Source organism: Anabrus simplex, chromosome 5 (genome assembly GCF_040414725.1).
Source record: "Anabrus simplex isolate iqAnaSimp1 chromosome 5, ASM4041472v1, whole genome shotgun sequence".
NCBI classification, from domain to species: Eukaryota; Metazoa; Arthropoda; class Insecta; order Orthoptera; family Tettigoniidae; genus Anabrus; species Anabrus simplex.
In genome coordinates, this window is record NC_090269.1 from 371,220,569 (window position 1) to 371,339,182 (window position 118,614).

Sequence of the window (118,614 nt, forward strand, 5' to 3'; positions counted from 1 at the left end):
CTAAACTATAATCATTTATTCAAGTTTGAATGTTGAGAAAAAGAAAATGAACTAAAGGAAAAAATGCCTTAAATTGAATTTATTGAACCTGCTCCGATAGCATAAACAATCAATGTTGATCATTGATATGTTGGTTATATATTGTAAAATATTATTAAGATCTGAAATGAACTTGTAAATTACTTTCATATCATCATTAAAATCAAAAAATATATATTAAAATTAAAATTTCTTTAAATAAATACAAACCCACTTGGAAAGTCAAGGATAATGTTAAGTTGTTTGAATTACATAAAATACATAATTTTATCAGCATCATGAAATCCTCAACTTGCTGGTAGGATGCTACCAATTGAACATCTCCCTCCACGAAACGAGGAACATTGGTCTACGTGGAAATCGTTGAACAAGCTTCGCACTGGGGTTGGTAGATCAAGAATCAATATGGTAAAGTGGGGCTTTCCTGGCACATCCAGACAATATGAATGTGGTGAAGACCAAACCACAGCCCACTTCATGGACTGTAGTAAATGTCCTTTAAGTTGTACAATAGAGGACTTGATGGCTGCGCCACCTAATGCCCGTGATTTGACAAAATTCTGGAGAGACACTATTTGATATGTATATCATTAAGTACCATTATGCTATGCAAATGTATGCTTCTGATACGAATAAATAAATAAATAAATCAGCATAATAATTCATCTCCTTTCTTCTGATATCTCAGGATGAGGATTTCATTTCATGCTTGTCTTTGGATTATCATAACAAATTTGTGTGCGTCGGGGAAAAGATAAGTATTTCTTGCTAGCAGAAACATATGCTAATATTCACCTTAAAATCTAACATTACTCATCATTGTATCATTTATCAAATTAATCTTCGATCCAAATTAACCATAAAACATAACTAATCAACCATATTCTCACACGGGTGTCTGAACTTTATTGTATGACCTTATGTGATTTATTTAAATATGCAAGGAATATCTATCATGAAGATACTCGAAACAGTCTATCCTTCTGAAATTATTTATAGAGAATAATATTGCCTATCCATGTGATTTAATGTATTCCATCGTTATCATTCAGTATAATATAACTTTATGGTTGAAATACTAGGTTAAAATGCATTAAATTAATGACCGACACTTCCTATAAGGATTCAATGTGATGATCGAATCCTGATATAACGTATTATAACTACCACAAAACGTTGTCACTATCGTAGGATATGGATTCTATATCAGTGAAATATAATCATGGTATCACGAACAAAAATATCCTAGCTTGCGTCAAAAAACATCATCTTTGTCTTCAAAAACATCATTTTCTTCTTTTATCGTCGTAGCAATATATATCTCCCCATTCTTCATTATACTCATATAACATCACAACATTATCTTCATTTCACATATCATATCATATCACTTCCATTTCTTTCCAATAACCCTCATAATATGTAACTTATCTTGACGCTTAAAATAATTTCATTCCCAATTATTCACTTCAATGGATCTTCATATGTATTCTCAATATATCTTCGGTTTATTCTTGTATCCATATATATAACCTTACTCTGATTTCCTATGGCAGTATCTAACCTTCATATTTTTATATATCAATCATCACTTTAGACATAAACTTAAAGTGTTCTACCACTCTGCACTTCACATTTCACATGGTATAACCTGCCAATATTCTTTGGTTTCATTGCAATGGTGTTATCATTTTATTCATAACACACTCCCTAATTAGAATTGGTCTCTCTATGTACACTTAAGAAAATGAAATTGCAACACCATGAAGGCATTGGTTGTTTGTGTTGATTTTCAAGATATGGAACGATGCCATATAGGTATGTAAAGATCAAAGTTTCAGACCCATTGGATTGTTGCTACAGGTCTCCCCACGCGATTGGTCGCGGAGGAATCAACTCCAGTATACGGACTCTGGTGTAGCGTAGTTGACTTGCAGTCTGTGCAATGAAGTGTTCCCCGTCAAACATGCCTCGACGACAGAGAAGAGCACGCTATCAACAACTGTCGCTATTTGAGAGGGCTCGGATAATTGGGCTGTGTGAGGCTGGATTATCTCTAAGGACTGTCGCTGCACGTATTGGCCGACAGGCATCTACGGTACAACGTGTATGGCAGCAGTGGTCAAATGAAGGTACCCACAATCGTAGACCTGGCACAGGCCCAGCGCAACAGATAACTGTGGGAGAGGATCGCCGCATCATTCGGATGGCCCGGATGTAACCCCATGCAACAGCAGCGTAAATTCGAACAGCTATGGCACCCCACGTTACACAATAAACAGTTGGTAATCGCCTGCGTGCAGCTGGCTTACGAGCCCGTGTCCCTGCACAAGGTGTTCCATTGACCCCACAACAGCGACGTGTAAGGCTGGCCTGGTGTCGAGAAAGATCGATGTGGGTCGACGAATGGCATAAGGTCGTCTTTAGTGATGAATCGCGCTTCTGTCTTGCCCGCAGTGATCGCCGGAATCATGTGCGCCGACGTACCGGGGAGAGGGGCCGCCCAGATCTTATTGTCGAGAGGCACACAGGGCCAACACGAAGCATTATGGTCTGAGGAGCTATTGGCTTTAATGTGAAGTCACAAATAGTGGTTGTTGAGGGCACTATGACTGCTCGACAGTACGTTGATAGGGTACTCAATCCAGTGGTTGTCCCTATGATGGCGAACATTGCTAATGGGATGTTTCAGCAGAACAATACCCGGTTTCACACTGCACGCATCTCCAGAGAAGCTCTCCACGACATCACAACCTTAGAATGGCCCGCCAGATCCCCGGACCTCAGTCCTATTGAGCATGTGTGGGACATGATGGGTCGACAACTGGCCAACCGTTCTCAGCCACCCTCAACTCTGGAACAACTGACCCGTGCAGTGCAGCAAGCATGGGCCACAATTCCTCAGGAAACGATCCAGGGCCTTATTGACTCCATGCCTATACGAATTCATCAATGCATTTCAGCTCGTGGTAGGCATATCCTGTATTGATTGTCGTCCAAACTTGCGGTCAGAGGGACCTGAAAGTGTAGTCATCGAAGCACAACCGAACACTCGTCCTGCATGTTCAATTGCAGCAATGTAGCACCACTCCTTCTGAGTGTTGCAATTTCCATGTTCTTCAGTGTATGTCGGCACAAATGTATAAATATTGCGCGCGAATTTAACATAATTAGATCATTTCGAAGATATTAACTACTTATAAACTACTTATAAACAACTAAAATGTTTACATTTGTATTTATATCGCAATCATTTACCTTGATTTAATGAATAACTTATCTTTTTCCTTCGGCTCCGGAACTGGTTTATATCTGTATCGTCATCTGCGGCTCTGGTCTGACGTTCGCACTCCGCCACTGGCGATCGAGATGTCCTCAGAGATGTGGTCACTCTTTGCCGTCATCTAGCTTGGCCTCATACTGACAATCTGCCCCATAGTCTTCTTAAAAATGCATGGCGGTCTTGTCTTGCCCAATAGGAAGATAAAAATATATATACATGAAGTTAGCTGCAACATTATGCTGTATTCAATGCCTTCTAACATAACAATTTCAATGAGAATCCGTTTAGATTGAATTTTTATCGCTTTAATCTTGCAGATCTCCAATACGTCTGCTGTTATTTAAGCTCTTCATAGCGTATAATGTTGTTTAATGACTCAATATGTTATCGTTGCGTTTGATAGAATCAAGGCCTTGTCTTTACCGTGATCAACTCCTGTATATCGATTATTTTTATAATATTCCCCTTATATCGCGTAGATTATACTATTGCTATTCTATTTCCGCGTTATTCTGTTAATTTAACGTTTTAAATCTGTCTTCTTCTGATGATTTTCTTCTAATCTATCAATTTAAAGATGCATCTCTAGCCTCTTGAATGTAATGCGTTCGCTCTCTACGATGGTTTGTTCATTTATCACAATAGTGCTGTCTTTAACAATAATTCTTAGTCCTGTTTTGTCTTAGCCACTGCCATGTTGATTTTGACTACTTCGACTTCGCGCTATACCATATCTCCTTGATATATTATCGAGTTTGTGCGTTCGGTTCAATTTCGTTATCGGCAATTGCGACCATCTTAACTCCACTGAATCCTATTCTCAGAACAGTGAAATGGCACAATACATACATACATACATACATACATACATACATGTACACCCTCAGCCAAATTAGTTGCACCATGTATGTTTAGCCCTCAGGCCAAAGGCTGGTTGGATCCTCAACAGTTCCGCCATCAGCTGTCATAGATGGCCTAGGCATCACTGAAGAGGCAGAAGTTGCTATTACATATCAGTCTGCCAAGCCCCTGAAATGCATGCACTAACTGACTCTAGGAGCAATATTTTCACACCATTCATAGCAGGGACTGGCTGCAAAAGGACTGGCATTACTGGATATCACTCATACCTCAGTCACTTTCATTTTGTCCAAGCCAAGGATAAAGCTGAGACAGATCTATGAAAGTAACAAAATTGCTCTAGCCCATACCAGAAGACATAGTGCACTGTAAACACTAGGTCCTGCCAGCAAAGGCACAGTTGCACCATACACCAGCAAATTTCCTAGAAACGTATGATTCCGCTAATTATGTTGAAACCTGAAACTTAATACCAAAGGTGGAAGTGTCCTCCCAGTCAAGGAACATGGTGTTGTCCCACATTTTATTTTATTTCCTTATCTCTAAAACATTGCTTCTTTGTATTTTAAATTTTTGTGTTTTAAAATTTTGTTTCAGTGTTTTTAATTTATTACATATGACTGTCCGCGGCTGCAAGCAGTTTTCAAATGCCATTTATGTCGAAGTATCTCCTTGTAAGCCACATTTAGAGTGAAAATTTAATTCTCAGTCAGCTTTCCTAATAGGGCCCTTGTACAATTTTAACTGTCCGTGACTGAACACAGTTTCTTTCAGAAAAATACCCACTTTCCTTAATATATGACCTGCGACTTATGACTAGTCATGACAAATGCAAGTTTAACTGGAAATTGTCATCTTAATCATCTTTACTTTTCCTATTTAGCTTATAAAGAACACCTGTGCTTAATTTCAGCCCTTCAACTTCGTGGGAATTGTGACAATGAGTGATGAAGAGAATAAATGTAGTCATCAGTGCCAACGATAGATTTTGATATATAATGATTTATTTACCTTTGCTGTTAGTTTTACGTCGCACCGACACAGGTACATCTTTTCTTTTTAACAATTGGCTTTACGTCGCACCGACACATTTGGTCCTAGGTAACGATGGCATAAGAAGTGGCTAGGAGCTCGAAGGAAGCGGGTGTGGCCTTAATTAAGATACAACCCCAGCATTTATCTGGTGTCAAAATGGGAGACCACGGAAAACCATCTTCAGGGCTGCCGATAGGTGGTTTCGAACCCACTGTCTCCCGAATGAAGCTCACAACTGAACTCCCCTAACCGCACGGCTAACTCGCTCGGGCGACAGGTAGATGGTTGCTGTGGTAATTATTGTTTTAAGAGGAAGTACAACTAAGTAACCATCCCCTATATAATAACACTAATCAGAGAGAAAAATGGAAGATCCGACACTTCGAAAAATGAAGATATCGGCAAAAGAAATACAAGAGCCACGAAGGGGTTAAAAATAAAAGACTCCCTAGGCCTCGAAACCTAATACCGTCGGGGTGGGAAAAGAACAAGAGTTGACCAAGGGAGGTCGGATAGGATAGATGAAAGTGAGCAGTCTGGCAAAAATGGAAGCAGTTCCAGGACTCAGCTAAAGGCCCCGTGGTCGCCGACTCACGTTCCAACGTTCAGAGCCACTGGGGCCCCTTTTAGTCTCATCTTACAACAGGCAGGGAATACCCGTAGCTGGTCGAGATATAGATCTTATGGCGACGATGAAGTGGGAAAAGGCAAGTACTGACGAGGAAGGGACAGTAACTAATGAAGGCACCCCCAGCATTTGCATGGTGTGAAAATGGGAAAGCATAGAAAACCATTTGCAGGGCTGCCAATAGTGGGATTCGACCTACAATCTCCCGGATGCAAGCTCACAGCTTCATACCTCATGCCACACAGCCATCTCGCTTTATGATGTGCTTTATCTTACCACAATAAGGATGTAATGTGTACTCTACTACCAGTTCCTGTCTCCCAGCCAATTACTTCCTTTCCGTCAAAACTACTGGTACTCCATGCTGGTGTAGTTGACTTGTTAAAGAACTCTGAATGACACGCTCAGTATCATACGACAAAATTAACTGAGCCATGGGAATTGACCACTAGAATTCCGCACACTCATTATCTCTAAATTGGTCTGCAAGCAGCCTGATGACACCAATTTCGTAGGTCTACAAATCCACAGCTGAGGCTAAATGATCACGATTAATGTTATTGATAAGCTACTTCCTTTCTGTTTGCTGGCTTTCTATACATCTTGACCTGTTGGGATAGAATGACAACATCTTTTTCCACAAAAGATTTTAATTTTTCATGTCTTATTCTTATTTTTGAGTGTGGCTCTTACTGCCGGGAGTGTTCGAGGACTCACCAGTTCTGCAGATGCACCCCATCGAGGTAAAGTAAATTCGTGTCCTCATCCCGAGGTAGCGCAGCTCTTTTCAGACACATACCCAATGGAGATGCGCTGCATGTAGTCTACCATTTCAGCCATATACGAACCCTCTTGTCATTCATACATTTCTGGCAGTACCGGGAATCAAACCCGTGCCCCCGAGGAAGGTAACAAGACTAAACGTTACGCTACGGAGGCGAAAGTCATCGGGGTGAACTACATCTTCCGCCGTGTGAGAGTGTTGTTTATGGGTATAGTTGTAACTATACGGCCTATGAAGCGGCCGTGGCCTTGAGAAAGATACTACTCCAGGAGATGAAATGTAAAACCAAGGAAAACATTCTCAAGAATGACCGACGGAGTATCTGAACCCACCTATCTCCTGGGTGCTATATATGGGAGTGCCGCAATGCATTGAACTAACCTCTTCGGTAACATTCTGGTATCAAATCGCCAAACATACCAGTCCAATTACAGTCGAACTCGGTGCTTGTTTTCACTTCTTTTATTATTTTTATAAATGCTATTTGTACGGGGCGTAGACCCATATGGATCTTTTGCCCCTACTGGCACCATATTGTATGTGTAAATTGGAATGGCGGTTGTGTGGAATGTGTGTGTCGAAAGAAAGATTAAGGACGTCAAAACCGAGCTCGATAGCTGCAGTCGCTTAAGTGCGACCAGTATCCAGTATTCGGGAGAGGGTAGGTTCGAACCCCACTATCGAAAGCCCTGAAAATGATTTTCCGTGGTTTCCCATTTTCACACCAGGGAAATGCTGGGGCTGTACCTTAATTAAGGCCACGGCCGATTCCTTCCCACTCCTAGCCCTATCCTGTCCCATCGTCGCCATAAGACCTATCTGAGTCGGTGCGACGTAAAGCAACTAGCAAAAAGAAAAAAAAAAGGACGTCAAAACACCCAGTCCCCCCAGACCAGGGATGTTTATCATTACAATTAAAAAACCTGATCCGGCCGGGAATCAAACCCGGGGAAGCCCGGTGACAGGCAGACGCGTTGCCCCCTACACCGCGAGGCCGGCCTTGTTTTCACTTGATACGCAAGTATTATTGTTCTAATTTTTAAAAAAAGAATGACATTTCATATCGTAATCTTCTTATAGATGTTTTTCCTTAGTAAGTATTATTCATGGTAAGATTGTATCCTGATTGATGTAAGCCCTGGATTTCCTCCATTTCTGGGTTATACAAAGTCACTCAAACTTCCGGGGAATCAAGAGGAGACAATGCAGTTATAAGATTAAGAAAAAAAAATGTTTTTTGCTATTTGCTTTACGTCGCATCGACACAGATAAGTCTTATCGCGACGATGGGATAGGAAAGGCCTAGGAAAAGGAAGGAAGCGGCCGTGGCCTTAATTAAGGTACAGCCCCAGCATTTGCCTGGTGTGAAAATGGGAAACCACGGAAAACCATCTTCAGGGCTGCTGACAGTGGGGGTTGAACCCACTATCTCCCGAATACTGGATACTGGCCGCACTTAAGCGACTGCCGCTATCGACAAGGATGAGTTTTTGAAGTAGACACACATACGCTCATTGGTCATCTTGATCAATGGCAGACATTGTAAATTCCTGGTAAATGTTAATTTACTGGCGATTCATTCATTCATATAATTTTGCCCTTATGGAAGTGTTTGAACTCGAATATCTGATGACGACACAATTTTCACTTCTTTCCCATCCTCCTCTTCTCTTCACAAAATCTCTTCATCCTTTGACTGTGCTCCTGTTTCCTTTGTTCTGTCCACAATGTTCCTGTCTTCTTCTTCTCATTTAGTATAAATTTCGTATTCCTAGTTTTGTTTCTGAATTATTTTCTGTCTCCTATCATTTGCCCGTTGATCCCCACCTTCCTTACATCTTCCTCTATTTCATGATACCAATTTCTTTTCTTGCTTGAACTGTTTACTACATCAACGATTTTCTTCGTAAATCTATTGTTGTCTATTCTCTGTATGTGCCCATAGAAAGTTAGTCTGCGTTTCCTGATCATGTCTGTGAGACGGTCAGAGTGTTGGTACAGCTCTACGGCAGGTCGTTTCACCCATATGCCATCTCTAGGTATTGGTTCAAATATTTTTCTGAGAATTTTACGTTCTATTTTTTCTGTCTCTATGATGCCTGATGCTCCAATTAAAGTCGTTTCTGACGCATCTCCTTCTGGCTATAAGACTGTTTTGTAGTGTCTAAGTTTGACCTGCCTTGATATGCTTTTCTTACTATAATGTGACCATGTGAGTTTGTATGCTTTCTGGAGTTTTTCCGTTCGTTCTATCTTAGACGCCTTGTTTGATCCTCTATTTATATATCCCCTAAATATTTATATTTTTGGACTGTTTTTTACGGATCCATATACAGTATGCATGGTGTGCACATTGTTGTTTTGTCGTTCCATGGGTGTTCTCGTAAGATATCTGTAGTCCTGTTTTGGCAGCTATTTCTTGCAAACCTTCCAGTGCTTCCTTTGCCTCCTGTGTATTATTGCTGAGTATGGCTATGTCATCTGCAAATGCCAGACATTTTTTATTGTTTTTGTCTCACGTCTTCTTCCCAGCTGTATTCCTTTAACATTTTACTGGCAATTATACTATATTACATGATATTATAAAGTACACTGATTTTACGGGGAAACTTCTGTATCATTTCCGCTCCCGCAATTGCAGCGTGGGAAGCCAGGTGGCAGGGATCGTATTCAATTACTACCGGTACATAAAGACATTTACAGACTTCTTCTTCTTCTTCTTAATCGGTTTACCCTCGAGGGTCGGTTTTTCCCTCGGACTGAGCGAGGGATCCCACCTCTACCGCCTCAAGGGCAGTGTCCTGGAGCTTCAGAATCTGCGCCGGGGATACAACTGGGGAGGATGACCAGTACCTCGCCCAGGCGGCCTCACCTGCTATGCTGAACAGGGGCCTTGTGGCGGGATGGGAAGATTGGATGGGACAGGCAAGGAAGAGGGAAGGAAGCGGCCGTGGCCTTACGTTAGGTACTATCCCGGCATTCGCCTGGAGGAGAAGTGGGAAACCACGGAAAACCACTTCCAGGAAGGCTGAGGCGGGAATCGAACCCACCTCTACTCAGTTGACCTCCCGTGGCTGAGTGGACCCCGTTCCAGCCCTCGTACCACTTTTCAAATTTGTGGCAGAGCCGGGAATCGAACCCGGCCCTCCGGGGGTGGCAGCTAATCACGCTAACCACTACACCACGGAGGCGGACCATTTACAGACTACAGAGTAAAATAAGCCCACGAATTCAGATATAATTATTATAAATGATGGTGTGTGGCCTCCCAAGAGGCCTGGTGCTGGTCTTTTGAGTTAATGCCCAATAAGTGACCAGCGCGTCTGTGAGGATAGCGCCCTACCAATGGTTGCACACAAACCCAGGCCCCGAACCTTTAACATTAAGAAATAAAGATTATAATCCCCGACCTGGCCGAGAATCGAACCCGCAGCACCGTGGGCCAAAGACCAGCACGCTAACCATTTAGCCACGCGGCCGGACAATATTATTACTAATACTGTACATATATACTGGTTTATTACTCATAATTTGTTTCTTATTGTTGATATTTATCTTCTTCTGCGGTAAGACATGCCTCACATCGTTTAAACAAATACATTATTTGCCATTTTCTGTAATTCCTCTTCGTTAATAGACTGCATTGTAGGTGTCATTTTGGCTTTCAGGTCTTCTATAGTACGGTAAACATTGCCCTTTAGTTTTCCCCAAATATAATAATCAGAGTATGTCAGGTCGGCTGATCAATGGGGCTATAAACCTGTACTAATTATCCGGTCATCAGAAACTGGATGCAAGGTGCCCAAGAGCGGTATGGCGGTGGCACCGTCCTGTTAAAAATGGTCATAATCCTTTTCTTCTCGTGTCAGCTCATAATTAAATGGACACAAAATTGTTCTCACATGCACATCTAAATTCAGATTATTTGGAATCATCTCTCCATTACTTCAACTGCAAAGTCCATATAAAAACCTTTAGCAAATGTGAACGAACCGCCTCTGTGATGTAATGGTTAGTGTAATTAGCCGCCACCCCCGGAGGCCCGGGTTCGATTTCCGGCTCTGCCACGAAATTTAAAAAGTGGTACGAGGGCTGGAAGGGGTCCACTCAGCCTCGGGAGGGCAACTGAGTAGAGATGGGTTCAATTCCCACCTCAACCATCCTGGAAGTGGTTTTCTGTGGTCTCCCACTTCTCTTCCAGGCAAATGCCGGGATGGTACCTAACTTACGGCCACGGCCGCTTCCTTCCTTCTTCCTTCCCTATCACATCGTATCCAGGAATTCTCGCTCTCCTTCTGGCTTGATCATCATTCTCTATGTGAGATTCTTGTACGAGGAGTACGTCTACTTTATATTGTTCTAAGAGCCTTGAGATATATTGACATTTAGACGTACTGATGCCTTCTATGTGCCGGCCCCGTGGTGTAGGGGTAGCGTGCCTGCCTCTTACCCGGAGGCTCCGGGTTCGATTCCCGGCCAGGTCAGGGATTTTTACCTGGACCTGAGGGCTGGTTCGAGGTCCACTCAGCCTACGTGATTAGAATTGAGGAGCTATCTGACGGTGATATAGCGGCCCGGGTCTAGAAAGCCAAGAATAACGGCCGAGAGGATTCGTCGTGCTGACCACACGACACCTCGTAATCTACAGGCCTTCGGGCTGAGCAGCGGTCGCTTGGTAGGCCAAGGCCCTTCAAGGACTGTAGTGCCATGGGGTTTGGTTTGGTTTGGTTTGATGCCTCCTATGTTGATCTGACAAATGCGGATGTTCTGTCCTAGTTTCAATGTCTGGTGCTCCTCAAAAGGACCGATATTTACTTCTGAAGTATTATCCATGTGCATTATGGCCAGGAGATCAACAACTGTTGATAGTTTGGCCGCCAGTGAGTTATTGTTGCCCGCTTAGCACCACCCAGGGGACAAAATCAAACATGGCGCAATAGAAATCACTCGAATGACGTTAACACAACCTCAATTATAGTAGATCTCGGGCACATCCCAATCTGTCTAAAATTTCAAAAAAAATGGAAACCATTCGATATTATTATAAAACATCATCTTATCTACGCTGCACGTGTCTGTGTACCTTATTTATCCATCAGGCAATTAAATGTTCGATAATTAGTGGTGCTGGCTGATCATTCAAACTAATGCCTTGCATCGTAGTATAGAGCATTCTCTTAACTTCCTAATTCTCCACTTATTCTTATTGTGCAGTACTAGCTGTCTTATCTGCCAAATGCTGGATGAAATAATTGATGTATTTGGGATATGGGTGCAATAGATAAGCTTCCATGACTCAGGCGGCAGCGCGTGAGCCTCTCACCGCTTGGTTCCATGGGTCAAATCCCGCTCACTCCATGTGAGATTTGTGCTGGACAAACCACATCTCACAAGAGTGTTAAGGATTTAGCCCCACTTCAGAGTTGTTGGTAAATGTTAGACACTGAACGCTAGTTGAAGCTTAAAGATTGAATTTTCGTCACCAAATGCAAATTAAAAATAATTCATGCAGTAGAGGGCTGAGGTGTGAAAATGGTAAACCACGGAAAGCCATATTCAGGACTGCCAAAGGTGGGATTCGAATTCACTATCTCCGAATGGAGTCTCACAGCAGGGTGACTCTAATCACACGGCCACCGCGCTCGGAGGGTACATCTTTCGTTTGTCGACACATGTTGCACCCCTTTTCATCAGAAGTTTGCTCGATGAAGGTCACGCGTTATGTAAGGTACGAGCAGTAATTCTGCTGCGTCAGTAACGAGGAACTGGTTGTGCCTTAATGACTTCACACTTTGTATAACATACTTCTCGTTTTACTAACACGTCTGTAAGGAGTGTAATTATATACATTTTGTAACTCACTTAGACTATAATAACTGCAATTAATCTTAACTTTAATCGCTCCGAAGTATTATTACAGATCCCTCAGGATATTGTGGAAAGTTTCTTGTCTCATGGGCAATGTTAATCTTCTATCTAGAATGACAATGTAAGTATCGGCACACATTGGGGGAATGGACAATCGTATTTCAGTTGATTTATCCCACAATTCGATCCGAAAGTGATAAGCGATCAGCCAGATGCAAAGAAAGGATTCAAAAGGATCAAAGAAGAAGACTATTTTCGTATGGTCGAGATTTTTTAAAGTGTACATAAGATCAGCTTTCAACATAATTCAAAATACACAGTCATCAAGTCCAAACAATTGTATAACCTGGAATGAGTTACAACTGTAAGATTTCTGGTGGGATGCAGAGAAACAATTCTTTCTTTCTTAATCTGCTTACCCTCCAGGGTTGGTTTTCCCTCGGACTCAGCGAGGGATCACACCTCTACTGCCTCAAGGGCAGTGTCCTAGAGCGTGAGACATTGGGTCGGGGGATACAACTGGGGAGAATGACCAGTACCTCGCCCAGGCGGCCTCACCTCCTATGCTGAACAGGGGCCTTGGTGGGGGATGGGAAGCGTGGAAAGGATAGGCAAGGAAGAGGGAAGGAAGCGGCCGTGACCTTAAGTTAGGTACCATCCCGGCATTTGCCTGGAGGATAAGTAGGAAACCACGGAAAACCACTTCCAGAATGGCTGAGGTGGGAGTCGAACCCACCTCTACTCAGTTGACCTACCGAGGCTGAGTGGACCCCGTTCCAGCCCTCGTACCATTTTTTCAATTTCCTGGCAGAGCGGGGAATCGAACCCGGGACTCCGGGGTTGGCAGCTAATCACATTAACCACTACACCACAGAGACGGAGAGAAACAATTATTAGATTTTTCGGTGATTTCTTTACCCGTTTCGGTATAAGTAAACAAGTTGTTGAGGGTGGAGTTCAGTGGAGGACTATTTTTCAATTTTGAAAGAACATTCGTGTACTCTTGCTTTAGTAGACTACGTAAGCCACATGACAAGTATTTTCTCTGTAAACTTCATGGTATCCTTGGTCGAAATGTAACCAATAAATATGGAAGTAATTAAATGAAATAAGCAAAGCAAAGCAATTTACCATAAAAATACGATGCTTATGTACACTTGCGTGCAAGAAATCTGTCCCATACTTGTAGGTCAAAATAGTGTTTCTCCTTCCGCAAGTTTTCCACATTAACTCCTGACTCCACCCATCCTTACCGCTTCTGAAGAAAATCCAGAGTAAAAAATATGGACCGATAATCGATTTCGCCTTTGGTGTGGGTCAGAAATAGGCTCGCTTAATGTAATTTACTATGACTTGCGTAAATAATGTAATAAGATTAGAGACTTGGCCTCGTAGAGGGAGGTGGGGAAGTGTTCATCTTCTTCTTTTTTTGTGCGGGGAGTGGGTTGGCGTAAGTAATTTGTCAGTCATGTTGTTAGAAGGATTAAAAAGTTTCAAGGAAGAAGACACTGGATAAGGCGGTGTTGCAAGACAGTTGATTGCCATCCTAAATTACTGTTTCCGTATGGGCGAGATTTTTTGTCATAATTGTACTTAACATCAGCTTTCAACATGATTCAAAATATACAGTCATCATCAGTCACATAGCCGCTTAGGTCGAATGGCCGACTCATGAGTTTGTTCCAGGAGGGACGAAATCCTTCACATTACCTGCCATTATGCTTGGCACAGTCACTGCCTTCGTAATGCAACAGGCCATACTGTAGGAAGCGCGCGAAGGCAATCAGCTGATCGATTAGGGCGAATGTTACGAGTTGCATCTCCGAGTGTAATACGAAGTGTTTGAAAGCTTTCTGTGAATAATAGGGGTTATTGAAAGTCAATTATTGATTTTTAAGTACGTTAAATGCCTTTTCTTCTAAATTATCGTAATTCATCAAAGCGAGATCCACATAAGTAGCTGTAATTGAAATAGTGAGACAAGGTTGTTTAGGTTAGGTATGCTATCTCCTCGTGGGGAGCTGAGTTAATTCAGAGGATTTATTGCTCCTTGTTAAATACATTAATTGAATATTTTCTGTTCTGTGTTAATACAATGTGTTGTGAGTTGAAGTGTGTGTGAAAAGCGATTGCCACTATGCCAAAAAGTTGTTGTGTGCCAGGATGCAAATCCAACTACTCAGGTGAATATACACTAGTATTTTCATTTCCTTCGGATGAGGAAAGAATTCATTTATGGAAGAGAAAAATACCGAGGGAAAATTTAACAATTACAAAGAATACGGGAGTACCTATGCATAATTCATTTTGCTGAAGACCAGATTGTGAGAGAAATCAGAGCAACCCGTGCTGATGGTGAGTCCTGCTTTTGTCTTTCTTCTTGTGGTACAGATTTATAGTAGTGAGTTTTGCAGAATAAGCCTACAAGTAATTACATGGGCAATAACTGAGCCTGAATTTGTGATGTTTCTTGGGTAGGGAATATTCAGAATTAGCTGCCTTTTTTCCTCTGATGCTATGTAAGATTAAAACACAGTTTAAAATGTAGAAATGAATGCAGTTTATAAATCCTAATCTTTGTTAAATGATTTTAGCATTATTATAACACTGAAAAATTAAACTATTGCTAGTATGAATGATGTTTATCTTGTAGACAACAACAAATGGGCCAATTTTTTTGCTTAGGTACTGAATTGGTGGTACCACGCAAGAAATTGGAACTGACAAGTGATGCCGTACCATCAATATTTCCGAATTTACCAAAGTATCTTACTTCAGACAATCGCGTTTATCGTAAAGATCCAGAGGAAAGAAGAAAAACTTATATCGAGAATGAAAACAGGAAATATACTCAGTGGTTGTCAGAAGATGAAATTTCAAATTTAGATCAGGTTTTAAATAATGAATCAAAGTATAATCATTTAGATTGGATAGTCAAAGGTAAAAATGAGAAATTGTATTTTATGAATGTAGATTTCAGTGATTGTGCATCCCTTAAAAGAACTGTGACCATTGATAAAGAGTTAAAAGTAAACATTTTTGTTGATAGTATAAATATTGAGGTAGGGCAGTTTTCATATATTTTAGGCCCAGAGCTATTATGCAACTCTTATTCTAAACTGGTTAATTTGTTAACGGCAGTAAACAACCTTGAAAGAAAAGATGTTACAATTAAGGATAAAATTAGACATATACAGGTTGTTCTTAAAGAGTGTAATGATGTTTGTGAGGAAAGCAGAATAAAAGCTGCTCTGGATTTCATTAGTGAACAGCTTGCACTTTTATTGTCCAGTCAGATGAGGTATTCTGTTAATACTTTAGTTTTTGCCTGTAGCTTTTTTTATTCATTTCCTGCTGCTTACAGATTTCTTAGGAATTTGGAAATTCTTGTGTTGCCACATCCCTCTTATCTCAAAACATTCACTTTATCTAGCATTAGTTCTGATGTTAATGATTCACTTAAGAAGTATCTGAAAGTAAAATGTGATGCCCTGGAAGCGCATGAAAAACTGGTATGTCTGTTGTTAGATGAGATATATGTTAAACCAAAAATTACATACAAAGGCAACAAAATTGTTGGCATGGCAAGGAATTCATTGGATCTTACATCAGCAACTACTGTTCAGACTTTTATGATTAAATCTATTTTGTCAAAACAGAAAGATGTAGTAGCTTTACTGCCAGTAAAAAATATGGATGCTGATTTTCTCTATCAGTGAGTAACGAATGTCTTTCGCACACTTCATGAAGCAGGCTATGAGGTTGTTGCTGTTATTGCAGACAATGCTAAGGTTAATGTTAAATGTTACAAACTGTTAAGTAATGATAGTGTGATCCACCCATTTATCTTTAACCCCCTGTGACAGTCAGAAGAAGTGCTTTTTACTATTTGATACAGTTCATCTGTTGAAGAATTTAAGAAACAATTGGTTAAACGAGAGGGACAGTACTTTCATCTACCCATCAATGAACGATGTTAACACCATTCAGTTGTGTAAATTTCAGGATGTCAGAAGAATTTATCAGGACCAGAAACTTCATCTTGTAAAGCATGCCCCAGGTCTTTCCTATCGAGTGTGCTATCCAAACAGTTTTGAACGACAAAATGTTAATTATGCCGTAGCGCTTTTTGATGATAAAACAATTGCTGCAATGTCTACTATCCAGGATACAGAGGGTACAAAAGAGTGGTTGCAAATTATCAGGAAGTGGTGGATGATTGTTAATGTGAAGCATCCCGAGAAGGGGATTCGTTTGAGAGAGAAGTATGCTGAGCCTATTAGAAACATGGGTCAGGAAAGTGTTCAGTATTTGTATTCCTTTTGCTCCTGGCTCAAAAGCTGGAATGATATTGTTATCATTGACTCTCCCAAAAGTTGTGGAAAGCTCAGTAAGGAGGCATTTTCAGCTTTGTTACATTCCACTGAGACCTTGCTCGAACTATGTAAATACCTTCTGAATGATCTGAAGTTGCATTATGTAATGTTAGGCATTTTTCAAACTGATGACTTGGAGCAAAGATTTGGAAAGTATAGGCAGATGAGTGGGTGCAACTACAATGTTTCAGTTCAGCAGATAATAGAATCTGAGAGAAAAATAAAAGTTACAAATTTACTGAAGTTAAAGTCTAGGCAAGCAATTTTCAATGTTTCTGAGATGATCAAAGATATTAATGCAGCTTCAGACCAGGACATATCCAATGAATTCCTTTTGCCTGCTGAATATGACCATGTCATAAATGAAAGTGAGGAAATTGAGATGGAATCCTCTACTTTAGAAATAATAATATTTCTTGCTGGCTATGTTAGCTTTAAAGTCTCTCTCAGATGTGAATGCTTGTTGTGTAAGACAACTCTAATTACAGCTTCAGACTTAATTTGTGATTTACCCCCTGAAGTGAGTTATTTAAACCATTTAAATCGTGGAGGGTTAAAGTATCCATCTAGTTTCTCACTTGAAATTGGAATTCAGGTGTATAACATTTTTGAAGTTCTTGTTTCTGATAGTTACAAAATGTTATTTTTGTATTCTGAGGACCCAAAATCTGTGCTTAATCATCTGGTACTAGAAGCAATGCAACTTAGTTCCTCTACAATTGTATGTGAATGTGGGAAAACATTAGTATATTTTGCTGGCCGGTGTGTTACCATTTGGGCGAATGTATTGCTAAATAATTACAGTAAAATTCAAACAAATGTTTGTGTGGAAGAAAGTGCCTCCAAACGATCTTGGAAGGATAGTGCCGGAAGTTCCAAGAAGAAAACCAGGAAAGCTGCCGTATTTATGGACATCTAAAGTTATGGAGGTAATGCCTTTTATTATTACACATTTTATTTTTGTACGTTCGTTGTCTCCATGCTTTTATCAATGAAAAATATGATTTGTTGAGTGCGTTGACAAGTAAGACAATCGTTATGCTTTGATTGTTTTTATCACGTTCTAAACCGAATTTTCCTAAAATTATGTCGGCCTTATTTACTATATTTCGAAAGATAACAGTGTTATTGTTTTCATCTGTTATATTAATTCAACCAATCGTTAATATTTCGTAACTAAAAGACAAATTATATCGCATTACAACGATATGTGCATGCATTGCGCGGGTCGGACGGACCTTGCCGACCGCCTCTTTGCGTGACGTCACAGAAGTTACACTACGGCCTGATCATTACGAAGGCAGTGGCACAGTTAACATATTAACTACTCAATCTTAGAAACCACTCAGTACAGTTTTCAGTTTTCTAATGAACACAGTGCAATCAGAAGGACAACCCTAATCTCCTAGTTAGATAACTTTTGCTGGGAAAATAGACGTATTCACAAACGTGGTGAGTATTACCACATTCCTTTTATCATTATATGGGTGTCGTCCCATTTGCGATCAGTCTCATTTGCGATCACTCTTATCAGTGACATACAAACAGGTTGCTGTGGGGGAATTCCCTACTGAAGGACTGGTACAGGAAGACAACCCTCAAGTAACTGGCGATACTACGTACTAGGATTCTTACGAGTCGCATGTAGAAACTCATTATATTACTTATATTTACACCGGGCGAGTTGGCCGTGGGGTTAGGGGCAAGCAGCTGTGAGCTTGCATCCGGGAGATAGTGGGTTCGAACCCCACTGTCGGCCGCCCTGAAGATGATTTTCCGTGATTTCCCATTTTCACACCTTAGTGAAGGCCACGGCCACTTCCTTTCCATTCCTAGGCCTTTTCCCTTCCATCGTCGCCATAAGACCTATCTGTGTCGGTGCGACGTAAAGCAAATAGCAAGAAATACAACGTATATTTACCGTTTGAGACTGATGCGTTAATATCGGGACTGTCAGAGAATAAACAGGACTCAAATGTACATTTTATTTAGAGTTACCGGATGGTTGTGGGTGTAAAGCCCGGCTCTATGGCTAAATGGTTAGCGTGCTGGCCTTTGGTCACAAGGGTCCTGGGTTCGATTCCCGGCGGGGTCGAGAATGTTAACCCTAATTGGTTAACTTCGCTGACACTGGGGCTGGGTGTATGTGTCGTCTTCATCATCATTTCATCCTCATCACGACGTGCAGGTCGCCTACGGGAGTCAATCAAAAGACCTGCATCTGGCGAGCCGGACTTGTCCTCGGACACTCCCGGCACTAAAAGCCATACGCCATTTCATTTCATGTGGGTGTAAAGGCGGTTAAATGAGTTTTAAGAATTAGGTCAAAAGATAGACGTATTAAAACCGTTGAATTTTCCAAATTCAAGACAAAGGATTTTGCCGTAACACTTTGCTTCTTCGGCAGTGCTATCTTTTTTTGAAGCAATTGTAGCTCATCTCAAACTTAGCAGTTAATCTACACTTTCTTATACAGTAGGGGACACTATTAAATTACTGCTTAAATAATGCTCAAACTGTTCAAATATTCACAATGACACGTTAAGTAAGCAGCTGTTCAAAATGTAATTAGCCTACTTTCATCTATATTGAACCCATGACCTTTGTGCCCTAAGAACATTATGCATAATATGACAATTAAACTTAAAGTTGGATTCTTGATAGCATGGATTTGACACGTGACGAGGGGGTGATTACCTTCGGTCCCACGCTCTGGGGTACGTGACGTCAACCACATGTGTCGACGGCGGAAGAATCTCAAGTCATTTTTATGAACTATTTCAAAGCGCGTGTACACGGCGTGACCACGCCAAGTCAAAAAAATATAGTGCCTATCAAAGGAGGTCGATCATCTCACAAATCGAACCCGTAAAATTTTTAAATGTCCATGAACACTATCGTCAGAAATGTAGCAAGCATGTAGTCACTTTCAAAACTCTTGAAATTACAGTTTAGGTAAATCAGAAAATTTAGAGAAATTTTCTTGGCGGCAAAGGGAGAGATCCGAAGAGAGGGGGTAACTGCTATAAATATGAAGGGACGCTATGACGAAGCTTCCTTCTCCGGCATTTGTGATACAAAGCGGACGAAAAATTGTTGAGCTGCTCTGCGAAATCAAACCAACGAAAGTAGACTGAGTTCGACTGCAGATTTTAGCCATTGCGGCTAAGTCTTGACTCCATGAGGAGATAGTTTTCTTGAGTGAAATAACTGTACCAGATAGGACGGTCAAAGTACTGAAATATTCTAATGTGATTAAGTAATTCGTGTGCGGGAATAATTATAATCCATCGTGTGCGTTCAAGCAATCAAGTGAAGGGTATTTTCTTTTTTTTATGCTTTATTCCAGGAAACCTGAAGAAACATAATGAGATGTACAGCCATGAATGTAAAGATGGCTAAATAAAATGCCAGGGTCACAGGTGAGCCCTAAGACGAATACTGGCGTGACGACATGAGGTAGGTGGCTTTCCATCTTACTACCTCTTATATCTCGTCTCGTGATTTCTAAAAGTGTATTTGCATGGGGATATACGACGCAGTGGTCGCCTTACTAAGTTTTGTAAATGTGAGAGTACGACTAAAAGAGTCATTTGTTTTATTTTCCACTTGGATAAAATTTTGAAGTTTTGCGAGGGCCGTATAATGTTGTAAAAGGTTATTGAATAGGGTTCCGAAGTGATATCACGTCCAATGTAGATCGTCATCCGTGTGAGTGTACTGCCTATATTTTGTGATGTCAAATTAAGATGTTCATTCGACGTAAAATTCTTCTGTCTGCAATTTGACGTTAATAATAATAATCCATGGTCACTCATTTTCAATCGAGTGGAAGCGCGCTGTCGGATGAGAACCTAGGGTGATGAATTTGGTCACGGAGAGAAACGTTCTTTTTTAATGCCCATTTTAAACTGTGTCTGACTGACAATAGAAAGGATCTAGTAGAATGTTTCAGTCATTTCTCGTAAAAATCAAGTTATTAAATACGATATCATTTATGCGAAGTTATTCATGATTAATGCAATGTGCGATATTAGACGTCGGTATTTCTAGTGAGGATTTTATTCCAGTTCTTTGTCGATGATAATTGTGGAGCCGGGAAACAGAGGCTAGTTTTGTGAATCAGGTTGGACCTGTCATTGAAGCCGGGACACAGAAGCCCGAGGAGTGTTTTATATGAGTTGAGATGAGATGTGCGAATCAGGTTAGAGTCCTGTCATTGAAGCCGGGATATGATAACCCGAGGAATATTTTATAATGTTGAGAATGGAAAGAAATTCATAGAAATCTATAGCGGTATAATTGGCGACGCGTATAATTAGTGTGGGCATCTTGAAGCATATCTGTGCATTTTGTTGGTTAGAATATCGTATTTGTTGAATCATGTCGGCAGAGTTTAAAGGGAGCATTTTGAGAAGTCAGTCATCTGTGAATAAACCAGGTGGTTCCTGTAACTGCCAAGCGAGCTTGGGGTGAGAGACCTAAGCGGACAGCGGGGATAATAACGGGAATAGGAGTGGAGTCGAGATTGTACTGCAATTCTCGGCCAGGGAAAACGTTAAAATGCTGGATTTAGTTGAAAATTCATAGCCGGTAATGATCTAAGTAATGTGAAATACTGTAATTGGGGACGTAATGAACATTTGAAACCATGAACTTTGAGTATAAGGAACAGAGTAACCCAATTTCAGGGTTGTCCAAAATATAGAGCGATGGTCGTGATGATCGATTTGTCTGTGAGGGGTGTGCAAAATTTCATAATGGTAATGACGAGATATGGCATCGTAATTATATGGCGAGTTGTTTGGTTTGTACGTAGATTATTAGGATATCCAAGTGTTAATAACGGTTAGGATTATATTGAATTTTAAAGTGTGATATCACGAGATGAGATATATAGCTGGACATGAATGATGTAACAAATTCTTTTCCAGCCAGATAAACATCGCAATATTGAATTCACATCACAGCTGCGTAGAAAGTTGTGAAGAAACCAGAGTCCGCGGAGATAAAATTTACTGTTCTTTAACATTTCGATAAATCATTTAAATTTATTAAATTATTAAATTCAGTGAAACCGCATTTTGAAATAACTTTAATCAAGCGAATAACTTGGAGATGCATTCTGGAAATTTTAATTTGTTGTCTGGGGAATATTAAAAAAATAAAGTAAAGATAAAAGGGACATATCCGAAGGAAATGGATTTTCTGCCACAAAGTTTGTGAGCATTGTTGTTGGTGTAATTATTGAACTTTGATTGATTGAGCAGTGAATGTGCTGGGGATAGTAAAGTGGAACTTTGGTCATCAACCGATGTAACTTAATTGTGATTAGCCTTCAGCCTAGAAACTTGGATGGTCAGGGGGTCATCAACCTCAGTGACTTAGATTAGGGCCATATGCCATTGTAGCATCCTTTCCTTGCGGTCATCATCCACAATGACTTTAAAGTAACTTAGAAGATTAGATGTCGGTCCATGACATAGACGCAGGTCACATCGATTCAATTAAGGGTCCATGCCGTAGAACCACTGTGTGGCACACACCGATTGGACGGCCTTAATTATAACCAGAGTCCAGAGTTCGTGTTACGAGGGCTGGACCATAACGAATCACTATGTTGGTACATGTGGTCTCACATGGAAGCCGAATTTAAGGATTTCCAGACTTTCCTTTCTTAAATGGTAAATAATTGAGACAGTGGTTTCTAGTAAGAATGCCCATCAGGCAATTACGTTAAAATCTCACACCAGTGTTCTGACATTTATGTAAAAATGATTGTGGTGTCCAGTGGACACAATTGACTTCTATGATACCAGTGACAGATTGCTTCAGAATTTCCTGAATAAATAGGAATCTTTTAAACAGACCTTTCATTCCAGTAGATAGATTAGAATTAATGAACCCTACCTTTACCTCAGCCAGTGACGAAGAACCCGAAACGACCCAAGAGACAGATCTCATGAACTTTGCTGATAGGTAAGGAAGGTAGGTATCCCTCAATAAGGACCTAAAGGGTTCAATATGTATGTATGTATGTCTACCCCTCAGTCTCGTTTCTTGATTCCGAGTCGGGGATGAGTTGAGATTAATTTATACGGCATGGTTCTACGGCTAAATGCCCTTCCTGGCACCAACCTCAGTTGAGAAGCTAATGAAGATGAAATGTGTTATGGTGAATGAAACTGGGTGAGGGAGTGGAAGGACTCAGGTCTGGCCTATAGACAGGAGCTGTCCCGGCATTTGACTGGAGATGAAAATATAAAACCACAGACAACCTTCAGAGAACAACCGACGGAGGGGTCGAACCCGCGCTTTTCCCGAATGCAGGGCTTGCTTCCATAGCCGTAGCGCGTTAAAACGCGCGGCCACTTAGTCTACTTTCACCTATATAAATAAAATAATAATTTTTGTCTGTACGCTCAGATTAGATGTACAAGATTCCAGAACTTAATTTTAAGAAAATGTTTAGATTAAAATAAGTTGAAGAAATTATAATTCTATAGTGATAGCGCGAAAAGATGAGATTGCACTCGGGGAAATAGAGAGTTTGAACCCCCTTGTTGGCAGCCCTAAAGATGGTTTTCCGTGGTCACCTACCGTTACAACAAGCAAATACTGGGGCCGGACCTTAATTAAGGTCACGGCCGTTTCCTTCCCACTCCTAGCTCTTTCCTATCCCATTGTTGTCATAAGGCCTATCTGTGTCGGTGCGGCGTAAAGCCAGCGGTAAAAAAAATACCCGTGTAACCAAACATCGCTGACTTTTCCGTAAAATTCTGTACGAGTATCCATTATATAAAGCATAAGGCTTGCCTCTCTTCGTCTCCATGACCTGCATGTAGTAAGTAAGCACGCAGATAACAACAAAAACTACAGTACATTAATGATGGATATCTACAGCTGGAATAATTACAGTACAGTATTTTAAAAACTATAGACTAATGTTTCTTCAAAAAACGTTCAAGACAAAGGGGACAGGTTGGGAGAATCCTTATTACGCGGTTTTGTGTAGTACGCCCTAATTAGCAGTCCCCCTGCTGCATGGACGTTGGAAAACCCTGATAGGCTGCTGATAATTTTACAGTGATCGCAAATGGAACACGAACTGGTTTTCCTTCACATTTTTTCTTTTCCCACTGTAATGGGAGTGATCGTAAATGGGACAAATTTTGCTGTGATCGCAAATGGGACACAACCATTATTTGAACATTGTGAGAAAATTTTCAAATTTCTATTAATGTGTATCTTTCAATGTGGCCCCATTCTCGATATCAGTCAATCGCCACTGATCTGTATTTAGTGCTGTCACCCTGTTGGCAGATTCCATATCAGCTGTTTGCCTAGTCTCTTATTGAAAGATTTAAATGAAGTGTAAAATTTATCGAATATCTCTCTTGGTAAACTATTCCGATCCATAATTGCTCTGCCTATAAATCTGTATTTGTCCAATTCTGCGCTATTCGATTCCAAATTATTATTATTATTATTATTATTATTATTATTATTATTATTATTATTATTATTAAATACATCGCAATTGGAAAATATCCCGGTGGTAATGATGCCTTACATGTGATAATAAAGTAAAATTAAAACATAATTACCCAACAACATGAGTAAAAAAAGCAATTCCTTGGAAAGAAATTATTATAAGGAATACTACTAGTTTAACATTCTAAATCTAGCACCATCATATACAAATTCACACCCAGCTTAAGTATTTCCAGCGCTTAACACTACGGTTTACATTACAACAGGTTTAGCTTACTATTATCTTAACGTTAGAACACTGTCATATACAAATTCTCACCTACCTTAAGTATTTCAACATTTTACACTATGACTTACAACAACAACAACAACAATAGTACAACAGAAAATTCCACGGAAAGGTAATATTACAAGAAATACTACTAGTTTAACATTTTATCACCTATCCCAGTTCACAAATTTCGAAACAAGTGCACTGGTCTTCTAATATCATTCCACCGAGCTCATACCTGCAGTCACTTAAGTGCGGCCAGTATCCAGTGATCGGGAGATAGTGGGTTCGAACCCAACTGCCGGCAGCCCTGAAGATGGTTTTCCGTGGTTTCCTATTTTCACACCAGCCAAATGCTGGGGCTGTACCTTAATTAAGGCCACGGCCCATTCCTTCCCATTCCTAGGCCTTTCCTATCCCATCGTCGCCATAAGACATATCTGTGTCGGTGCAACATAAACCAAACAGCAGTATATATATATATAGCCTATATCATTCCAAGCCATCTCTCCAATTACAGCTCAGAATATCGTAATATTTTTGGAGATATACTGACCCGCAACACATACATTATGAAGAGCGAGAATGCCTTGACAATATTCACACAATCTTATCGGCCAAAGTTCTAAGCTAAAATATTTCACATAGGAGGCTTTGTCCCTGCAGCGACGATATGCCGCTTAGTCGAGCAACTCGTCTTCTTAGTCCCAATTCTTCCCAGGCCAAAGTTAGCAACAATTTTGTAACACTACTATTTTGTCGAAAATCAATCATTTCGTCCTCTTTTCCAGTTCTCGAATCAAGTAATCTGGGAGGGGCCACATGCACTGGAACCAAACTCTTATTAGAGCCTTACCAGTGAATTGTACGCCCTCTCCTTTACATCTTTACTTCAACCCCTAAATACCCTCAGAACCATGCGGAAAGAACTGTAACCTTTATTTTTATATTAATGTTACTACCTCATCATGGCCTCATCCTTGATACAATCAATCAATCAATCAATCAATCAATCAATCAATCAATCAATCAATCAATCAATCAATCAATCAATCAATCAATCAATCAATCGATCGATCGATCAATCAATCAATCAGTCAGTTGCCACTGATCTGCATTTAGTGGGGTCGCCCAGTTAGCAGTTGGAAGTTTCATTATATTAACACTCATGTTCATAAAAACCAGAACACCTTGAAAGACTAGAGATAGGACGTTCATATTCACAGGACATGTGCAATTGTGTGTTATAAAGAAATGACTAGCATTTGAACCATGTCGGCCCTCAGGTTCAAGTTCCGCATCGATATCTCGGCGCACTACCACCGACTAGTAAAATGTGCCTGCGGCTCTCTTTGTCGCTATAAACTGAAGGTAATAGATCAGTGTGACTTGAGCAGACGTCCAGAATGCCTCGCAGACGTGTGCGAGAACTGTACCGTCAAGTGAGTGAGATTGAAAGAGGGCACATTATTGGCATGAAAGAACGTGATGCATCCATCCGGGAAATTCCTGCTCGTGTGTGACGAAGTGTGTCGGCAGTGCAATGGTTGTGTACAGAATGGTTCACAGAAGGCCGCAGAACACGAGATGCGTCAGGTCGCACCACCCAGTCCAACCCGAGAAGACCGACACCTCATCCGAATGGCATTGCAGGACAGAATTGCGTCCTCCTCAGCTCTAGCGCAACAGTGGAATAGTGTAACACATCGTACACTATCAGGAGTGGCAGTCCGTCGCCGTTTATTGCGGTCTGAGTTACCGGCGCGTCGTCCACTTCCTCGCCTACCTTTGACTAATGTGCTTAATCGTATGGAACGACGTCACTGGGGACAGGAATGGCAGCAGATAATGTTTTCGGACGAATCCAGGCTCTGTTTGTTTGAAAATGATGACCGCATTTGGGTTGGCCGCAGACAGGGGGCGAGGCATCACACTGACTGCATTCGCATAAGACATACAGCGCCAACTCAAGGCCTTATGGTGTGGGGTGCTACTGGGTACAACCACAAATCACAGTTGGTGCGTGTCCAGGGCACTGTAGCCAGTTTGACCTACGTGAATGACATCCTGCGACCTGTAGCCATACCCTTTCTGCACGACACCCCCAGACGCCATATTTCAGCAGGACAATGCGCGACCACACGTTGCTGCACGAACACGTGCCTTCTTGTTGTCACAGGATGTCAGACTATTGCCCTGGCTCGTCCGATCACTGGACTTGTCGCCAATCGAAAATGTGTAGGTTATGGTTAAATGGCGGGTGCGGTGCTGTGACCCAATGCCAACCACCAAAGATGCACTGTGGAACCAGGTGAATGCAGCATGGATGGCTATACCCCAGGACGCTATTCGCGTCTTATACGCGTCGATGCCATCACGTACGGAACAAGTTATCAGTGTCCATGGAGGACCCAGCGCGTACTAGGCAACAGGACATGTGCTGAACCTAGGTGCTAATCATTTCTGTAGAACATACTAATGAACAGGTACTGTGAATATGAACTTCCTATCTCTATTCTTCCAAGGTGTCCTGTTTTTTTATGAAAATGAGTGTACATACAGTGATCCCCATGAGGTACTTTCACCCTTTCAATACAGTAATTAAAACTGAGAAGACGTCTCCTTGTAGTAAAACTTACAACCTGACTTTTCATCCTGTTTGCCATTATCTGCTGTCCATCACACTCCTGTAACTTGGTTATTACTCTGTACAGTATAACACTTTCTGCAAAATTCCTTATCTGTGATTCCAGTTATTTACTTATATAATTTATATGTAAACAAAACATAAAGGTCCAACAATACTGCCTCTCAATCATTACAAGATCTGATGATGCTTCTCCTACTCTTCTTCTCTAAGTTCTGTTTTCCAGAAATTTAACCACACATTCATTGACTCTTCAATCTAGTCCAACTGTTCTCATTTTAGTCGATAATCCTCCATGATCTTCCCTTTCAATGGACTTGGATAAGTCGATAGCGGTACAGCCACTTGACCTCCTGAATCTCAGTTATCTGCTATATCTTGCTGGAATTGAGCCTCCGCGGCTCAAGCGGCAGCGCGTCGGCCTCTCACCGCTGGGATCCATGGTTCAAATGCCGGTCAATCCATGTGAGATTTGTGCTGGACAAAGCGGAGGCGGGACAGATTTTTCTCCGGGTACTCCGGTTTCCCCTGTCATATTCCATTGCAGCAACACTCTCCAAAGTCATTTCATTTTATCTATCATTCATTAATCATTGCCTCGGAGGAGTGCAACAGGCTACGGCAACGGGCACAATTCCTATCCTCGCCGCTAGATGGGGGCTTGACCCTCTTTCCTGCACAATAAAACTTGTGGTTAATATGATGTGGAATACAACTGAGTCAGTCACTCAGTTTGAGCTGGAGAGAATGGGGTCCCTCGATGAATATTACCCCCCCCCCTCCAATGGTACTACAACCCTGGTGGGCCTTATTTTGCCAAGCAACCGCTGCTCAGCCTGAAAGACTGCAGATTAGGAGGTGTCAGAACGAAGAATCCTCTCGGCCGTTATTCTTGGCTTTCTAGACCGGGACCGTTATCTCACCATCAGATAGCTCCTCAATTCTAATCAGGTAGGCTGAGTGGACCTCGAACCAACCATCAGGTTCAGGTAAAAATCCCTGACTTGGCCGGGAATCGAACCCGGGGCATCTATGAATATCCAGGTGCCTCCAATTCCTATGCCTGGCAATTCAACTTCACATTCTTTACTCGACCTTGCTTGCTGAAATCTTGTTACCTTCCGAATCCGATGTTATTACATGTATGCGAAGCATATTAATAACAACAAAGTGTATTGCAGCCAATGGCCAAAAAGTGACAAATCATAGCATGGTATCTTTCACAAATCTTGCCATAACGTTTACAAACGACACGACTTAGAATGAAAGCCATGTTTGGCGAAGCGTGTAACCAAGTGTCTGAGCTCGTATCCTAGCACTTGCCAGTCTTTGCAGATCATTGCGTGCGGCGAGTAAAATTTGCTCCATATGTTTTCTTCTTTGTCCTTAATTTCTCTACAAGTTGCTGATAAGTTGGCTTAGTTGGTAGCGGCAGGTGATAACGAAGGCCCTCTACGTAGAAAGGTTCGCATGTTAACTCGCACACAAGCCTATTTCGAGACACACAGTGGTTTTTTTTAGAAAAAAATGCTTTCTCTTTTTGTAGTTACTCTAACTGATTCGTTTTCAGATGTGAATATGTGAAGCATATTAGGGGTCTTTCATATCCACACCTCTCATGATCTTTCGTATTTAACCCCTGTGGATGAGGCGGTAGAATACATTTCCTGCTTGCCGAATAGGGCGACTTGAACTAGGTGATTTCATCTTGGGACGGTGAGCTGTTGACCACGTCTTCCCTAGCTGAGTTTGGCATTGTTTCAAGTAACTCTCCGACCTCCCTTGGTCAACACTTGATCTCTTCCTAAGCCCACGGTATTAGATTTGCGAGGCCTAGGAAGACGTTCATTTTCACGACATGCGTGGCCCTTCCATTAACGGATCACTTCATTCTTTGAAGGATCCAACATTTTCCGTTTTTCCTCTGATTTGTTTTAGGAGAGGATGGTTACCCAATTGTACTTCCTCTTAAAACAGTAATCACTAGAGTCCGGAAGTTAGGCAAAATGCCTTTTAATTTGCAGGTTTATATCCAAGTGTCAAATAGAAACAAGTATTCAAGATCTTAAAGTGTTTGGTCTTTTTTCAATCGTGAAATTACTAGCGTTTCTACCCAGTGTAGCAGTGGGCTCATCAGTTGGAATGCTGCATGCACCCTTCCAAGACGCTGGCGCTAGTGCGCCGTTGAGACACCACTAGACGTAGGTTCCATTCCCACCTCAGCCATTCTGAAAGTGGTTTCCCACTTCTCCAGGCAAATACCGGGATGGTACCTAACTTAAGGGCACGGCCGCTTCCTTCCCTTTTCCTTGTCTATCTCTTACAATCTTCCTACCCCCCCCCCCCCTACAAGGCCCCTAATCAGCATAGTAGGAGAGGCCGCCTGGGCGAGGTAGTGGTCCTCCCCCCAGCTGTATCGCCCCGACCCAATGTCTGAAGCTCCAGGACACTGCCCTTGAGGCGATAGAGTTGAGTCCGAGAGAAAACCCAACCCGGAGGATAAACAGACTAAGAAAGACAGAAAGAAGGAAGGAATGAAAGAAAGAAAGAAAGAAAGAAAGAAAGAAAAAGTTGAATTAAAATAGTCTTCTGTATTATTAACACAGTAGATGGGAATCGTATTTTATTTTCTTGCATTTAAATAATACATAGCATCAGAAAATATCCACAACTCAAAAAAAAGGCAAGTCATTAAGCTATCAAATAGGCAATGGAAGCAAAAGTAGGCAAAAATGGCAAAATAATAACTATTTCTACCGCTCCAAAGTTGTACAGAAATATATTTGTGTCTATTTGTTTCTGTATTTGTTTCTAGTAACCTTATTTTTTGATATAGGCCTAAGACAGGTATTTATACAAGTGGAGGCACATGCTTCCCCTAGTGCTCTGTCACTGTCACTGCTAACCACTACACCACAGAGGTGGACTTCAATTTAACTTAATAAATACAAGATCAGTCCTCCTCTGTGGTGTAGTGGTTAGCGTGATTAGCCACCACCCCCGGAGGCACGGGTTCGATTCCCGGCTCTGCCTCGAAACTTTAAAAGTGGTACAAGGGTTGGAACGGGGTCCACTCAGCCTCGGAAGGTCAACGGATTAGAGGTGGGGTTCGATTCCTACCTCAGCCATCCTGGAAGTGGTTTTCCGTGGTTTCCCACTTCTCCTCAAGGCAAATGCTGGGATGGTGCCCAACTTAGGCCACGGCCGCTTCCTTCCCTCTTCTTTGCCTATCCCTTCCAATCTTCCCAACCCCCTACAAGGCCCCTGTTCAGCATAGCAAGTGAGGCCGTCTGGGCGAGGTACTGGTCATCTTCGCCAGTTGTATCCCCGACCAGTGTCTGAAGCTCCAGGACACTGCCCTTGAGGCGGTAGAGGTGGGATCCATCGCTAAGTCCGAGAGAGAAACCAACCCTGGAGGGTAAGCAGATTAAGAAAGAAAGAAAGAAAGATAAAAGATCATATTTACACAAACGATATTTTAATATTACACCGATATCTAATGAAAACTCCTCCACAAGCCAAATGGTCGAGAGGGTTGCCAGGTCCCGTCTCCACTACGTAAAATTAAGTGGAGGTGGTGATCATTGTTTTAAGAGGAAAAGCAACTTAGTAAGCATCTTCTATTAACACTAATCAGAAGAAAATGGAAGAGGTCGGGCATTTCGAAAAATGAAGGTATCGTAAAAAGAAAGGTAAAGGACACAAAGGGTGTGAAAATGAAAAACTCCCTAAACCTCGTTTGGGGTCGGAAAAGAGCAATAGTTGACCAAGGGAGTTCGGGTATGAAAGGTAAGTGCGAAGAACCTGACACAAGTAAGTGGAAGCAACGTCAGACTGCCAAGCTGAGAGCCCCTGGTCCCCCTTTTAGTCACCTCTTGCGAGAGGCAGGGGATACCGGTGATGTTATTCTATCACCCCCTACCCACAGGGGGACGTAAAATTAAGTAGTAAAATGGGATGCTCATGTGCATTACGTAACTTGCATTAAACCACATTTATTAGTTTAGTGCCCATTTTTGTCGTTTTCAATGCCTATTTGCCAACGGCCGCAGCCGTGTTGAAATACCGTATCCCGTGAGATCTCCGAAGTTACGCAACATTGGACGTGGTCAAGATTTGGATGGGTTTCCACGCGCTGTTTTTGGGGGTTAAGGGAATGGAGGAGCGGAAAGGAACTGGCAACACTACCGTACGTAAACTCCGGCTCAGGCACACCTCTACGGAGGCTCTGACTTGCCTTCGGGAAGAATACACCCTTACCTTACCTTTAATGACTATTTAAATTATTTTACTACCTATTTCCTAAATTGTAAGTGCTTACTTTTCTGCCTATATTAGCCAAAACAAATGCCTAATCTTCCACGCTCTAGTAATGACGAACACCACCACCTTCGTCTTTTAAGTTACCAATACCTTCGTTCCTCTAAGGATCAGATCTTTTCCATTTTACCTCCCATAGGAATTGATAGGGTATTATTATATCCATAAAGCAGTATTTAACATTCCTACATATAGCCCAGAGGACTTCGAACACTATGAGACAGGAGGGTGCGCTAGGCGAGGAGGGTATCGTAGCCAATCAGCAAAGCATTCTCCTGATTTCAAGTTCGACTTAGAAAAAAGCCTTACACCTAAAATTTCATGTGTCTCATCTTTAACTTTTTCATGGCTTACAAATTCTTCTTTCACCAGAATGAATACTCCCCCTCCCACCATTCCCATCCTATCTCTACGATACACACTCCATTTCTCAGCCATGATTCAACTCCTATTGCAATATCTGGTAAATATATACCTATTAAATTAATTCTATTCCTTTCTTTACAATACTTCTACAGTTCAACACTAACAATTTTATGTCGTACCTACTTGATTTCCAGTTCCTTGTTCCCTTATCACCGCTCCCTAGGCCACCCATTTTCCCTGAATGTACCTCCCTATTACCCTTCCAAACAAATTTCCTAACTTATACGTACCACTGCGGTTTAAGTGAAGACCATCTGAGCGGAGATCCCTATCTCCTACCCACCCATTAGGATCTAGAAATTTCACTTCCAGTTTCCCACATACCCACTCCATAGTCTCATTGAAATCCCCAATCACCCTCCAGTCAGTATCCCTCCTACACAGTATTCCACTAATAACAATCTCCGCTTTCTTAAACTTCATCCGTGCTGCATTTACCAGATCCCACACATCTCCAACTATGTTGGTACTTATATCAGCTTGCCTTACGTTGTTGGTACCAACGTGAAACACTACCACCTTCTCCTTCCCCTCCTCCCTCTCTTCTACTTTCCTCAACATCTGCCTCAACCTAATTCCTGGAGAACATTCTACCCTGGTTCCCTTTCCTCCACACACTTTCCCCACGTGTCTAACGATGGAATCCTCCATGACCAGAGCCTCAACCCTACCCACCTCATTTGATCCCCTCCCCTCCTGGTCAGTCCTATCTTTCGTGATAGCTGCAGAAGCTACTTCCTCCTCCCTTTTCTCTTCCCATGAACCTGTTCCACCTCTCTTTTCCTATCCTCTACTCTGCATTTCCCTTTCCTACCTTTTCCCTTCCTTCTACTTCTACACATCTCAGCAACAGTTCCCTGTCCCTCATCTTCCCTTTGTTGTTCTACCTGGAGTGACTCGTACCTATTTCGCACAGACATTTGTCCTGAATTCTGATCCTGAATAGAGCACTTAGCCTGCAATCTCCTTCCCCTAAGAACATTAGACCACCTGTCTTCTACAACTCCCCCCTTTCCTTCCCCTCCCTCTTGTACACCTACTGTAACCTGTACATTGTTTGAGGGAGTCCTATCTTCCTTCCTGTCTTCTGTGAGAATCCTAATTATCTCCCTCAAACTCTCCAACTCCTCCCTAATACCCCTCAATACCTCGCCACACCCACAGTTCGTACACTCGCGCTCCTTATCCATTCTTTACGGACAAAATGAAAATAAAAGTAAAACAACTTATTTGCAAAAAATAAATGAACGGAGGGATATATTGTCTGGGATAGTACTCAAAGATCACACTACAATAAGGTAATTAGTATACAACTACACTACAATACTACTTAGTCGTACACTATTTTTTATCCTACAACCCCTAACAGTATAAAAACTGCTGTTAATTACTGAATATAGAAAGTAATACACAAGAACTACACAATTCCAAACTTCAATTAACCTTATCCTAATTACAACAACAGAATTTTAGTAAGAGTTTCTACGGATACCTCTACTACACCAGTACTACACAAATATTTTACAATATAATAAGCACACTAAATTCTAATAGGATATTACTCGTATGCGACTGTACAGTACACTACAGTAATTTTTAAACTACTTTCAGAGTGTCCTAATTACGATACCGGTACCTTATGTCACTACCAAGCACAAAGAGAAATGAAATTTGGAAGAACTAAGTTACTGTACTCAAAGATTACCAACAAAGCTAAATGCTTAGACAAATTATTATTATTACTACGCTCTAATAGATACACACGTAAGATAACACTCGAATATAGCAGGCAAGATACGGCACTATCTAAATATACCGTATCTACACTACAATTTTCAGTTGAAGTGTGGTTATACGAACTTTTACCGCTGTTGGATTAGTATTATTTTCCCTACTACGCGGGACGGAGAATAAAAGTGTCCTTAAATGCTGAGAATAAGAGGTTGTCTACTATAATTTCTGTCATAACCACGCCGGGGGTTTGAAGTGCAATATTATTGGGATATAGGAATTTGATTATTAACTTTTACTCGATGAATAAACGAAGGTGGAAAGTACAAAGTATGCAGGGAATTAAGACTACAAATGATCAGAATAATGAATCAGCTGACTTTGTATTTATTTACACTACTATCATGTGCATGTAGCAACAATCGTCAACAATCCAAAAAATCTGTTAAGTACCGTAATTATCCAGTGAAATTACCGTGAATTCTCTTTAACTTCTGGTAAAATCGATGTTTACAGGATTATCGTGTTATTTAATGTAATAAATTATTACCTTCGTGATAGTTTGAACGATTATCTGTACGAAATATCGGAAAAATAGCGGCGGAAATTACAATGAGTTACAACACCTTATGATATTCTGCCTTTGTAAGTATAATACCAACGTACCTACAGATATTTAAAAACATTATTTTAAAAGTTAATATTATTACCTAAAGTATTTCCTAAAACTAAATTCGAAACAAAGTACACCTAGCTAGCCTACTTAACCTAGAAAACGTAATCTACTGAACACCAAATGAATTACTTGTTATAAAATTCAAATAAATAACACTACTCCCAATTTCTACCAACAAGCACTAAACACCAATATACAAATAGCACTAAATAGAACGCACATACACAAAATTTAAATTATTTCAATGGGTTTTAACTACTTTCTCACTACAATAATGCAAGAGCTCTCTAAACAGCCAACCATTCACAAGCGCAACCAACAATGCAACAATCTTTCAAAATAGTTTTGAATACCGTGGAATTAAATTGAAGTTAATGATGCGTTATGTGATATGCTATCTTTGGCCTGTTTTACTGTATGGCATAGAGATCTGGATGCCGAAATCTTCAATAATAAAAATACGGGTGGGAATGGTTGAGGAACTGTCGCTCTAGCTTTCGCATGACGATTAACTAATCCTATCTTTACAGGTGTTACGTTACTGGTGTTTCTTTAGTGCAAACAAAAAAAATTGCTGCACATTGTACCATTTTGAGGTTAAAATATTTACATGTTTCATGAATCTCGTTTTTCCTTCATCACGTCTAGAAGTCCATAAAAGCTGGGTTATTATCAATTCTGCAAAGATCCATAAGACACTGGTTTGGTCCGAAGATAAATCTGAAGATCAATCAAGTTTTCGCGCAAACCAAGAAAATGAGGCTAGCTATTGACTTACAGCCATTCCATTAAACAATACCAGAACATTGCGGGTTGCTGTAGCGTTACGCTTTGGTTGCAAGGTATGTTCAACTCATAAGTACATCTACGGTGACATTGTGATTCAACCAGGACACCATGGTTTAAATTGACCTAAAATCTCAAGAAGGTTCTCCACACATTCGTTTCTGAGTACCGGGCGAGTTGGCAGTGCGGTTGGGGCCGCACAGCTGTGAGCTTGCAATCGGGAGATATTGGGTTCGAACCCCACTGTCGGCAGCCCTGAAGACGGTTTTCCGTGGTTTCCCATTTTCACACCAGGCAAATGCTTGGACTGTACCTTAATTAATGCCACGGCCGCTTCCTTCCCACTCATAGGACTTTCCTATCCCATCGTCGCCTTAAGACCTATCTGTGTCGATGCGACGTAAAGCCAATAGCGTTTCTGAGTGTTATCAAAAGAGATTTGACCTCCGCAGGTTTCCCGGCTATTCTGATACCTATTCGAAACAGTCCATCTGTTGGCAAACATCCTGATAGCCTAACCATCACATCCTGAAATAACGGCGAACGTGCGATACAACTTGTGCGGATACTGCTGAAGATATATATTTACTGGATCTAACACTTCTAAGGTAGCTGGGTCAGCAGCAGAGACTTCTGTTCCGTTGAGGCAGAATAAATGACGATGCTTTTTCGGTAATCATATTTTCATCACGTTTGCTGTTGAAACGTCTGGATCATAGTGTTCCGAAGCAAAGGACATCGTCTCTGAAATTCCCATGGTACAGAACATCCCCGAGAGCACATCGCTGCTGTGGCTATTTAGAGAGGGAATGGTGCAAGTGTCATGGGGACGTTTGCTTACTCTCCTTCCTTGGATGGAAAATTTTATGTTTAATTCTCGTACTAATATTATTTTAGAATAATTGTGCTCAACGTTCACGTTCACCTCCATAGCTTGACGGTTAGCGTGACTGCCCTCACTGCTAAATATTTAAGATAGACAGGAGGGCTGGAATGTGGTTAAAATGGCACATTGTCGGTGAATACCGATCCTGTGTAAGGTTTTGTAAGATGTTCATTCGCACGGTTCTTTACCTGAACGGTCAGCACACCCGCCTTCGGTTGAGAGGGCCCTGGGCCCGATTCCCGGCCGAGTCGGGTACTTTAACATTGTCTGGTTAATTTATCTAGCTCTGAGGCTGGGTGTTTGTGTTCATGGTCGTGTTAATATATATCTTCATTTATATACAACACATCACTCTATAAACCACTACAGAAAGAGGCAATAGTGAATATATCCCTCCAAATATAGTTCGCGACAGGAAAGACATCCGGCTTTAAATAATAATAATAATAATAATAATAATAATAATAATAATAATAATAATAATAATAATAATAATAATAATAATAATAATAATAATATGTTTTATTTATTCTGGCAAAGTTCCACTACTCCCTTTCTTACATTTAACCAGTCTTAACGTAGAACACTGTTAATAATAACTACTGATGTCAATAATATGATAATATTAACGATAATAACAGTAATAGTATTTGTACCGGGAGGTACACCTCTACGCCGCGGATTCAAAATTAGCCCCTTAATAAATTCCCCTGTCGAACAAAAGTGGAAACTACTACAACAGGAACTTAGAACTTTAATCAAAAGATGTCACCACTGAAAATACTAAGTAATTGTTTTGTTGTGAAGTTTCCTAAACTGACTGAATTCCTCCTTGTTTTGTTTGCCATTCATCAAGAAGTTTGGGCATACTTCCACAGATGACACTACCAAAAAACTACGATCATGCACCCTGGTGTAAGGTGTAAGAATTTATAATTTAAAGAAGTTTTGTATTTCTAGGTTGTCCATAACTGATCTATGTTCATTTATTTTTGGGTTGGCAATACTTCCTTTTCCTTCCGCCAGTTTTGAATCTAGCCAATCACTAATTTTTGCAATTAATTTTCAACCAACCTCACATTTCTTGTTCACTTTGTGTTTACCCAATAAAAATTAAGAGGGATTGTCCTGATTAATCTTGAATAATCCCGAACCTTCCCTGAGGGTTTATAAACTGCGGCTTTTCATGTTTCTTGGCCAATTGATCGTCGTCTTTCTAAGTGTGTGTGTGTGTTTAAGCAGGAGGCTGGCGGCCTCTTTCGTCGGCAGCAGAACATCTATAAGGTAATGGCCACATAAGTCATTCTTTCTTGCTACCTACGCAGTTTAATCCGAGGGAAAGGTCCGACTCTTTAGTTATGTAACAAACTTTTCTAAAATGTAAATCTTCTTTCGTCTAATGTAAAAACTTCGTAAACCCTTTAATTGTAAATCGGGGATAGAGAGTGAATTACCCTCTCGAGCTCCCCTTCATCTTGGTTTGAGGTGACTACGTTTTGTAACTGTTTCTCCTTCTGTAATGTGTTAAAATAATTTCTATACGAGTCACCTCAGTAGCTTGGGAATAGCCCTGTTTCATCGGCCCAGAGCCCTTTAGGTTTTCAAGTTTTCATTATCTTGGAGCGCAGTGTACTTCTCCATTCCTTTTGTGTGTGGGCCAATTATTCAACCTGTTATTTTTTTTAATGAAGGCCCCGTAGGTTGGGTATTAAATACTCATGTATGAAATCAGTTTTCAAATTGTAAGGTGTGCCTTGAGAGACCACTGATTGTAAGTTGATGTTGCCTTGAGTAGGCTAGGAAAACTGAGAGCCTCTTAGCTCTTTTTCAAAGTTTTGTAACTGTAAAGTGTGCCTCTGGGAGGCTAGATATTGTGATTTAGGGACCAAGTGTTCTTGAATTAGGGGATTTCTGCCCTTAACTAAATTATACTTCTTCCATTTGCAAAATTGTAAAACTAGGGGCTTGGAGCCCAGAATTTGTGAAAAATCACTAATCTTGGACTTTCCTAGTCTTGTTTCAAGATTACGTTTGTACCTGACATGTTGTTATTTGTTGAGTTGTTGTTTTTTGAAGAATATAACCTTCAGTTCAAGTTTTAAATTAATTTGGATTTGGTAGACAGACCCATTCACCCCAGCACCTTCTTTAACCTCTTTCTGCTCCACGGGTATCCCCGTAACAATATTAATAAAAGTAATCACACTTAAAAACCATATCTTATCATCTATATAATATACATTGTACGCAAAGTACATTAAAATATATGAATGAGAACTATAACTACTACTTAAGAGAATAGAAAATACGTACATTTCTACAGTACGCCTTCAGTTGAGAGGTGAAGAGAAGGATTAGTAAGAAGAAGAAGAAGAAGTTATGTGAAAGGAACAGGGAAATAATGATGAAAAAGCGGTAGGGTGAGGTGTTTCCAGGCTATAACTTGATGATTCGTGCACGTTTAGCTAGTATTCCGACGCAGGCATGTTTAAAAGCTGAGTTGCCAGACATGCTCCTGACGACCGCTGATTAGAGATTCCATTGTCGGGCTGCAGTAACGGTGAATGATTTCGAGTAGATTGCTGTTCTGTGTACAGTAAGGGATAAACAATCGTTGCTGCAGGTTCGGGTATTTTTGTTATGGTCTGTGGAGAGGAGCTTGATGCGATCCCGGAGATAGGCTGGTTGAGAAGTTTTAAGAATATTATGCAAAAAAGCAAAGAGTACGAAGTGTGCTTCATTTTTTGCAGGTGAAGCCACCCGAGCCATGCGTAAGACGGTGTGACATGGTTAGCGTAACGAAGTCCACAGATAAATCTTGCACAAGTATTCTGAGCACACTGTAATTTCCTTCCCCAGTCTACTCCTAGGTTGTTGTAAACTATATCGCAATAATCAAAATGAGGTTATGCGAGTGATTCAACAAGAATTTTCTTTAGTTTAAAAGAGAAAGTGAATTTGAATTCACTGAAACAGTGTAGAGTTTCATATATATTTTTACACACAGATATAGTTTGTGCAGACAGGGATAGATGTTCGTCAAATATTATACCAAGATTTCTCACATTTTTGCTATATTGTATGGGAGTACCAATTATGGACAACTGCGCTGTTCGATTGAGTTTGCAAAGTAATTTAGGGTAAATAATAAATATTGCCTGGAATTTTGATGGGTTTAATTTTAACCCGTGATTTTTGGCCCATATATCTATGGTCATCAAGTCTTTATTCAGGTGAAGTGTTTCTGAGTGTAGGTTTTCGGGTTTGCTGTGTATATATATCTGTAAGTCATCTGCGTATAAGTGGTATTTACAGTGTTTTTTAAGTACACACTGCCGGCGACCGGTGAGGTAGTATCTGATCCACTGGAGTGCACTCGCGGAGAAATTTAAACTATTTAATTTGGATATAAGTATGTCTCTGTCAATAGTGTCGAAAGCTTTACTAAAGTCCACTAACGATAGAACTGTCAGTTGTTTGTTGTCCATAGCTTGCCTTATGTCATCCGTCACATGTGTTAATGCACTGCAAGTGCTGTGTCTCGGTCTAAAGCCGGACTGGTGGATGTCGAGGAGAATAAGACAGATGTTAATCTGCTTGTGAACTACGAATTATAAAGCTTTTGACAATATGCATAAGATGCTAATCGGCCGATAGTCACCGACGTCCATTGCCAGTCTTATTTTTCGGAAGCGGGCGAACTATGACCATTTTCCATATTTCCGGATAAGTCCCCTGTTGCAGTGAATAATTAAAGATATTCACCCACGGATAAATGATATGGTGGAGAATTTTCACGAGCATTTCGTCGCCTATGTTATTTGCGCCCCTAGCCTTTGTCTTGATGCGTTTTACTGACGAGGGAATACATACATGTGTTTCACTCGGATTCGGTTGAAATTTGGTAGAAATATTTGTGGGAGGCAGTAGAATGCTAAGGTGAAAACTGCATGTCCCCAGCGCAAGTTTAAACGCCAAAATAGAACAAATAGTCGTAAAATTAGAAGTGCCGCGGGAGTATCGGGGTTTGGCGGAGAGGTAGAGAGGAGCGAAGCAGCGGACGTGAGTCAACCGGTCTGTGTCGAGCTGCGCCAGCAGCCAGGCAGCGTATAGTTAGCGCGTTCCCCTTAACTTCCCGATTAGATGTGCAAAACGTAAATATGAAAACAGCACATGAAGCAAGTGTACAAAGGACGATGTTTGAACAACGATGCCAATAAGGTTTGAAGAATTCACGCCAGTTCTTCTTACTCGTTGTAATTAGTGCAATAGTGATTGTTTACAAAAAAGTGTACAAGGCACAGATACTGTGTGCACCATGCACATCTTACAGCGCTGTCGCTTTCACAAGTATTACATTGATTGTAGGAAGGCTCTTCTTTGAAACAATAATCGACTGGATTAACAAATTGTGAAGGTTTCTTGTTAACATAGCCACATTTGTACTAACTGTACTGCCACATACTACGAAAACGCGGAGAGGAGAACTGGTTGTGCGTCAAAGATTGCACTTTTAAAATGTTGTTCCTTAAATGTACCTTGATGTCTAACGAGTTTAACAAAATTAAATCGTACAAAATACGTATAAATTGCTTCCAAATGCGGAAGCCCAAAACATCTAAAACTGGTTAAGTCCAGTGGCTCCTTTCGGAATTGTTTGAACACTAATGATTTTCTTACTCCCAGTTTTAGCATTTAAAATATTGTCTTCTTTCTGTCCGGTCCAGGAATCGAGAACTAAAACACTGTACTCTGGTATTAGCTCACAATAAACATCCCGTAACCATTTCTGTGCAAGTTCTTTGGTCAGTTTTCCAGACTTTGGAGGCAAAGTGTACACATTTGGTGCGGTAAATAGTTTTTTCTATATTAGGACCAAATTTGCCATTTTTTCTTTCAACACTACTAGCAACTTCGGCAGGAGTTGTCCATCTGCCGAAATTATTGGCTGTATTGTGTAGCTATGAGTTAGTGAATTCATACATTGTGCTTCCACTAATACGACTTTTTCTCCTCGTTCATTATGGGTCCTGCCAGAACGGAACACTTCATGAAAACCAGACTGATCAGTATTAAACACGCACTCTGGGCCGTGACTTTCCATTAATTGCGAAACTTCAAAAAATAATGTCTCGTTACAATTTAGTATCTTCTTGTTCAAATTGGTACTTTTTAGATACGAATTTGCAAATTTTTCTTAATCCAATTTTGAATGACTTTTTAAAATGAGACGCTCGAAACGTGTCGTAGTTAACTAGACGAGTGTACTTTAAGGCCCATTTTTTAAACATTTATATCGTGAACAATTTTGTTTCGTTGTCTACTTTCTTTGAACTTTTGATAAGTCTTCTTCGTAACAATTTTTTTTACCCCATTGTGCCACCGTTTTCCAGTTGTTGCTCCCACCTGTAAAACTCTTGCCGGCACTTTAATTTACAAAATCTGTGTTTCACTCATGCGAAGCTCCTCTGTTTCCCACCTTTGTTTCGCCAATATTCGACGACCTTCTTCTTATAAGTTATTGGGATTAGGCATCGTTCAGCCGTTGTTGTGGATGCAGGGTTAGGAGCAACATTTTTGGAGACGAGGTCCAATAACGGTGTTTCAATATTGTCTTCCTCGAAATCAAAGTCATCATCTGACGTATCCAATGTGCCATCCAGTTCCACTGTCATATCGGTATCCAAAACCCTGTCGGCAATTAGACCTGTAAAACGGAGACAAGAACGCAATTCCTGTGAACTCTTGTTTTTCTCGTAAAAGTAGATATATATAAATACATTGATCTACTTACGATATAATTCCAATCCCATATTCGTTTCATCTTCATAAAATAGGGTGTCTTTTTTGTCACACTCTGCAAAAGAATTCTGAAGGCACACTACTTCATTCCACGGATTGAATGACTTCTGTACTGGGCGTTCTTTTGTATCTAGGTGTAAAAAATCAATTATTACCATACATGGTTAAAGTAAATATAAAGCCACAATTCATAAAACTGACTATAAGAATGACAGATTTTACCTGTCATTGTAAGAACGTTGTCTCATCGGACGACTAATCAATGTGCACCTCTTGATCTGCTTTGACGTTTCTAATCGGGAAGATACGAGGTATGTGCGAAGTGCGGTGTAGTAAAGAAGAATGGCCGGGAGGGTGGGGGTGAGTGGTCATTCATTCGACTCGAGCGGGCAGCCCGACTATACGCTGCTCACGTCCGCTGCTTCGCTCCTCCCTACCTCTCCGCCACACCCAGATACTCCCGCGGCACTTCTAATTTTACGATTATTTATTTGTTCTATTTTGGCGTTTAAACTTGCGCTGGGGATATGCAGTTTTCACCTTAGCATTCTACTGCTTCCCACGAATATTCCTACCAAATTTCAACCGAATCCGAGTGAAACACATGTATGTGTTCCCTCGTGAGTCAATCACTTCTTGCGGTGTGACGTGACTGACGTAAAATTTATCTCTGTGTGGAGATGGCGTATTATCATATGTATTAACTGTTTTCTCTTTCACGACCGGATTAATTCCCGTTGGCGTGATGAAATGGCCATTTAATTCATCTACGTTAACATTTAGTTCTTCGTTAGATTTCTGGTTACTGAATGACAAAATACTTCATAAATGGTTATATCCATTACAAAGTGCCGATCCAAAGTAAATGGATAAAGATCAGACGAAGGAGGAGGAGGAGAAGAAGAAGAAGAAGACATTAACATGTCAATTTCAAATTATTTTTAACGTAGTAATTTCTGTTTTAGATGGTGCTTTATTACAATTCCAAACCACTGTACTTTTTTGAAATTAAAATCCTTTGAATAAACTGCACCGAGCGTGGGTTGGAACCCCACTGTCGGTAGGTTGAAGATGGCTTTCCGTGGTTTCTCATTTTCATACCAGCAAACGCTAGGACTGTACAGTAATTAAGGCCATGGCCACTTCCTTCCCACTCCTAGTTGTTTCCTATCCTATCGTCGCCGTAAGACCTACCTGTGTCAGTGCAACGTAAAGCAAACTTGAATAAACTGCAAACTATGATTTGCAATTCATTGAATATGTTTCTTTACAATATTTATCACTAGGTGGTGTAGTTCAAATGTCATATTTCTTCGCATCCCTCAAAATGTGTATGACTTCATTGAAGAAAGGAATTAATTCTAAAAATTTTAAACAACCGTAAAATATATGACTTATTCGGGAATATATTCCTGTCACCTCAGTTTGAATCTATCATATCTCAAAATTCCGACCCCGTGGTGTATGGGTAGCGTGCCTGCCTCTTACCCGGAGGACCCGGGTTCAATTCCCGGCCAGGTGACGGATTTTTACCTGGACCTAAGGGCTGGTTCGAGGTCCACTCAGCCTACGTGATTAGATTTGAGGAGCTACCAGACGGTGAGATAGCGGCCCCGGTCTAGAAAGCCAAGCATAATGGCCGAGAGGTTTCGTCGTGCTGACCACACGACACCTCGTAATCTGCAGGCCATCGGGCTGAGCAGCGGTCGCTTGGTAGGCCAAGGCCCTTCAAGGGCTGTAGTGCCATGGGGTTTGGGGTTGGATGTCTCAAAATAATATCGGACTTTGACCGAAGCATATCGAAATGAAGTTCTTTTGATGTCATGAAAAGAAACAAATTCTGATTTAGTTCCTATCTCGACTGCTCGATTCAATTCATTTTGACAGTTATTTTTGAATCATCAGTACCGTGGTGTAGGGATAGCATGCCTGTCTATTACCCGTAGACTTCGGATTTCTTACCTGGTTCTGAGGGCTTGTTCGAGGTCCACTCTACCTACGTGATTAAAAATGCGGAGCTATCTGACGGTGAGATAGAGGCTCCGGTCTAGAGAACCAAGAATAACGGCTGAGAGGATTCGTCGCGCTGACCACACGACACCCCGTAATATGCAGGCCCTCGGGCCGAGTAACGGTCACATGATAGGCCAAGGCCCTTCGGGACTCTTGCACCATGGGATTGGTGTTTTTATTTTTGAATCAGGTAGAACTTTCTGAAATATCCCATCTGAATATAGACTGTATTGGTAATGCAGGGTAGAAATATCTTCCATTCCTAGACACCTCTCTGAACTTAAGCATTTCTAATAATTTTTCTAATTCGAAATTAATCTGCCATTTTCTAGAATAGATCATGATTATTGATAACTAACAATGTGTTGGCTGACAACATAGTAAGTACTCCATTTAGTGATCACGACGTTACCTGCAAAAAGTTACGTACACGACCATCAGAAACTTTGGAGAGAATCCCATTGGTTCTAATGCTAAAATGACCTGAGTACTATATCAAGACAGTCTTCACTTAAAAACCGATTTTCTTCATTATTTTAGTTGAGTTGATGTCCTTGCCATCACCTCTTCCATGTCAGTCAAACGCTTTCTTGTACTGGAGTGTTGGCCGAGATGTAATACCAGTTTGCGTTGCGTGTTATTCTAATAACTAGTTAAACGATATCTTGAGTGTGGTAAAAACTTTTCTTTTTGTAAACTCATGTGATGACTTAAAGCCAAGTTCACTGTATTTAGCAACACTGTACACATTACTAAAGGGAGTGGGTGTGGACATGTTTTTTTAAGATCGTCGTATAAGAATGCTGCACACACTGCACAGACGATCATTAGCTTCATATCTACTAGCGACATGGCTCGAGAACTCGGAGTACTCTGCATTGTCTTTCTGACCCTTGTGGGCCTTGTCATAGGACAAGAGAAATACAGTGACAGATACGACAACATCAACATAGACGAGATCCTCCACAATGATCGCCTGCTCAAGAAGTACAGGGAATGTCTAAATGCGCCCACTGATGCTAACTGCCCTGAAGACGGAAAACTATTAAGAGGTAAGTAGTGAATGAATCCATCCAGACGACCTACTTGTGGAAAGTTTTGTCTTGATTCTTTTTTGTGTGTTTTTGTGGCAGACACTTGTTTGCACTTGTATTTGTATGGCGCATGACATACGGTACAAAATGTTATTTAATTTCCCTTTGGAAAAGTTAGGTGATCAGAAATATGTCTCTCAATAAAATGTGTGACGAATGTTACCCAGCAATCGTGCAGATAGTGAAGTGAAGAATTGATAGATGGCCATGACATACAGATCCATGGCCTGTGCATCTCTCAAGCTACTTTTGCTAGGTAACATCACGTCACACATTTTGTTACGCACACTATTTCCTTACACAAATTTTCGAATGGCCACGAGCTCTAAGACATGTTGATGCCACCGACTACACATTTTCGTTGACAAGGCCAAAAGATCTAATAAACTAATGTAAATTCACTGCCTTCTGAGTATCTTACAGTCAGAAACCTGCACTTTAAATACGGAACTCTGTACTTTTGATGATATATTTGATCGCCTTTTTCCTGATTGTACCTTTCCATTTTTTTTCCTTGCTCTGAAAGTTACACACAATTTTGAAGGCCACAAAATATATCATTTCCAATAATTATCACCATGAACTTAGGCATAGATTCGTATGCCGAGTGGAAGACAACGTACGTAAAATAAATTATTAGAATGGACCTCTTAAGAAAGGATGTATAGGAGTGGACTACCTGGCAAGAGAGTGTTATCACACTGTCATGGCACAAAGAGACATAAGCGACGGAGATCGGAGAGATAAGCAACTATAGAAATTAGGATGCATGAACAACAAGAATTTGTATTTTAATCTTTAAATATGTAGTATATGCCATACTTTTCTTGTCTCCAGGTGTCATTCCTTCTTTACCGCTACTCATATTCAGTGGCGTGCACTGAACCCCATCTATCCTAGAGCTGCTCGGGCAAAGAATTTTATATTTACATTTTCTTATTAATCTTTAGAGTGCTTTTTGTAAAGATTTTATAAACATTGCAAACAGCTATATCAAGCCAGCTACAGCTGTCTCGACAATCCGCTCGCTCTCCAGTACTCCAGGTATCTCCAGCGAGCTGGATTTCCTTGCCGGCGCCAAAGGAAGCTACCCCAGCGAAATTCAAGTCGCAGTGTTGACACATGCGCTTGTAGCCTCCTTGTCCTGAGCGTGGTTGTGGGCCACACTTGACATTCACAGGATCTTACTGCGACAGCCAGCTAGCTTCAGTAAGGTACTACTTTGTTAGTTAACATTCGAAATATTTAGTGCCACGCATTAGAGGCTACCGCCTTTGCTGGCAGGACCTAGTGTTTACAGTGCACTATGTCTTCTGGTATAGGCTAGAGCAATTTTGTTACTTTCATAGATCTGTCTCTGTCTTATCCTTGGCTTTAACAATATGAAAGTGACTGAGGTATGAACGATGCTAGTAATGCCAATCCTTATGCAGCCAGTCCCTGCTATGAACGGTGTGAAAATGTTGCTCATAGGGTCGGTTGGTGTATGCATTTCAGTGGGCTTGGCAGACTGATATATAATAGCAACTCTGGCTCGGTGAGGAAAGCAACGGGAAACTATCTCAATCCTCATTTCCCTAGTACGCCTCTTCAGTGATGCCTAGGCCATCTATGACAGCTGATGGCAGAGCTGTTGAGGATCCCACCAGCGGCATCGCTGACGGACTGAACATACATGCATCAGAGGCTACAATAAAAATATCAATATGTTAGCAGTGTAACCACTCGCACATCGTCTTGCTCATAAAAATAGAGTAATTTTATGAAATCAATTGTGATTAAAGTATATACTTTATTTTTGGATTTCGGCATATATAAAGTTTTGGGGATTATTCATGGACGGGGCATGTGGAGGATTTTTTCAATACACTCGGGAAAATATTTAGACTGCCCAGCATGAACACAGAACAAAAGGTACCGGGCGAGTTGGCCGTGCGCGTAGAGGCGCGCGGCTGTGAGCTTGCATCCGGGAGATAGTAGGTTCGAATCCCACTATCGGCAGCCCTGAAAATGGTTTTCCGTGGTTTCCCATTTTCACACCAGGCAAATGCTGGGGCTGTACCTTAATTAAGGCCACGGCCGCTTCCTTCCAACTCCTAGGCCTTTCCTATCCCATCGTCGCCATAAGACCTATCTGTGTCGGCGCGACGTAAAGCCCCTAGCAAAAAAAAAAGAACAAAAGGTGAAATACAAGCATTTTGTATTTTGTTGTTGTGCTCCCGCGGGTTTTCCTGTAATGGAGGTAGGAAATGTGAATGTTTGTAGTGTAGTTCTTGTGTTATGGGTGAAGTTTTCGCGAGTTCTGTGGCATTCTTTGTGAATACAACGGTGTTAATCGTCCTGAGGAGTACTTTCCTACGTCTTTCGTCACTGTACCTGCACTTAGTAAGCGAGAGAAACTGTAAAATATCGTCTAACTTATGCTCACTGGGTTTAAATTAGGATTTTATGTTAAAAAACGAGTCCCAGTACATTGTTTTGTGTGAAAAGCCTGACTATACGATTACGAAGCGTCACCGGTGAAACTGTAAGTAGGTTGTTTAAAATCTGTCGTATCTTATGTTATGATGGCTGCCGTGAATACCAATTTGGAAATGATAATGTGGTAGGGCTGTGATTGCTTGCCTTTCTTTAGCTGGGGTAAGGAACGTTTTCACCGCACAACATTGCTCATATTGACGGCTCATCGCAGCCAAAACTGACCATTTCCCGCTCTAACATTCCATCTCTCTCAGAAACAGTAGCGTGCCGTGAAAACGTTCGTTAACCCAGTTAACAAAACAACAAGTGAAATATAAAAATAATAGCCCCGGAGATCTCCGTAGTACAGCGACCAGCGGTTGCCGACGGACCTCCGTTTTTACGTACTGGCTTAGGTTTCAGCATTTTGCGGAGTCTGTTACCTATAGTTTAAACTATTTTCTATCAAATCATGGAGTAGTAGGATCACTGATGTTATTAGTGCCGATATTTTGCTCCACTTTTACGATCATTGTAACCATGAAAACAACCTATATACCGTACACAAGTGTCAAGATGGTGCGCCCATGACTTGAAAAATTTTCTCAACATTTATACTCAGATTCATTATATAATGTGCGACATGAGTGACAAGCCCTGAGAATTATAATTCTCAATAATTATAGTAGTTTCTTTTATGCATCGCGTATTTTCTTGATCATTTGTAATAGTTACGAAATGTCGGATCACATTCAATAATATTTATATTTATAGCACTATCTAGTGGAAGTATACTTACACTAAACCTGCAGGTTTGTGAAGGGAGTAGGTATATATAGGTGGAAATGAAGGGAAAATATGGTAGCAATAGATCTTAGAGGTCGACGCTAATTAGGAACTAATATTTAGAGGTTCCCATGAAGAAAACATGACATGTCCAAACATGACAAATAATTTCTACGTACTTAAGTAAATAAACCAGTGAAATAAATATCTAATGAAGTCAGTCACACCGATGTTATGAGTAACTAAAGCTATTTTCTGATAACCCGTACGAAGGACGGGTACTTCTGCTAGTTCAAAATATGGCAATAAGGAAAGAAAGACTCCCAAATAGAGAACTGAGAGGTGTGTTGTGGTGGCTAATGGGGATATATAAAATTAACGGGCTGAGAGAGAACCATAATGGAAATCATTGTTTATTCTGTGGAGAAATAATGGAAGAGGCTCATCTAATGACAGTATGTAGGGGAACTGATGCACTGAGAGCTAAATATTTTGGTGATGAATATAAATTAAAAGTAGAAAGAGAGGTGGAATTTTATACAATAACTAAATTGTTAAATAAATAATGGATCTCTCCAGGAAGAATAGCAAATTTTTAAATTTTATTTTAATAAGTATGTGGCAGAAGGAAATGAAAAGAAATTAGCACTAACTAAATTATTGTTACTGTTAAACAAATACTTGCGTCAAAATAGTAAAAGGTAAGATATATGGTGACAAAAAATGAAATACCGTGTGGCTTTTAGTGCCTGGAGTATCCGAGGACAAGTTCGGCTCGCCAGGTGCAGGTCTTTTGATTTAAGTACCGTATACGACCTGCGCGTCGTGATGAGGATGAAATGATGATGAAGACGACATATACACCCAGCCCCAGTGTCAGCTTAACCAATGTTGGTCAAAATTCCCGACCCTGCCGGGAATCGAATCCGGGACCCCTGTGGCCAAAGGCCAGCACGCTAACCATTTAGCCATGGAGCTGGACTGTGTGGTGACATTTAGGCAAGTATTCGGATAGTGTGATACAGCTGGAAAGGTTCTTTAAATGCCTGTCAATGTGCTTTTGTGTCTTGCCTGAAAAAGTTTGACATAATAATTATGTAGTATCTGCTGAAAAGTGGGTATTTACAATTATTTAAATTATTTCCGCTGTGAAGTAGAAGTGTGGTTTTGTTTGTTAGTTTGCCGCGAGTTGAGCAGTTATATTGTATGTTTGATAATGATCATTTGTGCTTTAAGTGTATTAAAATACATGTTGTCCTAGACAATATAGCATTGCTAACGTCTAGGACAAAACAAATTATATTTAGTACAGTTAAACAAATCATCATCATCATCATCATCTGTTTACCCTCCAGGGTCGGCTTTTCACTCGGACACAGCGAGGGATCCCACCTCTACCGCCTCAAGGGCAGTGTCCTGGAGCTTCAGACTCTTGGTCGGGGATACAACTGGGGAGAATGACCAGTACCTCGCCCAGGCGGCCTCACCTGCTATGCTGAACAGGGGCCTTGTGGAGGGATGGGAATATTGGAAGGGATAGGCAAGGAAGAGGGAAGGAAGCGGCCGTGGCCTTATGTTAGGTACCATCCCGGCATTCGCCTGGAGGAGAAGTGGGAAACCACGGAAAACCACTTCCAGGATGGCTGAGGTGGGAATCGAACCCACCTCTACTCAGTTGACCTCCCGAGGCTGAGTGGACCCCGTTCCAGCCCTCATACCACTTTTCAAATTTCGTGGCAGAGCCGGGAATCGAACCCGGGCCTCCGGGGGTGGCAGCTAATCACGCTAACCACTACACCACAGAGGCGGACACAGTTAAACAAATATAAGAAGAAAATATAAAATGTAAGACATGTATCGAAATTGAACAAATTGCAATAAAAAGTGCTCTCTCCCTTAATTCCGGATAATTCGGAACTAGGGGATGGGTGTACTCCATTCATTCATACAAACATTCACAGTCCCTACCACCTTTACACGCAAACACACGCCTGCACAGCAACAAAATACAAAATACTTGTATTCACCCTTGGCTCTGTGTTAATGTTGGGCAATTCAAATATTTTCCCGAGTGTATTGAAAAGATCCCCTCCATGTGGTATCAATGAATAATCCCAAAAACTTTACACATGCCGAAATCCAAAAATAAAATGTATACTTTAATTATAATTGATTTCATAAAATAACTCTATTTTTATTAGAAGCTGATGTGGAAGTGGATGGCACTAAATACTTCGAATGTTAACTAATAGAGTACTGTATAACTAACATATCTTACCCAAGCTAGCTGGTGTCGCTGTAAGATGCTGTGAATGTCGAGGGTGGCACACACACCTCAGGACGAAGAGGCTTCAAGCTCATGCGTCAACAGACCAACTTGAATTTCACTGGTGTAGCTCACTTTAGCGCCGGCAAAAAAATCCAGCTCGCTGGAGAGACCTTGTCAACTGTATAGCGAGCGGATTGTCGCGACAGCTGTACTTGGCTTGACATAGCTATTTGCAGTTTTCTTTGACTTTACAAAAAGCGCTCCAAGTTATAATGAGAAAATGCAAGTAAAAATTCTTTGCCCCAGCAGCGCTGGGGTATATGGGGTTCAGTGCACGTCAATGCTCAGAAGTGATCCATTGTTTCTGTGCGTAACCGAAGAAAAATATGTTTTTGAAAATTTCAGGAGCAACAGGAATATAAATTTCAAATTAAATTTGAAATGGAATTAAAACAGTTCATATACCTCTGGTCGTCTCGGATGATTCGGCAGAGCATCTTCGTTGGTCTCCTTACTTCACCTAAAACTGTAAATGTGCTTTACACCGATCCATGTAGCTCTCAAGGTACTGCTGCTAGGTATCATTGCGTCTCACATTTTGCTTCCGAATGACCCCAAAATCTGAGATATATGTAAGTCAAAACAATCACCGATCGCGTTTTTTCGTTGTCAGGGCCGAAGTAATTAATAAATTAATGTAAATTCACAGCCTTCTCAATAACTTACAGTAAAAAACATGCACTTACAATTCTGAAATACAAAGTTTTAAAATATTTTTCATCGTCTCTACTGTTTGTAATGGCCCTTAGCCATGTTGAAACACCGGATCCCGTGAGATCTCCGAAGTTAAGCAACATTGGGCGTGTCAGGAGTTGGATGGGTTGCCACGCGCTGTTGGTTGGGGGTAAGGGAATGGAGGAGCGGAAAGGAACTGGCCACCCTACCGCACGTAAAGTCCGGCTCAGGAACACCTCTGTGGAGGTTCGGACCTGCCTTTGGCAGAATAACCCTTACCTTACCTACTGTTTGTGTGGTACCTTCAATTTTCCTCATTCTTCCACTTCCAAGATATTTCAGCTGGCACCGTCTACCACAAAATATATACGTATGTTCTTTATAACAACGGAAATATATACATAGTCCGCCTCTGTGGTGTAGTGGTTAGCGTGATTAGCTGCCACCCCCGGAGGCCCGGGATCGATTCCCGGCTCTGCCACTAGAAAATTTGAAAAGTGGTATGAGGGCTGGAACGGGGTCCACTCAGCCTCGGGAGGTCAACTGAGTAGAGGTGGGTTCGATTCCCACCTCAGCCATCCTGGAAGTGGATTTCCGTGGTTTCCCACTTCTCCAGGCGATTGCCTGGATGGTACCTAACATAAGGCCACGGCCGCTTCCTTCCCTCTTCCTTGCCTATCCCTTCCAATCTTCCCATCCCTCCACAAGGCCCCTGTTCAGCATAGCAGGTAAGGCCGCCTGGGCGAGGTATTGGTCATTCTCCCCAGTTGTATCCCCGACTAAGAGTCTGAAGCTCCGGGACACTGCCCTTGAGGCGGTAGAGGTGGGATCCCTCGCTGTGTCCGAGGGAAAAGCCGACCCTGGAGGGTAAACAGATGATGATGATGATGAATATGTACATAATCCGCAGTTTATACAAACAAATAATATTAAATTAAAATACATTAACAACTGGATGGAATTTTCCAAAAATAAGTCCCTGGAATAGTGGCTTGATGAGTCACGAGGTTCAGAGCGCTCTAGCCGACTTCCTTGAGATACCACGCAGTCTAGCGCTGCGAGTTGGCAATGCAAACAGTGAGCAAGAAGCGATCATCGGGGGATATTTTCATTTATGATGAACTTAATGCCGTGAATTTCATACCCAGAAGTGAATCAAATAATATCAAATAATTATTATTATTGTTTTAAACGATTCATCCCTAAGGGTGTTAAGTGGGGTTAAGACCCGAAAACACAAATACTCATTCTTTCGAAACCGTTTATCATCGAGGACGAAATTTCAAATGGCGGTATAGCCTATAGGGGCTGCCTAGCCGAGGCGGTAAAGTCCTGTTCGGTTTGCCCGGAAGGACGTGGGTTCGAATCCTCGTAAGGAAGTCGAAAAAAATTTAAGAAACGAGATTTCCACTTCCGGAGGTGCATATGGCCCTGAGGTTCACTCAGCCTACACCAAAAATGAGTACCAGGTTAATTCCTGGGGGCAAAGGCGGCCGGGCGTAGAGCTAACCACTCTACCCCATCACGTGCCGAGGTTAACAATGGTGGAAGCCATTACTTTCCACTCCTCCAAGGGCCTTCATGGCCTGTACGGAGGTGACTTTGCTTTTTTTATTTTGGTATAGCCTATATTTTTAAATCTTAGTTGTAAACTAGGAAATATTTTAAAACATTCCACCCCTAAGTCTTTAAATGAGGTTAGCTACAGAAACGAAATTATTCATCCCTCCAAAATCGTTTTACAAAAATGTTATTCTTTTATGTCCTAGGTGTCAAATTTGATGTACTTCAAAATGATTTTAACAATGATGATAATAATAATTTTATTAGTTCAACGTCCCAGTAAATACTTTTATGGCTATCGGAGACGCAGAGGTGTCAAAATTTTCTCCCGTGAGAGTTCTTTTACGTGCTGGTAAATCTATCGACACGGAGCTGACGTATTTGAGCTGAAGAAGTTTTAATATGCAGCAATAACACCCCTTAATATTTTTGTCAGGGAAAAATTCAGATGTATTAACGGGAGGAGTGAAATCTGGAATCAGCAAAAAATTATTCATCGGATTATATGAATTTAGCGTTGTAATAAACAAGGACAAGGAACATAGGCGACGTTATTAATGTCTGATTTATAATGACTTTCACCACTGTCATTCTCAAGATGTCCATTACATTTGAATTATACTTCTGGTATTATTTCACGATACTTATTTCTAGGGCCCGGATGCTTATGACATAAATTTTTTAGAAATATGCAAGCATTTGTGACCTAAAAACCAAACCAAACCCCATGGCGCAACAGCACCGAAGCGACCGCTGCTCAGCCCGAAGGCTTGCAGATTAGGAGGTGACGTGTGGTCAGCACGACGAATCCTCTCGACCGTTATTCTTGGTTTTCTTGACCGGCGCCGCCATCTCACCGTCAGGTAGCACCTCAATTGTAATCACGTAGGCTGAGTGGGCCTCGAACCAACCATCAGATCCAGGTAAAATCCCTCACCTGGCCGGAAATCAAACCCGGGGCTTCCGGGTAAGAGGCAGGCATGCTACCCTACACCACTGGGCCGGCTATGACCTAAAATATATTAAAATATGACAATCAATAAGATTTTAAATTTTTTGGTCACATTTTCGAAATCTTCGAAATCTTGCCGCTGTTTAAATTAACATTATGTTAAAAATATAGTTTTCAAATCTAGAACATTCAATAATAATAAATAAGTAATAAAATTAATTTATTATTATATTTTGAATTATATTACTCTCGACTCTGCACAGAATGAAATAAATGTCACATTTTGATGGGAGATCGCCAACGGCCGTAGCCGTGTTGAAACACCGGATCCCGTGAGATCTCCGAAGTTAAGCAACATTGGGCGTGGTCAAGAGTTGGATGGGTTGCCACACGCTGTTGGTGGGGGGTAAGAGAATAGAGGAGCGGAAAGGAACTGGCCACCCTACCGCTCGTAAACTCCGGCTCAGGAACACCTCTGCGGAGGTTCGGACCTGCCTTCGGGCAGAATAACCCTTACCTTACCCTTAACTTGATGGGAGATAGGAAAAAATTACCATAGCGAATTACATACAGTGTATTTTAAAGTTTTAAAATAGGAACGGTCTTCGGTTTTCCCGCAGGATGTTACTGCGACTCGTTTGAAATACGTCAAATCATTAGAGTTCAATTAAGGTTTACTATAACGTCGCTTTACACGCATACAGTTTACCCCCCTAATTCACACAAATATATATTTCCATGAAAGATAATTGTAAGAAATTGCAGACAACATTTAGGAGATGTGAAAAATCTGTCTTGGAGACGACTGAGAGCAGATATGCGAAAATGGAATAAGAAGATAAAAATATGACAAAAAAAACGAACATTAAGGACGACAGGCGTGACTTCCAACCAACCACCCGTCCACGATAGGCTCGTTACATCGGATGAAACAGAAGTGGCCGCTCTGGAGGCATCTAGTAATAATCCACACTTTAGTACAAGGGCGATTGCCGTCTGGCGAATACTGCATGAACATAATTTCACCCATATCATCTTGAGCTACCACCAAGAGCTCCATGGGTGGGATTTCGAAGCTCAAATGGAGTTCTGTCGGTGGCTGTTAGGCAGGCTGGACAATTATGCAGCATTCGTATCTCCTATCTTGTTCTCGGACGAATCGCGCTTCCACAAAAATGGGAAAGTCAATCGCCACAACATGTACTATTGGATTCCGGACTATCCTCACTGGCTGCGACAGGGAGTGAATGTTTCGTATGGAATTTTGAAGGATCGCTTGATTAGATCTTATTTCTTTGAGGGCCATTGGACGGGCCCACGCTACCTGCACTTTCTGTGACAGGAACTCCCATTGCTGCTGTAGGATGTGCCCTTGCACGATAATTAGACGATGTGTTTGCAACAGGATGGAGCTCCACCGCATTCGACTTTGCCCGTTCGTAACCATCTGAACAAGGAACTGCCAGGGAAAAGGATAGGACAAGGAGGGAGTGTTTGGTTAGAGTTGCTGGTACCGATGCAATTTAATGCTCCTCACCCGGCCGTTTAGTGGAAATATACTATTTAGTTGAAGATGTATAATGGAATAATGTGTTTTAGTGGTTTGCTATAAGTCATTAGTGATAAAATAAAGTTCAAACGTGTAAAAAGTGCTGACATTGGCCACCCATCCAGTGAGAGACAACGCCCAATGTTGCTTAACTATTGATAAGTCGTTTCAGTGAATTTAATTAGTAATTGAATTATATTATTAAGTGCAGATAAATTGATCAAGTTCGAAAGTTCGCCTGAGTGTATGGCTGACACAGATATTAGTGTTTCAGATATCAATCACTACTGAACTGCATTTAGGGCAGTCGCCCAGGTGGCAGATTCCCTATGTGTTGTTTTCCTAGCATTTTTTTTTAATGATTGCAAAGAAATTGGAAATTTATTGAACATATCCCTTGGTAAGTTATTCCAATCCCTAACTCCCCTTCCTATAAACGAATATTTGCTACAATTTGTACTCTTGAATTCCAATTTTAATTTCATATTGTGATCTTTCCTACTTTTAAAGACACCATCCAAACTTATTCGTCTACTGATGTCCTCCAAAGCCATCTCTCCAATGACAGTTCGGAACATACCACTTAGTCGAGCAGCTCGTCTCCTTTCTCCCAAGTCTTCCCATCCCAAACTTCGCAACATTTTTGTAACGCTACTCCGTTGTCGTAAATCGCCCAGAACAAATCGAGCTGCATTTCTTTGGATTTTGTCCAGTTCCTTAAACAATTAACCTGGGTGAGAGTCCCATACACTGGAACCATACTCTAGTTGGGGTCTCACCAGAGACAAATATGCTCTCTCCTTTACATCCTTACTACAACCCCTAAATACTCTCATAACCATGTGCAGACATCTGTACCCTTTATTTACAATTTCATTTATGTGATTACCCCAATGAAGATATTTCCTTATATTAATACCTAGGTATTTACAATGATCCTCAAAGGGAACTTTCACCCCATCAATGCAGTAATTAAAACTGAGAGGACTTTTCCTATTTGTGAAACTCACAACCTGACTTTTATCCCCGTTTATCATCATACCATTGCCTACTGTCCATCTCACAATATTATCGAGGTCATTTTGCAGTTGCTCACAATCTTGTAACTTATTTATTACTCTGTACAGAATAACATCATCTGCGAAAAGCATTATCTCTGATTCAAATTCTTTACACATATCGTTGATATATATAAGGAAACATAAAGGTCCAATAATACTGCCTTAACGAATTCCCCTCTTAATTTAATACAGGGACAGATAAAGCTCCACCGAGAGCAACCCATTCAGTCACTCTTTTGTCAAGTCCAATTGCACTCATTTTGCCTGTAGTCTCCCATGATCCACCCTATCAAATGTCTTAGACAGGTAAATCGTGATACAGTCCAATTGCCCTCCTGAATCCAGGATATCTGCTATATCTTGCTGGAATCCTACAAGTTGGGCTTCAGTGGAATAACCTTTCCTAAACCCAAACTGCCTTCTATCAAACCAGTTACTAATTTCGCAAACTTGTCTAATATAATCAGAAAGAATACTCTCCCAAAGCTTACATACAATGCATATCAAACTGACTGGCCTGTAATTTTCAGTTTTATGTCTATCACCCTTTCCCTTAATATATAGGGGCTACTATAGCAACTCTCCATTCATTTGGTTAAGTTCCTTCATGCAAACAATAATCAAATAAGTACTTCAGATATGGTACTTTATCCCAACCCATTGTCTTTAATATATCCCCCGAAACCTTATCAATTCCAGCTGCTTTTCTAGTTTTCAACTTTTGTATCTTACTGTAAATGCCATTGCTGTCATAGGTAATTTTTAATACTTCTTTAGTATTAGTCACCTCCTCTATCTGGACATCATATTTGTAACCAACAATCTTTACATACTGCTAGCTGAATACTTCTGCCTTTTGAAGATCCTCGCATACACAGTCCCCTTGTTCATTAATGATTCCTGGAATGTCCTTCTTGGAACCTGTTTCTGCCTTAAAGTACCTATACATACTCTTCCATTTTTCACTAAGAATAGTATGGCCACCAATTATGCTTGCCATCATGTTTCGTTAGCTGACTTCTTTGCTAGATTCAATTTCCTAGTAAGTTCTTTCAATTTATCCAAAGCCATTTCTAATTTTGATTCTTTCCAACCGCACCTCCGTCTTAGACTCTTTACTTCCCTGTTATAATACAGTGGATCTTTACCATTCCTTACCACCTTTAAAGGTACAAACCTATTTTCATATTCCTCAACAAGTGTTTTAAACACATCCCAGAGTCTGTTTACATTTTTATTTACCGTTTTCCACCGATCATAGTTACTTATTAAAAAGTCCTTCATGGCTGTTTTATCAGCCATATGGTACTGTCTAATAGTCCTAATTTTAATACCTTCCTTTCTTTCACATTTATTTTTAATTACCACAAAAACAGCTTCGTGATCACTAATACCATCTATTACTTCGGTTTCTCTAAATAGCTCATCTGGTTTTATCAGCACCACATCCAGAATATCCTTCCCTCTAATTGGTTCCATCACTTTCTGAATCAGGTGCCCTTCCTATATTAACTTATTTGCCATTTGTTGCTCATGCTTCCTGTCGTTCGCATTACCTTCCCAATTGACATTTGGTAAATTGAGATCACACGCTACAATCACGTTCCTTTCCTTATCGTTTCCCACATAGCTGATTATCATATCAAATAATTCTGAATCATCATCTGCGCTACCCTTTCCAGGACTGTACCCTCCAAAGACATCAAGTTGCCTATGAAAATGAAATGTCGTATGGCTTTTAGTGCCGGGATATCCCAGGACGGGTTCGGCTCACCAGGTGCAGGGCTTTCTATTTGACTCCCGTATGCGACCTGCGCGTCGTGATGAGGATGAAATGATGATGAAGACAACACATACACCCATCCCCCGTGCCATTGGAATTAACCAATTAATGTTAAAATCCCCGACCCGGCCGGGAATCGAACCCGGGACCCTCTGAACCGAAGGCCAGTACGTTCACCTTTCAGCCAACGAGTCGGACAAGTTGCCTATTATCTTTAGAGATGATCCTTACCTCTAGAATTTCGTGTTTGTCATCTTTAACTTTTTCGTAGCTTACAAATTCTTCTTTAACGAGAATGAATATTCCCCCTCCTACCATTCCTATCCTATCTCTACGATACACCCTCCAGTTCCGTGAGAAAATTTCTGCATCCATTACATCTTTTTCAGCCATGATTCAACTCCTATTACAATATCTGGTAAGTATATATCTATTAAATTACTTAATTCTATTCATTTCTTTACAATACTTCTACAGTTGAGCACTAACAGTTTAATGTCATCCCTGCTTGATTTACAGTTCCCTGTTCCCTTAACACCGCTCCCTAGTCTACCCTGTTTCCCTGAATGTACCTCCCTATAACCCTTCCAAACAAATTTCCTAACATATATGTACCACTGCGGTTTAAATGAAAGCTATCTGAGCGTAGATCCCTATCTCCTACCCACCCATTAGGATCTAGAAATTTCACTCCCAGTTTCCCACATACCCACTCCATAGTCTCATTTAAATCCCCAATCACCTTCCGATCAGTATCCCTCCTACACAGTATTCCACTGATAACAATCTCCGCTTGCTTAAACTTCACCCGAGCTGCATTTACCAGATCCCACACATCCCCAACTATGTTGGTACTTATACCTGTTTGTCGTACGTTGTTAGTACCAACGTGAAACACTACCACCTTCTCCTTTCCCTCCTCCTTATCTTCTACTTTGCTCAACATCTGTCTTAACCTAATTCCTGGATAACACTCTACCCTGGTACCCTTTCCTCCACACACTTTCCCCACGTGTCTAACGATAGAATCCCCCATGACCAGAGCCTCAACCCTACCCACCTCATTTGATTCCCTCCCCTCCTGATCAGTCCTATCTTTCCTGACAGCTGCAGAAGCTACTTCCTCCTCCCTTTTCTCCATCCCATGACCCTGTTCCACCTGTCTTTTCCAATGCACAACTCCACATCTCCCTTTCCGACCTCTTCCCTTTCTCCTACTTCCACACTTCTCGGCAACAGTTACCTGTTCCTCACCTTCCCTCAGTTGTTCTACCTGCAGTTACTCGTACCGATTTCTCACCGACACCTGTCCTGAATTTTGATCCTGAATAGAGCTCTTAGCCCGCAATCTCCTTCCCCTTAAAACATTAGACCACCTGTCTTCCACAATTCCCCCCTTTCCTTCCCATCCCTCTATTACACCTACTGTATCCTGTACATTGCTTGAGGGAAGCCTACTTTCCTTCCTGTCCTCTGAGATAATCCTAATTATCTCCCTCAAGCTCTCCAACTCCTCCCTCATACTCCTTAATGCCTGGCCACACCCACAGTTCCTACACTCACATTCCTTAGCCATTCTTTACTAAATAATGAAAGGAAAAGAAAAAATAACTTACTCCGTGCAAAATAAAAATGAATGGTAACAAATATTGTCTAGGTTAGTTCACAATGATCACACGACAATAAGTTAACTAATATAGGCTACTACTACACTACACTACTACTTAATTGTACGATTTTTTATTCCTACAGCACGCTAACACGATGAAAATTGCTGTTAATTACTGGAATCAGAGAATAATACAAAAGAATATTTCCTACTTAAATTCTTCTCTTAAAACACGTTTATTTGTTAATGTTTTTAGTAAACATTATGCCGAACCATTACCGACATACGAGTTTATAGTGCTCGAGAAATATTTGCAAAAATGTAGCCTACACATACCTGTAAAGAAAGAGAAATTGTTATCAAATATGCTCATACTTTATGGAATTGTTTCAAGATTTTCTCCACTGATCGATATTTTTGATAGAAATTGTTACGGAGTTTCCGTGGTTCAGGGAGAGGTGAAAGAAGATGTGGGCCTGAGTGGGTCTATCTACGATATCAAACATTAAATTCTTTAAAATAAAGGTTATATTTCTTTTTAAATCACAAACTTAAAAATCTATTCACTTAGTGAAATAACAAAGTTACATGTACAAATAGCGGTTTGGAAATTACAAGTACTGAGCTCTAGAACCCAAATTTACAAGATTTACAACATCGCAAATATTGCGTTTAGACGAGGAGAGAAATCTCCTAATTCAAGAGCACTTTGCTCCAACCGATACAAATTTTACAGTCTTCCAAAGGCACCCCTCAATGTTACAGCAAACTTAGAAAAGAGCTTACATGCTCTCCAACATTAGCAAAGGAGACTGAGCTCCCAATTTCTTACAGCATATTCAAGGTGATATTACATCAAAAAACTTACAAATGTCTGGCCTCTCTAGGCCCAACTTATACTTTTACAAATTATACACAGGGGTACGAATTACCCAAACTACTGGGCCTTCGTGGATAGAAGAACAGGTTAAATTACTGGCCCGAACACAAAATGAATGGAGGCGTACACTTGCGCTCCTAGAAAATTAAATATAGGACCCTAATTGGGCTCTCGGCCCGATGATGCAGAGGCTAATCCCAAGCTACTGAGGTGACTAGAATAAAGGTTGACAGAAAAGAGAAACAGTTACAAAATCATAGGCACCTCAAACCAAGTTGAAGGGGAACTCGAGAGAGTAACACACTCTCCATCCCCGATTTACGGTTTAAGACTTTATAAAATTTTACATTAGCCGAAAGAAAATTTACATTTTAGAAAAAGGTGGTTACATAGTTATAAATTCGAAACTTCCCCTGCGGAGGTAGCTACAGAGAGATATGACTGGTGGCCATTACCTTAGCTGATGAACTGCCTGGCGAAGAGTGAGGCGCCCCGCCTCCTGTCTTAACACACACACTCTCAGAAATTCGGCGAGCAAAACCAAGGTAGCCTGAAAAGCCGCAGCTTATATACCCAAGGGGACGGTTCGAGACGGTTCTGGACTAAATCCGGACACACCCTCTCAATTTTATTGGGTTAACCAAAAAACCTACAAGAAGCCAGTGATTGGCTGAAAAATAATTACAGAAAATAGTGATTGACCAGTTCAAAAACTGGCGGAATGAGAAAGAAGTGTCGCAAACCTTGAAATAACAAAATACAGTAAATGAAAGTAAATTTAGTTGACAAAACATAATAACACAAAACTTATTTAAATCCTTAATTCTTTTACCTTGCACTGGAGTGCATTACCTCAGTTTTCTTGTAATGACATCTATGGAGAAAAGTTTAAACATCTTGACGAAAACCAAAAGAAAACAGTCCAGTCAGTTTAGGCAACTTCAAAATAACACGTTACTCAATAATTCACTGGTGACATCTTCTGGTCAATGTTGCAACTTCATGCAGTAGCTGTTTCACGTTTTGTTAGAGAGAGAGCGTTCCTTAAGGCGCTTCTTTTGAATGAGCGGAGTTGAGGTGTACCTCCCGGTACAGAAATAATAACTGTCGCGCACTGAGCTGATCAGAACAAAAGATAATTATTCTAATGACGATACTCGCGCTTCCCTGTGCACGTCAGTTAATTTCAAAAATACTGAATTTGGTTAATGAGTGAAGATTGGCAGGTATATTATTTGTTGTTGATGTTGTTGTTGGTTTTGTTTGAGTCACCAGTCCATAGACTGGTTTGATGCAGCACTCCATGCCACCCTATCCTGTGCTAACTTTTTATTTCTACGTAAATGCTGCATCCTACATCTGCTCTAACCTGCTTGTCATGTTCATACCTTGATCTACCCCTACCGTCCTTACCACCTACACTTCCCTCAAAAACCAACCGAACAAGTCCTGGGTGTCTTAAGATGGGATCTATTATTCTATCTCTTGTTCTCGTCAAATTTAGCCAAATCGATCTCCTCTGACCAATTCGATTCAGTATCTCTTCATTCGTGATTCGATCTGTCCTTCTCATCTTCAGCATCCTTCTGTAGCACCACAATTCAAAAGCTTCTACCCATTTCCTTCTGAGCTAGTTATCGTCCAGTTTCACTTCCATACAGTGCCACGCTCCAGACGGAAGTCTTCAAAGACATATTTCTAATTCCTATATCAATGGTCGAAGTGGAAAAATATCCTTTCTTAAGAAAGGCCTCCCTTGCTTGTGCTAGTCTGCATTTTATGTCCTCCTTCTGCCATCGTTAGTTATTTTACTACCCAAGTAACAATATTTATGTTCTTCCTTTAAGACTTCATTACCTAATCTAATATTTTCTGCATCACCTGCCTTCGTTCGACTGCACTCCATTACTTTTGTTTGGGACTTATATATTTTCATCTCGACTCCTTCCCTGTGTCCATTAAGCAACTTCTCCAGACCTTCTGCAGTCTCAGATAAAATAACAATATCATCGGAAAATCTGAGGATTTTTTATTTCCTCTCCTTGAATTGTGATTCCCTTTCCAAATTCCTCTTTGACTTGTTTTACCACCTGTTCTAGAGAAAATCTTAAATTAATGCTTTAATAAATTCACTTCTTTTTCTTGATCCTGTTTCAGGAGTCGTTGGCGAAGGCTTGACTACCGACTGTGCTAAATGTACGGACAAGCAGAAGATCAATGCTTTAAGGGGGGTGGGATACCTCGTCAAAAACCGGCCGGAGGTGTGGCGGGAGGTGGAGAGTAAATACGACCCCACTGGCATCTATCTCTCCAAGCACCCAGAACTTAGGCAATGAAGATATTTATCACTGCTTCTATGATGTTTCATTTATTATCCTCAATACACTTGAACTGTGGGACTAGGTGTCATTATCATTGTTAAAATTAAGCACATATTTCATGAGTGGAAATAAATCATTTACATTATCGTCATCATGTGTACTTATAATTGAAGTTCTCTAGAACCTTCATATACCAGGTCTTACTTACCTACTACAGGTTACACTTTCTAAGTAGCCTATGTTAGTTTTATTTTACCTGGCAATATTAAGGCCTCAAGGCCTTCTGTTCCATCTAACCAGTATGGTTCTGAAATATACGTATATTACATTGTAGCCTCAGAGGCTCTTAACTTGGGAGCTGAGTCCTGGCATTGCTTCCACTTACTTGTGCCAGACTCCCAAATTTAATCTATCCTATTCGACCTTCCTTGGTCAACTCTTGTTCTTTTCCGACCCCGGCAAAATTATAGCATTCGAGGGATATGGAGTCTTTCATTTTCACGCTCTTAGTGGCCCTTGTCTTTCTGTGGCTGACATCTTTATTTCTCGAAGTATCGGATCCCTTCCATGTATTCCCTCTGATTAGTGTTATATAGTGGATGGTTGCCTAGTTGAACTTCCTCTTAAAACAATAATCACCACCATCACTATTACATTGTAATTTGTTATAATAATTAGGTAAAATGAGAATTAATTAAATTAATAATAGTACAAAAATATACTTGATGGCATTAAGTTGAAATAAATTAAATAATTAAAGAGAAAATTTTTTTAAAACTTTTACCCTACATGTAAAGTATAGGTAGTGTATAAAATTTAATAACATTTGAAAAATAAAACGATTAAGATAGTTGTTTTGCCGGAAGCTTTTTGCGCCTCAGGAACCATATCCCTTGGATGTCACTCTAAAATTATAGAAATTGAAAAGCAAGAAAGGAAAATTCTCAGCAAAATTTATGGTCCCACGAGAGAAAATGGAATGTGGATTAAGAGAACAGCGGTCCTCTACTCATTAACTGACAGGTTCACTGATGCCGTACGTAGGAGACGCCTGAAATTCTATGACCATATCTCCAGAATGGACAGCGACAGAATCACCAAGAGATTATTTAAAGTTGTCAACTCAAATGAGGCCAAAATAAGCTGGCTAACAGGAACTAAGGTGAATCTCCATGAGATGAATTTCACGAAAGAGATCATAGAAGATCGTGGAGCCTTTAGTACAATAGTAGCCGAGCACAAATTCGTGGAGACCTTAAGGTTTACGAAGACATATTATACAGAGAGACACCCATTGGCTCGATGTTAAGCGAAACGGTGTTTGGTTCAGAATGTTAATGTTCGATTACGATTATAGCTGGATCCAGTTAACTCCTATGACTCAGGGACTGAGCGTTTATGTTGATCTTCATACTTGCTGAACTACCATCATTGATGGGAAATGACGGATTTGTACACAACACAGCTGTCTGTCTGTCTGTCTGTCTGTCTGTCTGTCTGTCTGTCTGTCTGTCTGTCTGTCTGTCTGTCTGTCTGTCTGTCTGTACACGCATCACGAGAAAACGGCTGAAGAGAATTTAATAAAAATCGGTATGCAAAGTCGGGGAATAAGCCGCTAAAATTTAGTCTATAAATAATTGTATTCACGCTGAGTGAAATGGTAGTTTATGGGAAGGCCTAAAATTTTATGCTCAAATATTTGTTATTAGTGGTCATATTTTAATGAAAATCAGTATGCAAAGTCAGGCAAATAGTTGCTATAATCTAGGATATAAATAATTGTAATAACGTTGATAAACATGGTAGTTTAGGGGAAGACTTAAAATTTAATTCTCAAATATTTGTGTTATTAGTGGTCGTATCTTAATGAAAATCGGTATACAAAGTCGAGGATTAAGTCACTATAATCTAGTTCATAAATAATGTTATTCACGCCTAGCGAAATGATAGTATAGGGGAAGGCCTAAAATTTAATTCTCAAATATTTGTTATTAGAGGTCGTATCGATAACTAAGTACAAACTATTTACGTAGTCATTAACGAGTAATTCATATTGTGTTAGAGGTGTAAATAATTGTGCATAACAGAGTCTATTGTTGTGCTATAACGGCTCTAGCATTTGTCAAAACGGATTTTCCGTGCTGCGTACTAGGTTGTAGATTAGATTACGGTATACTGTTGCAGAACCCGTAGTTCAATTTTAATTTTTTTTAAATATATAAAGAGTATACATAGAGAAAATTAAGTCAAAGACCAAACCGTTCAACGTACGGAACCAAAATATCTGATTAGGAAGCGTCTCTTTCCAACAGGAAGTGGTATTTTAAAAAGACGAGTTTAATTTTGGTAAGATTTTATCTATTTTTGATGACCTCAGAACAAACTCCTGTTTCCACTTAGCGTAGATTATAGTGTTGTTTTTATTAAGGTACACGATGACGGTAGATTTGACGACATCATGTCAAGGAATGCCTGTTTCGAAGTGTCGAGTACCTTGAATGTTTTATAAGAAACTATGTTTGTGCCAACCGAGACCTTCTGTATAAAAGCTGGGATAAGCTGTACAATTTGGTGAGTCAATTTTTACGAACATCTTTCCACCTAAAATAGGATTTATATCGTAGTGAATATTTTTGAGGATTCCTTCATTCCTGATAGTGATATGGATATAGTAAGATGTAGGAAAATAACATTTGCTTTGGAATGGTGTTAAATTATCAGTATCAGCTTAGGCACAGTATCCTCCAGAGCTTCTGATATGGACTCTACAATTTCTCACACATATGCAAGAGTCTATCAGTTGATACAAACAACTAACATCTTGGTTCTATCTCATCATGTATATCTTTGACACAATAGGTTCTTACGAATACTATTAAAGCTTGCTCTAAATTTGACCAGGAACTCCTTGTACCCCACAGTTATAGAGAGAAATTTGGCCTGATAATGAGTGTACTGTTATTTCTGAGGGCACTATCCAATTTCTGAATGTAATACCTAAATAATGGATTAACAGAGGTGTACCCAGCCTATATGCTCACATAAACTTTCTTTGAATTTCCTACCGTAGCAATTATGTCCTAATATTTCTGTAACTGCTCAAGTTAATATTGCATTGATGGATATCGTCAAATCTACCGCCTTCCTGTACCTTAATAAAAGGAACGATATCATCCTTTACTACTATATTAAGTGGAACCAGTTGTTTGTTAGATAAAATGTATCTATTGCATGTCATATTTACTTACATGTTACGTTATATCAGTGTTATATTTTAAGCGATGCTAAGGTAATGCATTAAGCCAACTAATACATTCCTACATAATCTACTTCTTGTTTATTGCGCATCATTCCAATTATTGTCTAAAACGTACATGGTTATGATAATCTTGGAGTTCCTGGAGGAAAGAAATCTAATATGAGAAGCTCTCGCATCGAAATGAAGTTGTTTAGATGACTCCCTAACCTTGAACAGTAGGCAGCTGATCCCCCTATGACGCCCACCATTTTGGTTTTGATATTACGGTCTGATATATTGTTGTCGGTCTTGATAACACAGTAGAATGCCGGTCCGGTGTTCGAATTAGGCAAGTGCGTGAGTGTATACTCCCTGGCACGTGAGGGTACAACTTTACTATTACTCCCCTGTTAATACTGAACGTTGTAATTTATAGTTTTTTCTAACTGTTGGCTACTATTCAGTGTCACTAACCACAGAATTTAGGGACCCTACCTGTCGGTACGACATCTTACAGGTACTGTTAATCTGGGACGTTGGCAAAAAACACACATGGTTTATTTCGTACTTGCGGGAATTACGTATCTCCATTGCCGTCTTGTTAAAATTACTAGTTTTACATTTGCGGGTATAATTAAAGCATATTTTCTTTTTGTGTGGAATTGTAAATCTGTTTGAACAATACCAGGTAAGTAGAATTGTGCATGTTTGAATAGTGCATGTAATAACGTAGTCGGTGTGAAATGACGAACGCAGAATTTTATTAATTACGGTCTTATTTCGTACAATGCCTATGTACAGAATTCAATTAGTATGTCTAAGAAGCAAGCAAAATCTGCAAGAACCCCTCCGGAAAGGAAAGCAACGTTACCTCCTCTATAAAGATTAGTTCAGTTGAAATGGAAGGAAATATCGTTATCCAAGCCCCCCCCCCAAAAAAAAACCTTTCCCATGGTGTAACAGCCCCTGAAGGGCCATAGCCTACCAAGTGACCGCTGGTCAGTCCGAAGGCCTGCAAATTACGAGGTGTCGTAGAGTCAGCACGATGCACCCTCCGGGGCCTTATTCTTGGCTTTGTAGACCGAGGCTGCCGTCTCACCGTCAGGTAGCTCCTCCATTGTAATCACGTAGTCTGAGTGGACCTCGAACCAGCCCTCAGATGCAGGTAGAAAACCCTAACCTGGCAGGAATCGAACCCGCGGCTTCCGCGTAAGAGGCAGGCACGCTACCCCTACACCGCGGGGGCCGGCAAATATCATTATCAAACTAACATAACCTAACGTTGCCTTGTCACGGCTACGGTACGGTTTGCACACTTAGCGTTATTGACTTACGGTATATGTACATGTAATATATTTACTTGTGTGTATCATTACAGCGTGGTTTCTCTTCAGTCCGACAAGTAATAGAAATTATCAAGAAGGGAGCTGAATTATTTATTTACACCGGCCCAACACCGAAGAATACCGTTATAGTAATGCGTGTATCAAAATAAAGGCAGAAATATATAACATTAAATTAAATGAGGTTGAGAGAGTGTGCGTATTTCCTTAATTCCCAATTAAGATTGAAAACCGAATTAATTATAAATATCTTTACTGATCATTTATTTGATATTTACTTGTGTAACTGAACCTCCATCATTGGTACTTACATTGAGGTTAGTTTGTGGATGGTTGTATCCTGTGATTTCATTATGTAACTAGTCAAGTTGGCAGCAGTGAAATGAAATGGCGTATGGCTTTTAGTGCCGGGTGTGTCCGAGGACAAGTTCGGCTCGCCAGGTGCAGGTCTTTTGATTTGACACCTGTAGGCGACCTGCGCGTCGTAATGAGGATGAAATGATGATTGATTAAAACGACACATACACCAAGCCCTTGTGCTAGCAAAATTAACCAATGATGGTTAAAATTCCCGACCCTGCCGGAAATTCAACCCGGGACGCTCTGAACCGAAGGCCAACACGCTAACCATTTAGTCATGGAGCCATTGGCAGCAGTGATGAGACATTAAACAAAAAGAGAATAGGGGGCCGATTTTTGCCTCTTAGTTTATAGCTTTACATGGCGAGGACTATAGGCTAGGGGAGATTCTGCTGACACATTTTAAACTCATAGCTAGCTTTAATCTGCCGAGATGCTTATTCTTTCTGGAACCACATTTCCATATTCTTCGCAGCATAATCAAAGAATGAAGATGGAAAAGGGTGAAAGTGCCAGAAACATGTTTCCGAGTAAACGCCAGACTTCCAGAGCGCGATGGCAATTTCATCCTTCTCTACCTAAGGAGACCAGGAATTAATGATTACCTGTGGCCTTTGCAGTGCAGGTATATTACATCCAATACACTTTATATTAATTACATAACAATATTTAGCTTCTATAAATTTCATTTCTTTAATTAAGTGGCTCAGTAATTTGAAAATACATGAGTGAAAGCACACTGGCACATTCACCCTTCCCACAAAACTCAACTGGGTACATTGGACTGTGGCATACCTGTTGAACTTCCTACCAACTAAACTAATGACCTCAGGCACTTGCACAAGTCATCACCACTTGTGGGATGGCCAATGAATCCCCTTATTACCAAAAAGCACATTTTTCACATTTCGGCACTTTCACACTTTTCCATCTTTGGTCCTCAATTGTTGTGGATAGCAACTAAAGTGCTTTCGCTATTTACAAGAGAGTCTGTTTAAATATTTTAACCGTGCTCGATAGCTGCAGTCGCTTAAGCGCGGCCAGTATCCTGCAATCGGGAGATAGTGGGTTCGAATCCCACTGTCGGCAGCCCTGAAGATGTTTTTCCGTGGTTTCCCATTTTCACACCAGGCAAATGCTGGGTCTGTACCTTAATTAAGGCCACGGCCGTTCCTTCCCATTCCTAGGCGTTTCCTATCCCATCGTCGCCATAAGACATATCTGTGTCGGTGCGACGTAAAGCAAATAGCAGAGTAAATATTTTTTAAATTCATAAATTGGTACACATAGGACTTTCTGTCCGGAAGAAAGCACTGTTGGATAAGCCATCACTAGCATTCCTAAGGGTAGAGATGGTGAGGGGGGAGGCATCTAAATTTAATCGAAGATAAAGCTCGAATTCGAGAGGAGAAATTGGGGCAAATATTTCTGTACAGGGAGAAGAGTTAGTGATTGGAATAATTTACCAAAGGAGATTTTGGATACATTTTGAACTTGTATGAATTTATTTGCCTGCCCCGTGGTGTAGCGGTAGCGTGTCTGCCTCTCACCCGGAGGCCCCGGGTTCGATTCCCGGCCAGGTCTGGGATTTTTACCTGGACCTGAGGGCTGGTTCGAGGTCCACTCAGCCTACGTGATTAGAATTGAGGAGCTATCTGACGGTGAGATAGCGGCCCCGGCCTAGAAAGCCAAGAATAACGGCCGAGAGGATTCGTCGTGCTGACCACACGACACCTCGTAATCTGCAGGCCTTCGGGCTGTGCAGCAGTCACTTGGTAGGCCAAGGCCCTTCAAGGGCTGTAGTGCCATGGGGTTTGGTTTGGTTTATGAATTTATTTAAGGAAAGGCTAGGTAAACAACTCACAGGGAATTTTCAACCTAGCTGACTGCCCTAAATGCAGATCAATGGTAAATGGATGATGATGAGGACTCGTTTGTGATGTGTTAATGATATCTCTTAAAGATTACCTTACAATGTATGGCTATACTGCTATCTGTTCTTATGGCTAAAACAATTTATTTTCTAAAACACAAACTGGAATAAATGTCTTGACATGCTTACGCAAACACTGAATATGCAGAATGTACAAATTCGTGTGTGTCTATTTACTTCTCTAATTGCGCAAACTTCATAAAAAAAATCAGTTCAGGTAGGCTTGTAGGTTACCTAATAAGAGCAATCACCATCTTCTAATGAACTGGAGCCTTCTTCAACTTCAGATTCACTGAATATTTCTCGAGCACCTGGATACTTAATTCCCGAATCAAGTTCCAAAAACAATCATCTTCGAGTTCAACTCATTCACCTGCCCAAATCACGCAAGGAATTATATTCAGAAGGCCATGGATTCTCCAATGTCTAGGTATTTCCCGAGAATCGCGTCCTACTTAAATTCTTCCTTTAAAACACGTTAATTTGTTTTTGCTTTTTATTTTAGCAAAAATTATGTCGGACCTTTCCCAACATACGAGCTTACAGGTCTGCAGAAATATATGCATAAAGGTAGCCTAATCATATCTTTTAATAAAAAGAAATTATTATCATATATGCACATTTTTAATGCAATTACTTCAAGATTACCTCCACCGACCGAGATATTTGATAGGAATAACAACTGTCGCGTACTGAACTGATCAAAACAAAACATATTCTGATGATGATTCTGGCACTTCATTAGTATACATCAGTTATTTTTTAAAATACTGAATTTGGTTAATGGCTGAAGCTTGACAAGTACATTTTTGCTGTTGTTGTTGTTTTTGAGTCATCAGTCCCTAGACTGGTTTGAAGCAGCCCTGCATGCCACCCTATATTGTGTTAAGGTTTTTATTTCTAAGCAACCACTGCATCCTACATCTCCTCTAATCTGCCTGCCATATTCATACCTTGGTCTGCCCCTACCGTTCTTACCATCTGCACTTCCCCTCTAAAACCAACTGAGAAAATCTTGGGTGTCTTAAGATGTATCACATCATTCTATCTCTTCTTCTCGTCAAATTTAGTCGAATCGATCTCCTCCGACAAATTGTATTCATTATCTCTTCATTGGTGATTCGATCTATCCATCCCGCCTTCAGAATTCTCCTTCAAACGCTTATGTTATCTTTCTTCGTGAGCTAGTTCTAGTCTATATTTCATATATTGCCAAGTTCCAGGCGGAAATCTTTAAAAACAGGTTTCTAATTCCGATATCAATGTTCGAAGTGGGCAAATGTCCTTTCTTAGGAAAGGCCTTCCTAACTTGTGCTAGTCTGCATTTCATGTCCTCCTTACTTCTGCCATCGTTAGTTATTTTACTACCCAATTAGTATGACAGGCAGATTAGAGCAGATGTAGGCTACTGTGGTTACGTAGAAATAAAAAACTTAACAATTTTCTAATCTGATATTTTCTGCATCACCTGCCTTCGTTCGACTGCACTCCATTACATTTGTTTGGGACTCCTTCCCTAAGACTGCGTGCATACCATTCAGCAATTTCTGCAATTTCAGATAAAATAACAATATCATCAGAAAATCTCAGGGTTTTGATTTCCTCTCCATGGATATTGATTCCCTTTCCAAGTTCCTCTTTGATTTACTTCACCGCCCCAAATCCTAAAGTAATGAAATAATGAATTCACTTCTGTTTTCTGATCGTTGGCGAAATCTTGACTACCGACTGTGCTAAATGTACGGACAAGCAGACGGTCAATGCTTTAAGGGCGGTGGAATACCTCGTCAAAAACCGACCGGAGGTGTGGCAGGAGGTAGAGAGTAAATACGACCCCACTGGTAACTTTCTCTCCAAGAACCCAGAACTTACGCAGTGAAGATATTTCTCACTGCTTCTATGATGTTTCATTTACTATCCTCAACACTTTTTGACTGTGAGAGTAGGTGTCATTACCATTGTTAAAATTATGCACGTATTTCATGATTGGAAAGAAATCACTTACATTATCGTTATCATGTGTATTGAAATGAAACGAAATGTCGTATGGCTTTTAGTGCCGGGATATCCCAGGACAGGTTCGGCTCGCCAGGTGCAGGTTTTTCTATTTGACGCTCGTAGGTGACCTGCGTGTCGTGATGAGGATGAAATGGTTATGAAGATAACACATACACCCAGCCCCCGTGCCGTAGAAATTAACCAATTAAGGTTAAAATCCCCGACCCGGTCGGGAATCGAACCCGGGACCCTCTGAACCGAAGGCCAGTACGCTGACCGTTCGGCAAACGAGTCGGACATCATGTGTACTTATAATTAAGTTCTCTAGAACCTTCATATACTAGATCTTACTTACTGCAGATTACACCTTCTAAGTAGTCTATGTTAGTTGATCAGTAATGTTTTACTTTACCTGCCAAGATTAAGGCCTTGAGGCCTTCTCCACCATCTAACCAGGTACGGTACTGAAATATACGTATATTACATTGTAGCCTCAGGGGCTCTTAACTTGGGAGCTGAGTCCTGGCATTGCTTCCACTTACTTGTGCCAGGCTCCCAAATTTAATCTATCCTATTCGACCTCCCTTGGTCAACACTTATTATTTTCCGACCCTGACGCTGTTAGTGCATTCAAGACCCGGGGAGTCTTTCCTTATCAAGGCCTTCGTGGCCCTTGTAGTTCTTTGGCCGATACCTTCATTTTTCGAAGTATCGGATCCCTTCCATTGTTTTCTCCCCAATTAGTGTTATTTAGGGGATGGTTGCCTAGTTGTAATTCCTCTTAAAAGAATAATCACCACCACCACTATTACATTGCACTACAATAATCAGGTTAAATGAATAATCATACAAAAATGATACGTGAAATTTTATGACATTAAGTTGAAATAAATTAAATATAATAAGAGGAAAAATTCTTAAAACTAATATCCTACATGTAAAGAGCATGTAGTGTATAAAATTGAATAACATTTGAAAAATAAAACTGTTAAGAAATTTAAACTGATCAGTTCGTTCAGTCTTCAGCCCGAAGGCTGGTTGGATCCCAACAGCTTCACCATCAACGGCCATAAACAGCATAGGCATTACTGAAGACACGTACTATGGAAATGAGGAGTGATGTAGTTTCCAGTTGCTCTCCTCACTGAACCAGAAGGTACTATTACATATAAGTCAGCCAATCATACTGAAATTTTGTCTTCTACCGATCGTATGAGTGAAAATTTCCAGAAATATAATAACCACCCCACAAGGTTTATAATACGAAGTTTAAGTTTCAAGTTACCAGGGAAACATGGTAGAGGAGAGATGTGATCATTACGTTTTCCAGAAACCAAACTCCCCGCCTCTAGAAGTGCATTTACTTTTATAACCTACTGAAATAGTGCGCGCGCCATTTCCATAGCTCCTGCGTCTACCACCATTGCCATGGGCAGAAATATTAGTGATTATGACGTCATTCCCACAAATGAACAGATAGAGATTTCGTTACCAACCACCGCAGAAGAAATAATGCTTAAAAGGGCCGCGAAATTTGAAACAGACACAGCGTCGGACAGAATCGGTGACAAGGGGAGGTGCAGAGGGGCAAATACCCAGGGGTCCGGGTCGAAAAAAATAAAAAATAAGAATTTAACGTTTAAATCAATTTAAATGCCATTAAAAGTACAGACTTTTTTTGTTTAAAAATTGAAAAAACAAATCAAGGTTGAGCGTGTGTCAGTGGAGAGAAATATGACGTTAACGTTGTTGTTGTTGTTGGTGGTGGTGTAACTTTGGGAGCATTTTTTAAGCAAATTGGTTCAACGCTGGTGTTGACAATAAAGAAGGTTGAAAGAAATACTTTGGTGTATATTTGGCCCGAACGTGGTGCAGAAATTGTCTGATTAATGTAGTTCATTTTTTGTGCAACTATGGTATAAAACAGGGTCTCTCAGGGTGCATGAGCTTGGTGCATGCACTGTGCACGGTGCAAAAGACGACTTCGCTTGGTTGACCAGAGTGCAGATCCCCCACTCCTCGATTTGGAGCAATAGCGCTGTCTCTCTCTTTCCCCACGCCTGTCTCGCTCGCTCCTCCTCTCTCCCTCTTCCTCACTTGCTGCGTAGCGCTCCAAATCCGAGACGAATTTAGCCGATTTGAGCCGAGCTTAGCCGAGTAGCCCAGAGACGAAGCGTTGGTCCGAGCCGTGCCGAGCGGGAGCGATCCACAGTGCACGGAGCTCTTGCGCCTCGATTTGCACGCGTGAGGTTTTGGGCGTTTGAGAGGCCCTGGTATAAAATGTCACTTCCCTTGCACCAACATTGTTGGTGTAAGTTAATGTGTAAAAATATGTGACATAATTATCGTGCACTTTTGGTGCCTTTTTATTGGTGTCTGGCTCCATGGCTAAATGGTTAGCGTACTCAGCTTTGGTCGCAGGAGTCCCGGGTGTGATTCCCGGCAGGGTCGGGAATTTTAACCATCATTGGTGAATTACTCTGGCACGGGGTCTGAGTGTATGTCTCGTCTTCATCATCATTTCATCCTCATCACGACGCGCAAGTCGCCTAAGGGAGTCAAATCAAAAGACCTGCACCTGGCGAGCCGAACTTGTCCTCGGACACTCCCGGCACTAAAAATACATACGCCACTTCATTTTTATGCATTGGTGTTGAATCGGTGCATCCATTGTCGCTCTTGCACCAAATTAGCACCACAAGTACACCAAATTTTGGTGCAAACTCCACACACAGGGGTTGATAATTAGGTAAGTATTGGTTATAAAATAACCCGCAAGTTCGTAGTTCTGGTCTAAAGTAAGTGAGACGAGGTAGCGTGGGGTATACTGGATTTAGGAGCCCGGACGCCTCAGTTGTCCGGGGGCCCGAGAATCCTGTCACCGGGCCTGGTGTCAGGGTATGGTGTAAAATGTCACTTCTGTTACACCAACTTCGTTTATGTAAAAATGATGTAAATTAATATGTGAAAATATATGGCATATTTATCGTGTAGTTTTGGTGCATATTTTCCGTGTTGAATCGGTGCATCCATTGTCACTTTTGCATCAAATTAGCACCATAAATACACCGCTTTTGCACTCTTTCTCAGTTCCTTCCCAGATCCCCTTTGCTTTCAACCGTAATCATTCTGCCTCTGTTTGCATGTAACTGTAATCACTCTGCTCCCCTTTGATTGTAACCGCAATTACTCTGGCTCTCTTTACTTTCCACCGTAATTACACTCCCCCCCCCCCCCTTTTGCTTTCAACCGTAATTACTCTGCCCCCTTTGCTTTCAACGGTAATCACTCTGGCCCCCTTTGCTTTCAACTGTAATCAATCTGGCCCCCAATTGCTTTCCTATCAGTGGAGATATGGCGTGGAATGACATCAGTATACGAATAAGTTTGAGTGGTGTCTTTAAAAGTAGAAAATAATTCAAGAGGACAAGTTTGGGCAAATATTCGTTTATAGGAAGGGGAGTTAGGGATTGGAATAACTTACCAAGGGAGATGTTCAATAAATTTCCAATTTCTATGCAATCATTTAAGAAAATGCTAGGAAAACCACAGATAGGAATCTGCTACCTGGGCGACTGCCCTAAATACATATCAATAGTGATTGATTTTGATTTTGAACTGTCATCACTCTGGCTCTTACGTCCCCAGACTACCTTTGTTTTAAGGCACTATTAATGGAGAAGGTAAAAAGCTATTTTTATTTTTGTTCGCTTCTACCCACGCAACGTACAATTCACGTCAAAAGCAATTTGTATTTGTAGAGAAACCTAACTCGTATTTTACCAGCGGGGGTAGTGTTTATAGTGCACTATGTCTTCTGGTATGGGCTATATCAAATTTGTTACTTTCATTGACCTGTCTCAGTCTCATCCTTGGCTTTGACAATGTGAAAGTGACTGAGGTATGAGTGATGCTAGTAATACCATTCCTTATGCACCCAGTCCCTGTTATGAATGGTGTGAAAATATTGCTCATACGGTTGGTTGATGCATGCATTTCAGTGGGCTTGGCGGACTGATATGTAATAGCAACGGCTGGCTCAGTGAGGAAAGGAACGGGAAACTACCTCTCTCCTCATTTCCCTAGTACGCCTCTTCAGTGACGCCTAGGCTATTTATGACAGCTGTTGGCGGAGCTGCAGAGGATCAAACCAGCCTTCGGGCTGAATACCCAGCATACATATAGAATAGGTTTAGGAGGAATACTCCAAACTACACTAAATAAGGCTATGTCATGTACTAATAACTTTGAATCACCGAAGAAATGTATTCTTTCTAGCACTTTCGTACCACCCACATTCTTTCGCGCCATCAAGGTACGGTGACGACACCTAAAACAGTTAATTTTCCTTTGGAACTTAATTTCATGCTGTATCCGCACTTTGATGCAAGTGTAATGGAGTAGTATAAATTGTAAACAATTCTCTAACCCATGGGTAAATAATGGAAATATCGATTATTATTATTATTATTATTATTATTATTATTATTATTATTATTATTATTATTATGAGAACTTCTGAGGTGTGTCTATCAAGTTGTTTACATCTATCCGTATTAGTATTATTATTATTTATGTAGTTATGTCCGGTCTTGATTTGGTAAAAATCATGATTGTGTTATTTGTGAGGTTATGTTATGAAACATCTGCTGTATGTATATTAATATGAGTTTATTTAATGTAAGAACATGTAATTAAGAGTATATAACTTATTATTTACCTCTACATATGATATATAAATCCAGTACAACGTTGTGAAACTCACGGTAATAGTCTAGGACAAAGTATCTTCGGAACTAGAGAGTTACAGAAAATTTCATTCATTGTAAATAGGTTATTGGAGATTCTCGAAATTACGAGAAAACGTGAAGTGTCATATTCTTCTAGAAGCCTGGCCAGGCAATTCTATAAACAGCCAGTCTTGAGGGTGGAGTATAGTTGTTTCACAAGAGTTTTGAGTGCAAGTCTTTAATCGAGTATGTGAATTCATGTTGTGATTCGTAGTACGTTGACATGCTATTGTGGCAGTCTTCTTCTTCTTCTACCTCTTCGTAGTAGTACCTATTTTGTTTCAAGATGGCAGTTTATTAGTGCGTGTGTGCGTGTGTGTGTGTGTGTGTGTGTGTGTGTGTAATATGTATATAACATTTGTAAATGAAATAGTGTAGCCTACACAATTGACAGCATTTCTTTGTAGTAAGAATAATTTATAACAAATCTTGGTGCTAGACTCTGTCCAGATCGAGGTTTTACTTGACGTTTGATGGCATGTTGGAGAAAGGAACAATCCCATTGGCTCAGACGACCCTGTGTTGCAGATTATGTTTATTGATTGGAGCACGTGGGTTTGTTTATGTGTGTGTGCTCTTGGCATCTCATCAACTCTTCTGAAAGGTTCACATCAGGAAGGGCATCCGGTCGTAAAACTCACTACGAAGGTTCATCTCACTTCATACCCGATGCCGTAGAGAAACGGGACAAGGGTTGGACACACAATAGTAATAGTAATAATAATAATAATAATAATAATAATAATAATAATAATAATAATAATAATAATAATAATAATAATAATAATAACCTATTGCCTCAGCATTTTCTTAATTTGATGCCATCTGGCTGCTTGCTCATCAATTTCGACTTTCCGTTTTACTCTAGGCCTACAAGATGGCAGTGAAAGCCGAATCTCTCTTGGGCATTTATCGCTGAGTTTTAATTAATTTTATCCGGTGGATGCCAAATGCGTAGGCATGCCGACATCGAGCGACGTGAAGTGTCGAATCTGTCCTTCAAAACTCCGCTTTGTCGGGTTTGAACGCACTATCTTGGGATCTAGGGACCAACACTCTACCACTGATCCACAGAGGCAGTTCTTCGCAATCATTGCGAAAAATTCATTATGGTGATATTTTACTTTTATCCGGTTATTTTCTGAAGTTCAAATTCAAGAATTGATCGCATGCCATTTTGCACACGATGTACACGCTCAGATGTGAGCACCACCAGGTGTGACCAATTAAGTTATACGTCGACAATTAAACCTCTTAAGTTACCTTATTTTCTGAAAAATTAATCCATAAGTTTGCTTAAGTTACTTCTGCAATCACAGGACTTAGCGTTCTGCGAGGTTCTGGTCGTTTCTTAATCTGTTTGCCCTCCAGGGTTGGTTTCTTCCCCGGACTCACCAAGGGATCCCACCTCTAGCGCCTCAAGGGTAGTGTCCTGGACCGCGAGACTTTGGGTCGGGGATACAACTGGGGTGAAGAACCAGTACCTCCCCAGGCTACCTCACCTGCTATGCTGAACAGGGGCCTTGTGTGTGAAAGGGAAGATCGGAAGGGATAGACAAGGAAGGGGAACGAGGCGGTTAAGTTTGGTACTATCCCGACGTTTGCCTGGGAAACCACGGAAAACCACTTTGAGGGTGTCCGAGGTTGGTAGTGAGCCCACCTCTACTCAGTTGACCTACCTGAGGCTGAGAGGACCCCATTCCAGCACTTGTACCACTTTTCAAATGTCGGGGCAGAGCCGGAACTCGAACCCGAGCCTTCGGGTGGCAGCTAATCACACTAAACACTACACGATAGAGGCAGACTGATGCGTATTTACCAAAACAAATGTCAATGAATTCGATTCTCAGCAGCTCTGGTGAAGATCCAGCAACTTCACTTTGTACCTTCATTCTATATCTTAGAATTTACAAGAAAAACTGCTTTATACTCGAATGACAAGTGAACACGACAGCATAACCCATTTTATCTAATTTCAGTGTAACACTCTCAGACTTCGATGCTGACCTGATTTCAATTAATCAGTTTATTGGATTCTTCATAACACTCCCCGCAACCGAGATAATGGCTGCTCCAAGGACTTCTGGCAAAACCAAGTTGTACATTTCAGAAGCTAGTTTTTGCTGTTATTTTTTTTTCCTTTAATCGTCTTATCCTTGATGCCTTCTTGAACTGTTGTTCACGCTATTTGGATAATGTAAAATTGTAAGCTGATACCTCCTATACCATAGATAATAATAAACCTAGCTGCCTTATTAATCGTCATAATGACGCAGCCATTTCACCCGGAGCTATATGGATACGAACATATCAATTTGTACGCTTGCAGAATTTACCTGGACGATCATATAAAAGGAGACATGCTAGGAACGCTCTCATACACTGACTGGAAACTGACAACATGTTGCGAGTACCTGTTCTGGTTCTGCTACTGGCCATTGTCGCCTACGTCGCTGCCGAGGAAGAGAAGTACCCATCAAAATACGACAGCATTGACGTGGACTCGATTATTGGCAACGATCGTCTCTTGATGAATTATTTCAAATGCCTCATCGAAGAGAAAGACAACCACTGCACAGATGACGGCAAATTCATAAAAAGTAAGTAAATCGCTTCACTGCTCCTTCAATTATTGCACAGTTATTATGCCAGGTAGTTCATCTATCGACATCCACCTTAAAACTGATAGCCTAGTGTGTTAAGACGCCACATACCTTGAGACTTTCGTGATTAAGGTGTATTCAGTGTGGTCGGTAATTGGATAAATGACCACATTGTCAACTATTTCAAAAGTAGTAGGATTATTAACTTGGCAATGTTTATAGGTAATGTGCTTACAATTTATACTCTCTTCAAACACCATTTACTGAGATATCTGCATGGTTAATAAATGTTTAATGTTTTAAGTACATGGATAGATGAACACATTCAGTTAGTCAACTGGTCAGATGATTTTGCGATTTTTTTTACAATTGCCTTTACGTTGCACCGACACAGATAGTTCTTATGACAACGATGGGATAGGAAAGGGCTAGGAGTGGGAAGGAATAGGCCGTGGCCTTAATTAAGGTACAGCTCCTGAATTTGCCTGGTGTAAAAATGGGAAACCACGGGATACCTCTTTCAGGGCTGCCAACATTGGGGTTCGAACCCACTATCGCCCGGATGCAAGCTAATAGCTGCGCGCCGCTAACCGCACGGCCAACACGCTCGGCGGCAGAGTGCTTAGTACGCATTCTTTTTGTGAAATCTACATGATTAAAGTGGTCGGTACATGGGTAGAAGACCATATCCAGTTAATACTTGAAAAACTTATTTTCCATTTGTTTGTTTTGTTTGTCTCTAGACATCATTCCTAGTCACTAGTTTCCTACCAAGGTGGCCGCAGTTTGAATCCTGGGAAGAGCATGTGGTATTTTTGAAGCGAGAAGTCACGTTCCTGTGGTTCGGATTCATGTAAAAGGAGAATTTTTTGTCACAATTTGCTTTACATCGCACCGAAACAGATAGGTCTTATGGCAACGATGGAACAGAAAGGGGCTGGGAGCGGTTGGAGAGTGGCCGGAGCCTTAATGTACAGCCTGGTGTAATAATGGAAAACCACGGAAAACCATTTTCAGAGCTGCTGACAGTGGGGTTGGAACCTTCTCTGTGCCAAATGCAAGCACACAGCTGTACGCCCCTGAGCGCACGGTCAACTCGCTAGGTAAGTGTAAAATCAGAGGTCCCATAGTTATTATCAAAATATGAACAGTATTTTAACGACTTGCATTACCCTGTGCTTAATCAGAAAGTTGGCAAACCGAGGTGGCAAATACCCCAGCCCGACTTTCCTGGAAGGATGCGGGTTCGATCCCCCGTCAGGAAGCCGGAAATTTTGAAAAGATATCTCCATTTCTGGTATCCTGAGATTCATTCAGCATTCATCACGAATTAACTCATCATCAATTAACAAGATACAGAAGTAACCACTCTATGCCAGTTAGAGCCGAATTTATAGATTGCAGAAATATTTATCCTCCATTCCTTCAAAGGACTTCATGGACTCTGTAGCTCCTCTGTGTATCAGTGCTAGAGTGTCGAAGATGGCATGTTAAAACCTGGCAGAGGTAGTCATATTCTTGAAGGGCTGAATGGAATGGAATGGCGTATGGCTTTTAGTGCCGGGAGTGTCCGAGGACAAGTTCGGCTCGCCAGGTGCAGGTCTTTTGATTTGACTCCCGTAGGTGACCTGCGCGTCGTGATGAGGATGAAATGATGATGAAGACGACACATACACCCAGCCCTAGTGCCAGCGAAATTAACCAATTAAGGTTAAAATTCCCGAACCTGCCGGGAATCGAACCCGAGACCCCTGTGGCCAAAGGCCAGCATGCTAACCATTTAGCCATGTAGCCGGACTGAAGGGCTGAAAAGAAGTCCATTTAACATTCCATGTTTCGTCATGTAAAAGATCTCTGGTGACACATTTTACCCGACAAAATTTATTAAAACTCGGCGATAGAATCCATCCTGGATAGATTTATTCTGCCATCTAGTAGGCGTAGATTGAAACGTTGTAATTGCCAAGCAAGCAGCCAGATAGCGCCATATATAAAAGGGTGCTCACGGTAGCTCTCGGTTTTGGTAGGGGGTTTAAGGCTGGATGCTCTTTCTGACACTATGTGATTTTTTAAATGAAAATCTGAATTCAGAATCGACCGAGGGAAGCTAGCAACTAAGCCAGTGAGCTATTCCCCTTCTCTCCCCTCCAATTATTGCTGTAGAGGAAGCAATCACACTGTATGGAAGCTTATCGCCGACTAGCTGAGACCATGACATCACTGGGCGAGCTATATGGGTCAGGCGGCTACTGCCACATCTGCCGCAGCCACTCGCCCGGACACGGCACAAGGTACAACCGACAACTCGAATGAGGCTCGCGCTGTATAAATCCACTCTTGCTAAAATATCATGATCAACGATCTTCGGCTTGGCTGGGTAACCACCAACCAAATTTGATAATTTACAGAAAGGTGGTGACTTTTACTTCGATTTGCAAATGTAGATGTTCTATATTCGTAATAATAGTATTTTATAGCATTTTGAAGATAATACGTAGAATTTGAGTTAATTGTTTTCAATAGATTGGTGGACAGATAAATGATTTTACTTCAACTTGCAAGTTTAGGGACAATTGTCCCTCTCTTGCACTTAACCAGTGAATACGTAAGTAACATGAAAAACTAAAACAACTGTTATACTCCTTTCCTGGCTTACTTTACGTAAAATATCTAATATAAGGGACAATATATATCATAATAATAAATACAATATTAAAGTACTACCTACGAAGAAGTTACAGTAAACAATGAACACTTAGATAACCACACAAATATTTGCAATTTAATGTTGATTACATGAAATTTTTCATATTCAGTAAAGTTTTAGTACTACTAAAAGCGGTTCAGGATAAGGATTTCTTAAAATGGGAATAACATCTGAGTACTAATACTGCTCCACTACTTGTTTTTAATAACAATAACGATGAAGACAATATGATAATTATAATAATGAGCTCGTCCCATGGAGATATTTTGTGCATACTCGTTTAAAACTTCTATGGTTTATTACCCCTCTGACCTCATGCCGAGGGAGGTTCCATCCATGGATAGAAGCAACAGTGAAGGACTTGTAGATTCAGGATTTATGGTTAAGAATAGCGAACAGTACCGTAACCAGGGCACTGGTATTTTTCTCATGAAGTTTGGGAAGGCTGTGAAACGTCTTTTGATAATGTGAAAATAAAATCGCTTATAATACAACATAAATTAATAACTTATAATAATATTTTATATCTTTAAAATAAATGTCAGCTAAAGCATAGCATAGAAAAATGAATTTTACTGATCAAATGAAATGGCGTATGGCTTTTAGTGCGGGGATGTGTCTGAAGACTTCGGCTTGCCAGGTGCAGGTCTTTTGATTTGACGCTCGTAGGAGAACTGCGCGTCAAGATGAGGATGAAATTATGATTAAGACGACAGGGGAATTAACCAATTATGGTTAAAATTCCCGACCCTGTCAGGAATCGAACCCGGGACACCTATGACCAAAGGCCATTTAGCCATGGAGCCGGACAATTTTACTGATGCAAAAGCAGAATAATAAATAAGGAAAAATACAAAATAAACTTTAAAACAAGAGCCTCCGTGGCTCAGGCAGCAGTGCGTCGGTCTCTCACTTCTGGATTCTGCGTTTCAAATCCCGGTCACTCCATGTGAGATTTATGCTGGACAAAGCGGAGGCGGGACAGATTTTTTTCCGGGTACTCCGGGTTTCTCTGTCATCTATCATTCTTGCGACACTCTCTTATATCATTTCATGTCATATGTCAGTCATTAATAATAGCCTCAGAGTAATGCGACGCGATTCGGCAGCCGGCACGATTCCTACACTCGCCGTCAAATGGGGGCTTCATTTGTTCCATTACTGACCTGGTCAAATGACTGGAAACCGGCTGTAGATGTTAATTTTCAACTTTAAGTCACGTTCATGAATCAGTCACACTGTAGGAGTGAATTATAAGTCGTACATGAAGAATGTATTCTACAGTTCGTGTTCTATATACAGTTACTGCAGGCAGTAAATTGTTTTCATTCCTCCCCTGGAGGGGGAGGTGGGTCTCCTAGACGGTGACGTCGTCCCCCAGACCAGGAGAAGGAGATCTGAGGAGAAGGTAAGGGGGTTGGTGGCCGTGGCCTATACTAGAAAATGTCCCGACATTCGCCTTACTGCGAGAGAATGCAAAACCACGGAAAACCATTCTCAGGACAGCCGACTTTGGGGACCAGCCCGTCTTCGTCTCCCGAACGCAGAGGCGTAGAGCCACGGCAGAGCTGCGACCACCACTATCCTCTGCTCGGTTGGTCGGTCGGAGTGCAGAGCTGTCGGACCAGCCGAAGCCCACTTTGCAACCACCGACCCCTATATAAACACTTACAATCAAATGATATGTATAGCGTTTGTGGGATGAGTTACTAGCACCCTCCAGGATAGTGGTTTGCTACAGGACATACCCAAGGTGTTCCAACATCTCTGTTTATATTTGCGTGGAAAGAGACCCAAAGTTGCATTTCTATGCTTTGACTTCTTGCGCTACCTATGGTCTCTTTAACAAACTAAGTCACGCAACAGTTCGATTCTTCACCATTCGATGTCATAAATCTTTTTAAACTGGTAAGAAAATTAGTGAAAGCTATAATTGCGATTTTGCCGGGCTGAGTGGCTCAGACGGTTGAGGCGCTGGCCTTCTGACCCCAACTTGGCAGGTTCGATCCTGGCTTAGTCCGGTGGTATTTGAAGGTGCTCAAATACGTCAGCCTCGTGTCGGTAGATTTACTGGCACGTAAAAGAACTCCTGCGGGACTAAATTCCGGCACCTCGATCTCCGAAAACCGTAAAAGAGTAGTTAGTGGGGCGTAAAACAAATAATATTATTATTAATTGCGATTTTCTCAAAATACAGTTTTCTTAATACCTGTTAGTCAATAATTAATTAATCATGAACCTTTTTTTTTTTATTGCTCAGTACCTTATGGCAATTTTAGAATCACCCAAATCTCAACTATAAAAAATCCAAGTTTAGGTTCCTTTCCGCGCAGTGGGTGACATAAGTAACCGTCAGTCTCACATTTATATCACTTTTACTATAAATTTCGCATATTATTAACTAATAATTTTCCTTATTCAAAGCAAGTCTAGAAGTGATTTACGCTTCGTGAAAAATGAAAATACGAAAGTAAAAGTCATTATAAACATGTCAGTATTGCGAAAAATCAGCACCCCCCCCCCACCCTAGTGATACATAATTCGGGACGCCATATCACCAACCGAAGAAAAGAGGACACAGTCTACTGATGGAATCACTACACCTTAATCACTTTTATCGGATTCACTTTTTTCTATTTGTTTTGCGTCGCACCCATACAGATAGGTCTTACGGCGACGATGGGATAGGAAAGGCCTAGGAATGGGAAGGAAGCGGCCGTTGCTTTTATTAAGCATTTGCTTGGTGTGAAAATGGGAAACCACGGAAAACCATATTCAGGGCTGCCGACAGTGGGATTCGAACCCACTATCTCCCGGATGCAAGCTCACAGCTGCACACCCCTAACCTCACCGCCAACTCGCCCGGTGGATTCACTTTCAGCACAGACCAACGGCCTAGCACTTTTGTCATTAATGCCTTCTTTTCGTGTGCCAAGAATACTTTTCTGAAAATGAAATCATCTGTAAAATTATTCTTTCTCTAATAAATAGCGGTGTAACTGAATGTAACTGAAATGTTTGAAGTTATGCTGCAAACACACTACACCGTTCACTGTCTCAATTGTGAATCATTTTTTGCTCTTGGTCCACTGTGAATTAAGCAACGAAAATATTCACTCTGTGTTTGCATTATGACTTGGAATCATCATCATCATCATCATCATCTGTTTACCCTCCAGGTTCGGTTTTTCCCTCGGACTTTGCGAGGGATCCCACCTCTACCGCCTCATGGGCAGTGTCCTGGAGCTTCAGACTCTTGGTCGGGGGATACAACTGGGGAGTATGACCAGTACCTCGCCCAGGCGGCCTTACCTGCTATGCTGAACAGGGGCCTTGTGGAGGGATGGGAAGATTGGAACGGATAGGCAAGGAAGAGGGAAGGAAGCGGCCGTGGCCTTAAGTTAGGTACCATCCCGGCATTCGCCTGGAGGAGAAGTGGGAAACCACGGAAAACCACTTCCAGGATGGCTGAGGTGGGAATCGAACCCACCTCTACTCAGTTGACCACCCGAGGCTGAGTGGACCCCGTTCCAGCCCTCATACCACTTTTCAAATTTCGTGGCAGAGCCGGGAATCGAACCCGGGCCTCCGGGGGTGGCAGCTAATCACGCTAACCACTACACCACAGAGGCGGACTATGACTTGGAATACAAAAGGAAAATTCGTATTTACGGCAACATAATACTTAATAAACCTTTCAGAATTGAATTTATACACAATTTATGCATAGACGCAGCCTGCAAACAACGATGGACAAGAAAGAAAACGGAAGAAAACAATGAAAAAAAGGCTGCCTATTTAAATGTGGCGGTGAAAGTGATAACTTAACACCACATGAAGTTTCAATCATTTTTAAAACTTCCCAAAAAGAGGACATTTTCTTAAGTTATGAAAAAGTCCGGCCGGAGCTTTTCAAGCTGTTAAAAATAAGACATGTGCGGGATCAAAAGGACATATGGAAGGAATAATGTGGTGTGCGTTAACCTTGCGCTGTAGTTCTAATAGTCACTCCAGGAATAACCTGAGGTAATGTATAATTTCCAGCCATAGACACTAGTGGGAAAAGCTCAAGAAACGTAAAGTAAAAGGCACACGAACGTACCTATGATCGGGTTTGGCACAAATTTTAAGGAATTACTCGTACATCTATCTGGTCTGGATTTCTCCAGGCAGTTGATGACAATCAACTACTGTAATGCATGTGGACAAAATCATCATCATCATCATCATCATCATCATCATCATCATCATATGTTTACCCTCCAGGTTCGGCTTCTCCCTCGGACTCAGCGAGGGATCCCACCTCTACTGCCTCAAGGGCAGTGTCCTGGAGCTTCAGACACTTGGTCGGGGATACAACTGGGAAGAATGACCAGTACCTCGCCCAGGCGGACTCACCTGCTATGCTGAACAGGGCTCTTGTGGAGGAATGGGGTGACTGGAAGGGATAGGCAAGGAAGAGGGAAGGAAACGGCCGTGGCCTTAAGTTAAGTACCTTCCCGGCATTTGCCTGGAGGAGAAGTGGGAAACCACGGAAAACCACTTTCAGGATGGCTGAGGTGGGAATAGAACCCACCTCTAATCAGTTGACCTCCCGAGGCTGAGTGGACCCCATTCCAGCCCTCATACCACTTTTCAAATTTCGTGGCAGAGCCGGGAATCGAACCCGGGCCTTCAGGGGTGGCAGCTAATCACGCTAACCACTACACCACAGAGGCGGACTTGTGGACAAAATACTAATTTATTTCTTGGAAATGGAAATAGAACATTCTGAACAGATACTCCTCTATTACACTAACACACACTGGCACAGACACAAGTAAGTACCATACACTCGTAGTCATTCTTTTTCTGATCCTCTTTTACCCTCCAGCGCCAATATTTCTTTGTGCTGTTGTTGCTGCCGATTCTTTACGTCTTATTCATAGCCTCTGAAAACCAGAGGACCGGGCGAGTTGGCCGTGCGCGTAGAGGCGCGCGGCTGTGAGCTTGCATCCGGGAGATAGTAGGTTCGAATCCCACGGTCGGCAGCCCTGAAGATGGTTTACCGTGGTTTCCCATTTTCACACCAGGCAAATGCTGGGGCTGTACCTTAATTAAGGCCACGGCCGCTTCCTTCCAACTCCTAGGCCTTTCCCATCCCATCGTCGCCATAAAACCTATCTGTGTCGGTGCGACGTAAAGCCCCTAGCAAAAAAAACCAGAGGCCAAATTTAGACATTAAAAAAAACATTTTTGTGTTTAATGGGCTCTTAGATAACAAAAGGTGACAAGTCAGAAAAATAATATTTAGGTGGGGGGCAAATATTTGGCCATGGGGACCTTTGTGTATTTTGGGATGGGGTATTTTGATTTTACCTTTCATTTCTTTCTTGCTCAGTTTTATTTTAAGGGGGGAAATACGACATTTTGGAGAGGGGTTCTAGGATTATTTTTGGTTCTATCATATATGATACATCTGGGACTGCACCAAGTTTTGACATTTACTCCGAGTAGCCACCTACACCTTGCAATAGAAGACACAACAATTATAAACATAAAACGTAGAATGTATCATGTATGATACAAAAGGTCACGTCAAGTTATCAGAGAGAGAAAAATACAAAACACATGACGTATCACACAAATTAATTGTTAATAATAATAATAATAATAATAATAATAATAATAATAATAATAATAATAATAATAATAATGGCGCGTGGTTTCCGGTACCCTGTGCACGTCTTTCTAGTTGTTCCCGTTTAGCGACCTACGCGTCTGTGAGAATGGGGCTCCTACCTATGATGAATTCTAGTGCTGGAGAAAATACCAACACCCAGCACCGGAGCTATAGGAATTAACTAATGAAAGTTAAAATCCGCGATACGATCGGGAATCTAACCTAGGACCCTTTGGACGGAAGTCCAGCATGTTAACCATTCAGCTATGTAGCCGTACGTATCATATATGAGGATAAATGCCATGTTCTAATTGGTTGTGTGAAGTTATCTTACTGTTTATAAGTGCGCATAAAATAATAACCAACCCTAAAAACGTCATTACGAATCTAGAAGTCAGGACATACTATTTCAGAGATAAGGTAGACAGATTATTTTCTGCGCAATATCCTTCTAAAACGGGAGAAATATATTACAGTTAATTAATCAAGGAAATAAAAATGTTGTCAGGTATTTTAGAAAACAGTAAAAATTACTTGCCAAGATAAATATTGTGTAACATGCATATTCCTTTCTCATCCGACCCACATGATCGTGTGGGTTTTCCTAATATGGCACGATAACGAGTCGCTTTTGCTGCTTCAACCCGGACTGCATTGATTGTGGGGGGTCTCTCAGAGCGTGTTTGAATTGTATCTAGTTGCTGCACATAGCGAGCAGGTGCCAGATCGAGAATTTGTGGATGAGAGAGTGTGTGTTAAGTGCGATGTCTATCTGAGCCTCTGCAAGGAAAACCACTGTTCCAAAATGTTCTGCGCTCGTGTGTAATGTTGAGAAAAAACCTGCTAGAAAGAGATTAAATGGAACATTTGATGAAATATTTTTCACATAAGTTGTTCCAATTACGTTAAAAAGTGTCAACAGTATGATTTATGTCGTTGTTTAGCATTCCTTCCCCAAATAATTAATTACGAGCCGCATAAAACGTTTTACTGTTATCGTTATTTTGTGTCAAGTAATCGGCAGTTATGCTCACTAAACATAAACTAGCACAATTGAGCTGGTACCTTCCAGGTCACATATGGTGGAAATAATTATTTTAAAAGCATTTATTCTGAAATATCGCACTCTTTCCAAAAACATTTTTAGGGAAAAGTCAGATTAAATTTGGCAGCGCCCTCTTTTCTTTTTTTTTTATAGCATAACCTTTGTTGATGCTATTTGAGGGTCAAACCAACCTTCGAGCTGATCACCTAACAGAGACACACCGGGCGAGTTGGACGTGCAGTTAGGGGCGCGCCCGGAAGATAGTGGGTTCAAATCCCACTGTCGGCAGCTCTTCCTTTCCTCTCCCAGCCCTTTCCTATCCCATCGGTAAAGCAAGTTGTAAGAAAATAGAGAGAGACATGAATACTAACAAAATATGAAGTGTCTTATATATTCCAAGATTATTCGTGTTATATTGCGAGGTTAATACAGCCCAACTGGTAGACATGATCGTTAAAGTGTAAGGTCCGACATCGTGGTTAGCCGGTTCGATTCCTGTTGATGGAAAATAATCCACCATCAGAACGTTGGCTGGCACTAGATTCCTTGCGAAACGCTTTGGTTCAAATCCAAACCTCCATGTAGTGCCCATATGGAGTGCGAGCATATGACGCTGTCGAAGGTGATATGTTAAAACTTGAGCAAACCCCTTGGAGGTCATTCGATAGAGGTAAGCCATGTGACGACCCCAGGTTTCACCCTCCCCATACCCCATTATCAACATCATCACTCACCCACACGCACAGATCTTCCGTGGTCATCAACAAGAAAGTCTTTCACCAGAGCACACGAAGTTGACACACAGCAGCACTATTTTGCACCGAGCTCGATAGCTGCAGTCGCTTAATTGCGGCCAGTATCCAGTATTCGAGAGATAGTAGGTTCGAACCCCACTATCGGCAGCCCTGAAAATGGTTTTCCGTGGTATCCCATTTTCACACCAGGCAAATGCTGGGGCTGTACCTTAATTAAGGCGACGGCCGATTCCTTCCCACTCCTAGTCTTATCCTCTCCCATCGTCGCCATAAGACCTATTTGAGTCGGTGCGACGTAAAGCAACTAGCAAAAAAAAAAAAAAGCACCATTTTGCATGCTATACTGAATGTATAGAATTAAAAGGTGTTGTGCTGGTACCGCGGTGTTTGGAAATCACGGTTTTTAGCATTTCCTCTGATGGGCAGTTCTCCTGTTCATTAATAAGTGTCAATTCCACTGAACTACCATATACGAAAATCTGTTTGGCAGTGCCTCCGCATATGCAACATTAAGTTCTTTCAGCATTTAATGTGGTGTAACTTTTCTGTGTTGCAGAAGTATTATCTGAAGGCTTGAAGACGAATTGCGCCAAGTGTACAGATGCACAGAAAGAGAAAGCCTTGAAAATAGCTACCTATACCTACAAGAACCATCGCGATCTGTGGGACACTGTTGCTGCTAAATACGACCCAGAAGGAGTTTTCCTCGCCAACCATCCTGAAGTCGCTGCTTGAAGCCCGCTGTTGTACCATAAGAATTAAATGTAAAAATATTTCTCTATTCCCCCATTCAATCACACCCAAAGCCAAGTTCTTCGTTTATAATAAGTAGCTGTACATGTGTAATGAAATAAGATGATTGTACCTGTTACTGAATGATTAAATAAATAAATAAATAAATAAATAAATAAATAAATAAATAAATAAATAAAGGGAAAATTTCTATAACAGCCAGTTGTATTAAATGTTTGAGGATGGTGACAGTTGTTGTTGTTGTTTTGGTCATCAGTCTATGGGGTGATTTTATGCAGTCTCCATGCCACCCTATCCACTGTTAGCCTTTTTCTTTTCATTTCTAAACTTACTTCATCCTACATCTACTCTACTCTGCTTTCGTCTACCCCTCCTATTCTTACCCAATGAATGATCCTCAAAACTAACTGAAAGTGTCGTCGAATAATTCTTCTCTCACCTAATCTGTTCACTATCCAACCAGCCTCTGGGCTGATGACCTAACAGACAGACATATTCTCATCCATTCTACCAATATCACTTTCAGCATACTTTTCTGAAACCACATCTCTAAATCTATCCTCTTTCTTTCTACGCTTGCTGTTGTCCTATTTAATTTCCATTAAGTGCCATACTTCACATATGCCTTCAGAAACATTGCCAACTGTGTAGAATGCTCTCCTTCTGAGTTTAGTTTGGCACGTTCGATCTCGTCTCAGTACTGTGGCATTTGAAGGTGCTGAAATTCACCAGCGTCGTGTCGGCAGATTTATTGGCATATGAAAAACTGCATGACAAATTCGCGATCCCTCGACATCTCAAAAATGGTAAAAGTAGTCAGTGCAACATAAAACAAATAATATTGTATTCTCCTTCTGGGTTTCGTTTTGGCCATCTGAGGACCACGTTAGTTCGTATCAGCTTCGTTTATTCTGGTCCTTCTCCTTGTCCAATATTCTTTCATTCTCATACTTTGCTATCTCCTTCGTCGCTCTTCTGACCATGATGATATTTTTCTGGACCTAGTAATGTGAAAATCTGTGCAAGCCCGATTTTTTAAATTTAAAAATCACTTTGTATATCTTTGGTTCCTGTTATCTCATTTCTTCTAGATCCCTTTGTACTTCTTGGTTACAGCGTACTTTGGTTCTCTTGTTCACAAGAAAATGGATTATTTGCAGTGTTAACCTCCCCTGGTCCATTCTCAGGATGTGTCCGAAGAATACGCTTCTTCTTCTCCGTCTGATGTCCGAGACTTTCTCTATCTTAATACGTAGACTTTCACGACCACTAAATGACATTATGATAATTGTTTGGGGATATTAAGTCGTGTAATATTAAATACCAGCTGACGCGTTTCGATCCTGCGATTAGGATCGTCTTCAGAGCAGTAACAAAGCATAATGGCAACTGTCACTCCAAAGTAACCACACTCAAGATAGAGAGACCCTGTTAGAAATATAGTTCATTTCAGGGCCTCCAGAGTCACGGAGGAAGATGTTGACGAGTTAACTATGGAGGGTAGCGATGATCTACTCAGCATATAGCCGTCACCTTTCTTGAAATTATTCGGGCGTATAGCAATTTCTATCGCCTCACGAATAATTCTAGGAATAAAATGTTTCTCTTCTCTGGCTGGCAAAGCAGTCTGCTGTGGCAGAACATGCCATACATAATGACCATCAAATAATTTTTATGCAACTTCTGTCATTTGTAAAGACATGGAGTATCGAATGGACATTTTTCCGCCCTTCAAAAATCAGACTACCTCTGACGGGTATGAACCCGCTACCTTGAGATCCGGAGGCCGACACTCCACCACGGATCCATAGAGGCAGTTGTAGTTACAGTGCTCATTATTCATATATCTTTAATGTAGGACTACGCTACGTAGGATGTGTATTATATAGATTATATGATTTGTTTCCTACGTGTAATAACTTTTATTAATACTGTTACGGGGATACCGTGGTGGACAGAGGGGTAAGAAGGTGCGGGTATGAATGGGTGGATAGAGAAAAGATTAAATAGTAATTTCAGCATCATCATCATCTGTTTACCCTCCAGGTTCAGTTTTTCCCTGGACTCAGCGAGGGATCCCACCTCTACCGCCTCAAGGGCAGTGTCCTGGAGCTTCAGACTCTTGGTCGGGGGATACAACTGGGGAGAATGACCAGTACCTCGCCCAGGCGGCCTCACCTGCTATCCTGAACAGGGGCCTTGTGGAGGGATGGGAAGATTGGAAGGGATAGGCAAGGAAGAGGGAAGGAAGAGGCCGTGGCCTTAAGTTAGGTACCATCCCGGCATTCGCCCGGAGTAGAAGTGGGAAACCACGGAAAACCACTTTCAGGATGTCTGAGGTGGGAATAGAACCCACCTCTACTCAGTTGACCTCCCGAGGCTGAGTGGACCCCGTTCCAGCCCTCGTACCACTTTTCAAATTTCGTGGCAGAGCCGGGAATCGAACCCGGACCTCCGGGGGTGGCAGCTAATCACACTAACCACTACACCACAGAGGCGCACTTACCAGTAATTTAAAACTTTAAAATTTGCGATTATATTTCTTTCTTAGATTTTTTGTTTCTTTTCAAGTTTTAAACATGGTTAGACAATAACCAAAAATCAGGTACCAAAATGTAACTCGAGAGCGTGAGTAACAATATTAGAAAAGTCTAGGATAGTCAATGACAACAATCTTACAGACTGAGCTTAAAGCTCCCAATTTGCAAATGTAACAAGAGCAATCACTGCTCCATTCAATAACTCCTCTAGGACAATGTTCTCCAAACTTTACAAGTTCAGGCCTCTAAAGGCACAATCTACATTTCATCAAAACCAAACAGTATTCACTGTCTTATCTGATCAACAGTCCGATTTATCATAAAAGGAAATGAATTATAGAAGTTGACTTTAACAGGGTCCGCCTCTGTGGTGTAGTGGTTAGCGTGATTAGCTGCCACCCCCGGAGGCCCGCGTTCGATTCCCGGCTCTGCCACGAAATTTGAAAAGTGGTGCGAGGGCTGGAACGGGGTCCACTCAGCCTCGGAAGGTCGACTGAGTAGAGGTGGGTTCGATTCCCCCCCTCAGCCATCCTGGAAGTGGTTTTGCGTGGTTTCCCACTTCTCCTCCAGGTGAATGCCGGGATGGTACCTAACTTAAGGCCACGGCCGCTTCCTTCCCTCTTCCTTGTCTATCCCTTCCAATATCCCCATCATCCGCAAGGCCCCTGATCAGCATAGCAGGTGAGGCCGCCTAGGCGAGGTACTGGTCATCCTCCCCAGTTGTATCCCCGGCACAGAGTCTGAAGCTCCAGGACACTGCCCTTGAGGCGGTAGAGGTGGGATCCCTCGCTGAGTTCGAGGGAAAAGCCAACCCTGGAGGGTAAGCAGATTAAGAAGAAGAAGAACAAGAACAAGTACCAATTCTACGTAGCCTTATTTAAAAACAAGGTTAAAGTTAAAAGCAAAGCAAAGTCACCTCCGTACAGGCCATGAAGGCCCTTGGAGGAGTGGAAGCTAAAGGCTTCCACCATTGTTAACCTCGGCACATGATGGGGTAGACTGGTTATCTCTACGCCCGGCCGCCTTTGCCCCCAGGAATTAACCTGGTACTCATTTTTCGTGTAGGCTGAGTGAACCTCAGGGCCATATGCACCTCCAGAAGTGGAAAGCTCGTTTCTTAAATTTTACGACTTCCTGACGGGGATTCGAACCCACGTCCTTCCGGGCGGACCGAGCACGCCTTTACCGCTTCGTCCAGGCAACCCCTAAGGTTAAAGTTACTGGCCGAAAATCAAAATGTTAGGAGGCGAACTCTTGCACTCCTTGAAATTCACATGAAAAAATACTTAAAACACTATGCGGGCTTATGACCCTAAGATACAGAGGCTGAGCCTATACTACGGAGGTGACTAGATGGAGATAAGGTTTAAATTACCAAGAAAAGATAAATTTCAAGTTTACGAAATCATCGTCACCTCAAGACCAAGATGAAAGGAAATAAAAGAGGGTTAACACTCTATATTCCTTAAGTTAAATTAAGATCCTAAACGAGATGTAGAATTGATTTGGCCGGATTACATGAAGAAAGAAATTTGATATCTTCCGCTCGAGCTAACTTTTTGAGACTATTTCATGATTACAAAATGCCTGCCATTACCTTTAGCTGGTGGAGCTTCCGGAGATGGAAGGAGCAAGCCCTCTCCTGCCTCCTGTACTAACACACTCCACTTCAGGACTGGAGCGATCAAAGACAACATGGCCCGAACGGTCCCAGCTTTTAAGCGGAGAGGAAGGTTCCAAATTTATCGGGCCGAAGCCCTGTGACACCTCCAATTTCCATAGGACAATCAAATAAATGTCAAAATGTTCTCATTGATGAATTAAATAAATATACAAAATTCCCTATTGGTTACAGTATTAAGTTGCGGGAAGAGACAGAAGTGTTGATAACTTTAGAACACCAAAAGCAATTTACAAACAATTCAGATTTATCAACTAATGACTACCAAATTTCTCTTTAAATTTAATTGTCCATCCCCTCATCAGAGGGAGCACCTAGGTTGACAGTAGAGACCTCTGTCGAAAAACGCTCGAACTTCTTCTAACACATAGTTTGAAGTACAAGTTACAGGTGGCATTCTGAAAGGCGCTTAATTTAAATACACGGAGTGGGTGTACCTCCGGTACAAATACTATTACTGTTATTATTGTTAATATTGTTTTCATATTATTGTCATCAGTAATTATTGTTAACAGTGTCCTAGGTTAAGACATGTTAAGTGTAAGAAAGGGAGTACATCCTTAACTTTGGCAGAATAAATAAAACATATTTTTAAAAATTAACCCACTATCTCCCGGATGCAAGCTCATAACTGCGGGCCCATAACCACACGCCCAACTCACCCGGTTAACAAATTCACTGTGGTCCGCCTTTGGTGTAGTGGTTAGCTGCCATCCCCAAAGGCACTGGCTCTATTCCTGGCTCTGCCACGAAATTTGAAAAGTGGTACGAGGACTAGAACAGGGTCCACTCAGCCTAGAGAGGTCAACTGAGTAGAGGGTTTGAATTCCCCCTCAACTATCCTCGAAATGGTTTTCCGTGGTTTTCCACTTATTGTCCAGGCAAATGCCGGGATGGTTCCCCACATAAGTCCACGGCCGCTTCCTTCCCTCTTCCTTGCCTATTCCTTTCAAGCTTCCCATCCTCCCCTCCCCCACCCCACAAGCAGCGATGGGTCGAACCATTTCATTCCTATGAACTACTTCACTCATTCTCACTCCTTATTGTGAATCGTTCAAATGAAGTAGATCGTTCATAAAGCACCTAATGAATCCTGACTAAGCTGCTCGCTATGACTTTCAACAGTGACTTCGTTCCAGTGTCTCACTCACTCACTCACTCACTCACTCACTCACTCACTCAATAAAGCTACATAATAGTCAATCATATTACGAACAGACGGCAAAACTATGTAATTTTGGACACCCAGCATCTAAATGATAGCAATAAGGAAAATAAAACAGAGAAGCCTATCTCATATGAAGGTGCGTTTTCCAACGTGCGACTGTAGCCGCCACGGCGGCCAGAGCCGCAACGACTGGGGTCGCCATATACGTTGGCGACAGTAGCCGCAAGCGACGGGCACGTGGGGTGTTTTCTTAGACACGACTCCAGACGCCAGTCGTTCAGCTCAGTCCGTCAGAAATGGACGAGAGCACGGGCGATTTCGTTAGTGGCAAGACTTTCCTTGACATTTTAATGGAAGAAGATGACGAAATATTATTAATGTGGTATCTCTGCACGAAAAGAAGGAAAGTTAACAGTATATTTGCATCGCACTATGAAGAAGAATGCCATAACATTTTAATTAACAGGCATCTTTTAAGTGATGGACAAAGTTCAGGGAGTATTTCAGACTGAGTTAGTCAGTTTAGTATATTCGTAACGGTTATATTATGCGTCTGGAACTGGCAAATTGTATTAGTGACACATGAGTAATTAATCACATCGATCATTTCTTTTCACCCACTTTAAATTGTATTGACTTATTTTCTCTTTTTCAATAATTATTCACGATACAAATACTGTCAGCTTGCATTCGGGAGATAGTCGGTTCGAACTCCACTGTCGTCAGCCATGAAGATGGTTTTCCATGCTTTCCCATTTTCAAACCAGGCAAATGCCGGGGCTGTACCTTGATTAAGTCCCAGGTCGCTCCCTTCCCATTCCGAGACCTTTCCTATCCCATCGTTGCCCTAAGACCTACCTGTATCGGTGTGACGTAAAGCAAATTGTAATAGAAAAAGAAGAGGTGAAAATCTAAGCAGAAAGATGCAAGAGTTCATAGAATGTGAAGTATAAAATATAACATATTCAATTAGGAAAGGGGGACATTCAGGATTGTGCAAATTACAGAGGAATAAAACTCATGTCGCACACGATGAAAATCTGGGAAAAAGTCATTGAAAGTAGGCTTAGGCAGGAGAGAATAATAGGAGAAGAACAATTTGGATTTATGCCAGGGAAAGGAACCATAGATGCCATTTTTTCTCTAAGACGGCTCATGGAAAGACACAGAGAAAAGAGGAATTATATATGGTGTTTATTGATTTAGAGAAGGCTTATGATCGTGTGCCCCGCCAAGAAGTATGGAGATGCATGAGATCCAAGGAAGTACCAGAGAAGTATGTGCGCATCATTCAGGACATGTATCATGGGGCAAATACGCAAGTTAGAAGCAGTATAGGGCTAACGGAAATCATTCCAGTTGAAGTTGGTCTCCATCAAGGATCTGCGCTGAGTCCTTATATCTTTAATCTGATAATGGATGTCCTCTCTGAAAGTCTTAGAGATCCAGCTCCTTGGTGCATGCTATTTGCAGATGACATCGTACTATGCAGCACTAATAGAGAACAACTTGAACTTGAACTAGAACACTGGAGAAAAGCACTGGAGGATAGAGATCTTAAAATCAGCCGGAATAAGACAGAATACTTGTGCCTCGGTGGAAAGGGAAATTATAGTGTGAAAATGGATGGAAATCAACTCCACGCAAGTAATTGTTTCAAGTACCTTGGATCAACTGTATCTGATGATGGCAATCTAGATCTGGAAATTACACACCGAATTCAGGATGCCTGGTTAAATTGGAAAAGGCTGTCTGGTGTACTTTGCGACAGGAGACTAAATGTCCAAGTGAAAGGGAGAGTCTACAAAAGTGCGGTGAGACCTGCCATGATATACGGTGCAGAAACTTGGCCAATAGTACAATCGCAAAATAAGCGGTTGGATGTAGCCGAAATGAAGATGCTACGATGGATGTGTGGTGTTACTAGGAAAGACCATATCAAGAACAGCTTCATACGAGACAGTGTTAAGGTTACTCAAGCATCACAGAAAGTTCAAGAAAGGCGGTTGCTCTGGTATGGTCACATTAAGCGCAGGGATGAGAACTATGTAGCAAGAAGAGTGCTTGACTTGGTGGTGAAGGGCAGGAGGGAGAGAGGCAGACCTAGAAGAAGATGGATGGACTGTGTGCGAGAAGACTTCGCAGAAAAGCAGTTAACTGAAAACACCATTTGGGACCGACAAAAATGGAAAAGACTTGTAAAAAACGTCGACCCCGCATGAGCGGGAAAAGACGAAGACGAAGAAGAAGGAGAAGAAGAAGAAGATTCAATTAGTGATTATTTTTATCGTTGAATACAATCTTTCAGAAAATACGTCTGAAGTTTATTATTGATTATTATTTATTATTTATTATTTCCATTTATTTATTTTTATGTTAGAAGCATGCACAATCACGACAATTGTAGTACTGCAGTAACAGAGGCTACTACTAGGCGATTTGAATGCGATTTGTCTTCGGTTCTTTATGAGCGCTAGGAACTTTTTCCAACTCATAAGATAAAAATTTATGTTTCAGACTTTGAATTGATGAATTATCTTGTTTTAAGTTGTAAATTGACAGCATTCCCGTTTCAAATTTCATGTTACACTGTGGTTCTAGATACATGTTTTTTTTTTGTTTTTTAGTTTTTGAAGTTTTCAGTGCAATCCAATGTAGGATAGGTCAGGTTCAAACAGTCCTTGATAATGGCAGGTCGCACGTATCGTTCCTTCCTGAGAATCGGATGCAAGCATTGTTTCCGAAAGGGCTCTCACTTACGGAACTGTTGGTGTGAATGGCCTACATTCGCTACCTTCGATATTTCCATTGGAACAATGGAACGCAGCGATTATCAGGCAATGCAGTATTTCTCTTTTTTTAACATATTAACACGTGGACTCAGCAGCGGTAATTTCAAACGCATATATTTTCTTGGTTTACATCTGATCCCAACGGAATGGACGGCATTCTTCACAGCACTAGTGTCACTATTTTATAAAGTAAAAACTTTCCCGATTCAGTACTTTTAGATGTGACATCATTACAAATTGATACAAAGAACAGACCGAAGTTTTAAAGCGCTAGCAGGTCCAGAGTAGAAACACTGAGAAACGGATGAAGACTTAAAATATCGCAGAAAACTCCTTCATAGGAAATAAAATGAAAATTCACACCCTGTTTCCAGTCATTTGACCTGGTCAGGAGTGGAATGAGTGAAGTCCCTTTCTAGAATTGTGCCGGCTGCCGAAGCCTGTCGTGCTTCTCTGGGGTAGTGATTAATGAAATGAAATTATACTGGCAAGTATTTTTGTAATAAAAGATGACATGGCAACCCGGATTACCCGGAGAAAAACCTGTCCTGACTTCGCTTTGTCCAGCACAAATCTCACATGGAGTGATCGGGATTTGAACCACGAACCCAGCGATGTGTGGCTCGCTAGCGCGCTGCCGCCTGAGCCATGGAGGCCACTTCTTTCACAGGAAAAACAAAAGTATTTATTTTATATTTAAGTTAAATAGCTCACATCTCCATCTGTCAGCGGAAAATGTCCTACAACGAAACAAATGAACAAGAAGCACATACAGACTACTACAGTTACGTATGCTGGGTTGCCTATGACCAGGCGTAATAAATACGATTCTTTCGTTCGTTCTTTATTTATTTATTTATTTATTTATTTATTTATTTATTTATTTATTTATTTATTTATTTATTTATTTATTTATTTATTTATTTATTTATTTATTTATTTATTTATTTATTTATTTATTTATTTATTTATTGCTGTAACCTATAGCATATCTGTACCAATAGGTAGATTTATTTCACTTTATTAGTTAAATTATTTTAATAAGACTTTCAGTAAACTTATAAAATTACTGAGCTAGCCATGTTCGTGAAAACTTGCATACAAACGACTTACAGCACTACGTAACAGACAGGCGAATATGTTCATTTGTCATTATTTTGGACTAGAATGGAGACACTGACTGAGCCTGCATGCCATAACCATGAAAAATTAGAGGAGTACTCGTTGCTAACAGTCGAATTTAAAAATATATTTAAACATTTCGTGAATTCTAACGAAGTCAGTTTTCGTTCGTTCGTTCGTTCGTAAGCTGTTTACCCTTCAGGTTCGGTTTTTCCCTCGGACTCAGCGAGGAATCCCACCTCTACCGCCTCAAGGGCAGTGTCCTGGAGCTTCAGACTCTGGGTCTGGGATACAACTGGTGAGGATGACCAGTACCTCGCCCAGGCGGCCTCACCTGCTATGCTGAACAGGGGCCTTTGTGGGGAAATGGGGAGTTTGTAAGGGATAGGCAAGGAAGAGGGAAAGAAGCGGCCGTGGCCTTAAGTTAGGTACCATCCCGGCATTTGCCTGGAGGAGAAGTGGAAAACCACGGAAAACCACTTCCAGGATGGCTGAGGAGAGAATCGAACTCCCCTCTACTCAGTTGACCTCCCGATGCTGAGTGTACCCCGTCCCAGCCCTCGTACCACTTATCAAATTTCGTGGCAGAGCCGGGAATCTAACCCGGGCCTCTGGGGGTGGCAGCTAAACACGCTATCCACTACATCACAGAGGCGGACCACGAAGTCAGTTTTATGAATCGTTTTATACTACTGTAGATCATATTTCTACTTACAAACAGATGCCCTTGGCACCACAATAAATTAAAACCTCCGTTATTCTCCCGTGGCCAAGGTTCCCATTAAAAGCTAATACTCTGCACGTAACCTACAGGTTTAGTTGTCGGAAATATCAGATATATTGTGATATTCTGACATCGAAATGGGACGGGATCTTGGTAGTTATTTTCAGTCTCGAGGAGATATCTCAAAAGTTTGACCCTTTCTAGAATATAGGGGCACCAATAGATTTGCATAACAACACTTCAGAATCAAAACCTAGTTTACTAATTTTACGAGAGGAGCAAAAAGTGGGAACTGTTTTCCTATAGATTTCCAAGTCTGTCTCAACAGGTTCCGTAAGCGAGCGAGAGGCATTTCTAGGTTATTATTATTATTATTATTATTATTATTATTATTATTATTATTATTATTGGATTTACGTCGCACCGACACAGATACGTCTTATGGCGACGGTGGGATAGGAAAGGCCCAGTAGTTGGAAGGAAGCGACCTTGGCCTTAATAAAGGTACAGCCCCAGCGTTTGCCTGGTGTGAAAAAAGGAAACCGCGGAAAACCATCTTCAGGGCTTCCGACAGTGGGATTTGAACCTACTATCTCCCGGATGCGTGCTGACAGCCGCGCGCCCCTAACCGCACGGCCAACTCGCCCGATCGCAGCGAAACTATTAGCGCAGTTGATTACAAGTACGTCTCCTGAGTCATTTGCCACGGTGTTTAATATCGTCTCATAAAAATGTATGAAGAAATTCGCATATGCAGACTAAATGGTTCCATAAAAAGGGCGCTAGAGAAACATCAGACATCTCAGTGTCGATAGCAAGTTGTCCATTAAGAATTGGTGGTGGTGGTTATTGTTTTAAGAAGTTCAACTAGAAAAACATCTTCTATTAACACTAACCAGGGGGAGAATGAAAGGAAGTCCGAAACTTCGGAAAATGAGGATGTGGACCAAGAAAAGACAAACTCTCTAGCCTGCGGAGACCATGATGATGATGATGATGATGCTTGTTGTTTAAAGGGGCCTAATATCGAGGTCATCGGACCCTGCGGAGACCTTATACCTTTGAGGTTAGAAAAGAGCAGGAGTTTACCAAGGCAAGCAGGATATGATATTTGAAACTGAGGAGCCTGAAAATGCCAGGAAACAGCTAAGGCCCCCATGGTCACCAATCCATGCTCCCAAATTAAGAGCACTTTAGACCCCTTCTAGTTGTCTTTCACCACTGGCAAGGGATACGTTGATAATATTATATCGCCCCCACCAACAGGCAGATGTCTGTTATGTCTTAACCCAGGAGGCTGGTTGCATCCTCACATAACACAACGAACTATAATATTTTTCTTCTTCTTAATCTGTTCACCCTCCATGGTTGGCTTTTCCCTCGGACTCAGCGAGGGATCCCACCTCTACTGCCTTAAGGGCAGTGTCCTAGAGCGTGAGACATTGGGTCGGGGATACAACTGGGGAGAATGACCAGTAACTCTCCCAGGCGGCCTCACCTGCTATGGTGAACAGGGGCCTTGTCGGGGGATGGGAAGCTTGTAAGGGATACACAAGGAAGAGGGAAGGAAGCGGCCGTGGCCTTAAGTTAGGTACCATCCCGGCATTTGCCTGGAGGAGAAGTGGGAAACCACGGAAAACCACTTCCAGGATGGCTGAGGTGGGAATCGAACCCACCTCTACTCAGTTGACCTCCCGAGGCTGATTGAACCACGTTCCAGCCCTCATACTACTTTTCAAATGTTGTGGCAGAGCCGGGAATCGAACCCGGGCCTCTGGGGGTGGCAGCTAATCACACTAACCACTACACCACAGAGGCGGACATAATATTTTTTAAATTTTTTTTTACTTTTTAGGCGAACTGGCAAAACTAACGGCGATGGCTTACTGAGATGCAAGGTATGATGAGGAATAAGATAGTTTTCCATTGCTTTCCTCACTAACTTATTATTATTATTATTATTATTATTATTATTATTATTATTATTATTATTATTATTATTGTATTCCTCAGCCTGTAGCCGTCCATACGTGGACGTAGGCCACTTCCGCCTCTTTCCGCATGGCTATGCTGGCAGTTCTTCGCAGACAGTGTCTCCCCGCAACACTCCTGATGTCATCTCGCTGTCTAAGCTGCGGTCAGGCGACACTCCACCTGGACCTGGTGGTTCTTGGTTGCCATTGGAAGACTTTCTTCGTTCACCGCTCGTTGCTATGCCTCGTGATGTGCTCCGCCCAGCGTCACTCGCAGCGCCCGACATACAATATGTGACCCCTAATGCACCTCCTCATCTCCGCACTCTGTCGTCCCTGACACTGATCCCGAGCCATGGCATGTTGACAAGTTCTTAGACGCCTGGCACTGCTCTCTGTGAGTGTTGCTGTCTCAGGACCATACAAGGTGACCGCCAACACACATCACTCGTATGTTTTCCTTTTAACGTTGATCAGGATCGGGGGGTTCCTGACAATGAACAGAAGTTTTTTTAACTATGAGTCATGTTAAATTAGTGACTTTACGCATATTAACTACTTCTATGCTTTTGGAGACACCAGGGTGCTACAATTTCGCAACCATCGAATTCTTTTATGTACCGATAAATCCACCCAATGACACATTTATTCATCTTCAAAAACCATCGAAATTATTATTATTATTATTATTATTATTATTGCAAGTTGCTTTACGTCGCACCGACACAGGTAGGTATTATGGCGACGATGGGGCAGGAAAGGAAGAAGTCGTGGCAATAATTAAGCTACAGCTCCAGCATTTGCTTGGTGTGAAAATGGGAAACCATGGAAAACCATCTTCAGGGCTGCCAACAGTGGGGTTCGAACTCACTATCTTCCGAATACTGGATACTGACCTCACTTAAGCGACTGCAGCTATCGAGCTCGGTCGAACTTAGCCGTGTTCGAAACCATCAACTTAAACTCATACCAAACACGATGTTCACTGGCATCTTGGAAGGGAGGGTGAGATCAGTGGCTTAGAGTAAGTTGGATGAAAATCAGTGTCGTTTCAAACCACACAGGGGCTGTCAGGATCAGATGTTTCAGTACAAGCCAGGTAATTAAAAATGCAATGACTGAAATATCCATTTATGATTGTTTATATTTAGATTGATACTTTCACGGCCTGTAATTGTAGATATGATAAGGAGCTTTTCGGCTTTTGCCGTGTCAAGAAATTGAAGGTGAAATTCTTTACGTTTTGGGTCGGCGGTTGTGGAGTAGGCTTCGTCCTGCGGGGTGGCCACGCCTGGTCTGTGGTTCGACGGCTCTGCACTCCGACGGACCAACCGAGCATAAGACGGGAGGCCGCGGCTCTAAGACTCTGTATTTGGGAGACGGACAGGAGCCGTTCCTCACCTTCGGCTGCCCTGAGAATGGTTTTAAGCGGTTTTCCGTTCTCCTATACTAAGGTGAATGACGGGACAGTTTCTAGTATTGGCCACGGCCGCCAACCCTCTCTCTTTCTCCCAACATCTCTCTGGCCTGAGAGACGGCGTTTCCGTCTAGGATGCCCGCCGTCCCCTTCAGGAACAGAATGAAAACGTGTCAGTAGTAGTTTACGTTTCGCAGAGAACTTTACTCCTCATCTTCAGAAGAAAATCTCGTCTTTTCACGAGCAAGACTTCTCCAATAATGAAGGTTTGAATTTAAGAATGCTTTACAATAAGTGGTACTCTCGTTCGTCACTAATCTTCCGCTAATCTTCCGAGTCATTCATTTCATTTCCGTGTCCGGTCAATATTTCTAAAATACCGCAGCTGCGATGGCTTTGTTGTTTCCTCCATTTAAGATATTTCCTGTTCTGTTGTATATGCGTGCAAAGTACACACGAAGATCAACAGACGAATCATGGATTAATGTACTAGAAGAAATAAATAAATAAAATAAGAAAGTTCAACGAAAGACTGAGAGACTTATTATGGCATTAATAGTAGATTATTAAAACCAATCAAAGGCACCTATGTTGAAAATTGGGCTGAAGTGAGAATTGGTGATAAAATGAGTTCTTGGTTCAGGGTACTTACAGGGGTTAGATAAAGCTGTAATCTTTCTCCTTTGTTATTTATAGTTTACATGGATCATCTACTGAAAGGTATTAAGTCGAAAGGACGGATTTAGTTAGGTGGAAATGTAGTAAGCAGTTTGGCTATGCCGACGACTTAGTCTTAAGGGAGGCTGGGACTGAGGACTGAGTTTTGGGTGAAAAAAGTAAAAATGATCCATTTTTCAATTTGTGCATATTATTGTAAGCCGGACTCCTGCGGATCATTTGGCGGTGGTATTTTTCGGTTTCCGCCATTTTTTAAGTACTAGCGTGACATTTAAATGTCCGGTTGAGTCCCCATCCACTAGCTTTTACTTATGGAAATGTGTTTTCTTTCATATATACATTTTCAGGTATTTAAAATGTTCCAGCTGAACCAGTTTTGTTTCAAATTCCATGAGAATTTCATGGGTGGTTAACACCTGTATTGTCTTGATATTAACAGAAGGAATTTTTTATGATGTTGATACTTTAAAAGATAGTAGCCTTCAAAGGGGTATTTTGTTTAGCATAATTTGAGAAAAACATAAACACATAAAACACATTTTTTCCTCACATTCATGTACTACATATGCAGACTTTCTCCTTGTTACAATTATTTCCATACCTTCAAGTGCCTGTACACCAGTTTTTAATGTGATATTTGAAGTAACTGTTCAGCTGGAGCATTTTTATGCTTATCGATTTTTAAAATTTTGAAATTTTAAGTGTTAATTTCTCAGAAACTTCTATTGCTATCTTCTTGAAAATTGGTATATGGCCTTCTTTCATCATTAGGAGACGACAAATCAAATTTTATTCGATTTTATCAATAATTACTATTTTCTATAAATTCAGTCCTAACTTCCCTTAATGGCAGATTGTGCCGAAAGCCTGCAGTCTAATATCTCAGAACTTGAAAATAGATGCAATAAGTATGATATGAAAATTAGCCTTTCTAAGACTAAATTAGTGTCAGTAGGCAAGAAATCTAAGAGAATTGAATGTCAGGCTGGGAATATATATATATATTTTTTTGCTATTTGCTTTACGTCGCACCGACACAAATATGTCTTATGGCGACGATGGGATAGGAAAGGTCTAGGAATTGGAAGGAAGCGGCTGTGGCCTTAATTAAGGTACAGCCCCGGCATTTGCCTGGTGTGAAAATGGGAAACCACGGAAAACCATCTTCATTGCTGCCGACAGTGGGACTCAAACCCACTATCTCCCGATTACTGGATACTGGCCGCACTTAAGCGACTGCAGCTATCGAGCTCGGTGGGCTGGGAATAGAAAGCTGGAACATGTAAATAATGTCAAGTAATTAGGGTGTCTATTCTCCCAGGATGGTAGTATATTAAGTGGGATTGAATGAAAGTGAAGCAAAACTAAAGCAGTGGGTTCACAGTCGCGATCAACAGTGTTCTGTAACAAGGAAGTCAGCTCCCGGAAGAAACTATCTTTATATCTGTCTGCTTTCAGACCAACTTCGCTTTACGGGAGTGAAAGCTTAATGGACCCGCGAACATCGACAATGGACTATGGAACAGTGGCGGCATGTGTTATGGTCCGACGAATCGTGGTTTCAGTTGTATCGAGCTGAGATTGTGGTGCTGCGTGTCAACAAGGTTATGTCCGGGCGGGAGGTAGGTCAGTTCTGGTCTGGAAGACGTTCTCATGGTGACAATGATGCCCCATTTACCGGCTGCAGGGAGCGCTGACAGGTGCACCTTATGTGGACATTCTTTCAGACTCTAGCCCTAGAGTACCCTCATGGAGATACCCTGTTTCAACAGGACAATGCGCCATGTCACCGGTCTGTGGTGGCACGCAAGTGATTGGAAGAGCACTGCTGTGAATTTACGACCATGGATTGGCCCTCCAGATCCCCCGATCTTAATCCAATCGAGTATTCATGGGGGTGCTGTAGATGGTGGTGTACGCTCCATGAACCCCGCACCAACAATGCAAGACCAATTGTGGGTAGCAGTGCAAGATGTGTGGGACCAGATCCCTCCAGAACGATTCCAACACCATGTTGAGTAGATGCCTTGCCGTACTGCTGCCATTTCGAGGGCTCGCGGAGGAACAACTCGTTATTCACATCACGTTCAATGTCTTCCCATGACTTTTGGCCACTCAGTTTACAGTACTGTATTAACATATTTGTGCATTTATTTATAATATGCCATTAATAGCAGAAAGAATCCGTAACAACGCAAATATGCGAGAAAGGGCATTACACCTTAAAATATGAAATCATCATCATCATCATCTGTTTACCCTCCAGGTTCGGTTTTTCCCTCGGACTTAGCGAGGGATCCCACCTCTACCGCCTCAAGGGCAGTGTCCTGGAGCTTCAGACTCTTGGTCGGGGGATACAACTGGGGAGTATGACCAGTACCTCGCCCAGGCGGCCTCACCTGCTATCCTGAACAGGGGCCTTGTGCAGGGATGGGAAGATTGGAAGGGATAGGCAAGGAAGAGGGAAGGAAGCGGCCGTGGCCTTAAGTTAGGAACCATCCCGGCATTCGCCTGGAGGAGAAGTGGGAAACCACGGAAAACCACTTCCAGGATGGCTGAGGTGGGAATCGAACCCACCTCTACTCAGTTGACCTCCCGAGGCTGAGTGGACCCCGTTCCAGCCCTCGTACCACTTTTCAAATTTCGTGGCAGAGCCGGAAATCGAACCCGGGCCTCCGGGGGTGGCAGCTAATCACGCTAACCACTACACCACAGAGGCGGCAAAATATGAAATGACAGCTAAAATAGACAAAAAAGGCAAAATAAAAATTTTCCCGATGATTACCAAATATGCCGGAAGATGTTTATCTGTATTTAACTTTTCCATACATCAACCCATTAAAAAAAAAGGTATTATGCCTAACTTCCGGGCTCTAGTATGATAACTGAATAACATTTAAACCCCGATGTTGTCCTGATTAGTCATAGTTAACACAGATACGAGAGAATAACATATTATTTCAACTGATTCCGTAGTGTCGGCCAGTGACACCAGATACACAAATGTGTGATTCTAATCGTCATGTTAAAAATGTGAATGCTAACCATGCTAACACACCTGACACAACTCTGTTTTCCTACACGATTTTTGACCAACGATTACCGCCATTTAACGTTAAATTTCGGGGGTGGGGTATGTCGAGAGAGAGAGAAATGTACAAGAAGAATGGCCACATTAGGTACAGAGAGACATGCTCAGCTTTGAAAGATGAGCGTTATTATCTGTGGACTTTTATTTTGTTGTGGCTAAAATTTGCTTTACGGCACACCGACAAAGATAGGTTTAGTGACGACGATGGAGTGGGAAACGACTAGGAGAGAGATGGAAGTGACCGTAGAACAAGCGCAGCATTTGACTAGTGTGAAAATGGGGCACCACGGAAAGCATCTTCAGGACTGCCGACAATGGGATTCAAACCCACTACCTCCAGAAAGCAAGCTCTTAGCTGCGTGACTCCCACCGCACGGTCAACTCGCTCGGTGAGCCAGGATCGAACCCTCTAACTTGAGCTGCTCGGCTCCATGGCTAAATAGTTAGCGTGCTTGCCTTTGTTCAAAGGGGCCCGGGTTCGATTCCCGCTGGGTCGGGAATTTTAACCACCATTGGTTAATTTTCTTGGCACGGGGGCTCGGTGTACGTGTTGTCTTCATCATCATTTCATCCTCATCACGACGCGCAGGTGGCCTACAGGAGTCAAATCAAAAGACCTGCACCTGGCGAGCCGAACCCGTCCTGGGATCTCCCGGCACTAAAAGCCATACGCCATTTCATTTCATTGTTTGAACTACTTTCCCCAACGCCGTCTGGAGATCTAGTTATTATTACATTATGGACATTTAACCGCCTCTGTGGTGTAGTGGTTAGCGTGATTAGCTGCCACCCCCGGAGGTTCGGGTTCGATTCCCGGCTCTGCCACGAAATTTGAAAAAAGTGGTACGAGTGCTGGAACAGGGTCCACTCAGCCTCGGGAGGTCAACTGAGTAGAGGTGGGTTCGATTCCCACCTCAGCCATCCTGGAAGTGGTTTTCCATGGTTTCCCACTTCTCCTCCAGGCGAATGCCGGGATGGTACCTAACTTAAGGCCACGGCCCCTTCCTTCCCTCTTCCTTGCCTATCCCTTCCAATCTTCCCATCCCTCCACAAGGCCCCTGTTCAGCATAGCAGGTGAGGCCGTCTGGGCGAGGTACTGGTCATACTCCCCAGTTGTATCCCCCGACCAAGAGTCTGAAGCTCCAGGACACTGCCCTTGAGGCGGTAGAGGTGGGATCCCTCGCTAAGTCCGAGGGAAAAACCGAACCTGGAGGGTAAACAGATGATGATGGTAAACAGATGATGATGATGGACATTTAAATCATCAATCATGTTACTTACGTTTAATTGATGTATCTATCAGTGGCGTGCGCTGCTTGGGTAAATAACTTTGTATTCAAATTTTCTTATTATTCCTTAGAACACTTTTTATAATGTTTAAAAAACTGCGAACACCTAAGCCAAGCCAAGTATAGCAGTCTCGACAATCAGCTCGCACTACCGCAGTTCAGCTTCTCCAGCGATCTGGGTTTCCTTCCCTGCGCGAAAGAGAGCTACCCCAGCGAAATTTGAGTCGCTTGAATGACGCATGGACTTGAAGCTTTCTTGTCCTGGGAGCGGGACGGGGCTGTGGGCCCACTCCGACAGCAATTTACGGCGATAGGCCAGCGTGCATAGGTGAGGCATGTTAGTTTTAAAGCTTGACAATCGAAGTGTTCAGCGCCGCATGCTAGAGGCTACAAGAAAAATTTCAACATGTTAACCGTATAGCCGCTTGCACATCGTCTTGCTAATAAGAATAGAGCCAGTTTATGAAATCAATTGCAATACAGAAGCATATATTTTATTTTTGGATTTCGGAATATATAAAGTTTTTCGAGCAATTCATTGATGACACGTGTAGAATGTGTTTTCCGATAGTCAAAAAAAATATTTAGGTTGCCCAGCATGAACACAGAGTTAAGCGCGAAGTAAAATAATTATGTATTTTGTTGTCTGCGATGGTGGTATATAGTGAACTTTTGTAGTGTTCCTCTTGGATTATAGGTGAAGGTTTTGTGAGTTCTGTGGCATTCTTCATTAATATAACGCGTGTTATACGTCGTGACGAATATTTTCCCTCGTTTGTCGTTGATGTGCGTACACTCAGTAAGCGAGTGGAACTATAAAACTTCGGCGACGGTAAAATACTAGTTAAATTCTACTGATTTAGTTTAGGTTAGGCTTTTTAAGTTAAAAACAAAGAGTCCCAGTGTATTTTTGTGAAGACTATGAGTGTACTATCACGAAAAGTCACTGGGTGAAACTGTAAATACACTGACTGACAGAGCAAATGCAACACCAAGAAGGAGTGGTTCGAAAGGGATGAAAGTTGGGGAAAAAACAGAGACGGCGCGGAAGAATAATTGATGTTTATTTCAAACCGATATGCAGGTTACACAATGCGCACGGCATCGACTCAGTAGGATGTAGGACCACCGCGAGCGGCGATGCACGCAGAAACACGTCGAGGTACAGAGTCAATAAGAGTGCGGATGGTGTCCTGAGGGATGGTTCTCCATTCTCTGTCAACCATTTGCCACAGTTGGTCGTCCGTACGAGGCTGGGGCAGAGTTTGCAAACGGCGTCCAATGAGATCCCACACGTGTTCGATTGGTGAGAGATCCGGAGAGTACGCTGGCCACGGAAGCATCTGTACACCTCGTAGAGCCTGTTTGGAGACGCGAGCAGTGTGTGGGCGGGCATTATCCTGCTGAAACAGAGCATTCGGCAGCCCCTGAAGGTACGGGAGTGCCACCGGCCGCAGCACATGCTGCACGTAGCGGTGGGCATTTAACGTCCCTTGAAGACGCACTAGAGGTGACGTGGAATCATACGCAATAGCGCCCCAAACCATGATGCCGCGTTGTCTAGCGGTAGGGCGCTCCACAGTTACTGCCGGATTTGACCTTTCTCCACGCCGACGCCACACTCGTCTGCGGTGACTATCACTGACAGAACAGAAGCGTGACTCATCGGAGAACACGACGTTCCGTCATTCCCTCATCCAAGTCACTCTAGCCCGGCACCATGCCAGGCGTGCACGTCTATGCTGTGGAGTCAATGGTAGTCTTCTGAGCGGACGCCGGGAGTGGAGGCCTCCTTCAACCAATCGACGGGAAATTGTTCTGGTCGATATTGGAACAGCCAGGGTGTCTTGCACATGCTGAAGAATGGTGGTTGACGTGGCGTGCGGGGCTGCCACCGCTTGGCGGCGGATGCGCCGATCCTCGCGTGCTGACGTCACTCGGGCTGCGCCTGGACCCCTCGCACGTGCCACATGTCCCTGCGCCAACCATCTTCGCCACAGGCGCTGCACCGTGGACACATCCCTATGGGTATCGGCTGCGATTTGACGAAGCGACCAACCTGCCTTTCTCAGCCCGATCACCATACCCCTCGTAAAGTCGTCTGTCTGCTGGAAATGCCTCCGTTGACGGCGGCCTGGCATTCTTAGCTATACACGTGTCCTGTGGCACACGGCAACACGTTCTACAATGACTGTCGGCTGAGAAATCACGGTACTAAGTGGGCCATTCGCCAACGCCGTGTCCCATTTATCGTTCGCTACGTGCGCAGCACAGCGGCGCATTTCACATCATGAGCATACCTCAGTGACGTCAGTCTACCCTGCAATTGGCATAAAGTTCTGACCACTCCTTCTTGGTGTTGCATTTGCTCTGTCAGTCAGTGTACATTGTTTAAAATCTCCTATATATTAAGTTATGATGGTGTTATCACTGCCGTGAATATCGATTTGGAAATATATGTCTTTGACAGACATGGAAGTAATGGAAATGCAAGCAAAAAGCGCTCTACAAAAACTAAGAAATATAGCTGAAACTGGAGGATATATGAAGAAGGACACCAAAGACAACATTTTGTACGCAGTAAGTACTATAGCAGAATACATAAAAGCAGTAGAGGAAAAAGTGAAGCCAGGAAATAGTGTGGACATTTTCGAAGCAAACACAACAGTAGAGGTTAGAAAACATCGCATTGATTTGGAAGAAGAAGAAGGGGACGAAAGCTGCAGCGCGAGACAGGTGGCGCCATCTATAGACGCAACAACAGAAACACGAGGAGAAGACAACCAGGCAAAGGCGCCAACTACCGGAGAGAACAGCAATCCGGATGGTACAGATATAGAAGGTATAGATCGTTCCCAGAAAACATTCGGGGAAACAAATAACATGAGGACATCTCTCGGTCGCATAAATGAAAGTGCAACTGAGAATCAGAATAGCACACCATCCGCCGATGACGAGGAAAACCACCAAGAAAGAATACAACACGCAGCAAACCCCACATTCCCAATAACACAAGGCAAGAAACGTAATAACGCTATAGTCAAGCAGACGACAATAAATGTCGAGACAGTAAATGAGAAATTAGAAAACATAATGGAATTCCTAGAAAACAAGCTAGATCAAATAATTGAGCAAAAACTTAACCAAAGACTAAAAAGCAAAACTACAACAGAAATAAACAACACGGTCAGGACAGCACAAAATGCATTCGATGAAACAAGCACCAGTACACGCAAAGAAAAGAATCAAAATCGCCAGAGAGACACAATAAGGGAAACGAGAAACGAATGGAATAACATATCGCCCTTAACCAACCAAAGACAAAAGGATGACGGTGAACTAGAAGCGGCAGAAAAAATGGCATGGCTGTACGTAGATCGGCTTAAACAGAGCACCACTGCAACAAATATAAGAACATTCTTGGAAAGGAATGGCATTATAGGACACATGTAGTGTAAGAACTTCATACACTGGGAGACAGAAAAGCTTTTAAGGTCGGTTTCCCATACATCTATCTGGAAGATGCACAGAGCGCGGATTTCTGGCCACAGGGAATAAAAGTCAGAAGATTTCGCTTTCGGAGATATGATAGGAGACCGGAGGAAGAACGTAGGGTGGAACTTCAGTAAACATCTCACCCATTTGCCAAAGAAGAAGGAACCTCGGTCAAGCACGGAAATAAGTGTATTATTATGGAATATAGAGGGAATAAGAAATACAATACCCCACATATCACAGAAGACAATAGACGACACAGATGTTATGATACTGACAGAGACATTCCTCACGGAACCTATGGACTTGCAAGGTTACTATGGTATACACACGCTAGCGACCCCGACGGAAGGAAGACCAGTAGGGGGAGTCACAATCTTCATAAAAGGGAAACTGGGAGATATCAAGCGAATCATCAAGGAGGAAAACATGGTCACAATAATCACATCAGAAATTACGATAATAGGAATTTACATTCAGCCAAATACACCTATAGAAAACATAATGGATAAAATATCTATAGCCATAGAACAAACGAAAGCAGAAAGTAACGTAATACTTGCCGGAGATTTTAACTGCAGGATAGACAAAGAAAATACCAAAACTTGCATCCTTCTTGAGACGCTGGAAGAAGAAGGCTTCAGAATAGCGAACAAAAAAGAAACACCAACCTACTTTGCACAGAACGGTCATAGCGCCATCGACCTACTGTTTTTTAGAGGAGTACAACTACAATTGTGTAAACAAGAAGGCCTATAGAACTCATCGGCAGCACAAATAAGGAAACACATACCTATAATGACACGCCTACGTATGGAAATCCAACAAAAGAGGAAGGAAGCAAAAACGCCAAGTATATATACCAGAAAAATCCAGTGGGAAACAATAGAAGAAAGCAAGGAAAACATCGGGAAAGCGAGAAACCTAATAGAAGAAAGACTAGAAGAAGGCCTAGAAACAGCCACCGAAGTAATAACGAAAGCTATAACAGTAAAGGAAAGAAGACATGCACAAGCTTGGTTTGACCAAGAGTGTTACAAGGAAAGAAAAGCAACTCTAAAGGCCCTGAATGCAGTAAAATTATACAGATGCCCAGACGACGTAACAGCATATGCAGAGAAAAGGAAAAAATATAAAGAACTAATAAAAAAGAAAGAAGAAGAATATACAGAGAAACAAAGAAGGAAACAAGCCGAGGAAGCAAAATCAGACCCATACATAGCGCTGAAAAAGAAGACGTCAATCGCAACAGGAGAAATCCATATGGAGAAGTGGGAAATCATTTCTCGAACATAATAAGGAAGGGCTGAAGCAAGCATATGACATAGAAACTGCACACATGCTCTTGAGCCAGCAACAACGTATGAAATTAGGAAAGCAATACAAGGAGGGAGAAACAAGAAATTCACAGGACCAGACAAAATTTACATGGAACACTTAAAAGACTCACTTGACGAGATGGAAGAACTGTGGAAAGACCTAATGAACAAATGTATACAGACTGAGAAAATACCAGAGGGATGGAACACAGCGACTCTAAGGATACTGTTCAAAGGAAAAGGGAGCAGAACATCACTAGACTAATTTAGAGGAGTAGCACTAGAAAACGCATCCTTTAAAGTTTTCACGAAGATACTAAATAAAAGATTACTAGAAGCGTTCAGTGGGTACATTTCAGAAAATCAATTCGGTTTTATGAAAGGCAGGTGCACGGTCCAGGCAGTGAAATACCTAATAAATCAGGTAGAAGAAGCCTTAAGACACAAAGGAGGGAAATATCACGCGGTATTTATTGATTTCAAGAAGGCATTCGACTCAATCGACAGACGAAAGCTAATCGAGAAAATGAAATTGACAATCGGCGAGAGAGACCCACTAGTGAGAATAGTTGAAGCATATCTACAGAGGAACATAATCCGAATAAACAACAACGTAGAAATTTCTGAAGACATAATACAGACGAACGGTGTTATGCAAGGGGATCCCATGAGTCCCACACTTTTCAACATTTATACAACAGATTTGAACCGCATAGGAGAGGAAGGATCAAAAGCAGGGCTGATCCTATATGCAGATGACATGCTGATCGGAGCGAAAGAAAAGGAGGAGCTGCAAAGGGTATTCCACAGACTAGAGAACTGGGCGGAGGAAAACAGCCTACAGATAAATGAAGAAAAGACAGTACAAATGACCTTCAGAAAAGGTGGGAAATCAACGCCCAAAGACAACATAACAAAAGCCACTACAAAAGGTACGAAATTACAAATATTTGGGAATAACACTACAGACAAGAAAGAACGGCAGCAGCAATCAGAGCCTCATACAGCATCCAAAACATATCAAACCTATCAATCAGCACGGCGATGAGACTTTTGAAGACGACAGTGATAACATATGGAAATGAGATCGTGTGGGAAAAGCTCAAGATCGGAGACCTGATGAGAATAGAAAGAATAAAAGCAATGTTCATGAAGAGGATTACCCGAGTCGGAAAGACAGCGCCATCCCGGATGGTATACGAAATGATGCGGGAGACGTATTTCATAAAAGACATACGTTCACAATTCTACCTACAATCAACGGAAGCAAGCAGGGCACTAGTAAACATCAGCGAAAGGAAGAAAAGTGAAATTGACCTCGACTTCTACACCTCACCAGCGATGACGGACGATAGATGGACTAGAGAGTGCAACACACAGCGCCACGTGATAACACGATTCTCCATACATGGGTTTCACCACAAGATATGCGTAAACCAGACGTTCCATGAGCCAGACGAAGATTGTAAGTGCATTTTGTGTGGACAGAGGTGTAGTAGATATCACATCATAACATGCACGAAAAGAACCAGGACAATTACAGACTATAGCAAAGACTGAAATGTGAAATTTATTTAATGCTCAAACTTGAGTGTACATTTCTCTATTAAATTAATATGTGCGAATGTGTGGTTGAAAATATTCTTTAAGACTTTTCTGAGGTAGACTTTTCCACGAAAAATGCAGCCTTATAAAATGGTAATGTTGACTTTACAGAGTGTAATGGGAGCTACGCTTGCTTACATTTAAAAAACATTTTTGCAGCTGGGATAAGGAATGTGTTCACCGCACGCCACTGGTATCTATTAATGTAATCTCAGCGGAATAAATATTGGACCTGTTGAGGAATACTCTTGGCTTCGTTCTGGGAATGTTGCAGGCGTCAGTAAAACAGGTTGGCTTGGTCCAGTATACTTCTTTCTAAGTGGTCAGAACATGTTCTTAATTACGCTCCTCCTCAGGGCACACATGACTTAGGTATTTTCCCCACCCTGACCTTGACTTGTTCAGGCGGCAAGGACCGGACAAGTAGTTCGCACAGTCATTCCAAGGCCAGCTCGGAGAGGCGAAAGCAAAACAAGAAAACTAGTCGTGATGTATCGAGAGGAAGTTCTGTCAAGATGAGATGACATATTTTTAATTTTTTTATCTCAAGTCATCATGACTAGCATAACATGTATAGAGTAGTTCTTCGTTTACAAACGAGGTGATTACTCGCTGCAGTCTGAAGAAGGAAAACTACCAGGCTGAAATAAATGATCGAAAGGATACTTAACTGGAAACATTAATGTCCTCTAGTAAGTTTAATAATAATAATAATAATAATAATAATAATAATAATAATACCGTGCGAGATGGCCGTGTAGTTAGGGGGCGCAGCTGTAAGCTTGAATTCGGAAGATAGTGGGTTCGAACCCCACTGTCGGCAGCTCCGGAGATGGTTTTCCGTGATTTCCCATTTTCACACCAGGCAAAATACTGGCCTTAATAATAATAATAATAATAATAATAATAATAATAATAATAATAATAATAATAATAATAATAATGTTGTTACTACGCTCACGAATCATGTTTGGTTTGTAATAGGAGATCCAGCAAAGAACTTATGTGCCTCCACGTTAAGATTAAACATTACATTACTGTAATCAAACCTGAGGCTTTATATGCAAGGGAAATTCTAACGCTACATAAAAAGGACGAGCCCGAAAATAACCTAAAAGATGAGCGAGAAAACCATGAAGAAAATTTTAGCACAAAGACACACGGAAGACGGGTACCGCCTCCAATCCCGGAAAGCCACAGAAACATTACTATTGCGGCAGACCTCAGGAAAAGAAGGCCAAAATTTTGTAGGCATGTTAAGAGGCTTCCAGAAACCAGACTAAACCACCAAATTCTTGAAAGAGTTGATAAACTGAAGAATTTCCCTTGGACACAACAAAGAAAAGCGGACATGAGGAACACACAAATTCAACCTGAAGAAATTTTGAACTGAAATATATATAAAAAGAAAATTGACAAGTGGGAAGTTACTCCATGGAATGACGTACCAAAAAGAGCAGGTACCAAGGAGACGGAAGAAAGGAAGACGATCTTTAGTGAACAGATGAAGGCATCCTGGATCCTCCGCAAACGAAATCATAAATAAAGCTTCGTGTGTTCCGAAAGGGTCATTCACGAATTGTTGTTGTTGTTATTGCTGTTGATTTTGTTGTTGTTGTTGTTGTTGTTGGGATCATTATATAGATTGGTCTGATGCAGTTCTCCATGCCCTCCTATCCTATGCTAACCTTTTCACTTCCATGTAACTACTACATTCTAAATCTACTCTAATCTGTCATATTCATACCTTGGTCTACCCCTGCCGTTGTTACTACCTACACTTCCTTCGAAAACTAATGGAACAAGTCTTGGGCGTCTTAAGGTGTGTTACATCATTCTGTCTCTTCTTTCCGTTAAATTTAGCCAAGTCGTTCTCCTTTCATTAATTCGATTCAGTATATCTTCATCTAAGAATTGATCTACCCAGCAGCATTCTTCTGTAACACCACATTTCAAAAACTTCTATTATTTTCCTTTCTGATCTAGTTATAGTTCAAGTTTCATTTCCATACAGTCCGGCTCCATGGCTGAATGATTAGCGCGCTGACATTGGCGCAGAGAGTCCCGGGTTCGATTTCCGACCTGGTCAGGGTTTTTAACCTAAATTGGTTAATTCACCTGGCGTTTGTGATGTCTTCAGCATTTGAATTCATCACAGGAAGGGCCCGATCCTCACAGGCATGCAGGTCGCCTAATAGGCCATCTACTAAGAAAATACCTGCATGAGGTCTTTCCGGAGGCCATACACCATTATTATATTTCCATACAATGCCAGGCTCTAGAAGTAAGTCTTAAAAATACATAATTCCTCTGTCAATGTTGGAAGTGAGCAATTTATATTCTTAAGAAAGGACTTTCTTGCTTGTACTAGTCTGCATTTTATGTCCTCCTTACTTCCTCCATTGTTAGTTATTGTACTACCCAAGTAATTATTGTACTACCAAAGTAACCGTATTCGTCTAGTTCGTCTAGTTCATTTTCTAATCTGATATATCCAGCATCACCTGACTTCGTTCAACTGCACTCCATTACTTTTGTTTTGGATTGAATTTTAATCTTGTAGGAATACTACTTCTCCAAGACTGTGTTCATACCTTTCAGCAGTTTCTTCAGATCTTCTGCAGACTCCGATAAAATAATATCATCGGCAAATCTCCGAGTTTTGATTTCCTCTCCTTGGATTTTGATTCCCTTTAATGAATAAATAAATAAATAAATAAATAAATAAATAAATAAATAAATAAATAAATAAATAAATAAATAAATAAATAAATAAACAGCGAGCGTGATAGCCACGAGGTATTTCTACTGATTTCTTATCAAGGTGGACGCTATACTAATCCTGGCCAATGCAAATGGGAGTTTTTGTATGGAAAGTCACATCCTTGCGTTTCGGAATTCGCGTAAAATTTGTGGTCCCATGACTAAGATCACGATATCATCTTACTTTTTTCATGGGCACTCGGGTGCCAGAATATTTTCTCCCAATCATCCTTTTCAGTGTCAGCACGCTGAGCGCCAGACAATTGTTTTTAACCTTCCCGTTCTACCGTGCAATTTGTTTGTATTAATCTCTCCTTAAATGTACAAAACATTGGCGTTGTCTCAGGGTGTGTAAGTTGTATGTCAATGCCCAAATAAAATCGAAAGAAAATAATATATCTTTTCTTTCTTTCTTTCTTTCCTTCTTAATTTGCTTACCCTCCAGTGTTGGTTTTTCCCTCGGACTCAGCGAGGGATCCCACCTACACCGCCTCAAGGGCAGTGTCCTGGAGCTTCAGACTTTGGGCCGGGGATACAACTGGGGAGAATGACCAGTACCTCGCCCAGGCGGCCTCACCTGTTTTGCTGAACAGGTTCCTTGCGGGGGGATGGGAATATTGGAACGGATAGACAGGGAAGAGGGAAGGAAGCGGCCGTGGCCTTAAGTTAGGTACTATCCCGGCATTTGCTTGGAGGAGAATTGGGAAACCACGGAAAACCACTTCCAGGATGGCTGAGGTGGGAATCGAACCCACTTCTACTCAGTTGACCTCCCGAGGCTC

General features: G+C 41.5%; 1 protein-coding gene across 1 annotated transcript; it reads left to right on the forward strand.

Annotated features, from left to right (window-relative positions):
• The first annotated feature begins 44,705 nt into the window (after window positions 1–44,705).
• On the forward strand, window positions 44,706–90,157 carry LOC136874144 (uncharacterized). The gene is made up of 4 exons (XM_068227840.1): window positions 44,706–44,978; window positions 62,825–63,001; window positions 79,053–79,250; window positions 89,979–90,157. Exons 1-4 carry the CDS (start codon window positions 44,777–44,779, stop codon window positions 90,155–90,157), a joined length of 756 nt encoding a protein of 251 aa, XP_068083941.1. The 5' UTR covers window positions 44,706–44,776.
• Window positions 90,158–118,614: the final 28,457 nt, after the last annotated feature.

Coding starts and splice junctions, on each gene's coding strand:
- LOC136874144 (XM_068227840.1), top strand. CDS start 44,777: ATGGCTCGAGAACTCGGAGTACTCTGCATTGTCTTTCTGACCCTTGTG. Junction 44,979..62,824: donor AGACGGAAAACTATTAAGAG/GTAAGTAGTGAA, acceptor ATCCTGTTTCAG/GAGTCGTTGGCGAAGGCTTG. Junction 63,002..79,052: donor GCACCCAGAACTTAGGCAAT/GAAGATATTTAT, acceptor AAACTGACAACA/TGTTGCGAGTACCTGTTCTG.